The sequence below is a fragment of the Vipera ursinii genome (assembly GCF_947247035.1).
Source record: "Vipera ursinii genome assembly, chromosome: 6".
Taxonomy (NCBI): Eukaryota; Metazoa; Chordata; class Lepidosauria; order Squamata; family Viperidae; genus Vipera; species Vipera ursinii.
In genome coordinates this window covers 542,390-664,285 of record NC_139515.1, presented here as the reverse complement: position 1 = coordinate 664,285, position 121,896 = coordinate 542,390, and the positions used below count along the sequence as shown (strand labels likewise).

The following is a 121,896-nucleotide window of genomic DNA, read 5'->3' as shown; positions in this document are numbered from 1 at the left end:
GCCGGAAGGGACCGCAGAGATCGAGAGAGGAGAGCCAGATCCCCAACTTTCTCCTCCCCCTCCCTCCCCTCCTCCTCCTCCTCGTTGTCAGTGGTACCAAGGCGCCACCTTGGTCATGCAAACCAATGAATGGTCAGGTCAGCTTGCGTTGAGCAAAGGCCTGGATGGAGAAAGGTCCTACTCACCTCGGGCCCTGACTCGAATTGTGATGCAGTGTGTGTCAGCCCTGTGCGGTCAGCCTCCCTGCGCTCACCACAACTTCAGCATTGAAATTTCCCGGCAGGATGTCCACCTCTTCCTCCTGTCGCCACAGAGCCTTCCTGTTTGGGAATGGCAGCCCGTGACATTAGGCTGGTGTGCACGCCTTAAAAGCTCCCTCTGGAGCTACCGCTTGAAGAGTGAAGGGGGGAGTCCCGCAGAGCGCCTCATTCCCAGCAATCAACACAGTGAACCCTTTGCCTCCACTCAAGGCCTCCGCGCACCGTTGCTCCGTGTCTGCGAAGTCTACTATCACTACCACGTCACCGTGCGTTATCCCCAGCGTGGATTCTATGCAGTTTTGCTGCACCTAGAGAACGGGCCTCCGCTCAGCCTCAGCCTGAGCATCCAGGTGCAGCCTGCTCTCCTCCATGTCTTCAGTGCTGCTTCTGGCCTGCTTAGCCGAACGCAGAGGCCTCTCGCCCTCTCCTGGAGCCTCCAGCCTCTGAGCTCCAGTATGGCAGCCTACACACTGGAGGACCTGCAGGGGCTGGAGGAATGGTCTCTCTCCCACAGCTACAATCCTTTTGCTCTACAAAGCAATTTCTGTGCTCCGACCATCTCTCAGGCTTCTGGGAAGAAGGTGGTCTCCAGAATCTACTTCCGCACCAGTAAAACATTCTCCGAGAAGCTGAGAGGACGCTTCAATTTCTCTAATGACACTCTAATTTTCCAAGGAAGCAGTGCTGCCCCGGTTTCCATCAGGCTGAACCCCCAGAAAACCAAAGTAGGGACGTACATTTTTAGCCAGGAGCACGGGCTCTCGTATTCCACCCAAGAAGGCAGTGGGCCCTCCAGTATCCACCACCTCTTTTTCCAACAAGTGACCCTTTCTACCCTGATTGCTATTGAAATTGTGAAGGCACAAGGGTTCCGGTTCAGCGTGCACTTATACCTGAACCGAAGGGAGAGTCTCTTCAAATCCTTAGGTGAGAAAGAAATTGAAGTTCACGTTTTTAACGGACATTCTCCCGATAAAAACTTGGCCTATGTGGTGTGGTTCATTCCTGTGCCGCACCCCCACTTGCAGTGTGACTGGGCTTTCCACCTGCAGCTTTTTCATTCCCGAAGGGAACGCCTCCTCTGGAATAAGACGTACACATACAGGGATCGGGTTAAAGACGTCGCTCGTTTCCTTCCTCATTCTCTCTTCTCTTTCAGACCCACGCAGTACGCAGCCTTTGTGGCAGAAGTGAACTGCAGGCAAAATGGACTCGTACGGGCTGTTTTAAAAGCCACTCTTGGGACTTACGCTTTGAGGGTGTTGGAGCCCGCTGTGCCCTGCCAAAAAAGTTACTGCCGTAAACTGACCGTTGTAATACATAAACCCAGCCCGTTGGATCCTGTGCTGCGTTATAGGAGAGAGAAAGACATCACTTTGCAAGCAACAGCCAAAGTGAAATGTAGGAGCCATCCAGATCCAGATTTCCTTTGGAAAATATACAAGCTCAGCACTGCATGGTCTACTCCAGATTGGCCCAACCCTCTCGCCCTCCCTGAAGGGATGAATACAAGCGGTGTGGTGTTGCACATACCCGGAAATGCCCTGTTGTATGGCTTCTATCATGTTAATTTGACCATGAGCGTGTATCTACCTGAAGAAAATATAACATTCATTCAGTCTGATTCGGTTTTCCTCCAAATTCTAGAAAGTGGGTTAAGGGCAGTCATAGCTGGAGGCCTGTTCCGGATTGTTGGCATTTCGGATCAGTGGTCCTTGGATGGGTCCGTATCCTCAGATCCTGATTCGATTGAGCCTCTGGAAGGAATTTTGTTTCACTGGTTCTGCAGCAAACGGGAATTAGACTATTCCGCTATGAAGTTAAGTCCAGGTCAGAAATGCCACTCTGGGCAACGTGATCTGTCCTGGACCCGCTCAAAAGAGCCAATGCAGGTCGTGGAAGTGAAGACCCTCCAGGAAAACACAACGTATTATTTTAAGCTGGTTGCTACCCAGCAAAACCAATCCGCACAGGCGTTTCAAGCAGTTCACGTCCTTGCTGGCTCTGGGCCTCTCCTGCGCATCACCTGTTTGGAAAACTGCGAGAAAGCCATCAAAGCCACGGAAAGACTGATTCTGTATGGAAAGTGTCTGAACTGTGCAAAGGCCCACTTGGCTTACTTTTGGAGCCTCCTTTCAGCAGATTCCAAGGAGATACATTTTGACTGGGCTTCTAAAACAACCACTGGGAGAACAAGTCCATATTTGCATATAAATTCTTTGGCCTTTGGATCCATGGCCGGCCACTTGTACATCCTTAAACTGAAAGTGAGCATGCGGGGAGTCCAGTTGGCTGTGTGTGGCTATTCCTTTTATGTCCACGTCCCCCCTCGAGTTGGGAAATGTTTCATCGAACCAAGGGAAGGCATCGCGCTGGTGACCAAATTCAGTCTCCAGTGCTCTGGCTTTGATGACAGGAAAGGACACCTCCTCTACAGAGTCATCGCCCGTTCTGATCTAGCCCAAATAGCCAACGTATCATCTTTGCAAAACAATACATTTGGAACCATAGTTTATCTTGGTCACCAGCAGAACACCCCGCCCTCGTTTCTTCCCAGCGGTATACCATCTGAAAAATATGCTCTGGACATACTTGTTCAAGTTTATGATACCAATGATGCCTTTTCTCAGGTCAGCTTGCAGGCAACGGTGTACGAATCAAGGACCAGCAAGCCCACAGATGTGGTTCTCAGTGAACTGTATCGCCTAATCAGACAGCCCAATAGCTCTCTCTCTGCCTTCCTTGACACCGAAGATTACTTTCACACGGGCTTCCTTATCTATATGGTGGCTTCTGAATTAAATAACATTGAGTCGTTGCCCGGTTTTTACCGTTCTAAAACTGAACTACGAGAAATGCTACTAAACGAATCTTCGCGGATTCCCATGACCGAGACAGGGATACTAAACCAAATAGTCTCCAGCATTTGTCAAATAACGCAGAATGCAAATGAAGTCCATAGGAAATCCCAGCTGGTGGCAGTCCGAATCCTCCAAAAGACCGTTGGAGCTCTGAAAAGGCACAGGGACGCCGATCTCAGCTCTAAAGAAGCCGAGGTCCTTGCCAGTGGCATTTTTACAGGGCTGTCCAATGTGTTAAGAGCTTCCCTCTTAAACCCCGGGAAAGGGTCTGTGAACACCATTAAGGAAATAATCTCTGTGTCAGAATTATTGGCAGACATAGTCTTACAAGGCAAAGTCCCTGGAGAAGGTCACGTTAATATGGAAGCCAAAGGCTGGTCCATCCATTTATGGAAAGATGAAAAGTGGGACGTTTCTGGGATTCTCACTGAGAGAAGATCTTGTAAGAATTGCTTTTATCCTAAAGTGAAGTTGGAAAGCCAGGCGGAGTTTCCAGAAGATACTCCGATTTCCATGGTTCATTATGTATTTGAGGAGAATCCTTTTCCTTGGTTGATGAAGGCAGTAGATAATCGCACGGTCGTGATGGGGTTCAAAGTGGCTGGTGCCAAAGCAAATGGTGGCATCATTGGGGTCATCCCTAAAGTGGCCGAAGTGATCATGGATAGAATAGATAAGGATCCTGTCGCATTTAATCTGACGATAGGGCTGGATAAAAAGCGTGTTGTAACAGCTGGTGGGTTTAGCATAGAAGTCAGTAGAAACTCTCCAGACATATATGTCCAGATTTTGTGCCATAGGAACATTACTTTCAATGTCTCCATTTACTTGGGACTCAACTTTAGCTACCCCCCGGTTGTGTCTTACACTGCTTTCTCTGACAAACTTCCCACCCCACAGAAAAGGGGGACTAATAACAAATGTGCAATTAAGGCTCCGTATGTCATTTGCCTTCCACGAGCCTTGCTGTGGTCTCAGGTCCTAGCCAAAGCTGCAAGTAAGTGGAATATTTCCGTAGTCCTAAGATCGCCACCCTTGGTGAGAAGGCAGACCACCAAGATCGTTCGCATTGTGGTTTTTACTGCAAGCTGCCAAGATCTGGGTCACCTTCCAAACTTTGAACCCTCCAAAGAGACCTGCCAGCTTGGCCCTCAAACCAGCTTGTCCAAGCTCCACTGTGTCTGTGGAGCAAACCCCAAGCAGGCTCAGCGCCAATTATCAAAGCCGCCTAAACCTGAAGTCAGATTTGTTGGTGGCACATTTGTTATTTATCCCAATCCTTTGGACATCAAGAAAATACTCTTAGCAGATTTTGACACAAATCCAGTGACAGTTTTGACTGTGTTTTTCATTTTTGCCGGCTACATCTTCTGTTCATCCTGGGCCATAATTAGAGATAAAGATGACATGAGGAGAAAGAACAAAATCTTTGTCCTGCCAGATAACGACCCTTATCACAGGATGCATTATCTGGTCACCATCTATACCGGAAGTCGCTTGGGATCCGGAACCACGGCAGATGTTTTCCTTGAATTGGTTGGGAAGGATGGTTACAGCGATGTCCATTGTATGAAGCACCCCAAATTCCCAACCCAGTATCGTGCAGCTGTTGATACTTTTCTTTTAAGTACAAGGTACGACATAGGGGATATTTATTGCCTTCACATCTGGCACAATAACGTTGGTTCTTCCCCAAACTGGTACTTAAGCAGAGTCAAGGTATTTAATGTGGACACTCAAAAATCGTGGCTGTTTATATGCAGGAACTGGCTAGGCCTGGGCAAGGCGGATGGCAAAATAGAGAGATACATTTTTTCTTCAAATGTGAAATCAAGGTTAGAGAAAATGGATTTCTTTTTGATAAGCCTGGCCAGAGACTTAGAAGATAATCACCTCTGGCTTTCCATATTTTCTCAAGTGGTCACTGGGAGTTTCACCAGAGTACAAAGAGTGTCTTGTTGCTTGGCTATCATGCTTTCCACTCTGCTCCTGAACATCATGTTCTTCAGTGGTCAGGAAGAGGAAGGAGTTATCTCACTAAAATTCCGGATTATACGGTCCATGTACATCGGGTTCTTCAGTGCTCTGTGTTGTGTTCCTTTACAGGTGACTATGACTGTCTTATTTAGATACTCCCAGGACAAGCCTTCAGACGACAAGGACGACATGGTGCCTGACTACAGTCCCTCATCCTCAGAGACCAGTGAGGAAGACGAGGAGAGCTCCTCCTCGTCTACCACGGACGAAGACGATGAGGCCAAAGCAGGGGGAAGCTCAGCTAATGTCACAGAGAAGGAGCCCCCCAAAATTAGTACCAAAAAAAGGCTGATTATGCTGATCAAGGTGTTTACTCGAAAGCCACAGTTTGCCTGGTGGTGGAGATACGTCGCCTGGGTCATCGTCTTTTTCATGTCTTTCACCTCCGCCGTGTTTATTATCTTATACGGCCTCAACTACGGCTACAGCACCTCCACAGAATGGTTCATAGCGTCCATGACGTCGTTTTTTGAGAGCGTCTTTCTGCTGCAAACCCTAAAGATGGTCCTCATCTCAGGGGTGAGCACCATCAGCCTGAAGTACTGCAAGAACATCTCCTGGATATCGGCAGAGCAGTACCAGAAGATGAAGCTGATCAGAGTGAATATCGATCCCAGGGACCTCAGAAAGATCCACCACGAACTGATGAGGATTAGGCAGAGCAAGGAATATGAGCCTTTGGAAGAGGACGAAGTCGTCATCTTAAGGAAAAAAGTACGAGCACAACACCTGGCATTTGTTTTCATAAAGGACATCATTTGTCATCTCATCTTTGCCTCTTGTGTTTTAACCGTGGCTTACTCTAGTGTACCCACCGTTTCATTTTATCACAATAAAGTGATCCATAATAAATTTTCCCTTGGTCTGTCCAAAGTAACAAAACTCGAGGACATTTACGTTTGGATGAGTGAAACTTTTGTACCATTGATACACAATGACTATCAGCCCACCTACCTTTCAGACTCCTGGTCCAAAATCCTTGGTTTGCCCAGAATGAGGCAGGTGAGAGGACTGCATCTTGAAACACGTTGTTTTCCTCCAGGCCACTTTGCAAACAAGTACCCAATTGGCCAAAAAACCTGTCATTATGATTACGCTAATGACCCAGAAGATCAAAAGCACTACCTTGGGTCATGGACCAACCCAATCGACATGTCCGTTTCCAGTCACATTGCCAATTTTCAAGGGTTCACGTATCAGTCAGATATTGACCAATGGGAATATAAGTCTTATGGTGTGGTGGCTTCATATGGCCCAGGGGGATATTCATTTTATTTTTTCCCAGGAGAACAACGGGCAAATACAACAATAAGATTGGAAGAGCTGCAACGCAACACATGGCTTGATAAACGGACCCGGGCTCTAATTTTTGAGCTGACAACCTTTACTCCAGATGTGGAGCTGTACTGCAGTATCACAGTCATTTTTGAGTCTACCAGCTTTGGCATTATTAGTTCAACTTTGTCAGTTCATTCATATAAGCTCTCTAAATTCCAGTATGAAACCACATCTCGGATGGTGGTTTATGGAATCATGATCTACATTCTTGTGTTCTACTTAGCGGATGAATTTCATATGTTACGCCAAGAAAGGATAGGTTATCTCCAAACAGCGACAAATTTAAATAATTTCGCCATAAAGACCATCTGTATGTTTTTTATATTACTCATTGCTCTGAAATTCAAGATGGCATTTACCTTGCTGGAGTTTTATCTGCTTAATCCAGAAGAATTTGTCCCCTTCCACGTTGTTTCTCAAATCGACCAACTCTACAGAATGGTGGCAGGTATCTTAGGTTTTCTTCTGGTGTTGAAACCCTACCGATACTTCAGGTTCTTGTACAAAGTGCGTCTTGCAGAACAAACCATGTCAGCAGTCTTCCCTGTGTTCCTTCATTTGACAGGCGTCGCCATTCTGTTGTTCTGCACGTTTGTGTCCTTTGGATATCTCATATTTGGTCAGTATGAGTGGACTTTCAGCACGTGGGTTCACTCTCTGCAGACCGTCGTTTCCTATTGCTTTTCAGGATTTAGGCAGATGGATGTTGCATCGAGATGGTGGCTCACAATATTTTTCCGAGCTTCATTTCTATTTGCAGTGATGTTCATCTTCATCAATTTATGGAGAAGCCTCTTAATATCAACTTACACATCCATGAAACAGACCGTTTATGAGCAACATTCGGATGAAGCGGAAGCCATAAACTTTTTGTATCTGAAGTTGAGAAGCGTATGGCGTAATTTAACCCGCCAGCCAGACTCTGGAGAGGATCATGCCAATGTTACAATCTTTGGGAAATCTGTAATTAAGGATACACAACAGCCAGGGCTGAAATACAGTAAAATAGAAGGCAAGAAAATGGTTTTTCTTACCGTTTGAGAAAGGCTTCGGTAAAAATCAGGTACATTTTTTAATTGCTTCTGTCCCCAAAAGTTTCCAGTTTCAAAAGGTTATCTTGCAACTATCTCCATCTCTGATGCAATCCTCAGATTCTTATTTTTCCTGTAACAACAAGCAGCCCATTCCTTCATACACATTGCCGTGTTTTTTTAAACTGTTCTATTCTATATTCCAGTTATTATTCTACTAAACAATCTATTTAAACCATGGGCTTTTTCAAGTGTTTTTTTTGGGGGGGCGGTTTAGTAAGATTAGATAATTCTGCCATTGCAGCAAATTCTATTTGCATTGCATTTGCAATCAGATTGAAAAAATAAAATCAAATAACGAACAAATAAGTCAGTGCAAGACAACAGAACTGATAGTGTGCTACCACTTTTCTAGTTTTTAACCTGCTATTTCTAAAACCATTGCCAGTATTTTGTGTGACTGTAAAAGTTCTGATATAGTTGTTAAAAAAGTCAGCTCTTGAAGTTGTGTAATCAAAATGTAGGACCCAGAGCAAATAAGACTCACGGCAGTATTTATTCATTGAACAGTGTGTCCTACCGAACTTCCTGACAGAGAAGGAATTGGGGGGGGGGGGCAGAAATCCTATAGAGTCTAGCCCAGGGGTAGGCAACCTCGGCTCTTTTATGACTCATGGACTTCAACTCCCAGAATTCCTGAGCCAGCCGGCTCAGGAATTCTGGGAGTTGAAGTCCATGAGTCATAAAAGAGCCGAGGTTGTCTACCCCTGGGCTAGACAAAAGGGTTTATCAGAACTAGACATTTGAAGGTTGCCTTTTTTAATGTGCCAATTAGTATGCATTCTTTCCGTGTTTCTATTTTGCTAACATGCTCCTTGAAGAATTTGTTTTGCTCACCAAATTTGCACCCACAATCTTCCAAAAATACCCATCAAATGCTACCAGTAGATATGGCCATTATAACATGAGGACATAGCATAGTATTTCCAGTATTTGGACTTTATAATTGTGGAAGTCCGAATCAAATGAGTTAAATCAATGCAAACAGTTGAAATATTGAAATACCTAGTGATGCTGTTTAATGTATACTTTGCTATTTTTATTTTATAATTACTGCCCTCAAATTTTCCCAAATTACTTGGTTTGCTTTAAGTTGGCCATTAAAACATGGACCGGAATTTTGGTGGCCATAGTGAAAGTATAAACGGGCCACCCAGGGCAACCGAAGAAAGATTCTAGAATCCATTTGCTCACTTCCTCCCGTTGGGATCGCTAAGGTTACTAGGTAACAGCAGCTGAGATGCCTGGCCCTACCAAAGCCGCTTCCTTCCTTGCGAGAGCCCTGCCGTTCCTTTGGCCTCTGCTCTCCCTCTCCCGCTGGTCTGGGGGCTGCTCCAGCACCCGGGCAGCACAACGTCACCTAATGCCACCACCACTGTCGGTCACCTGTGCCAGGCCTGAGAACCGTGTCTATCAACAACAGGACCACCCTTTCCGGGTCTCGTGTCTTTGGGACAGATATGTGGTGTTGCACTACTCAAAAGCCCCCAGACAAAACCCCAAGGAGGCAGGGGCAGAGTCTCCAGTGCCCCCTCTCTGCCACTGGTATCGGGATGCCATCCTGGTCAACCAGACGACTTCCTGGACAGGCAAGTTAATGCTCGGTCCAGGCCTGCCACAGGAAGGTCCCCATCCACCTTGGGCTAGGACTCAGATCTCCATGCAGTGCACCTCCGTTTCGTGCTTGGCTCCCTTGTGCCTGTATCACAACCTGAGCATTGAGGTCGTGGGGCAAGACATTCATCTCTTCCTGCTCCAGCCTCACATACTCCCCATTCTGGAGAGGCAGCCGGTGCGCGTGGGCTGGTGTGCACGCCTCAAGAGTTCGGCCTGGCGCTACCACTTCAAGAGCCATGGGGGTCATCCTGAGGACCTGCTCATTCCCACCAACCAGCACAATGAGACCCTCCTACTTAGTGACTACCCCAGCGCAGAACTGTACCGGCTCTGCATGTCTTACTATAGCTACCACGTGACTGTGCAGTACCCTCTCCGTGGATCATACATCGCTTCGATCAGCTATCAGCCGGGACCCCAGAGCAGCCTCAGCCTGGATTTCTTTGTGGAGCCTGCTCTGCTGTTTGTTTTCAGGGTAACCTCCAAATTGCGGAGAGAGTCACAAGGGGCCCTGAGCCTTTCCTGGAACTTGCAACAGCTCAGCCCAGAAATAGTAGCCTACCAACTCCTGGAGACACAGGGATACTTAGAGTGGTCCCATTCCTATGATTACAACCCGTTTGGTCTGCACAGCCATTTCTGTACTGTGCCCACGTTACACCAGATCAAGGAAACAGTTGTGGCCAGTGTGTACTTCCGTACCATCCAGAGGGTAGCAGAGAGAGTAGGAGGAAGACTTGATTTCTCAAACGGGACCTTAATTTTCAAGACAAGCAGGAGAAGCTCAATTTCCGTAAGACTCAACCTACAGGAAAACACAATTAGCACTTACATTTTTAGCCGTGCCCAAGGCCTCTACTATTCCACCCAAAAGGGCAACTTGACCAACGGCCTTGCTGAGAATGCCAGCCTCTGCTATCTACTTTATCAGCAAGCGGGCCTCTCTTACCTGATTACAGTTAAATTTGTGCAGCTGCGGTTATTTAGATTCAGCCTGGATATTTATCTGAATCGGAAAGAGGCTCTGTTCCGAAGTCTAGGGGAAAAGGAGGTGGACATTTACGTCTTCAACAGCACTTTTCCTGACAGTAGTTTGGCCTACGTTGTGTGGTTCATCCCTGTGCAGCATCCACTTCTGCAGTGTGAGTGGGGTTTCAGTCTGCAAGTGTTCGATCCCACGGGCAGGCGTCTTGTGAAAAACGAGAGTTTTGCCTACGCCGATCAGACCCCAAATGCAGCCCGTTTCCTTCCTGACTCTGTCTTCGCTTTCAATCCTGCCTCGTATGCCGGATTTGTTGCCAGAGTGGAATGCATAGAGAGTGCCAAAATTCCTATAGTATTCACGGCAAGGTTTAATATTTACGTGTTGAAAGTCATAGAATTCCAACTTGCTTGCCAGCAAAAAGCTTGCACCATTCCCAAAGTTAGGATCCACCGGGCTGTTAACACCAAACACATCCTGTATTACACACAGAGGAGAGAATTTACTCTTGCGGCAGACATGCAGGTCAGTTGTCCAGGCCCCAAAGCAACGAAAGTTAGTTGGAACATCTATAAAGTGTCTGATCTGTCAGATACACCAGACTGGTCAAAGCCTTTTAATCCACCTGGCATTGAAGGAAGAAATTTCATCACTTTAAAAGTCCCTTGCTCCAGCTTGGATACTGGCCTGTATCTTTTTAATTTTTCTGTGCAATTAATTTCATCCACTTTCCCCCAGAAGATAGAGCGCTCGGATGCAGTCCTGGTTGAAGTTGGGTCGGATCGATGGGGTGCTGTCATCAATGGAGGCCACTTTCGGTCTGTTGGATTTTCTGATCGGTGGATTCTAAAAGGATCTGTCTTGTCCAATGGTGAGCCAGTTAGTATGTCTCAGGGACTGTCCTATACTTGGTATTGCACGAAACAGGAAACCGACTATACATCGATGACCCTCAGCAGAGATGGGAAATGTTATCCAGATCAGATTGATCTGAAGTGGACCACATCCTCTGATTCAATTCAGATGGTACTTCCTGAAATTCTTCAAGCCAATAATACATACCATTTTCTCCTGGTAGTTCAAAACGGTAGCAGGATAGCTCATGCTCAGCAAACCATACACGTGGAGGCTCGTGGTGCCCTCATGGTGAAAATTGCATGCATTGAAAATTGCGGCACTTCAGTAATTTCAACACAAAGATTTTCTCTGTCTGGTAAATGTCGGAACTGCAGGGAAATCAAATCCTCATATTATTGGTCACTGCGCTCAGCCCAGTCCAATGAAATCAAACTTGACTGGTCTTCCAGAACAACTACTGGAAGATCCAGCTCATATCTACATTTCAAAGCCTTTGCTTTGGTCTCCATTGCAGAAGAGTCCTATATTTTGAGCCTAAAAGTCACCTCCAAAGATGGACAGTCCTCTATCTGTGAATATTCCTTCTATGTTAATGCTCCACCACAGATAGGAAAATGTGTTCTTAATCCAAGGGTAGGGACAGCTTTTCTAACAAAATTCATTATCCAGTGCAATGGATTTGAAGACAGAAACCAGCCTCTTGCCTATAAAGTAATAGCAGCGTCAGATCAAATTAAAATTAGTTCCATATCCTCAATTCAAAATAATACTTTGGGGATAATCATCTATGCTGGACATGAAGCCAAAATGCCCTGGTCTTTCCTCCCTCCGGGCAGACCCTCCCAGAACTCCACTTTGACTATATACGTTCAGGTTTCCGATGCCCTTGGTGCATCTTCTCAAGTCGCTCTGCAAGCAACGGTGCTTGGTCCAAGACTGCCAAAGTCCAATGCTATCCTCCACCAGCAACTACATGATTTGATTAATGGATCAAGTGCCCCTATGGCCAAGCTGCTCATCACCAAGGATTACGTGAATATAGGCTATATTGTATACATGGTGGCCTCAGCCTTAAACCATATCGAGGCTTCACCCTCCAATCAGGTTCCTAAAATAGATTTGCGTCAACGCCTCCTCGATATAACCTCAAGGATTCCTATTGATAGTATCCGGAAAATCAATCAGGTGATTCTAAGTATTAGTCAAGCAACGCATGAAATTGCTGAAGTCACTAAAGCATCCCAGCTGCTTGCAGTAAGAAAATTAAAAACAGTCAGCGAAGCTCTGAGAAGACACAGGGATCGAGGCTTGGGCTCAAAGGAAACGGAGATTCTTAGCAATGGGATTCTCACAGGATTGTCCAACATCTTGGGTGCTTCCCTCTTGAATCACAGAAATCCTAACGTGGATGCCATTAAAGAAGTGATTTCTGTGACAGAAATATTAGCAGATCTCATTCTGCAAGGCAAAGTCCCTGGTGGGCATGAAACTAAAATGGCAGCCCAGAACTGGACCATCCGCCTTTGGAAAGACAAAACATGGGACGTTTCTGAAACTTTCTCAAACAGGAAGCAGTGTAGGAACTGCTTTTATCCAAAACTGAAGCAGGGATCTCATGTGGAGCTAGAAGAAGAGAATGTCGTTTCCACGGTTCTTTATGAATTTGAACATAATCCTTTCCCTTGGCTGACTTTTGCTGACAATATTGGCACAATGGTGACAGGGTTCAAAATGGTGGGGACCGATTCCAAAGGGGACCCAACCAGCATCACCCCTGATGTGTTCGAAATGATCCTGACTAGAAAAGAGAAGGCCATCTTTGACCTGACTTTAGGGCCAGATAAAAAACTTCCTAAAACAACAGGGGGCTTCAACTTGGACATTGAAAGAAACACCAGTGACATTTTTATTCAACTTGTGCCCAAAATGAAAATTACTTTCCAGGTATTTATCTACCTAGGTGTCAATTTGAGCCATCCCCCCTTAGTTTTATATAACGCTTCTCATTTAAGTCCTCCAACTGTCATCCAGAAGGATACAACTATCGCTGGATGTGCTATCAAAGTCCCCTACTTCCTTTGCCTTCCAAAGTCATTGCTTTGGTCTCCGGCCTATAACAGGGGAGCAGACACGCTCAAACTTTCCATTGTCCTGCAGTCGCATCCATTTGTGAGAGGCGAAACCACAACATTTGTCCGGGTCGCTGTCTTTGCAGCAGGCTGCTTGGCTCTTGAAGGCGTGCACGATCAGTGGAAAGAAGAAAGCTGCAGCCTTGGGCCTCAAACCAGCTGGTCGAAAATCCACTGTGTCTGCAAAGCCAAAAAACACAGCCCAAGGTCCGCTAGATTCAGTTCAAGAGGGGCCTCGGGACCCAGAATCCGATTTTTTGCTGGCAAGGTACTTTTATTTCCCAATCAGGTTGACATGAAAATGTTCCTTTTAAAACCAACAGGAAAGAATCCCGTCCCGGGGCTGATTGTGTTTGCTGTTTTCCTAATCTACATTTTCTTGGCTGTCTGGGTGAGAAGAAAAGACAGAACTGATATTGAAGAGCAGATCATAGATTTGCCTGACAACGACCCCTTTCACACCAGGAGATACCTCGTGACCATCTATACTGGGAGCCGCCCAAGTGCAGGGACCAACGCCGATGTGTTCATTGACCTGATTGGCCAGAACGGGTCAAGTGATGTGCATCTCTTAAAGCATCCGGCATTCCCAGACATCCTTCAGAGCAGCTGCATCGATACTTTCATGCTAACTACCGAGAAAGATTTGGGAGACCTCGTCTCTATCCACATCTGGCACAATTATTGTGGCTTCGGTCCGAACTGGTACTTGAGCCGAATCCAAGTCCTGAACATAGACACAAACAAGTCCTGGCTGTTTCTGTGCAGAAGGTGGTTGGCCCTTGGCAGGAATAAGTACCAAATAGAATGGACTTTCGAGGTCACTGATCCACAAGTCCCCATCAGCAGAATTGATTATCTATTGATAATGTTTAGCTATCGCTTGTTCCACGATCACCTCTGGTTCTCCATCTTTTTTCGCAGCCTTGACTGCTCTTTGACCCGGTTTCAGAGGCTCTCCTGCTGCTTGGCGATACTTTTAACCTCCCTGCTGATCAACACGATAATCTTCAACGCTAAGAAAGAAGAACAGGTCCACCTCCTAGAACTGCAGTATTTGAGATCCGTGACAGCTGGCGTTCTCAGTGCCCTCATCTCAGTCCCGGTGGGATGGATCGCAGTGAGCTTGTTTAAGTACTCCACGAAGGGATCTTCCCAGGGTCAGGGAAAGGAGAGTTTCGCTTGCCTGCCTGGAAGTCTTCCTCAGGCAGGGACCCAAATTTCAGAGGTAAAGTCGGAGCAGTTTTCAGCCACAGATAACAATTTTAGTAATAATTACGCAACAGAAAAGAAAGCAACTTTGGGTAAAACTCAGAAATTGCAATGGCGCAGATGCCTGTCTTGCAGCACGTGGTTCTTTGTCTTCCTCATAGCTGGGGTAGCGTCATTTTTCATCACATTCATTGGCCTGTCTTTTGATGACAAAACATCCTCTGAATGGTTAATAGCTGCTCTGATATCGTTCTGTCTCCACGTGAGCTTCTTTGAGACCTTACAAATTGCTATTTCCTCAAGCTGGAATATCTGTTTGGAAAAATACTGTGCAAACATCCCATGGCGAAGCTATCGAGATACGAAGTACGAACCAAGAATGATGGAAGCTGATGAGATGATGAAGTTGCACGACGACCTTGTTCACGTCAGAGCTTCCAATAAATACCAACCGATTAAAGAGGAAGACGTTACAGCCCTGCAAAAGAAGCAGATGGTTCGATATCTAGCTTACAAATACATAAAGGACATGATTTGCCACTTTATCTTCTTGACTTTAATTTTTACAATCTCACATCCAATAGACGTTACTACGGCCTTCTTTTACAATCGAGCCATGTCTAGAAAATTTTCTCCTAATTTACCTGCTCTGAATGGAGTACAGGATGTTTACAGATGGGTAAACAACAGATTTCTGCCACTGATACACAACCCCTATCACCCAGGCTATCTTCTGAACACCTGGTCTACGATGCTGGGGTTGCCCAGAATGAGGCAAATAAGAAGGAAAACTGCTGACAGATGTCTACTTTCTCATGAATTGAAAAACCTATTTTTGTTGCATAATATTCATTGCAAGAATAAATATGGATTTAGCCAAGAAGATCAAACTAACTATGAGGGCTCCTGGTCAACTCCTACCAATGCCTCAGTTCCCAAGAACCATGCTGAGTTTCTAGGCTTCAGTTATGAGCCAAGTAACACCCAATGGGATTACAACTCCTATGGACAATTAAATCAATATGCTTCCGGGGGATATACTTTTTATTTTTTCCCCGAAGAACCACAAGTGAATTCAACAAACAGGTTGGGAGCTTTAGAAATGAAAAACTGGATTGACAACAAGACGTGGGCAGTGATTTTTGAATTAACAACTTTTAACATTGATGCCAATATCTTCTGCAGCATTTCTGTCATCTTTGAGCTTTCTTTACTTGGCCCTGTAAATGCCAGCGTCTCCGTGCATTCTTACAAACTCCCGTTTTTCACACATCAAAGCGTGAGCCAGATCTTCTTCTTTTGTCTAACGATACACATGCTCATTTTTTATATAGCTGATGAATGTCGCATGGTGCACCGAGAACGTCTGAGATATTTTACCGTTGCTACCAACCTGATCAACTTTGGGATAAAGACTGTCTGCATCATCTTTCTGGTGGTGCTTGTCTGCAAATTCAAGCTTTCTTCTGACTTGGTGCAATTTTACTTACTTCATTCCCAAGAGTTTATCCCATTCCATACAGCTTCCGAATTTGACCAAACAGTCAGAGGCATTCTGGGTATTTTGGTTTTTTTCCTGGTTCTGAAAACATATCGCTATGTCAGATTTCTGTATGATTTACGCTTAGCCCAAAAGTCCCTAAGAACAGCCCTCCCTGGGATCATCAACATAGCCGTCATGGGTGGCATATTTTTCAATGCATACACAGCACTTGGGTACGTGGGGTTTGGCCAGCATGAGTGGAACTTCCGTAGCATGATGTATTCCTTCACGACTGTGTTGTCTTATTGTGTCTTAGCATTTAGGAACACTGAATTTTTGTCTTCCAAATTTCTAGGGGGGCTTTTCTTAGGCTCCTTTCTTTTGGTGATGATCTGTATTTTTGTCAATTTAAGTCAAGTCATCATCATGTCAGCTCACATAGACATGAAGGAAATTGTTTGCAACGAGGCTTCCAATGAAGCAGAGGTAATGTATTTTATACTCCAGAAGATCTACAGAATGTGGTATTTTGCCAGCACCGGTACCTATACAAATGCAGAGACTGATACTTTTAACACTGTACTGTATGGGAAATTTAAGAAACATACGAAACAGCCCTTGAGAAAACACTTGAGAAGGAAAGAAATGCTTTATGTTGTTATTTGAGGAAAACAGTCAGAAGCAGGTGTTCATTATTTCCCTGGATTATTATTTTGGATCATACTGAATTCCCAACCCATCTTAATTTATTTAATTTAATTTAATTTAATTTATTGAGATTTTTATACCGCCCTTCTCCCAAAGGGACTCAGGGCGGTTCACAGGGCATAAATATAAACACCAATACAAACATTAAAAAATAATTAAATTAATGCCCAAGTTAAAACCAGAATACTAAAACAAACCAATAAAAAACCCAAGTACCCCCATCAGGCCAGACCCGCTAGTTCAAATAAATGGGTCTTCAACCCGCGACGGAAGGATCGGAGGTCTGATGCCATCCGGAGCTCGACCGGCAGTTGATTCCATAACGCCGGAGCACCCACAGAGAAGGCCCTCCCCCTGGGGGCCACCAGTCGACATTCCTTGACAGGAGGCACCCTGAGGAGGCCCTCTCTGTGGGCGCGCACAGGGCGGAGGGGAGTTGACGCCGGCAGCAGGTGGTCCTCGAGGTATCGCGGACCCATGCCATGTAGGGACTTAAAGATCATAACCAAAACCTTGAACCTTACCCGGAAGACAACTGGCAACCAATGCAGCTCACGGAGCAAAGGTGTAACATGGGAGTACCGGGAAACTCCCAAGACAACTCTCGCGGCCGCATTCTGTACCAGTTGGAGCCTCCGAGTAGTCTTCAAGGGAAGTCCCATGTAGAGAGCGTTACAGTAGTCTAGGCGAGAGGTCACGAGCGCATGAGTGACCGTACACAAGGCCTCCCGATCCAGATAGGGCCGCAACTGGCGCACCAGGCGAACCTGGGCAAAAGCCCCCCTAGTCACGGCCACTATGTGATCCTCCAAAGTGAGTCGTGAATCTAGGAGGACTCCCAAGTTGCGAGCCCTATCCACAGGGGGTAAAAGCTCACCCCCCATAGAAAGAGGTGGAACATCCCAGGTGTCTCGGGAAGCCGGAATGTACAGCCACTCAGTCTTGTCAGGGTTGAGTTGAAGTCTGTTCCTCCCCATCCAGACCCGAACCGCCTCCAGGCAACCCTTTCCCAACCCTTTCCAGTTAGTCTTCCGCTGCTTTGATTTAAAATGGCCATTCTGTTTTATTTCGGAAGCCCTACCGCAGATGAGTTCCTAGCTCTGGGCTAGTGACCAACCCGATTTTTATCAGCAACAGGGTCAAATAACAGAAGATAGGAGTGAAGTCCTTGCTGGGGAGACATTCAGCTTGCTCAAAATCTGTTCAGAATGAGGACCTCCTAAACATCAGGCACTAACTGTGGTCTGACCAACTCAGAAGAAGCAGAAGAAACCACAAGAAGGTTTACAACAAAAAGTGAGAAAACCCAGGTATATTTTTGGCCACTAGATCCTTCACTGGGGCCAATCCACTCTGTACCCCTTTTGGAAGGCCAACACAGTGGTGGAAAGTTCTCCACATCAAGATCAGCTGCTACAGAGAACCGAGACACCATCACACGATGACCTGCAGAACGTGCAGACATGCATTGGATACCCAGAGTAGAAATATTCACGGGGGGGGGGGTGTCTGCAGGGGAGATGGAGATGTAGCGATCAAGAAATTTAAGATGGTGGCTGAGACTATCTGATTGAAACCTGACCCCTTTTAATGCCCACGTAAAAGAAAGATGAGGCTTCAACAGCCTCTCACTTATGCTTTTGATCCCCTTCCCTATCAATAGCCCCAGACGTCTCTCTCTTTTGTGGAATTAGGTTCCCAGAAATGCTATGCAGTTGGGGTAATTCCTTACTGACATCTTGAACTTTTTCCTCCTCACTGCCTTGCCCGGTTCCTATATTTCCTTTCTTTATCCTCATTTTCTCATCTTAGGAGACTTTCCCCGGATTGCCACTTTTTTTGCACTTTTTATGTGATGTATGAAACCGAGTGAAGTGAAAGTTCTTTTTTAATCTGTCAGTTATAAGCATCTCTCTGTGTTAAAACTTCTGTTTATCTGAATAAATAACATAGTTTGGTTCAGTTAGTCTTTCATTGATATTAACATTGCCTGTTCTTGTTATACCTTTTTGGGATATTTCTAGTTTGATTTGATTTCTGCCTCCGTATTCAGTTTGGAATAGCAACAGTTGTAGCACGTAGACTTATACACCGCTTCACAGTGCTTCGCAGCAGTCTCTAAGTGGTTTACAGAGTCAGCATCTTGCCCCCAACAACCTGGGTCCTCACGTTACTGACCTCGGAAAGACGGAAGGCTGTGTCAACCTTGCAGTGGTAAGAAACAAACTGCTGACAATTGGCAGAATTAACCTGCAATACCGCATTCCCCCCACTGCGCCACTATGGCTCTTGGTACACAGCAGTGTTTCTCAACCTCCGTAATTTTAAGAGGTGGGGACCTCAACTCCTAGAATTCCGCAACCAGCATGCTGGCTGGAGAATTCTGGGAATTGAGCACCACACATTTTAAAAGTTTCTGACGTTGAGAGACACCGGAACACTAGAGTTGGAAGGGACCTTTAAGGTCTTCTAGTCCAAGCCTCTGCTCAAACGAGAGACCCTATACTATCCTGGACAAGGGGCTGTCCTTAAAAATCTCCAGTGATGAAGCACCCACAACTTCAGGAGGTAAGCCTTTCTGGAGCCTCCAGCCACTTAAATATCTTCGTTACACTTCTCTGCACTCTTTCTAGAGTCTCAACATCTTTTCTGACCAAAATTGGATACAATATTCCAACAGTGATTTTTTTTTAACTTTACAACTTTTGAATCATATTTGTTTCCCAAAACGCTGACAAGCTTCCATAGCACCCTTTTTTTCATAAGTGAGGGATGAATCTTCAGGGAAATTGCTCCTGTTGGCTACTATGTATGGGGTTTCAGGAACCCTATGGCATAATTGCAGCCCATCCTATTTTTAATACATTCAGTACAAAGTTCTCAATGGCAGAGAAGTTGGTCATAAATTTATCAAGAGCAACCGAGATGGAGCTAGACTCTAAAAAAAGATTATTGTACTAACTTCACCTGGACGGTTAAGGGAATCTTTGAAGACTCCAAGTTTCATCATTTCTCTGAACGCGGCATGTATGGATCTTTCCGAACCAATAATCTCAGGTTGTCTGATCAGGTCATAAGTGGTCCTAGATTGATTTCATGGGAATAAATATTGGCATTACCTGATTTAAGTATGGTTTAATGTGATGTCATGTTTAAAAAATAGAATTTGGGGAAAAAAATCTTAAAATATCATCAGTATCTAGTGTACTGATGTAAAGCCCATAATTCTGATGTTGATCATATTAATTTCTTCAATGATAAACATTCTTGTGACTGTTTCTCAGCACATTGGAAAAAACTCTGCCGTGGGTCCTGAGGAATTCCTGCCACCTAGAGCAGCGTTTCTCAGCCTTGCCCACTTTAAGATGGGTGGACTTCAACTCCCGGAATTCTCCAGCCAGCACTTTTAGTCCACACATCTTAAAAGGTTGGGAAACACTGACACAGAGCTACATAATCAAAGGGTGGTCAGAATTACAACCTAACGGAACTCCAACAGAGGTTGCCCAGGTGCCACGTTCTAGAATCCACCCAGTCCTTCCATCTGCAGCAGTTAAGGCTGTTTATCCAAGCCCTTCCAGATGCATTTCTTCTCCATATTTAGGGCTTATTTCCCATGGGCTGTAATTGTGCCCCTTTCTTTATGCCTGCCCCCATCACTGGTGACATCTAACCACACCTATTGGCCGGAAGAAGACAAATCCCAGACCTCGTCTGCGTGGGACACTAGTGGTGAGGATGGCTCATTCAGAGTTGTAGAGCTTCTTTCAAGAACCTGGAAGCAACTGAGACATGGGTTTTCTCTACAGCATTGTTGTGTTTGGAGATCCATTTTGAGGCACAATATGCTTCCGTGCTCAGGACATGTGGTGCTGGAACTACTCTTTGAAGAACGTGACATCCCTCTTTCTTCAACCTCCACCCCCATCACAATCCAGGGTGTCTCCTGTTCCTACAGCGTGCCTTGTCGTCTTCACCAACATCTGAGAATTAAGTTGTTCTGCCAAGATGTTCCTCTGTTCCTGCTCTGGCCATCCACATTCCCCAAACACGACTGGAAACAAATGCGGCTAGGCTGCTGTGCATGCCTTGATAAAACAAGATGGTGCCATCATTACAGTTATAGACGGGGTGGCCCTCCAGCCCTTTTCCTTCCCATCATCCATCATCCAAATTCTTCACCATGTAACCACTGCTGTGATGGCCAGCGGCCCCACAGGTGCTTCTATTTCAGGTATTGTCAAATTGCACACTGCACCCACCAAGGACTGTGCCTTCCTTCCTTCCATGTCAGACAAGGCCCTTTGGTCAGGCCTCATTTGGACATGCAGGTAGAACCCATTGTATTACATCTTTACAGTGCCCATTCCAAATTACTCCGCTTCCCTCATAGGACTATCAATTTGTTCTGGAATGTCTCCTCAGCCAACTCCCAACGAAAGACCTACAGCCTGGTGGACGCTCACAGCAGACGGTTCTGGTCTACCACATACAATCCATATGCTTTACGGAACAATTACTCCATTGCTTCTAGTCCACCATCTTTCAGGAACAAAGTTGTGGCTCATTTCTCTTTGGTTCTTGAAGAGGCAGCCTCTGGAAATTTGAGTGGGGCATTAGATTTCTCAGGTACCATTTTAGGTCTAAGGATCAGGAATCAGCCTCTGGCTTATCTTACTCTCAGAGACGCACGGAAAATCAAGGCAGACACCTATCTTTTTACCCCCAGACAGGGGTTCTCCTATCTTATCCAAGGCTCTTCTAATGACTTGCACATTCCTTCCAGCATTTACTACCTTTTTTACCAACAGCACTGCCTCTCTTACTTGATCACCATTGAATTTGTCCACTGGTGCTGCTACAGATTCAGCATCCATCTGTATCTTAACCAAAAAGGAGTCCCTTTGAAGTCTTATTCAGAGAAAGATGTAGAAATTCACATTTTCAACAGTGGCCCTTCGTTTGTGCCAAGTTTGGTCTATGTCGCTTGGTTCATTCCTCTGCAGAACCCATTACTACAGCGTAAGTGGACCTTCAACCTACAATGTTTGGATGTAGAGAAGGAAGATCTTCTCTGCAATGCTACTTACAGTTACAGAGATCGTGTCAAAAATGCTGCCCGTTTTATATCTGATCTTCCTCTTAACCCTGCTTTATATGCAGGCTTCATAGCACAAGTCAACTGCAGACGAATCGGCCAAATACATATCCTTTTAGAAACCATAGTCAGTACTTATACCTCAAAGGCCCTGAAGACTATAGTGGATTGCCTTCCAAGATTGTGTTTCCTTAAAAGAGTAAAAATCCAGGAATCCCATGATACTAATCTTGTTTTAAATTACAGTAAAAATGACCCATTCATTCTCTCAGCTGATATTGAGGTGAATTGTTCGGAACCAAGGCAAACACATACAGCCTGGAGAATTTATAAAGTTCCAGATATGAAGACCGGTCCAGACTGGTCCAAACCTTTGAACCCTTCTGGAATTGGGAAAAAAGATCTTTCAGCCTTAAACATTCCTGCTGGTAGCCTAGATGAAGGCTTGTATTTATTCAATTTGACCATAACATTAATCACGGGGGACACTTTAGAGAAAGTTGAGGATTCCGATTCAGTATTTGTGAAGATTAGACCCAACCGGCTTTGGGCGGTTATTGCCGGAGGTGATTTGCAGACAGTCAGGTTTTCCGACCGGTGGATTCTGGATGGCTCTGCCTCTTCTGATCCGGATGCCCCCCAACCCTTCCAAGGCCTCACCTTCACTTGGTACTGCTCCAAACAAAAAGCAGACTACATTTCCATGACTTTGAGCGAGACTGGGAAGTGCTGCCCAGATCAGGCAGATCTGAAGTGGACCGCTTCTTCAGAGGCAGTGCAAACAGTTCCGCCTCGAAGACTTCAAGGGAGGGCCACCTACTACTTTCTCCTGGTGGTGCATAAAGGAAGGAGACGGGCTCAGGTTGAGCAAAGGGTCCGTGTGCAGCCTGATGCTTGGCCAGCACTGAACGTCACCTGCATTGAGAATTGTGGAAGATCTGTGAACCCCACGGAAAGATTTTGCCTTTTTGGCAAATGCCTAAATTGCAGGAGGTTTAATAAGCCTCGATCCCACTGGTCGCTTTTTTCGGGAAATTCCTCCGAGCTCCAATTTGACTGGGCCTCCCGAACTTCAACAGGGAGAAGCAATCCATACCTCTGTATGAAACCGTTGAGCTTGATGCATATGGCAGAATCCTCCTTTAGACTTGTATTTAAAGTAAGCCTGGAGGGATATGAACCATCGCTCTATGTCTATTCATTTGTGGTAAATATACCTCCAGCACTTGGAAAGTGCAGCCTTAACCCTCCCACAGGAACGGCGTTTCTGACAAAATTCTCTGTTCACTGTAGTGGGTTTAGAGATCAACATTTGCCTCTTACTTATAAGGTCAAAGTGGCATTAGATGCCATGCAAATTCCTATTAGAGAAAACAGTACTCTGGGCACCATTGTCTATTTTGGTGACCAATCCAAAAGTCCGCCATCTTTTTTACCCATTGGTGTATCTTCTAAGCAATATCTCTTGACCTTGTATGTCCAAATATATGATGATCTTGGTGCTTATTCCCAAATTACATTACCCGCCATGGTGCATAGTCCACTGAAAGCCAAGAAACCAGAGGCTGCGTTAAAGGAATTGCATAGCTTAACCAGTGGAACATCAGCTCCCATCACATCCTTTCTCAACAGCGGAAATTACTTCAGCGCGGGATATTTTGTCCACATGGTGGCTTCTGCTTTAAATGATCTAGAAGTGCTTCCGAGACTTCGTTCCTCCAAGACCAAACTGCGTGAAATTCTTTTAAATCATTTGGCTGGGATTCCAACAACAAATATAATGGAGGCAAATCACATGATCTCAAGTATTTTGCAGATAACCCAAGAAATTGGGGAAATGAACAGGAAGTCACAGCTTCTTGTGGTCCAGAAGCTCAAGAACGTGACTGATGGGTTGAGAAAACATACCAGAGAAAAGCGGGGTTCTAAGGAGATCCATGATCTTGGAACTGCTATTCTTGCTGGGTTATCCAAGGTCCTGAAAGCTTCTCTGACAAAAAACCCACAAAGCCACAGACTTGTGGCTGGGGAAACCGTCTCTGCCACTGAAATTTTAGCAGACCTCCTTTTACAAGGCAAAGTCCCAGGAGAAAAAGAAACCACCATAGGAGCGGATGACTGGACCATCACATTAAGGAAAGAGGAAAAGCGTGATTTTTCTGAAACTTTTGCTAGGAGGAGAGACTGCCGAAATAACTGTTTCTATCCCAAAATGAAGCAGGTGGAATATGACCGGCTGCCCGATGACGCAGTAATTTCTACAGTACTTTATGACTTTGACAAGAGTCCATTTTTCGGGCTGCCGTCTTCGGACGACATAAGCACAAGAGTAGGGGGGTTCAAAATGGCAGGAACTAAATCTAACGGCGAAGTGATTGAAATCGTGCCTGATGTGGTGGAAATGATCCTGACCAGAAATGAGGACACGACAGCTGTGTTTGAGATGTTGGTGGAACGCAGCCAAAACTTCCCTGAAGCATCTGGAGGACTCAGTTTGGAAGTCCCTAGAAACTCCAAAGACATCTTAATCCAGATAGTGACAAAACAAAAGGTCACTTTCCAGGTTTTGATATACGTGGGTCTCAAACCTAGTCATCCTCCAATAGCTACTTTTAATGTTTCCCACAATAAGCCGGTGGTCTCAAAGACTAAGAATTCCACAGGTCATGATTGTGTATTTCAGAGGCCGTACATTTTTTGCCTTTCACAAAAGTTACTCAAATCCGTATTCCAAGGCAGCAGAGCTGAAAAACGAAACATTTCCATCGTTTTCCGGTCTGACCACTTTCTGCGGGGCCACAACAACTCAGGGAGACTTGGCCTCGCGCTGTTTACAGCAGACTGCTTGTATCTGGATGATGTCCAAACACACTGGAGGCAAGACACGTGTCATCTCGGACCTCAGACTACATGGCAAAAGCTACACTGTGTCTGCACAGGCAAAAGACGCACTGTGAGGACTGTTGACCCACCAACAGGAAGAACCTCCATAGGAAACACCACATTTTTAGCAGGGAAGGTGACCATCTATCCTGATCCAGCAGAGATGAGAAAGATCCAGCTAGCTCAAATCCAGAAAAACCCAGTGACAATCCTGACCGTAGTTTTCATTTTTCTTACCTATATCATGTTGGCTATTTGGGCAATGAGGAAAGATATGGCTGATGTCGAAAGCAAAGCCCACACCATTGTCTTGCCTGATAACGACCCCTTTGATAAGGTTTGCTACTTGGTCACCATCTACACAGGCAGCCGCGTTGGGGCAGGAACCACAGCCACCGTTTTCATCCAATTGATAGGGGACGAAGCAGTCAGTGACGTCCACTGCTTGAGCCACCCTGAACACGTGCCTTTCCTCCGTGGGTCCATCAATACCTTCCTCCTGACTACTAAGAATGACCTGGGAGAAATTTATTGCCTTCAAGCTTGGCATGATAATGCCGGTTCTTCTCCTAACTGGTTCCTGAGTAGAGTCAAGGTGGAAAACATGTACACCAAGCAGTCTTGGATGTTCATATGCCGAAAATGGTTTGCTCTGGATAAGGACAATGGTCTAATCGAGAGGGTGTTTGTTGCAGTCCAGCCACTGGCCCCTTTAAAAAAAATAGATTTTTTTCTCATCAGCTTGGCCAAGGACCTTGCAGACAATCACTTGTGGTTCTCCCTTTTCGCCCGCGTGTGCACGGGTACTTTCAACAGGCTTCAGAGGCTGTCTTGCTGCTTAGCCACAGTCTTCTGCATCCTGCTAATCAACATGATGTTCTTCAAGGCTGACAAGGATCAGCAGATGCATCCAGGACAACTGCAGTATCTGAGGCTTCTAATCATTGGTGTTCAGAGTGCCTTCATTTCAGTCCCTTTGCAGATGATTATAACCGCTCTGTTCAAGTATTCGCAGAAGGAGCCTCCTGATCGGAAGACCACTGGAACTCAGCAAAAATTTTGTTCTAATTTAACGGCTGGAAATCTGAGGAACTGGAAAGAACTCTTGCAGAAATGTTACCTTCTAGAAACTGCTTCAGAATTCCCAGGGCCTGGTTTTACAGACAGCAGCTTTCCCAGTGCCTCCAATCCCCAAAACCTGGCAGAGCAGAAAAATATTAGGTGGCGGCAGAGAACAAAAATCCGTTACAACTGCACAATCCCAGAGGGGGATGCCAATATAATTTCAACGGAGGAGGAGAAGGCTTCGCAAGTTGGCTGTACCAACATCAGTTTTAACAATAATTGTGCGGAGGAGGCAGACCACCAAACGAGGCCTCCCAAAACTCCCAGCATGCTTTTCTTCAAAAGGCCCCAGATCATATCTTGGTGGAACAGATACGCTTCGTGGATGCTGGTCTTGGTTATTTCTGCCGCATCCTCTTTTTCTATCATATTATATGGCGCGTCTCAGGACTATGAAACCTCTCTCGAGTGGCTGGCAGCCTCCGCCATCTCGCTAGTGGTCAGCATGCTCTTCCTTCAAACGCTGAACATCCTTTTTTTTTCAGCCCTAAAATCGCTTCATCCCAATTCCAGTGAAAGCATCCCGTGGTCCATCAAGGAAACTTTCCTAGAGATTAAGCTGAACGGACCGAGCATGAATGCTGACGACATGCGAGAACTGCATTACGATCTCGTAAGAATGAGAGGCACCAAGCAGTACCAGCCTTTGGAAGAAGACGAGGTCACGATTTTTAAAAAAAGAGAGAAGATCCGACATCAAGCCTTTGTCTTCCTGAAGGATGTCATATGCCACTTCGTCTTTTTAATCCTCATTTTGAACATTGCCTACTCCATGGAAATCACCACGAGTTTTTACTACAACCAGGACATGAACTCAAAATTGTCCGAGGGGCTTTTTGAAGTCAGTAAAATAAAAGAGATTTATCTCTGGTTGAAGCAGGTCTTTTTGCGACTGATTCACAACGACCTGAAGCCGACCTTCCTCCCAGAGACCTGGTCCAAAATCCTGGGTTTACCCAAAATGCGGCAGATAAGAGCAAAGCACACTAAAAAAGAATGCTTCTATCCGCACAGTTTTGTAAATACATTTGTGATTAGTAAAAGCCACTGTCTTCACAAATATGGTGCCGATGAAGAGGATCAGAGGAATTACCTTGGCTCGTGGAAAAACCCAGTTAATAAATCTGCGGTGAATCATTTTGGCAATTTCACAGGATTCACCTACCACACAGCCAGAGATCCCTGGAGATACAATTCCTACGGAGAGCAAAATGTGTACGAAGCAGGAGGCTACGCTTTCCATTTTTATCCAGAGGAGACTCTCTCCGAATCAATGAAAGGACTGGAGTCTTTGGAAGAACACAACTGGTTGGATGAAAATTCTTGGGTGCTGATAGTCGAAATGACAACTTTTAATCCCGATACGGACTTATTTTGCAGCATATCTGTGATCTTTGAACTTTCTCATTTAGGCCCCATTAACACAACTTTGTGGATCCACTCCTACAAACTCCCCATTTTCAAGCAGCTGGAACAAAGGGAGAAGTTTGTTTTCATCTTGGTGGGCTACATGCTGGCCTTTTACATCATTGACGAGTTTTGCGTGGTGGAGCAACAGAGACTCGACTACCTAAAAAACGTGTCCAATTTAATTAACTTTGGCATAAAGGCGGTATGCTGTTTTTTCCTTCTGCAACTCGCCTTCAAGTTTAAACTGGCTTCGAGCCTGATCGACCTCTATCTCCGTCAGCCGAACGGATTCATCCCCTTCCACAAAGTTTCTTTGGTCGATAAAACCTTGCGGGTCACTCTAGGGTTTTTGGCCTTCCTGATTGTCCTGAAAACTCTCCGGTACTCCCGTTTCTTTTACGACGTGCGCCTGGCCCAGAGGTCCATTCTGGCTGCCCTGCCAGGCATCTGCTCCATGGCTTTAGTAGTGGCAGTCTACTTCTTTGTCTACATGGCCTTCGGCTACCTTGTCTTTGGCCAGTACGAGTGGAACTACAACACGATGAGCCACTCGGCCCAGACCATCTTCTCCTACTGTGTCTCGGCCTTCAAGGACACGGGTTTCAGATCCAACCGTTTCCTGGGTGGACTCTTCCTGGCCTCCTTCATGATGGTGATGATCTGCGTCTTGATCAACTTATTCCAAGCGGTGATCATGTCGGCCTACGAGGACATGAAGCAGCCGGTTTACGAAGAGCCTTCTGATGAAGCCGAAGTGGTCAATTTTCTCTTCCATAAAATCCGCCGAATATGGGCTTTCATCACCTTCAGGCCTGTATCGACCACAGACACGGAGCTTTTCAATCGGGTTCTTTTTGGGCTTCCTGAGCGCAGAAACACACATCACCTTGGACTCAAAGCCCGGAAAATAAATGGGCGGAAAATGGTGTATCTTGTCATCTGAGTCCTGGTTAAAAAAGGACAAAAAAGGGGAAAAGGAATGAGGAAGAATGAGTTGCTCAAATCATGACTCTAATTTCTAAAATCCTGTTTCCAGGCTAGATTCACAGCAAAATTTTCTGGAATAATTTTTCTTCATTACTGGCAAGCGTACATATAGCCAATCGAGATGAAAAATGAATATACCTCACTCTGGTTTCTTCCATTTTTATGCCTACCTGCCTGTCATCCTGGATATGGAGAAACAAAAATGATCAGGACCAAGACTTTTATGCAACTATTTAAAAAAACTTTGCATTTATTTCAGAGAGCTTGTTTAGGCAAGTTCCTTTCTTATTCCTCAATTTCTCATTAATTGACATTTTCAACTCAAGGCCGGGGGCCGAACTGTCTCAGGCATCTTTCCTGGAGAAAAATTTTGATCACTTTTTTAAAGGTTTCAGAGGAAATTTCACAAACACCTTAGAGCGCCTTACTGAAAAAGAACGATCACCTTCAAGATTAAAAGATATTTTAAGTCTTTTTATTGTTCTGTTTTTATTTGTAACATTTTCAAAGCTGCTATTCCACAATCTGCCTTAACCATAGAAATTGCACAATAAATCGGTTGGCATCCATTAGGGGCGTCCACAAGGTGGATAATAAATAAATAATAATAAAGTAAGCGCGTGCGCGCACAAGTGTGTACAGGGAGCCCTCAACTTACGACCTTTCCTTTAGCGACCATTTGAAGTTACCACGGTACTGAAAAAACGGACCGGGCTGTTTTTCACACGAGTGACCGTTGCAGCACCCCTGGGCAATAGAAGTGGGCTCAGCTGTGGGCGTAAGTGGAGGACCACGCGGCAGGTGAAGAAGATCAAGAGGCTTTCGGAAGGCTGTCTCTTCATGAAACGTCTGAATCAGGAAAGGCACCCTGGCCACCCTGCTTCCACTCCGAGGGCGCCTTTGCAGGCGGGCTTGTCCTCTTCCCACGCTCTGACACACCCCTGCAAACCTTGTTGCCAGCGCAGGGGGCGGAGCTCGGCACGGCCCACCTCCTCGAGTCTTTCCCGAGTTTCCAGCGCTCCCGCCCCGCCCTCCTGGGATTACCCCGTGGTCTCCCATCCGAGGAAACCGCCGCTCCCTCGGGGGTCTCGGCGGGCGGGCAAGCGGCTCCGGGCTGGACTGGGGAGGCAGCTGTGGGGGTCTTGCCTCGTCCCCGGAATTGATGGAGAAACCAACATTGATTGATTCGCACGGGATTTCCTGGCGGCAAGTCCGCTCGCTTGGGCCTCACGGCCCCTTTAAGGAGGGGCGGGGCAACGCAGCCGAACGTGCGACGTCGCCGCCGTGGGCGTGGCCAGGAAGCAGGAAGGGGCTGCTGCTCGAGAGCCCCTCCCCCTCCCGGAGCCCGTTTCACGTGTGAAGCCGAGCGGCCAGGTACGTTCCCGTGCAGGCTGGCTGCGGGCCGAGGAGCGGCTTGCTCGTCCCGGGTGGGATTTACTCCCCGGGAGGGAAGCGGCGACGCCCTCCGCACCGGCGCTTCTTGCTCGGCTTTCCTCGACGGCGGTGGGACAGAAACGTCATTAAGGAGCTTTTAAAAAGCGGCAGGTGTCGCTCGTGGGAGTCCGGCATCGCGTGTCGAAGGCGGCAAAGGCCTGAGACGGGGGCAGGCCAGCTCGGCGCCTTTACGACTCGAGGACTCCAACTCCCAGCATTCCTGAGCCGGCTGCGCCCTTCTGGGAGTTGAAGTCCACGAGTCTTAAAGGAGCCGAGCTGGCCTGCCAAGGAAGAAGATGCGCTCCGACGCCACCGGGCGGCCTCGCGCGGAGCAAAAGGGGCACCAGCACCGGCCGCTTAGCTCAGCGTTTCCCAACCTTAGGAACTTGAAGAAGCGTGGACTTCAACTCCCAGAATTCCCCAGCCAGCTGGCTGGGGAATTCTGGGAGTTGAAGTCCACGCATCTTCAAGTTCCTAAGGTTGGGAAACGCTGGCTTAGCTCCGCGGGCTGCCTGATTGGAGCGTTGCTCGCGGGCTGCTTCACCGCCGCGGTAAAGGCAGTGACGGGATTAAGCCGAGGAGTCCCGACTGCAACGCCCAAACGAAGCAGGAGGTGGGGGGGCGACCCAGAAAAAAAAGAGCAGAAGAGGAACGGGGGACGTTTTGGAAAAAGCTCCCTTTTTCATAGCCTTTCCAAAGCCTCCAGAGAGGGGGCCAGCCTGATCCCGGGGGGGGGTAGTCTAGCCGCGCCCTTTGCACCTCCCGCCTTGGCGCTGGAGCTGCAGCGATTCTTAGCCCGCTTCTTCTTCCTTTGCTGAGCTCCTCTTGCCGAGACTCGAGCACTTCTGGGTTGGTCCTCTAGAGGGCGGCAGCACCCCAGACGAGCAAGAATATTTCTGAACCGTCAATAGCTTCAGCAGCCACAGCCGAGGCCGGCAACCTGGTCGCTAAGTGAAGAGGTTGCTGAGTGAAAGTGCCGTTGTGCCGATGATCTCATTTCAGCTTTCCTTTGATTTGCAGACCTTCCGAGGTCGTAAGTGTGATGACTGGTTGCAGAGTTACTTTTTCATCGCTATCGTAACTAAACGAGGAGTACCTGCGGTGAGATACGAACGTTTGACAACCTCTGGCTAGCTCCGGCGTGTGGCCAGGGGAGGGCTGGCCTGTTGCCGACGCTCCTGCGCAAACTGGCGGCCTCTTCTCGTTCCGTTTGCTGGGATGCAGGGTGCAGAAAGAGGGCAGAATGGTGGGATGGAAGCTTAATCTGTTTTTTATGTGCAAGTCCAGGCTGCTTAGAGATAGCGTAAACCGCCCCCCCCTTTTCCCCTCCCCCTTTTGCGTACCTCCTCTTCACCCACCCTCTACTCCTTGATAAGGTAACCTTTATTGTCATTTTTTTACTGTGGGCACAACACATCAAAAACGAAATTTAGTTGCCTGCTCTCAAAGTGAAACACATACATGACACACACCTAAACATACTATATACAACATATGCACAGACCCACACCCCTACATATACATAACAATAAAATATTAAACACTGGCCATCTTGAAAATATAACAGAAGGAGGAAGGAGTTCGCAAAGTTAATGCTGTATGGAATGAAACTATGGCTGAATCTGGATGTTCTGCTTCGGGTACCACAAAGCCGCCTCGTCCCAGAAGGTGGCAAGGAAAACAGGTCGTGAAGAGGATGAGTAGCGTCCCAGATAATCTTACGGACCCTGCTCAAGCAACGCTTCTGTGCCACGTCCTGGATGGGAGGGAGGGAACTGCCGATGATCTTTTTGGCCATCCATCCATTTGTATTCCGAATGGCTGTGCAGCTTGGCCGATCAAAACCTGCTTCTTCGTTCTTGATTTATTTTTTTATGTCTTGCACATGTCTACAGAGTCTTAGTGGCTGCATGAATATTGTCCTGAGAAGTATGTATGTCCAGTCCAAAGTGACTTTACTTTTAATTAATGGCCAAATTCTGCCAGGCGTCTCTGGAGCTTGGGCCTAATTTAGGCACAATAACATTCCACTGCTTGTATTGAAGCCTAAATTCACAGTTTGATCCTGCACGAGTGCAAAGGATAGACCACGACTGTCTGTTTATCTTCCCAGATCATTGACGTTTGCGTGGTGACGTTATCTCTGGACAACGCAGAGATAAACATAGAACATAGAAACAAAACGGATGGCAGAAAAAAAGTTAGTGGTGCATCAGAGGATGGACATGTGTTTATCCCAAGCCTGCTTAAACTCAGTTATTGATGACTGACCCTCTACCTCAGCTGGAAATTGGTTCCTCTTACATGCCCATTTTCTGCTTTGATAACCCACATAACTCGGATTTGTGGAATATCTGAACGGAGCTTCTGTAGAGGAGAGGTTTGCTCCTGGCACGAGCAGATTGCTCCCTTCTGATCCAGAAAATACTGGTATTAATATTTCCACTAGTTGCCCTTAATAACAGTGAAAGAATCCCCTGCGGAGGAAAATCCTATACGTGCTGGTAGGAGTATAATTTGGGAAGATTAAATAAAAGGTTTGGCAAGTGGAAATCCTCTCTGACAGAGACTGTATTGTCTGTTGAGGCTTGCCTGCCCTTAATCATAGCTCAGTTACTTAAGCTCTTGAAGAACCACAGAAATAATTTACTCAGGAGAGGAGCTGTGCTGTTGGAGAAGGCCCCTTCCGTGACTAATTTTATTTCTGTGGTTCTTTAAACCAGGGGTCCCCAACCCCCGCTGTCCGTGGACCGGTACCGGGCTGCGGCATGCTAGCAACCGGTCCACACAAACAAGCAAAGCCCCATCTGCGAGATGCAGGCAGCACACAAAATCACACACCCTCCGGTCCACAGAAAAACCTCTCTCTGTCCACGGAACCGGGGGTCCTTGGTGCCCAAAAGGTTGGGCGGGGGCTCTGCTTTAAACCAATGGATGGACTTCAGCTGCTAGAATTCCCCAGGCACCATTCACAGACTTTAACTCCCAGAATTCCCTAGCCAACATTTGTGGGAGTTGAAGTCCACGCATCTTAAAAGTTGCCAAGGTTGAGAAACGCTGCTTCAAGCTAAACGTGGCTTGTTTTAATCTCATGAGCCTCTCAGACATAGGACTATTAGAAGGCATTTAATTTTCCATGAGTTTGGGTATTATTATTATTTCTTTACTTTGTGCATAATCCTCTCTCCTCCTGTTGTTCCCACGTCAGCAGCCTGAGAGATGGGTTGGGTGACCCAAAGCCATTCAACTGGCTTTCGTGACCGAGGGAGCACTAGAACTCTTGGTCTCCTGGTTTCCAGTCCAATAGCTTAATTACTAGACCAAACCAGCTTTGTCCTCAAGATGTATATTGGTTTCCCCACACATCTGGCGGGTGAAGAATGCTTGTAAACCTGATGTGTGAAACAACGCATTCTACGCCCAGAAAAACATCGACTTATGTTTCTCCAACACAGAACAGAAGGGATCCTCAAGCTGGTTGTTAGGTTACCTTCAGGTGATCTTCAAGGGCACCTGGCTTGGTTAGATGAATTCAGCAGTGACCTGCCACATCTATAAAAGCTCGTTAGCCTCCATACCAAATGTGGTATGTAGCTGTTTGTGGAAAGCCTGCTGAGATACCCCAGGAGATTGCATAGGTTAGCCATTGTGCATAGATCTTGTTCTGACACCGTGGTTGGAGAGCTTTCCATGGCATCGGAATACAGGGCCTGCAAAGAAGATACTTGTACCAGCTTCATCGGTGAGAGAAATGTAATATTGCAGAGGAGTTGTAAAAAAATCCATAATTCAAACCTCATAATGTATGTTATCCATTTACCCGAAGCCAAAGTCAAGTCATTACACGTCCGCCTTAATAAAAACTTAGCTCATCTACCTTTCAGGTTTAAGAATTAATAAAAGGATATAAGAAATGCCTCAAGGGTCTGCTCTACTGGAGCTAGGATTAGATGAGTATAATTAAACAAATAAGGTATGTTATGCCTCTTAATCTGTAGATCAGCATTTCTCAACCGTGGCTGCTTGAAAGATGTGTGGACTTCGAGTCCCAGAATCCCCCAGCCAGCTATGAAGTCCACATTTTCTAGACATTTTCTCCCCCTTTCTCCTGCAGTCACCGTTGTGTTTGCTTTTGAACCACAAATCTGGCTTGTTCTGTCTTTGTCCAGGCTCTTCTACAAAGATACGGTGTCAGGTGTTCTTGTAGACAGCCCGCAGAAGGGGCTTGTCTCGTCTTCTTCCAGAATATTCTAAGATGTCTTAATATCTTCCATCCAAGGCGCTGTAGAGAGGAACAGGCAGAGCTGGGGGGCGGAGTTAAGCACATCATCAGCTTAACATCCTTACGTTGCCACAAAAGGTCCCAGTCTAACTGCTCTTGAATTCCATTGACCATTATCTGGCTCCAGTTTAGTACTGAAGTTTAGTCAACTGGATTCTTGTGTATAGCTTTGAACAGTAGATCCTTTTTGAGCTGCAATCTGACATAGGGTCCTGATCCTTTGCATCTGACATTAGTCAGTTGAAGTTCAACACTAAATTGGCACCAGATAAGGGTCAGTGGAATTCAAGAGGGACTGGACTACGCCTGTTTGTGGGAATGTAATGACTCTCAACAAAAATGATGACCAGCTTAACGGCGACCCCCAGCTCTACCTGTTCTTCTAGAGATGCTGAGCCCAGACCTTTTTTAGATCAGCCCAAGTCAGCAGGTCACGGGTCTTCAAACTTGGCCATTTGATGACTTGTGGACTTCAACTGGCTGAGGAATTCTAGGAGTTGAAATCCACAAGTCATCAAATGGCCAAGTTTGAAGACCCCTGCAGTAGGTGATTCTGGCTGAGACTGGTGGGCCTGAGATGAACCTGGTGCCATCTTCAGCTCAACCCCTAATTCTGTTCTGCACCAGCCCGTCTTTCTATCAGGGCAACCATTCAGAAGTGCTTGGCAATGGTGCATCCCGCCGTACAAAGGAAGTGTGGCACACGTCCCCGGGATGAACCATGGATAGAATATTTGGATATTCTTGCCTGAATCTGTGGAGCTCAGCTCTTCTGCCCCTTCCACCATCTGTGATGCTTTATTGCAGAGTTTCTCAACCTCGGCACCTTTAGGAGCGGGTGGGGAATTCTGGAAATTGAGGTCCATCCATCTTGAAGTTGGCAAGGTTGATAAATGCTGCTTTACGGAAGAAAGTTTAGTTTCACTAGCCTCCAATTGAAATGGAACTTTTCCTTTGATATTGGACGGTCAGCAAGGTAAAAAGTCTGTATATCTCACTATTATTATTCCCTTAAAAGGAGTATTGTCTTATTATTGATTTGATGCATACATAAAGAAGCACTTACATTACTATATTACATTCTTTCTGTGTTTGGTTAACTGTATTTGAGCGTAATCTGTAACGTGATCGAGTAGTTTATTTTAATGGGTTTTTCTGAGAAGGTTTTGAGAGGCTTACCTAGCAGAGAAAAGATCAAAAGGCGTTGCTTTAGATATAAACATTTCTGTTTTCCCCATAATAGTGTCCGGATGGACCCGAAAAATGACACCTTTGAATGTCAGCTGTGTGGATTAACAGCCCCCTACAGCTACTATGGGCATAAACCTCCCAACGCCTACTCAGTCACGTAAGTAGATAGCCCCGCCCATCTTTTCTCACGACTCAGGACCCGTTTTGTGGAGAAACCACACAGCTGATCGCCAGGCGTCTTTTCCACAGGAACGGTCAAATGCGTTGGACAACCTTGTGCTGTTGTGGTGCAGGCCCCCCTCCCTTTTTGTATGTTCATTGCTGCGTTGCGCACTTGTCCAAAAAGGGTGGAGCTGGTGAGGTGGCAATGAAGCAAAGGGGGTGTGTGTCAAAAAAGGACACAATGGCCCTGGGGCTTCAATTGCACCATCAGGGCTGCCATCTTGACTTTTTTGACCCCCTTTCCTACAGAGGTCTTGCTGCCACTGATAACAAAGGTTCACTTGCGCCGATCCTTAGACCCTCTTCTTTTGTTTACAAATTTGGGGGCCAGTTTGTAAACAAAATTTGGGGGTGACGTGGCCTTAAGGCGTGGCAGAGACGGGCTGTGGTCACACCAGGTTCAAAGCGTGACTTGGGAATGTCTTTGCAAGTTTCTGCAAAGAATGCCTTCTTATAGACCACTTTGAAGAGGTGTGGACTCCAACCCCCAGAATTCCCCAGCCATCTACAGGTTGCCACGGTTGAGAAGCGCAGCTCTGTACCCCAGGAAATCAAGGACCTTTTGAGTTCAGAGAACAAAGGCCTTGCACAAGAAGGAGAAGAAACAGTTATGGATTTCTGGATCTGTCAGCCGCCTCTTCCTCCTTTTAAGATAGGAAGCTGCTGATCTCGGGGCTGAGAGAGGCAGCTGGCCGAAGCCTCTGTGTGGTTCACTTGCAATTGTTGTTGTCGTATTTTTGCAGCCTGCTGGAAGACTGCTATGTGATGAAGGACCCGTTCACCCCAGACAAGGACAAATTCCTTATCCTTGGAGCGCAGTGTAGTCTGTGTCACAAACGGGTCTGTGCTGGGCCGGTAAGTATCATGTGATCCGGCTGCACTTCTGTCGCCTTCCTCGGTGACCTCCCATCACCAGGACCGAGACGGACAGCCGGCTTCTCTGAATTCCTGGAACGTCACTCCGTAGTAGCGACTCAGGGCCTCGGCTATTTTTAAATGAGTAGACAGTTGTCATCGGGGTCTGGCTGCCCTGCTTCACTGCTGGGAGTCCTTGGTTTACAGCCATTCACAAAGTGCCTGTTTGAAGTTACCCTGGGGCTGAAAAAAGGGACCCAGGACCAGTCCTCACCCTTATGGCAGTTGCATACGGCCACAGGATCTAGGTTTGGGCACTGGGCCACCGGCACGTCTTTACAAGGCTTGCCACCTCCCAAGTTGCTGTGATCGCCATTTGTGACCTTCCCAGACGGCATCTGACAAGCAATAACAACAACAACAAAATGGCTGGAAACTGACCAAAGAGTGAAGCAACCTGGAATTGAGGAGAAACTTCCTGACAGGGAGGACAATCGACCAGGGGAACAGCTTTGCCTCCAGATGTTGTGGGCACTCCATCCCTGGAGATTTTTAAGAAGAGACTGGACATTCACCTGTCTGAGATGGTATTGGTTCTCCTGCTTGAGCAAGGGGGCTGGACTAGAAGACCTCCAAGGTCCCTTCCAGCTTCTATTCTATTCTATTCTATTCTATTCTATTCTATTCTATTCTATTCTATTCTATTCTATTCTATTCTATTCTATTCTATTCTATTCTATTCTATTCTATTCTATTCTATTCTATTCATAATAATAAAGTTGGAAGGGACCTTGGAGGTCATCTAGTCCAACCCCCTGCTCAGGCAGAAGACCCTATACCATTTCAGACGAGGTCAGTGGGCGAAGCTGATTTGCTTAACGACCACATGGTTCACTTAACAATTGCAACGATTCACTTAGCAACTGTGGCAAAACGGTCATAAAATTGTGTGATATGGTGATGCCACCTTGCTTAGCGATGGAAATTCTGGCCCAGTTCTGGTTATAAGTTGAGGACTGCCTATAATTGTTCTTGGGCTATTGGAAGAGGCCGCAAAGCTGCATATTAAGTAGGTGGTCCTCTACTTACAACAGTTCATTTAGTGACTGTTCAAAGTTACGAGACCTGAAAAACGTGACTTATGACCATTTTTCACAGTTATGACCGTTGCAGCATCCCCATGGTCTCATGATCAGAATTCAGAAGCTTGGCAACTGGTTCGTATTTACGACAGTCGCAGCGTCCCGGGGTCACGTGATCAACTTTTACGACCTTCTGGCAAGCAAAGTCAATGGGGAAAGCCAGAGTCACTTAAGAACTAGGTTGCTAACTTATCAACTGCAGTGATTCACTTAACAACTGTGGCAAGAAAGGTTGTAAAATGAGGCAAAACTCACTTAACAAATGTCTCACTTAACAACATAAATTTTGGGCTCCTCCTTTGTGGCGGTGAGAACTCACGGACTGCCTGTATAGAAAAGCTGGAAAAAGAGATCCAGAAAAATTGCTTTGCTGCCCCCTAGTGGCCGTTTGGGTTGTTGCAGCTTATTTCGGACCAGTGAAATTTGTGCTGCTCCCTAGAATTATTTGATGTCCCCAGACTGGCCAACCCACCCCCAGATTTTTGGCAGTGCAGACATTGAGGCTTTTTTAATAGTTGTCCCTGATTGCAAGCTTAGGGCAATAGGCCGTGCGGGCCACCGTGCGAGTCTCCCACCACTTCCCAGGTAAGAGCCCAAATTCATTTCATACCTTCAGTTTTAGTGATCTCTGTAACTTAAAGCGGTATTTTTCAAACGTGCCAATTGTAAGAATTCGGGGAGTTGAAGTCCATACATCTTAAAGTTACCAAATTAGAAAAACCTTTATTGAAATGAATAAACTCCTGGTGAAGTGCTAGTGAGGAACAGCCAAGCTTATTATAGAAGTGAATGTTACACTGAATATACAGAATGAAGTGTCTGGCTCTGGAGCGTAACTAAAGGATTACACACACACACACCCTCCCTCTGTCTCAGCCACTCACCATGCAGGGTTTGCCTCAACTCCTTCGGCTGGCCAGGTGCAGGAGACGAGCTCCTGTGCCCCTCAGTCCACCCTCCCCCCCCCCAAATCCAATTTTGGCCTGGTATCCAGTTTTGTGGATACCGGGCCAACTTTCTTCAGAAGACACTAAAAGGAAGACTCTGGGAGAGAGAAAAAATCAGAGAAGGTGGAATTAAATACTTTATCACTTCATTTTGTTCCATTCTCTCTCCATGCTGCAGATCTTTAGGCCTTGGAGAACATGGATGGGTAGATGAATGTGTGGGTGGGTAGGTACGTAGGTGGATAGTTATGGAGTTTAAAGTACTTTTTGCTTGTCCCGAGTTCCCAAAAGTGGTAGATTGCGAAGGCGTGAGGAATTCTTTGATCTTCTAATCTCCCAAAGAACTAAGGACGAATTTTTACTCCTACCAGAGCCCAGCAGAGCAGGAGCTGAGCTGGCCTCTGGTTGCTGGGCAGGGAGGACACCCTTGCTGACCCAAAACAGACTTCTGATCATGGTTTCTGTGCAGACCACTCCAGAAAAGGTCCAGATCCTCCAAGGATGGTCTCTTGCCGAGAAGACCTGCCAGGAGTTGCTGGAGTACGAGCAGATTGCGTCAGATGTGATCAGAGACAGCCAGAAACTCTGGCCTGCTGTGAGGCCTGTAAGAAAGGAGTGATTTTCCCAAGTTGCGCAAGCATTTTTCATTCACCCACATATTCTGGGCCAGGATGTGGTCAGAAGCATGATTCATGAGCCGTTTCTTTCCTCACCTCCCTTTCTAAAAATGAGGAAACTAAATTTATTCAGGGAAATGTCATGACAACCAGTTGTGGCTTGCATCTGGAACAGAAGCTATATTCTTTGGGCCTACAGAATAAGAATAAGGCTAGTTAGACATTTGTACCGGCAGTCCTTGACTTACGGCCATAATGGAGCCTGCCCAATATGGTTGTTAAGTCACGGTAGTTGTAAAGCGGGTCGTCATTCGACTGACCCAATTTTGCAACCTTTTTTGCAGCAGTCGCTAAGCAAACCCATTGCTCGCTATGTGGTTTTTTTTTTCCCCCAAAACCAGGAACTGTTTGTCAGCAAGAATGTAAATTGAGGTGACCCGACCACGATGCGCTGCAAACAGCTGTAAATGTGGGGTGGTTTCCGGGTACCTGAAACGCAGTCACATGATTGGGGGGGGGGGCTGTCGGAATTTTGAAGTTGGGTCATAAGTACCTTTTCGAGGGTCTGCCATAACTTGGAACAGTCGCTAAGCAACTAGTCATAACTCAAGGTCCGCCTATAAAAGGGCCGAATGAAGGTGGGAATCTTCCTTAATCATCTTAAGGGTCCATTTTGTCGTGTGACCAACTTACCTGGATGTTCCCAGGAGCCAGGTTGTTTTATTTATTTATTTATTTATTTATTTGGATTTGTATACTGCCCTTTCCCGAAGGACTCTGGGCGGTTAACAGGGTAATTAAAACAAGAAATACAAAAATTAAAAACAATTAAAAATATTATAACAGTCCCTGAAAAAGTTAAAAAAAACCCAATTAAAATTAGAATTAAAATTCTCAGCCTGGGCCAGAGAGCTCGAAGAGCCAGGTCTTCGGGTCCCGGCGGAATGAACGGAGGTTGGGGGCAGTCCTAAGCTCCGCAGGCAGCTGGTTCCACAGGGCAGGCGCCCCCACTGAGAAGGCCCTATCCCTGGGTGTTACCCGCCGGCAATCTTTAACCAGCGGCACCCTAAGAAGACCCTCCCTGTGGGAGCGCACTGGACGAAGGGAACTTGATGCTGGCAGCAGGTGTTCCCTCAGATATCCCGGACCCAGGCCATTTAGGGCTTTATAGGGCATCACCAGCACCTTGAATCTTTTGAGGGTGTGTGTGTGCTCAAATGGGTAAAATCGACTAAACTGGGGAAAGAACTGACCAACCCACACTTTTTGAGATGTGCATCGAAATCTGGAGAAAGTGGATGTATAGCTTTCCATCAGGTTTGAATCTCGATCCGTGTGATCTTGCTTGCTTGTGCTCAGCGCTGTGTTCAGCTGATTCCCTGCAGGTTTGACTGCAAGACAAGAGTTTGTGGAACAATAGCGGAAGCGGCCCTGGCAATCCAGGATGTGGGGGAACCCATGACGCCCCCCCTTGCTTCGCCCGGCCTTCCTCTTTCCCAGTCAGAGGCCTCCCAGCAAGCGTAGCCCAGTGGCCCAGCCCAGAACGAAGGAGGAATTTCCTGACTGGTACAGAAATTAACCAGCGGAACTCCTTGCCACCAGAAGTTGTGGGTGCTCCATCCCTGGAGGTTTTCAAGAAGAGACTGGACAGCCCTTTGTACAGAATGATAGAGGCAGTCCTCAAGCCAAATTTCTGTTGCTAAGCAAGACAGTTGCTAGGTGACTTTTGCCTCATTTTACGACCTTTCTTGCCACCGTTGTTAAGTGAATCACTGCAGTTGTTAAGTTAGAATCGTGGTTAAGTGAATCTGGCTTCCCCATTGGCTTTGCTGGTTAGAAGGTCGCAAAAGATGATCACGTGACCCTGGAACACTGCAACCGTCATAAGGGTGAGTCAGTTGCCAAGCGTCTGAATTTGGATCACAGGACCCTGGGGATACCGCAACGGTCATAAGTGGGGAGAAACGGTCATAACTCACTTTTTTCAGTGCTGCTCTAACTTCGAACAGCCCCTGAATGAATGGTTGTAAGTTGAGGATTACCTGTATAGGGCCTCCTGCTTGAGTAGGGGGTTGGACTAGAAGACCTCTAAGGACCCTTCCAGCTCTCTCTATTGTAATTATTCCCGACAGAGCTGTGATGTGATAGCTTTGCAGCTCCCTCTTGGGGCTTCCGTCCAGAGTTTTGCAAGCCAGGCCCTGGGCTGAAAGTGGGGGGGGGGGGGGACCAGAGACGGAGGGCCCTTCCTGGACAATTTTTTGTCGGTCCCCCAAAGAGAGACAGGGATCAATTCCTGGCTGCTCCGAAGGATCCAAATTAAGCCACCTGAAGATGATTCCAGAAAAGTTTGAAGTCCCTCTGGAGGGCTGGAGTCTTCTCCACACTTTAAGTCAGTTGTTTTCCAAATTTGACAGCCTTAAAGTGGGAGGACGTCACCTCCCAGAATTCCCCATCCAGCTGTTAGGCCGTTTCCTCCATTCCCAATTGGGTTGGATCCCAAGTGCGTTGGATGAAGAGGAAGACCGTGGGTCAGTGGTTCGCCCACTGACGAGAGAGCGGTTGAAGGAGAGAGCGGTGGTTAGAAAATGTGGGCACCAACCGACAATTCTCGATGTGGTTATAACTTGCCCAAAGTTGTACACTCCCAGTTCTACACAAAAGCCAGGAGGGCCAAGGCCACAGAAGCCTCTGTTGGAAGGAAGCTTGATCCCCCTTTTTCTGTTTCTTTTCAGGACTGCAGCCTTTTCTATTCCAAAAGGTTTTGCCTGCCCTGCGTGAGCGCGCACATCAGTGAATTTCCTTTGGAAATAGAAGAAGATTTGAAAAAAAAAGCGCACTCGAAATCTTCCAAAAAAGGAGATTCCAAGAATTCGGGGAAAAGCTAGGCTGATTTTACTGCAGAATGTACTTCGGGTAATTAGAATAATGGTGTCTCTAGTAGGAGATGGTATTATTTTAATTTGTTGCACAGTTTAACCTGCTGTCTTGTAAGCAATCTGCCAGACAACCGTTGCTAGCCAGGAGAGCTGGCTTTGAACATCAACGGGTCTGAAATAAACAAGCCGGGCCTGATATCCCTCTTTAGAAGGATGCAGACGTAGGAGATAAAAGAGTTCCACTTTTGATTTGTATTTTTCTTTTAAGTATACGCCAGGTTCCATAGCTCTAGACCAGGGGTAGGCCACCTTGGCTCTTTTATGACTGGTGGACTTCAACTCCCAGAATTCCTGAGCCAGCCACGCTGAGGGGAAAGGGAGAGGTTGGCTCAGGAATTCTGGGAGTTGAAGTCCACCAGTCATAAAAGAGCCAAGGTGGCCTACCCCTGCCCTATACCTTCCGTCAGGGTCAGTTTCCAACTTCCATTCTGCATTTGCATCTGGGTTTGATCCGTATCGGCAGGATATGGCCAAAGGAAAATGAAGATGGCGGCTACGGCAGTGCAATTAAAGCTCGGTGCCTCTGCATTGATCTTTTCAACCACCAGCTTCCACCCCTCAGCGGATAGAGAGAGAGGGAGTGACATCATCTTCTGATGCTTCCTTGTTGCCTTATTATCAAGCTCGCTCTGGGGCGTCTGAAGTGAAAAAAGCAAACTCATTCCAGCCGCCCTTGATGCCCGCAGCCAGGAGTCACCTATGGGGGGGGGGGTTTCTTTGAGGATGTTTTTTCCAGCTTCCTAACCGCGCCAGGGACTCTCCTGCTGTAGTCGACTGATCCAAGTCCCAACCAAACCTGCCTGGGCTGACTTTTGCAGGGGAGCCCTTTGGTTGGGCTTTGGCTCTGCCGCCTCAAGGGTGGCTCCCAGGATTTAGGGCAGGATGTTGGGAAATTTCATTAGGTTGGTTGGTAACACGATCTCTGATTAATCGTCGTCTTTGGAGGCAACGCAGTGGGAGACCCACAAGCACCACCCAAGGTTGGGAATTGAAGGGGGCCATTGCACACCAAAGAAACCAACCCCGGACCACCCACCCTTAGCATCCAAGACGAGAGTTACACTGCAGAGAAGCTGAGAGCAGTTCTTTTTCAGCTGACCTGGGGCTTCTGGACAATGCAGGGTTCCTGCAGCATATTTCCGATCTGCACGGCAGGGCCAGGCGGTCCGTCGACTCAAAATAGGAAGGCAATAAATGGAATTTGCTTCCAAATCGCTGCTAGCAAATGCTTAATGCACAGGGAGATGCAAAGAGCCAATCCTTCTCTGTGGGGTTACTTCTTCAGTTGGGCTGGTGGTAAAAACTCAGGCCTGGCCATGTGGAAACGGTAGGTCTAGAGCGGAATTAATGGGGTGTCAACTCAGGCTTCCCAAATTTTTGCAAGCTTTGGCCAGGACTATTTCCCACTTTCTTCCCAAGACAAAAAGGTCGATGGAGGACATGCCAGAGACCCACGTCACGGTTGCAAAGCAAAAAGTCCCTCCCAAGGCAGGAACTGAACATTTCCCAAGATAATCACAAAACAATTTCCATATTCAAGGCCAAGGACAGACACGTGTTTTGCCTTTGTGAGTTTTGAGCATGTGGTCACAGCTGCCATCTTGGGGACAACCAACCAGTGGAAGAGCTTGCCTTCAGAAGTTGTGGGTGCTTCCCCACTGGAGGTTTTCAGGAAGAGACCGGGCAGCTGTCTGTCTGAAACGGTCTAAGGGCAGGGGTGTCCAGCTGCCGGCCCATGGGCCGGTTTCATCATACCAAAGAAGCACCCGCCCTATTGCCGGCAACGCGCAAAGAGTCGCGACATGTCACGACACGTCACGTGACATGGCAAGTTGGACACCCGTGGTCTAGGGCCTCCTGCTTGAGCAGGGGGTTGGACTAGAAGACCTCCAAGGTCCCTTCCAGCTCTATTCTGATTGACACACCTTGCTCCCACCTTCGTTTAGCAATTAATAAATTAATTCACCTGCCACACAGGTGAAATTACAACTAGAATGCAGAGCAGTTGTTTGTTTTTTAAGTACGAACACCTTGCTGTAAATAATATTTTAGTGCCAGACTGTGGTCCAAGGGCAGACAATGACATGTTTTACCAACTTTTGTCTCTAGTTAAGGGTCATGAGACAGGATATCTTCATTAAAACTCTGGCCATTTTTTAAAAGAAATACTTTATTTGAGACCATTAAGGCAAGGGGGGGGGGGGAAATCACACAGTGAAATTGCTCTTTACATACATTCATCAGTCTTACAGAAAAATTTAAAGTATTGTGCACACAGATGTTGACCAAGATTCCCAGCAGACTCATTAAATACCTATTTTATTAGTCAAGCTTCTATTCTTTGAATAGGGAAATTAGAAGGTCCAATTCAAGGTTTGAGAAACACTAAATGGTTTTATATTCTAAAATGCATGAGAAAGTCCAATGTTACTTTTCTATAAATCCCAGTTTTTGCTAGAATAATTCACCATTGCCTCCTGAATACGAGAGACGGGTACCGTTAGTTGATCTGAGTTTCCGCCTGGTTAAGCAGATGACAAAGGCCTGACTCCTCTTGAAATATATGTCCTTCCAGCCCAACTCGGGGGTCCCTGGGTCTCCCCAACATCAAGTGAGAATCCAGAGGTCTGGCTCAGAATGACTTAAAAGTTTTAAGCACTCTAAAGTTTTGCAGCAACAGGCTTCTCATTATGGATAGAACACCTAATGCATTTTAAAATCAAATCTGACATCTAAAAGAAGCATGTGAAATGTTTTTTATCAGTATGAAGTGTCTTCCTTATTAAGGACAATATTAATAAACGTGCTACGCACAAATTCTGAACCTGCAAACCGCCCTCACAGAAAAGCTAGGAAAAGTTTTTCAAAATTAAGTTTTTTTTTTCTTGCCTTATTGCTCAGCTTTTACTGTGCACAGTTTACTGCAGCTGGAAATAATTCCTTATGGTTCTCCCGAGTCTCCCTCCCTAGAGCAGGGGTGTCAAACTGTCGGCCCACGGGCCGGATGCATCGTAGCGGAGCCATGCCCACCCCATTGCCGGCGATGGCAAAATAGTCGCAAGACGTCGCGACACGTCACGTGACGGGTTTGACACCCCTGGCCTAAAGAGCCTTAAGACACTTCTCTTTAGATTGGAGGGACTTCAACTCCCAGTAGGCACAGCCTTTGCACACAAGCTCCAGGCCAAAGCCGTCACAACAGTGCACGCTACATTATCTCACAAATGTTGCATCACCGCAACTGATGGAAATGATGAAATTGCAGCATTTGTGCAATGACATCATGACCTCCGTGAGCTCGCCTGGCTGGCCCTGGAGACCCATGTGCCTGGGCAAGCTGAACTCCAACCCAACGGGATAACCTCAATCCTCATTTCAAATTCCCACAAACTCCACGGAATAGCAGAAGGTTAACAACTGATGTTCTGTAGCTGCTTACAAGGTCGTTTAAAGCAGGTTCAATGATTGCTATTTAAGTGCTCCGTTCCCTCCTCATTGTTGAGGAAGATCCGTTTTCTATGTTTAGCCCTGCAGTCTCTGTGGAGTTGGGAAGAGATGGCAAAGGACTATTCTTTTCCACAAGCCCCCTTTCTTCTTCAAACTTCCTGAAGGAAAGAAGGCAGCATCTGACGTTGCTTTTGGTACTGTACACCCCTTTTCCTTTCTGGCCAATGAAATGGGAAGCAAAATCCGCTTCCACAAATGCTTCTAGTTCCTGGGATTCTGATTTGGCTCATGTGGACTGCAAACCGCTTAGAGGGAGCCGCTATCTAAAGGGAACTGCCTCCCTAGACAGTTCTCCATCCTACCTGTGGAACTGAAGTCTTAAAGTGGCCATGTTTGGGGGGGGGGGTAACCCCTTGCTTTATACAATTCAGGACACTAAATGCATGGTGTGGCTGCTCTGATTCCCTTGAACATATCGCCAATAGCTGGGCCTATTCTGCAAGCAACGTTGAGGGACACACGATGCTTTAGCAGAGTTCACAAGAACTTTTAAGTGGACGTAGCGACTGTACTCAACACGTTTCCCAAGATGACGGGCAAGAGGTGACTTTGTGCATACTGAGAGACCATGAACTTGCATTGTTTCTCTTTCCCCCTTATTGAACAATAACCATAGGGGAATTTACAAGAAAGTGCTCAAAAGGTGCCGTGGCACAAAACTACTGAGGCGGGTACCAGCCCCTTATAAGGAGAGCGAGAAAAGAGACATGAAACGAAGTAGTCACTGAAACCTCTTCCCCTTCTACCCCATTAAATAAACCGCAATGGAAGCTTTGCAACGTTCGTCAACAGTGATCTTTGGGATGTGCCCTTGGCAATTTCCTGTCACATTTTCAGCTTCCCCCCCCCCCAAATCCCTCAAGAACTGACCTGGAAATTGAATTCAAAGGCCAATGTTTGTCCAATACAGTCAACAAGTATTTTCATAGCATTGTGGACAATCCAATTCACCATAAGAATACTTTACAATTTAATAATAGAAGCTGAAGATTAAAAATATATTGTTAAATCCTTGGGCTAAATTTACAATTCTTCCCTAAAAACCGAGTTATAATCTTACAAGTAGAGCTTTCATACAATTTAAATATGGAGAAGAAATCTAATTTTTTATCTCCTTTCACTGTTTTGCTCCACAACTCAGGAAGAGCTTAAGATCTGCGAAGTGACTCCAAACCATTCAGCAACAAGGCCCTGGAAAGCGGATAATTACAGTACAATACAGCTGACTGAACTGCTCATCTGTTTTGTTTATTGCTGCCTCAAACCAGAAAAAAAGTGCAGAAAAATTAAGTTAAAGTGTAGAGTTCAAGTCTGCTTAAAATGGGCATGAAAAACATGCACGCTTGCATTGCGAAATACCCACCTTTAAAGATGGAGGCGCTTCATTTATCACTTGTATTGTCAATGTATTTCACTAGATTGCTTCCGAATAAAACCTGAACTACAAATATTTAAACCACCTTTGCTAACAGCTGCTTATATGAGGAAGGGGTGTCTGCAGACATGGTGCAAAAAATCAGGATGTTGGCTGTGAGCGTGCAATCAAAAGCTGGGTCTCTTTCTTGTGTGTGTGTGTGTGTGTGGCGCATCTGGTAAAAAACAGATGGAGCTTTGATTCCACCATCTTGGCCAGAGACTCCGTAGGCTCCAGACACGAGGTCTGTCTTTATAATTTGCAAATTAGTGGAACCCACCATAAAGTTACTGCTTTGTATCTTGCTATGGATATCAGAGGGAGCACAACGGGGAAGGGAGGCAGGCAAGGCAAACTGCCCTTGTTAATTGGCGTAATTCATCAAGAAGGGTGCTATAAATCTCTCCCACTAATTTCAAACTCATATATTCCCCCTGTCTCATTGGATTTCAGAGCAGTACAGAGAATTTTACATTGCTGCCTAGGGATTTCTAAAAGCTTTAATTACAAATACAGTGCAAATTCAGTGCATGTTATCCCTACATTGAAATTGGTTGCTTGTGAAAGTCATCTGAAAGTCAACGGATTCCTATGAAGCCTCAAGATTAAATCCTCAACGTAAGGAGGGGAGGGGGGATCAAATGCATAGTAACTGTAAACATTTACCTTATACTATTCTTAGCAGACCGATGACAACGAGTATTATGCTATAATGCTTTCCACCAGCTCACAATGAGTTTCCCACTCATCCACTAACACTCGACTCCTCAGAGTTTGCATTAGACGATTAAGCTCCTACTGTATTTAAAAATCTGTGACATTAACATTTGGCAAAGTTGTTTGTGGCACTTTTGTATGACGTTGGATGAAGGCCTCGAGCGTGTTTAATCCAGCAGTCACACGACGTCCCACCAGAGGGAGAAAATGGGGAGGGTTATGTGGTTCCAAATGTGTGTAAAATTTCTTCCCTAAAGTCCATAAAAACGTTTAAGCGGTGAAAACAAGAGTCGGGTTATGCAACTTGAAAATGCAAGCAAAGTCGATCTATTGGGAGAACCCGGCTTTTCCAAATTGAGGTGGCCCTTGATGCAAAACATCTTGCCGTGGTGCGAGGCTGGTTAACCTTTATCTGCGAACACCTATAAATTATTTCAATTCCTCTCTCTCTTCCCTACTGCCAATGTGGAGGGGGGAGGAGGCCCCCAGCCGAAAGGACACCAACCCGGATGCCTTGTTGATGTGGCTGCCCTTTGCACAACTCCCGTTACAGGCAAGCAAGAATGAGCAAATAAAGGTTATTCCATACAGAGAACACCCAATACAGCAGCAGACAAGCAAGCAGCATCTATATCGTATCAATGCAAGTTTCCACTTTTCTGGGGGGGGAAATTATACAGTCTAGGTTTAAAAAGCAGAATAGCAAGAATTAACTTTTTGTTTAAACACTATTAACTTGATGAAAGTATGAAAATGGTTTCTGGTTGACAGGCATGGGCCTTCCTGAGCCGGTCAGTATGATGCATTAGTATTTCTTGAACAATTTGATTTATAACTCTTTAAAAAAAAATTATTAGTTGAGGTAGTTTGGTTTTATTTTTGGGAAGCAAACCTTCCCAGCATTAATTTCTATTTTATTGCCCCAATCCTGAGTAATCTGAATAATAGTGCAAACAGTTTTTTATACCATATTTTTAGATAATATTTCTATTAAAATATATTGGCATAAGCTGCTGTTCCTCTGAATTCCTTCTCCCCCTTTAGTTCTTATGAGTCAGTGTCAGGTGGGGAAATTGGAATAGAAAGGGCTCAGAATCAGCACTTTATGACACTTGAAGATATTATAGATTATAAACAAAGCTGCTGCAGAGAAAGACCTGGTCAGCCGGAGGCCAGTGTCAGTAAAAGCCACTTTTAAGTAAAGTGAGGGATAAATTGATAAAATAAAACCACTTCCTGAAAGAAAACTGCCTTCTGAATAACCCAAATCAGCACTTTCTGCCTATGATTTCCACAGTTTGTCCAAGACATTTTGATTATAAAATAATTTCTCGTCTGTGAAATGCGTTTGGAGCTTTGGAAAAAGTAGGCCTATTTTCCATAGTATGGAATCCTCACCTATAAAACGATTAAGAATATACAGGTAATTATAATTCCAATTTGATATTAGAATACATCTTTTTATCTTTTTTTTGAAATCAGGGTTTAAAAAAAGCAGTGTAGAAAAACTGGTGAAAATATTATTGGAAGACCTTACGAGATGGAGCTTCCAAGGACATAAATTAACTGAGGCAAATTTGGGATTTTTCACAATGAAGGCCTTTTTAGGATAATCTGAACGAACGGAAGCTATAGTTGTATATACACAGCATCCAAAGACTGTGAGCCCCACTTCAGAATTTGTGTTCAGATGACCAAAGAAAGGTGGATAAAAAACAACCCTCAGAAATACAAAGAATTTCAAATAGGATTTTAAAAGATACCTGGTTACTAAATGCAATGCACTAGATTATCTGAAGGATTTAAATGTCTTTAAAGTCTAACACCTTCCCCTCTCTTAGAAATACCCAGACATCATCAGTGGAAGATGGGGCTTAGACAAACCTGTAGACCAGGGCTGTCTAACCTTGGCAACCTTAAGACCTATGGACTTCAACTCCCAGAATTCCGCAACCAGCGTGGCTGGCTGAAGGATTCCGTGACTTGGAAGTCCACAAGTCTTAAAAGTTGCCAAGCTTGGACATCCCTGCTGTAGACTATTTAACTTCCCACTTAGGGGTTGAGCCATAGTTTTCCATCCCTTTTCAAAAAGACTTCTAGCTTCTTAAAAGTATTTTGGCTGCCACCAAACTAGGAAATATCCGTAGTGTTAAGTAACTCCCAATTTCTGTTCCACACTTCAGTGCAAATTAGATGCCAATGGTATTCAACGGGGCTTCCGTGAAATGTTGGGTATTCTTCATCCTTAAATGCAGGATTACAATCCATTTCAATTCCAGGCTGACCTCCTTATTTCAGACATTCAAGACTGAAGCCAGGCTCTGAGCCCACCTTAGTCTGCATAACTAAGGGAATGTTAGTCCGGATTACCAGTCATGCAGCTTGATTCGAATCACAGTAAAAGAAGCACAAGAAGCTCATATTACACTGAGATTCCCAAAGTCCTTGAGATCTGGCATAGCAATGGAATCCAACTTCTCTTCAAATTTGGCTGCTCTCCTATTCTCTGCCCTCTCTCCAACCCTCAGAGGTACATTCTGAGGGGCCGGCAGGCTGTGGAAGATCGTCACTCTCCTATCCCGTCATTCCTCCGATGTTTCACCGGGAGTCCTCAATACTACACAGCTAAACTTATAGAGGTTCCACATAATTCTAGGGAACTCAGATTGTAATCTTAGCCAGAAAAAGTAGTGTTGTTTTTTTCTAAGAAAAACACTGCTATAATAATAGCACTTAGACTTATATACCGCTTCACAGTGCTTTACAGCCCTCTCTAAGCAGTCTACAGAGTCAGCCTCTCGCCCCCGACAAAATGGGTCCTCAGTTTGCCAACCTCGGAAGGATGGAAGGCTGAGTCAACCTTGAGCCGGTCAAGATCGAACTGCTAATTGTGAGCAGGAGTTTGCCTGCAATGCTGCATTCTCACCACTGCGCCACCACAGCTTTTCTACGGTCACTGATCTGGTACCAAACGCAACCCATCCCAGGAGCAAAGTCAGACGCCTCTAAAAGATGCATATTTCCCCTCCCCCCCTTGAATGGCTAGCCCTCTCACCTTCTCTATTGTCGAAACATCCCTGAGTTTCAAGTATAATTCCTCCTGCAAACTGTGAGAGAAGCGCAACGACAAAGCCCTTCAGGCCTCTGCCTGCCCCCAGGCTCTTTGGATCCTGCCCCAAACAACTGACTTTCACATATTAAGGAAGTGGGAGGGGGGGAACAAATGCTTAAAAGTGCACGAACGTCAGAAGGCATTGTATTTGTGAGTTAAGTTGTGGCACGACGCAATTCCCACCATGGCCCAAATTTCAAATCAACCACCACTACCATCCTCTCTCTCTCTGTTACGCAATTTCTTTCAATGAATGAAGCCCTGCAAGAGAAATGGATATTCCAGTTACCCAAATGTTAGGACTGCAAATGTTCCAGCCGAAGCACAACAGAGAGCAGGCGCCCGAAGCCTCTGGCCGAGTGGCTACCGCTTTGCCTACAACGCTGAAACCCCCCCTAGTACATATCCTTGTATATTTCTTGTAGCAAAGGATGTAAGTGTGCATCGGATTCGGTCTTTTTGATTATCTGAACCAGCTGAGCGTGCTCCGTGACAAGCTGCCGGAGGTCGGCCATTTTCTGGAGAAGTTTGGGGAAGAGGAAAATGTCATCCGGGTGGTTGTTTTCTAAATGAAGTTTCAGTACGTGCACGATGCTTTCCTGCATCTTCTCAATGTGTCCTATGTTGACCAAGCCTGGCCGATCTGTTCTCAGGAAGAAGAAGACGACACACTGCGTTATCCCATCACGGCCAACAGGGGTCAAAGCATTTACCTGCACCTTTTTCTGGTAGGAGACGCTTTATTACTTAGGGGCTACGTCAACAACGCCCAGATATTATACAGGCATTTAGCCACTGCCTCATTTAGTAACCACGCTTGCGGCAGTGATGAAAAATAACTCTACCCCCAGTCTTGCACTTAGGACCGTCACAGGTCTGTAAAGCAGAGGAAAACTGAAATGAGATGATAAAGCGGCCATTCTGATGAAGAATATTTTTTTGGTCAGGGTTGAACCTGGTGCTCTCTGAGCTTGGCTGTTTTCTTGCAGACTTTTTCTTATGACGTCTGCAAGAAAACAATGAAGCTTAGAGATCACCAAGGACCCCACAAAGCAGTGGTTCCACTTAGTGACTTCTTTTCTGGTCACAATACTAGTTCTACCTCTACCAGCGTGTCAGAATACAGCCTCATTTTGCACCTCTTTGAAAAGGAGGCAGAACTTTTTGGGCTGCGTTATCAGAGTTAATATTGATCCTTGACTGACTACGAGGATGAAGTTACTATATTAGGAAGACTTTCATACGGAAATGTCAGTTTGTAAACATGAAACGGTCCTGCTGCCGCCAGAAAAATATTGGAATAATTCCGGTAAAGTATGGACAATAAATATTGAACTCGAAATACCTGTTGAGCCTTAAATGGGTTCCTTTTTCAGCAGAAAGCAGAAACCTTACGAGAAGCCCGCTCCGTAAACTGTATCGCTATTGTTACAGGAAGGACAACAGTGACCCAAGGCTTACCTCCACAACATATTATAGCAGCCACGAAAAGGGAGATATCGCTGTCATCTAATTCCAGGGCGTTGAACTTCATAGCAAAGTCAAACTTTGGCTCCATGATGTCACAAAAAGGCTTCCTTAAACTTTTGAGGAATTCCCGTGTTATGAAACCGTTCCCGTAAGCGACGAGCATCCCGTCTTTGTTCATCACGGAGGCCAACATGGCAAAGATGGCTTCGTACACCCCGTATTTCAAGAGGGTCACCTGGTCGTTCAAGTCGAGGCTGCAGAAGCCAGGAATCGACTTGGCAAATTCCGTGAGTTCCGTCACCGCCTCCACGGAGGTGCACTGGCAGCAGTGGAAGATCCTCACCTCTGCCTCCTTGTTTTGTATCCCGTTCGCTACCAGCTTTGCCACCAGCGTCTTCTCAGCCATGCACAGCGTGTCCATATCGTGTATGACAAACGGCTGCGGCGAAAAAGGAAGAGTGCGGGCGCCTGGACTAAGTAACTGCCAGGAAGAATAATGTGCAACCTTTTTCTCTTTGGGGAACCAGGATTAAATTAAATTAAATTAAATTAAATAATACCAAAAGCCCAGAGGACTCCTCTCTCTGTGACCGTCTGAGCTACTTCTGATAACACACCTGCACAGCAGCCATAGGGATCAACGGTTCTCTCTCTTTCCAGAACACGGGACAGGGGATCGTGGGTTAAGGGGACAGGAAGGCAGATTCTACTCAAATGGCAGAAAAAAATGACTAACCCCAGGGACAGGTGGACAACGGGTCTCTTCACCGGATGTGCTGAAGTGGAGATGAGCAAGCTATTTATTAGGGATGGTTTATTTGGGAACTACACTGACCAAAGCTTAGACCCGGGTCAGGCAACCTTGGCTCTTTTATGACGCGTGGACTTCAACTCCCAGAATTCCTGAGCCAGCACGGCTCAGCTTGGAAACCTCTCCCTTTCCCCTCAGCCTGGTTGGCTCAGGAATTCTGGGAGTTGAAGTCCACCAGTCATAAAAGAGCCGAGGTTGCCTACCCCTGGCTTAGACAAAGGGTCCTTTCAAACGTAAGGATACCCTGTCCCTAAGGTTTCATTTACAGGTTGTCCTTGACTTACAACAGTTTGTTTAGTGACCATTTAAAGTTACAACGGCACTGGAAAAAGTGACTTATAACCATTTTTCAACTTACGACCATTGCAGCATCCCCATGGTCATGCAATTAAAATTCAGTTGCTTGGCAACTGGTTCATATTTATGACGGTCGCAGAGTCCTGGGGTCACGTGAACCCCTTTTGCGACCTTCTGGCAAGCAGAGTCGCTGGGGGAAGCCAGATTCACTTAACAACCGTGTGATTAACAACTGCAGTGATTCTCTTAATCCTGTAAAATGGGGCAAAACTCACTTAACAAATGTCACACTTAGCAACATAATTTTTGGGCTCAATTGTGAACGTAAGACAAGGACTAGCTGTATTAATAAATTGCTTAGTCCCAAAATATGCAACAGATGTTTCCTTTTAGGTCAGGCATGTCAAACTCGCGACGTCATGGGACGTTGCGTGACGTATCATGACTTTTCCCCCATTGCCGGCAATGGGGTGGGCGCGCTTTCATCGTGATGCATCCGGCCCACGGGCCAGCAGTTTGACATGCCTGTTTTAGGTGAAGTCAACTCACAGAAGCATTTTTACCAAACTTTGCAGCAGCACTCTTTTTAAATGCTTGTTACATGCTCCATGTTCTTTCTTTCAGCATATTCAATTGAAATGACATGTTAGGTAAATTAGTTCTTCCGTAGGAAATAATTGTGGAAACGGATGGTTTGGAATTTAAGATCACACATGTGGCTGTTCCTAGTTAAACATTTCCTAAATATGTGTCTTACGTATTGATGATTCAGCAAGTGAGGCTTCAAATGTCTCAATCTGCCGCTTATTTTAAACAGTTTGAATTTAATTCCCATATATTAACTGCATTGCAAAAAGGGCTTTTGGTGTGTGGGTGTGTTATGATGTTCATTTGCTTGGTAAATGGTTGTGAGTGCTTAATGAAAATTGAGACATACATTATTAAAATATCTGGAAAATAAAGCTGTCACTCAGCTACAGAAACTTTGGTCTCTTTAACAAATTAAGCGATTTAGTATATTTACATATGGGTAAGTTATCAGGGCTAATCAAAACTTTTTTAACACAAGGGCCAGTGTGCATCACAAAAGAAAGGTACTGTCAGAGAGGAGAAAATTTCTATCACTGCTTTATAAATCTATTCTCTTATATGTGCATCAGTGTGCCATTCACGCATTTGGCTTTTTGTGCAATTCTGTGATGGTGCATACTTACAGGATTGTTATTGGCTTTCCCCACAAGTATGAGCCTTGCTTTGAGCTTGGTCATATTAAAGTTTTTCAAATAGGCGTCATAAATTCTCTTGGCCAGTGACTTAAGATCTGCGACTTCGGAATTTTCTATACAAAGTTCACCTGTTCGAATTTCAGCTTTCAGCTTTGCCTTTTCTGATCTGGGCATCCGTCCAAATCGAATGGCTGAGGGGAAAACAAGCGTTGAAAAGGGAGCATAAGAATACAACACACACCCTCCCACCCATTCTGGGCTCAATCGTAAGTTGGGTTGTGTAAGGACTGCGTAGACCAGTGTTTTACAAACTTGGCAACTTTAAAAGGGGTGGACTTCAATACCCCAAATTCCCCAGATGACACCGCAAAGTTGCCAAGTTTGAAAAACAGTGGCGTAGACACATTCAATTTCAATAGTACTAAGAGAGAACAGACCAGGCTTATTTACAATTTACCCATGACTGAGAGATCCTTTTTATCCACATGCAGCCAATCCCTTCTAAATAAATCATGAACATAGCAAGATTGCACCCATCAGAGAGTCAACAGGATTCAACCTGTGCTTCTCATCCTTCCTTTCATTTCAAAGGCACTTACTGAAATGCAGCCCAATTCCCTAACCGTTTGCAATCATGCTTCCTATCTCACCGTGGTCAAACTCAAGGAAGGTGAAAAACAGAACAAAACTCAGAGGACAGAAAAAAGAGAGAGAGAGCGCCTTAAGTATACAGAAAGATCAAGGTGAGGAGAAGGAAAGAGGAACATATACATATGTCAAAGGTTCTGTGGAGACAGGGTGAGAAGCGTGGCTGAAAGCTGGTGTTGCAACGAAATCTATGACAATTATAATTATTTTAATATAAAATGTAGAAGGAAAAAAGTAATCAAGAAAGAAGACGTCATTTCTTTTTCTTTTCTTACCTTATATTAATTTTTATGTGTTTTTATCTTTTTTTAAAAAAATCTTTTAATAAAATTATATATAAAACACAGAAGGAAAATTTCAGAAAAGTCTAATGCAGTGTTTTCCACCTATAGCCATTTTAAGGCGCTGGGACTTCAACTCCCAGAATACCCCAGCCAGCCCTGGAATTTTGGAAGCTGGAAGTCCATACATCTCGAGTAGCTAGCTTGAAAAACACCGATATAAGAACAGTGAGTCAACACAGAGCCTCCAAGTAGTTAAACTCAAATGCAATAAACCCTCGCAGTGCCGTCTCCTTGATTGAACGAGTATCTACGTGTGGGCATCTTCTCAGGTGTGCCCTTCTTCACCTGAACCCAAGGCTTGTTTGAGAGGCTGCAAAGGAGACCCCTGAAACGAGGGCCTGACTTTTGTCTTTCTGTCTCTCAAGGACTGCAGACCCCCTTTCCACACCACAGAACGAGGAGAGGCTTTGGCCTAGCAGGCGTGTTGCATCTTTCTCTGATCCTGAGAACAGGAAGTGGCTCTCCGTGAATGCAAACGCCAACTCTGTTGGAACAGGCCAACCGAAGTAGCATGGGAACTACATACCACCAATACTACGCACCTCCTCAAGGTCTCTTGCAGTTGTGAGGTCCAAGATGCAACAACACGGAAGGAGAGCTCTATGGCTCCAAAGTTTTAGTGAAGCGAAGCTCGAGAATTTCACCGAAGCAGTCTGAGACTCTTTCCCACGTGGGAAAGCATTCAGTACTCAGACATGGAAAAGAGATTCCCTTTCACAGCAGTTTTATATTTAGACTACTTAAATGCCATGTCTCCCATTTCTAAACTTGTTACCTGCTTCTCTCTCTCTCTCTCTCTCTCTCTCTCTCTCTCTCTCTCTCTCTCTCTCTCTCTCTCTCTCTCTCTCTCTCTCTCTCTCTCCTCTCTCTCTCTCTTCTCTCTCTCTCTCTCTCTCTCCAGGGGAAGATCTGTGAAGAAATAACTAAATACATTTCTTTAGTATTAAAGTTCCAAAATCCTGCATCAAACTAAAGTATGGTTACTGATGCTTGAGAGCTGAAGTTATGAGGTGTGTGTGTGTGTGTGTTTGTTTTGCTTTCAGTCTGAAACCTTTATTTATGGAACAGATACACCTGTTACGTTGTGCCAGGAATTCCTTAGAAAGGATTGGCTACTCTTGTCAGACCTCTCCGGCAGAAAGAAATTCTAAGACAAAACATGGAGCCACCTCTGCTTTAGGATTAAGGCATCTTACTGTTCCTCAGACCATGAGATAAAGCTAGAGCTTCATCCTGCAAGCCAAGAGGGATTCACACTGTAGCCTCTGTTGGTTCTGCGCTGGCAGAGGAAACAGAGCAGAAGAAAACAGAATATTCTTCATTGGCCAAGTGTGACTGGACACACACAAGGAAGGTGTCTCCGGTGCAGAAGCTCTCAGTGTACATACAAGCAACAAGGGATAAATCTCGGGTCATAACCATAAAATGCAATCATCATAAATCAGTGATAGTCATAGGATACTAAATAAGCAAACAACGTAAATCGTAATAGGATGCTAAGTGGAGGCAATCAGCCTAACTCACAAGAGACAAATAACACAGTTATAGTCAAAAGAGGCTTAGGAAAGAGAAGCAGATGAGAAGCGTAATAGGTAATACAGCCCCCTGCTAGGTGGTCTGACACCCCAGGGCACAGAGGGGGTTGTGGGAATTGGTGGTTTAGCAGAGTGACGGTTTTGGGGGGAGAAGCTGTCTTTGTCTCTGGATGTTTTGGCCTGCAAGGCCCTGCAGCGTCGCCTGGAGGGAAGGCGTTGAAACCAGGAGGTGAGGGGTCTGCAGACATTTTCTCAGCCCTCTTTCTGGCCCGCGCAGGATACAGGTCCTCAGTGGAAGGCAGGCTGGCTGCAGTTGGTTCCCCCCCCACCACCACACACCCGCAGTCCTAACTATCCGTTGGAGTCTGTGTCCGCCTTGTTTGGTTGCTGTGCCAAACCAGACAGTTACAGAGGTGCAAATGAGTGTCTCAGTAATTCCCCTGTAGTAGTGGATCAGCAGCTCCTTGGGCAGTCTGAGAAACTTAAAATAAATCTAAGGATCTATATCCAGGTTTTACAGACCATGGCAACCAGGAGACCGAAAATAAGACCTGTGCTGCACCGATTTGTACACAGAAGTATATTGAGGAAGGAAAAACAGAACGATTACGCATCTGGGAGATGTCATCGGACTTTTCCTCCCCTGCAATAAAGAGACGTGGCTCAAGGCCAGCTAGGATTTAGTTGCTGTTGCTGGGTCATGACACAGCAAGGATTTCATTCCGTATCAAGTTTGCAATTGCTCAATTGAAGAAAAAAGCATCCCACGCACTTTCAGTTTAGTGCATTACTATATTCGAAGAACATAAACGGGAGGATAAAGTACCAAACAAAACGCCATGACATATATGTTAATGTATCACATTTGTGCAGAGTTACCTATTAACCAAATGTTGCAAAAATGTTTGTGCAAGGGCATCACTGCGTTTGCACCGAGCTCCCTTCAGCAGAACCAACGGCAAAGCAGCTCCGGCCCCTTCGGCTCTGCCCGAGGGGAGAGTTCCCACGGCCCCCTCAAACTGACGGACACCTTACCTACCGTTATGAGACATCCCAACGGAGAGGCACTTCTGGAAACGACAGTATTGGCACTTGTTTCGATTCTTCTTCTGGATTTTGCAGTTGCGATCACATCGGTCGTAGATAAGTTTTAGCCTGATTGTTCGCCTGAAAAAGCCCTAAGGACAAGAGCGGGTCAGGAGAGAAAACGTGAATACTCGGAAAGGGGGACCGGTCATCTTCCAAGGGGACGGATGGTGCCGTTTTAAGCACAACCTCTAGTAAGACCACTGCACTATAGGAAGTAAATACAGCTAGGCTAGAGTTTGGCTTGGGAGAGACACACAGAATAAAAATGTAAAGTGGAATATAACAGAATATAACAGGATGAGAGAGTTGGAAGGGACCTTGGAGGTCATGTAGTCCAACCCCCTGTTCAGGCAGGAAACCCTGTACCATTTCAGACAAATGGCTGTCCAGTCTCTTCTTAAAAACTTCCAGTGTTGGAGCATTCACAGCTTCTGGAGGCAGGTTGTTCCACGGGTTCATTGTTCTGTCAGGAAGTTTCTCCTCAATTGCTTCTCTCCTTGATGAGTTTCCATCCGTTGCTTCTTGCCCTGCCTTCAGGCGCTTTGGAGAATAGCTTGGCTCCCTCTTCCTTGGGGCAGCCCCTGAGATACTGGAAGGCCGCTATCACGTCCCCCCTCGTCCTTCTCTTCATTAGACTAGCCATACCCAATTCCAGCAACTCTTCCTTGTATGTTTTATCCTCCAGTCCCCTGATCCTCTTTGTTGCTCTTCTCTGCGCTCTTTCCAGAGTCTCCACATCTTTTTCATAGCGTGGTGACCAGTTTACATTAAAGAAATATCCCATCATCATGGAAAATGCTAAAGTCGTCATCATACAAGAACAATAATACTTTTTTTTGAGTATTTCACATACAGGTAGTCCCCAACTTACAACCAATCACTTAGCGAGCGTTCAAAGTTCCAATGGCACTGAAAAAGGTGCCTTATGACCGGCCCTCCAATGTACAACCGTCGTAGCCTCCCCACGGTCATGTGATCAAAATTTGGTTGCTTGGCAACCAGCCTGTATTTAGGACGGTTACAGCCTTCTAGGGTCCCAGGATTGTCGCTTGTGACCTTCTCAGCCAGCCAGCTCTGGCAAGCAGACGGGAGAAGCGGGATCTGCTTAATGACTGTGCAATTCCCCATGGCAAAAAAGGTGGTAAAATGAGGTGTGACTCACTTAACAACCACCTTGCTTAGCAATGGAAATTCTGGCCCAATTGTGGTCGTTAAGTCGAGAACTCCTTCAGAGTTGTATTGGTAGAGGAGGTCAGACACACCTTTTTACTTTGTGAAATGTCAGCAGATCCCGGGGCTTTTTAAGAGGCCCCGTTCTTACTCTAGTGAGCAGTTTCTGCATTATCGATAGGTCCAAAATCAACATTTTTCAGGACCTTAATCTGCTTCCAGCTTTTCCAGACATAGTTTCAAAGGTCACAAATCCAATCACATGGGGACAACCTATTAGTAAACAGCTAAACCCCCTCCCTTCCGACATGCCCGCTACATTCCTGGAAAATGCAGATATTGTAGGACATTGTTAAGAAATAGGGATTGTTCTACCTGGAAAGGAAAAATGCCCTAAGGTCCCTTAAACTGTTTGGATAGCTGCATGTCCACAAAACAACTTACATTCTCCACAAAGTATGTTCTGCGCAATGAAGGGGAATCTCATTTTTATTCTTTTCAATAGCTCTGCTCTCTTATGCTATCATACAAGCTTCCCATAATGTTTAGTGCCACTGTGGAAAAAAACCCCAGCTAAACCCTTACCTTGCAACCTTCGCAAGCATGGACTCCGTAGTGATAGCCCGACGCTTTGTCTCCACAGATTCTACATTCAATGTTTAAGGCCACATTGGGGAGCTCCTCTCGGCTACTCGGAAGAGCGGTGAGATTCACAGACGAGGGGCTTGAGGCTGGCGAGAGAGAATCTGGCAAGGGAAGAAGGAGGAAGCCTCAGCTTTCGTCATCCCCGTCCACTTACCTGGAAGTTCTAGCCAACGTGACACTCTAGACCAGGGTGGGGGACTGTGGCCCTTTTATGACCAGAGGACTTCAACTCCCAGAATCCCTCAGCCAGCCAAGCTGGGAGTTGAAGTCCACAAGTCATAAAAGGGCCCTAGTTCCCGACCACAGCTCTAGATCAGGGGCCCCCAACCTCCGGTCTGTGGACCAGTACCGGTCTGTGGCCTGCCAGCAACTGGGCCGCACAAAGAAGCAAAGCTCCATCCACAGGATGCAGGCAGCACACAAAACCACACACACCCTCCGGTCCGCGGAAAACCCTCCCTCCACGGAACCGGTCCCCGGTGCCCCAAAGGTTGGGGATCTCTGCTCTAGATGTTCAAGAGGCAGGAATCGGAAATGGAGGGACACAGACATCCCGTGTCCCCTCAGAAAAAGTCTCCAGAGGAAGGGAAGGTTTTCAAAGCCATCAGCTGCCTGGGAGTGCTGGGGGCTTCTAGGAAGAAGAGAGAAAAGAGGGCGAGCAACATCTCAGTGCAAACTCAGGCAGGTGATGGTGGAAGTGAGGCCTACCGAGGGAAACTTCAGCCGCCGGCCGTGCTGGTAAAGCAGAAAAGGCAGACAGACAGCAAAGCAAAAGAACTGTTGGAAGGAGGAACCCAGAGTCTGACAGGTGTGTCGCTTCCCATCTCTAGCTGAAGGCCTGAGCTGAATTCTCCCGCTGCTCCTCCGTATATTTTCTTTCGGGAAACCTTTAGTGGACGGATGGGCGAAGCGTCTCAGATTGCGGGCTGAAGCAGCAGCGCCTCTTAAATCACCAGCAAGCTGCAGAAGGCCCTGCGCTGACAGACGGTGGTCCCAATCCTGGAAAACTCTGCTCTAGTTTCACCATTTGAGAGAGCCGGGGGGGGGGGACTCACGGGTAAGTACTTATCTTCCAGTATTCCCGCTTTTTTTGTTTTCCTTTTAAGCCAAACACTGTCCGCACCCCCCATACATAATTTGGATATTTTCTGAAGCACAATCTCGGGGTGGGACTGCCCCTTCTTGCTTTAGCAACAAATAGCGTCACAAGAGAAAGACAAAATACCGGAAGACAGCAGCTGTCTTTCATCACTTTTTCAGTCCTGAAAACCAACCCTCCAGCCCTCCCAAATAAAGGTCTGGATAGCAGGAGCCAGGAGCCAAGGCGGGAACGTTCACGGGGAGAAGAGGTCGCCTCGCCAAGGCAGGGCGCCTACGACGGAGGCGTCCCTGAAGGGCCATGTACGTCTTCTGCTTCCAAGCCTCGGCTGAGGGGATCCACCGCCTTCCCAGACCGGCTGCTTCCTATTATGTCACTCACACTTAGCTCCCTCCAGAGCTTAACCTTTCTTCTTTATCCGTTAGTTTTTGTCTTACGCTCTGAAGCAAAGAAGCTGGCTTCCTGTATGATCCAGGCAGTTGGTTCAAGGTTCGAGAGGTTAAGAGAAAATATCATTTTTGAACCCTTATGCACCAGCACCCTCTTGGAAAGCAAAGTTTGTATAAAGAAGGCCTTTTTGCTTCATTTGAATTCAATTCCTCTGAATTCTTGAAATGACAAGAAAGAATTTAAGACACTGCCAGGTACCCTTCTGAGATAAAAATGCAGGTTTCTTCCCAATAAGTCTTATTCTGTATCAATATAGAAGAATATTTATTAGCTCAGGATTGAGATGAGGCATCCTTGGCGCTCTCTGAGCTGGGCAGTTTTCTTCCAGACCTTTCATGACCCAACTAGGGAACATCACCAGCGCATCTTGAGAGCAAACCTCTTTGCCTTCCAGCACTGGCGACGTTTCCTGCTTTGGGTAGTGATGCGTTTGCAAGAAAACAGCCAAGTTCACGGAGCGCCAAGGACCCCTCGTTCTATATCAGATCCATATTTCTGTAGGAATTGTGCTCTGATCAGCATCTGGCCTTTCTTTTCTAACCCTCGTCTCTTCCTCTCTCAAAAAGAATTCCAAACAAAATGAAAAGCACACCAGGCTTTATAGGATGGGGTACAGCCCGCTTGGGGGATCTGGCTGGGGGTGCGTACTTAGGAATGCTAATTACTATCACAAAAATTGCTCCAGAGCATTTCCAAGTTTCATACAATCTTAATTGTAACAAGTGACACAGTCCAACATTCCTGTCTGAATTCAGAGCATGCACAATTATTTCTAAAAGGATCCCAGCCCCCCAAATCTAGTTTCTTCCTAGGGAATTTAGAAAATAAAGCACTTAAAGCAATCCTTATCTATACAAAATACAGACAATGTGAAATGATGCCCATCAGTTAACTTCTTTAGGTTATCACGTGCTTTTCAGAGCTGCCTCTGAGGCCATTAAAACAAATTTATCTACATGATGCAAGATAAAATTAAAGGCGGTGGCCGTGCTCTGAATTTAAATTTCATCATCTTTATCTTTTATTATCTGATAACAATTGAAAGGATTTTACCTGTATGGACAGATCCGTCTGAACCGTTTCCCAGCGACTGGAAGTCAGTTAATGCTCCAGAGCTCTCCGCGCTTATAGTCAGCGAAAGTTCTTTCATGCTCTCCATCGCTTGCAAAATGTCTTAAGATAAAGGAAGAGGATCTTGATAGTCCTTTAAGGGAATGAAGGGGCAGAGCTGGCTGTACTCTAAGTCCACCATTTTGATGAGGTCAAGTCTTTCCATAAGCATGTCAGATGTCTGAAAGGCAAACAGGGATTTCGCAAGGCAAACTAAGCCATTCCTTTGTGGTGGGTGACCCTCTCTACTCCTTGTCCGTGAGCGTTTTGGCCAAGTCTACTCGTACAAGGCCCTCTGTGTTTTGGAGGCCACAAAATTCCAGAAGTGGCTTGAGGCAAATGACACATCCAAAGATTCATGTGCAATAGACAAAAATGCCCCTACTTGTGGCTGCGAACTTTGGGTCCTGTAAGTGCCACCTCAGACTCTATTTCTGATGGCTCAAACGTGAAAACAAATCTGAAATAAAACTTGGCATTGCATCTATCTTTTGACCAGGACATCTTTGAAACAGTGCCTCAAACAGATTTTTCTTCAGTCTACACATCCTCTTTTTAAATGCTCCCCCAGGAAAGTCACCATAACTTGTACAATTTTTGGCACGTTACCCCCTGCTATGCATTTAGAGCAGGGTTTTTCAACCTCGGCCACTTTTAGATGGGTGGACTTGAATTCCCAGAATTCTTTAGTCAGCATGCTAGCTAGGGAATTCTGGGAGTCGAAGTCCACCATGTTAAAAGTTGCTGAGATTGAAAAACACTAATTTAGAAGGAAGAACCTCAACCCAAGAACCCATGAGAAACTCAGCTGCGCTGCCTTCAAACATCTTTGAGCAATCTGGATCCCAGCATCTCCCTTCGCTGGCGAAAAACCTGCCAAGCAAGCATTCAGCTCATGAACAGAAGAGAACAGACGTGTTAAGTTTTCCGTAGAGCGTATGGGTCAAGACATTCCCATCCCTGCCCAGTAAGGGTGGGGCTTCAGAGGGAGACCCGGGGCCCTGTTTATTTCACCACCATTCTGCAGCTCTCTGCCAAGGCAATGCCAGCACAGACATTATTAACATCAGTTAAGTCTGGAAGAAGCAACACACATTTGCTGGTGCCCGTTCTGAGGCCCTGTGGGGCCAAAAACAAAGCTTTGGGGAAAGTCTAAGTAAGCTGATCTTTTTTTTTTTTTGAGGGGGGGTCTTTTCAAGTAGAAAATAGGTGTTTCGACTCCCAGCAAGGCTAACGTCATCCACCCTTAACCCTCTCCAGAAACGATGCCTCACCCTCCCCATCAAGATTTGCCCTCCCTGCAGGCTAAAACATAAAAAAAAAAGCTGTAGTCCCGGGTGGCAAAGAAGGCTGGATCAGCCATGACATAAACAGAAGCCTCGGCACAGGTTAAAAATCCCTTCCCCATAGCAGATTCCTGCCAAAGTGCCAGAGGGGATCCATTTTCCTTTCTTCTTTCCCGATTCCCCACCTTACTTGCCGTCTCTAATGTTTAATGGCTGGGTACGAGGGGACTTAATATGGCTCTTTGCTTCTCATGTGTAATCCCTCACCTGGACATATTAAGCAGAGCGAACATCTTCTTTTTACTATTTGAGTTGGCTTTCCCCGTAAAGCAAGGGTGGGGAGCCGAGGCCCCTTTATGACTTGTGGACTTCAACTCCCAGAATTCCTGAGCCAGCACGGCTGGAATTTTGGGAGTTGAAGTCCACAAGTCATAAAGGGGCTATAATTCCCCACCTCTGCTGTGAAGGAATCAAGAAAGTTGTACGACTGAATCTCAAGGAAGAGCATCACCAAAGAGTTACTCTTGCTGATATTTATTAGAACAGGACTTTCTGATGACTCACCTCTAGCGGTGCACGGATTGTTTTAAAGAAGTATTTCATTTCAGTCTTCTCTTTTGTAACTACGTGGGAACAAAAGCATTCTGAGCACCTATGATAACTCCTAATCTAGAGGTACTGGCAACAGTCCTATCACTGAAGATGCCTACGACCTGAAAAGTCATCTGGTTGCTGTTTCTGTTATGTTAATTTCTTAGATAAGCAGACTTTCTTTTAGACGGTACTTTGCAAAATCAGCTCTATATACAGGTGAAACCCAAATAATTTTGAAGCTCGGATGCTCTCACAGAGCATCTCTTCCCGTGCAGGATACGACATGCAGCAAGAGCCAACATCTGTAACACAACCCTGTGTCTCTCTTGAATCCAGTCCCAGCAAGCTCAAGAAGCCTGGGTTCCAAATGGGAGCATGAGCGAAGATTTGCTTTTACAAAGGACTAGATACGTCCAAAAAAAATCTCACTTTCAAGCTAAAGTAGGACAAGAGCACGGGACTTTGATTAAGATAATATAAAATAAGGTTAAGAAGACTGATCACATAGCAGCACAAACATCCCAGAAGTACAGGACTGTAAACTACGCTAGGAGACAAAGAAATTGCCCTCTGCAGAGGGAAACACAATAACATTTAAAAACAGAAGAAATAGGGAATGTTCTTTGACAAAAGTATTGCCTGCAAAGATTCCAACTACTCCAGAGATACACAGAGTCCTTCGTGTATCAGTCTATGAAAGGCTGGCACACAAAGTTAAGGAACAAGTAGGCCCATGGTTGCCTTGTACAGGACCTGCTGGAAGCACTACTCCTACCTTCCACCTCCAATATAGCTCTAACTCAGAACGGGGCAAGATTCTCTTCTGACTTACAAAATGCTCCCTCAACTAGCTAGACCAGATCGCGACGGGCTGAAGATTAGCTAACATCCCCCTAGAAAACCTAATTTTAAAAGGGAAGGGAAAAGGAGAATAATGAGAAAAACTGACTAATTTAGGAATCCAACAACTTTGTCCAAGTAGTTTATAAAAGAGAAAGTACAATAAGTACAATAGACTTACAAACATTTCACACCTGGAGTTACAACAGCACTGAGAACAGAATCTGTCCTCAAAGTTTCCTAAAGCTGCCTTTTTTTCAGGAGGCAACTGGACTTTGTTTGTTTTTCCTTGAAGACGTTTCTCTTCTCATCCGAGAGGCTTCCTCAGGTTCTGACTGGATGGTGGGGAAGGGAAGGATTTATACTCCTTGCAGAGAGCTGCTCATTTGCCTTCTTTCAGGGGGTCCCTGAGGCCACTTGGAGGGAGGCCTGTCTCCTCAGGGTCACTCGAGTAGTGAGTAACTTATGAGAGAACTGAAGAAGCTTCTTGGATGAGAAGCGAAATGCCTTCAAAGAAAAATAAGGAAGCCCAGTTGCCTCCTGGGAAAAAAAGCAGCTTTGGGACAACTATGACCCGGAAGACTGAGAATCTCCTCAAAGTTATGACGGTCACACCACCCGTGCGGTCAGCTGATTGAAATTTGGGTGCTTGGCAACCAGCTCACATTTACGACCGGTCGCAACGTCCTGCAGTCACCCAATGCCACTTTCCGGCTTCCTCAGCCAGTTTCCAACAAGCAAAGTCGAAAGGGGGAGCTGGATTCGCTTCAACGCGTGATTCGCTTAATGGCGGCAGTAAAAACTATTGTAACATTGGATCCGGTCACAGGATGACTTGCTTAACAACCACACTGCTTAGTGACCAAACTTCTAGTCCCAATCATGATTTAAGGACTACCTGTAAAAATAAGACAGTGAAGGAAAGCAGGCGCAATAATATCAGCAAATCAATTACTATAAAAATATTTACCATTCTCCGACTGACCCTTGTGCAGCAGTTAGTAACAGATGAGGAGCGACTCTGACTGGGGATTTTCTCCCTTTTCAGCTGGATCCCAAGACGCTCGAGAGGGATTGTTACAAAGCCCCTGATGACCGGCAGACCTTCAAGCGCAGAGTCCGCCCACAGAGAAGGGCAATCGGCGTGAGAAGGGAGGGCAGTGAGAGCCGGGCAGGATTTAGCTAATCCCTCCCCGTCAGCCTGCCTTGTGGATTTAAAGAGGGCAGAGCGTGGCCCGGAGTGCATGGAACTGCTATTCTAGTACTGGAAAGTCAGGTGTGTCTGATTGAGATCCTGTGACGTGCAGCCTTCAAGCAGGCCAGAAAATTCAACGGCTATTTCTCCCCTTTCGGAACTAGCAAACAACGCTTGAAATACAGAACCACCCCAGACTCATTAACAAAGCTAACTCTGTTAACAGGCAGGGCAGCTCTCCTTCTTCTAAGCCAGGCCGGGTGCCACCACCTTAGCTGACCTTGAAAGGAAAAATGAAGCAAGGTCAAAGTTTGTTATTGGTTGAGTGGGAGGCATCCCAAGGCTGCAAGCTAGACTGCCGAGTCAAAAAGACACAGGGGGGGGAGGCCCATTCCTCCCGCCCCGTTGCCGAGAAAACGAAACGGGCTCCAAGTCCACGAAGGCCTGGGGAGCCGAGCTCAACTCAAAGTCGTTTTTATCTCCTTCTGTGCACAGGTGTGAAATTGCAGCAAAGAGTCTGATACTCACCATCCCTGGGGTGTGTGTGTGTGTGTTACTTGGGAAATATTACTGATCAGAACAGCCCACACATTGCCGAGGGCACACATGTTGTGATGCCCTTTCTGAACACTCACTATCCAGGGCCTTGTTATCCTCCCGTGGGTTCACAGCTCAGTTTCTGAGTAGGCCAAGCCCCAAAGACGCCTGCCAATCAATGTTGTTGAACTCTGGGCACAGAACCACCTTCGAGCAACTATTTTTTAATTTTCAATCTCGCCTTATTATTTATTAATATTAATTATTAATATCATATTATTTATTTTCATAACTAACTCAGGACAGCAAACATACCTAATGTTCCTCCTTCCTCCTCTTTTCCCCACAAACAACAACAACAACCCTGTCAGGAAGGTTGGGCCGAGAGTGACCGGCCCAGACACCCAGCCGGCTTTCACGGCTAATAAGGCAGAGCTAGAATTCCCCGTCTCCCGGTTTCCAGCCGCTGCCTTCACCGCTAGGCCAAACTGGCTCTCGCGGACACTCCTGAGGTGACCCTCCCAAACCGACGAGGCCTCGTTCACCGGCAGAGCCGCCTCAGGTCAGCCGAGACGCCCGTGAAGGTGGCTTTCATTTGCTGAGTCAAGAGGAGTCCAGGGAGTTTTCGCTACAATCACAAGAACAATACAGGTGTTGCTGCTCAAAGCCTTCCCAGCTCCAGTCCTGAATGAAACCAGAGCATGTGGTTCCCGACCCACCCAGGAAAGGAGATAGATAAGCATTTATCAAGAATAGGACCGACGTTTGGGGAGAAGGGAGCAACAATTAATCCAGGGGTCTTCCAACCGGGCCCTTTGATCGACTCGTGGACTTCAACTCCCAGAATTCCTCAGCCAGGCATTCTGGGAGTTGAAGTCCACGAGTCATCAAAGGACCAGGTTGGAAGACCCCTGAATTAAATCGTTTGGAGTTGGCATAATTTTACTGGAATATCTGGGGAGAAAAGCTGTCCATCTACGAAGAGGGGGAGGGTTGCTGCAAAAGGATCGGTGACCGTTCCTTCTGCAGCCAGGGAAAGCCTCGTTTTAATTGAAATGATGCTCGTGGTCACTGGGAAGGGGGAATAAAGGCTGACGAGGAAACACAATCAGAAGCCAAGCAGAAGTCTTGCCGGGCCTAAGAGAGCAACTGCACGTCCCTTGTCAGGCCACTTCAAAGAGGTCAATCGGCTGTGAGAGTTGAAGGAAGCCATTTTGGTGTGGGGGTGAAGCGGCTGGCCTAGAAATCAGAGGTTCTCCTCCCGCCTGCCTTCCTTCCTTGGCTGAATGCCAGCTGGAGGACTTTGGGCCCTCTCAGACCAACCCACCCCACGTGGTTGCTGCTATGGGGGAAAGGGGAAGGGGAGGAAGGAGTACTCGAATAAAACAAACAATCTGACTGGGCAGTTTTTTAAGTCTTCAAATGGATAGGGCTATTTGAATCGTTTGACAGACTTCCTTCCTCCTCTTCCTTCCTTCCTTCCTTCCCCCTACCCCCCCCCTCTTTATTGTCAAAACCAATTTACTGTTGGAAAGGAAATAAAGCAGAATGAAATCCTTCCACATCAAGAAGAAAAAAGGTTTAAAAAACCCTGAGAAACCTAGGCCAAGTCATCAATGCAAGAAAGCGGCAGGCCGGGGGGGGGGTCTTCAAAGCAGGCCCGCTGGCTGAGGAATTCTGGGAGCTGAAGTCCAGAAGTCATCAAAGGCCACGGCTGAAGACCCCCCTGCCAAGTGCTGTGACAATTTTCCTGCTGGGGAAGTGAATACGACCGTTTTGAGTTCATCCATTTTGCAGCCACGTTTTTCTTTGGATGCCGACAAAAAGGGAAATATACGATTTTCTGAGTCAACTCGTGCAGCTTATTATTTTCGAAAGCTTAAAACTCTTTGTCCCGAAGTGGCACATACAGATGCGGTGAATGCTGCTGCTGGCGGGAGGGGGAGGGTTAATTCAGCTTGTGATTTAGGTAGAAGTGAGGAAGTATTTAGTAGAACATGCCGTTAACAATGAGGTATGCTTCAACAAATCATTTTAATTCAGTGTTTCTTCAAATTACTGGCTGTGAGCTTAATCCCTCAAAGCCCTCAAATCTGATGAAAAGGAGCGAACGAACGTTAGGGTGGGGAGGGAGCCCCTCCCTCCACCATCAGGCCCAGCATAAACATGTGCGTGAGGGCTACTCCTTTTAACGTAGCCTACGAATCACAGTCACAATTTTGCACAACAATTTTAGTCTAGCAATTATTTGAGCTATCATTTCCTACCCTCCTGCCAACTTCAAAGCATGGAGGCAATGCTGCAAAATAAGCCAGAACGCTGTCTTAAACATCGAGCGAGGCTGCAATGAGGTTATTCCTAACATGAGTGGATGTCTTCGCTTCTTTGCCCTATAAAAAAATATATGCATTACTGCCCACACTACACGTCAGAAGGCAGGTGTGCTAAACCAGATCAGCCATCCGTTTGCTGATAAAGCTGTGATTTAGTGTAATGTCACACTAACCAGAAATTAGGTTTGAAAGCCCACCGTTATTGGTTTCTTACGACGCAATAATCCCAAATCAAAGGAAGCACATTATCAGTCTACTTCCAAGAAGAGTTAACAAGCTTTCCTCACCATTTGCTGAAAAAGGCGCACCTGATTTTTACTAAACCCCATTCAAGCTGGAGGCCAGCCCCCCTCCCCCCCCACACGTGACATCTGGGCGGTTGTTTTCCAGCCTTCTAATCTTAGGTTCCAATAAGAGAGACGCCCCGGGTGCCCTTGGACAAGTAGTTAAATATTCACTTTTCATGTAGACTTTTGACCAAAACGGAGATTCAAGGATAGCATCCGGTCTGAGATGGCCAAGCTTTACCACTTCCATGCCCTAAGTTTCTGTCCCGGAATTGTGTGGATTTCTTTCTCCAGAGAGACGAGCTCGGAGATCCCGTCCTCTTTCCCACTGGGTCCTCTGAAGCAGCTCTCCACAAGCCGATGCCCGGCAGGGACTTGGGCTTCCACCCTCCCCAGGCTCTGCCGGTGACAGCCTGGCCCAATTCAAACTCTATCTCCGCTTACGAAAGCCACACTCCTCCCCATCGCTACCTCGTCCCTATATTTGCCCCCACAAGAACCCATCCTCCCCTCCATTCAGGCGGAGGTTTGACTCTTGTTCAGAAAAGCTAAAATGAGAAATGGGGAAGACACACAACCTGCTTCCCAGCAGACTGTGTCAAAGAGTTGAAATACAGGCACGTTAATGGAATTAAAATTGCTTAAATTGGTGCTTAAAATTGCACCTAAAATTGCACCAAATAAACCATTATGTGCTTTTTTAGAAATACATAATTGGATCTGCTGTCAGTTTCCGCACAACCACCTCCCTCTTTTAAACAGTGAGAACTTCAGCAAGAGGAACTAAGGCATCTTGTGCCCCTATCAGATTCTCTCCTTTGTGGCACTTCTCACTGGGTGGGCGGGGGGGGGGGCATTAGTCCTGTAGAGGACACCCTTGTGTGAGGGTGTATTGCCCTAATTGGCACGTCAACAAGAGGCAGCCGTCGGCCAACTGGGCCAGTCTCAGAGGCGAATGTGGGTTGGTCCTAATTAAAGTTTGGATGCGAGACCACGAAGAACTGCCAGATGAGGAAGCTGGAAGCACATCCTGGAAGGAGGAGAAGCCAGTTCTCTGACACAGTCGTGAAGATTGCACAAATAATATCCGAACGCCCTCTGGGGTTCCTTCCTCCGTCATTACAGAATAACTGAGTCGGTGGGCTTCTCCAGTCCAGGGCCCTGCTCGAGCAGTAGACCCCGTACTATATTCGGGACAAAGGGCTGTCCGTTTCTTCCACCCCGCTTTCTTTGGCGTCTTGCCCAACCGGCATCTTGTAGGCACAAGGACCGTTCAGGACCCCAGGGGTCTCCTGGTCCTCCCAGCTGCTCCTCCCCCTCCTTTAAGGAGGGGGGGGGTCAGGGCAGCCCCTCCATCTGCAGCTCACCTCCTCCCGGCTGCTCTGTATCTGCCCGCAGCTGCAGGCTCCTACCAGATTCATTGCGAAACACACAAACAGGCCACAGTTATTTACAAGTTGAAAAGCCAGAGTGGAACTGATCTCTGTTTCTAGAAGGAGTGACACGAGAACAAATTCCTTTTGGTTGAGCAGAAAAATGGGCCAGTGTCTCTTTCCCGGGCTTTCTCTATTTCTTGCAACACATCTGCATGCATGAAGTTTGCTGAAGCAAGAAATCAGCTACTTAAGACTCACGTCTGGATATCTTCAAACCTGTTAATAAGGGCTAATATCCCTCTACCATAAAAACCACATTAGAGGAATATACAACCCAAATGTGGATTTATGGGTCGTGTTGCAAACAACCAAACCACTATTTACAGCCCATGATCAACATTCTAGCAGCCGTTACACAAGGTGGAATCTGAACCACTGCTGTAATATTGCGCTGTTTCCGCCTCAGAAAACGCAACATGACAGCCTTTCTCTGCTTCAGCAGCTCTGGCAGACAGGAGGACAGTGATTTTAATTATTCTCATCTGTACAGCACAACTTAAAAACGTAACCACACCTGGCCAAAGTCAAGTCGTTCAGTTGTTCTTAGGCTGCCTATTGCAACATTTCAGCCTATTTCTGTTCACAACTTAACAGAACCGGTAAAAAAAAATAATCTCCTTCTCCTGACCCAGGCAGTCCTTGGATCATCAGCGCCCACGTGGCCAGTGGAACAGTAGACTTGTTAAAGTCTTAATCAAGGCCAGGAGGTTGGGACATTCCTTACCTCGCGTGGCCGGTGGGAGCTGCTTCCGAGAAAGTGTGTCCCACCTCTCGTGGGACAGAGGCCACCAGCACCCCTTCCTCCGGTGATTGCACGGGACAGAATGCATCCGGGTGGGGCAGGCCCACATTTAGCTGGCTGCAAAGCCATCTGAGGCTTTAAGGGTGCTAACCGGCCCTTTGGTTGAGACCCAGAGACACGTCATAACTAATGCAACAATTGCCTCTTAAGTGTTAGCACTGCTGAATATACCAGCCCCACTTAGCAGCTGGACCAGCTGAGCATCAACTTGCAGTGTTTCGTACTGTCTATCCATTCTTTGTTGAGGACGAGTCATTACTGTTGCGGCCTCTTAGTCTACAATGATATGCAACTGGCACACCAGTCAGAGTTGGGCAACCCCCACCCGCCCCCACAAGCCCTGACGGTGACTCCTGGAGGATTTCCAAAATGCAGCAAACCCTGGAGTAACCACGGGGGCGGCAGGACCTCCCTGCGTGCGCCCACCAGAAAGGCCCCCTCAGAAAGGACTAGACGCCCGTCTCCAGGCCCCCATCGTCCCAGGCGTCCAGACAGACGCCATTGCCAAAGCTACAGAAGGCCCACAAGATCCACTCTCTCCTTATCACTCTCTGGTACAGCCATCATTTGCATAGTTCCCTGAATAAATGGTTTGGTTTGCACAAAATGCTAAGTCGTAAGCCATGATTTGGAACCACAGCTTGCTAAGAGGAAACAGCAGGATGCCCACGGTTTAGAGCAACACATGGACCCAGTCTCTCATCCCAAAGGGCCACTGGGCAAGGGGTGGATTCTGTGGACAGCCTTAGAGATGATCAGGCTGAGAATAGCCAGTCGCTGGTCATTTAACGACTCCAGCCAAACATTTCCAGTCCCGGTCATTTAACGACTCCAGCCAAACATTTCCAGTCCCGGCAGTGCTGTTCCTCCCCTCAAGTAGTCTAACTCAGAGTTAGCAAAGAACCAGATGGTCACACCACGTCCCAATTTACATGCCAAGACCACCCTATTCAACGCCCCTAAAAGCAGATCACAGGATATTTTAAACCAAGCGTACTACACAGATGGACTTGATTCACAGCCCAGCTATGTACGGCTGGAGAATACAATATCACTGAGAACCATGAAACTGAATCAGAGGAATAATAATTCCATATGCAGAGATAGGAAAAGCTCACAGGTTTAGGAAGGTTTTGGAAAATTCCAGAAAGTTCTTTTCTCCTTCTCAATCTACGTGGAGCTTCCTCCAGACCAGGCAGCATCCAGAGATGAATTGCCTGAACTAGAAACCGTTCTGTGTTCCCAGTCTTCTACAATGCTCAGAAATGTTCCTTTCCTGAATCACAAAATTTTGGCTCAGGAAGGAAACTTCACACACATTCCTTCTTTAGCCTTGTAATTAACATTTCCAGCATGAAGAGGCAATGCCTACTGACCCAGATTGTCCTCATTCTAAAAATATAAGCGATCATTGAGTCAACTCTGGGAAAAGATCTCTCTGCAGAGGCACACTTCAGCAAATAGGTTTTGGGTTAAAACCAAAGCAAACAACCCTTCAAATAACATGTAATGTGCAGCTTTCAAGGCATATAGGCAGCCAGCAATTTCTGAAATGAAATTTAAGGATCAGACTTCAATATCCCATAATGAAAGTGGGTTACTGATGTGTGCACTTTTTTACATTTTTAATTCTTGTAAGATTAAGCAATGGGAGGGGGGAAAAATTACCATCAGCTCATGGGTCCCAGCCTCCAAACAAAGAACCAAGGGGCCTAACACAAACAGAACGGTACTTTATGACTTTCCCTATTTTGGACATTCAAGACTGGGAAATTCCCAGGGTATGTTAATTATAAATTGTACCTACCATTTCTGACAGGTTTTTGGAAAACTAGAAGTAGAAAATGTGTCCACTTTTTGTTTCTCTGCCATTATATAGGTGCATTTGCTTGTTGCTGGCAGATCCACCAAGAATTCTGGACTGCTTCTACTTCCACCTTAAACAGAATAAAAATAACAGGGTTCACATGTGGTTAAGTTGCACAAATACACCTGGAATTTGTCTATTCTAAGAAAAAAACGTAGCAACCCAAATAAAATTTACTCATTAATAGATAAATTGCTTGTCCTATTAGATAGTAAAGATCAAGGGCGAATTCACTGCTGTTCATTTGTCCAAAGTTTCTGCATAAATGACGCACCTTTTTTGTGTCAGATCAGAGAGAGAGATCAAAGTTTTTGGTGATTTTCAAACGGAAGATATACGGACATGCTACAGTTTTAACTCAGTGGTCACCACTATAAATAGCAATCACGCCTTTAAATAGATTTAAAATTTAATAAAGCCTGAATGTTATCCAACTGCATTTCCCTTTCTCTCCCTAAGTCACCCAGAGCAATGCGGGGGTGCCTAAAGATGGTCTTGGAATGTGGGGTTCCTCTGAGGCACCCAGAGGGCATCTGTTCCAGCAGCTCCCCTCTCAAATCGACACCATTCATCTGAGCTCACTTTCAGCTATCTTTTTCCTTTCCATTTCACATCGGCGATCCCAAACCTTTCCAAGAGAAGGCGTAGGTGCTCACGGACGGCGGGCACCTGCGCCTGCACAAATGGGCTTGTGCAAACCCACGCTCACCCGTCACTCGTGCAAGTAGAGCTGTGCACACATGCGCTCGCCCACCACTCGTGCGGCCCGGTTGCAAATGGAGCCACGGACCTACGTTTGACTTCCCTTTAAAGGGAGGAGCAATGGAAATTTCTGAAAAATATTGCTGTTATTTGTTTCCCTGACGTACAGATTAGTTTTACTTCCGTGGCAAGAAAAAACTTTTCAAGTAGTCCTCAATTCATTTAGTGACCATTAAAAGTTGCAATGGCACTAAAAAAAAGTGACTTATGACCATTTTTCACACTTATGACCGCTGCAGCATCCACGAGGTCACGGGATCAAAATTCAGAGGCCTGGCAACTGATTCATATTTATGACGGTCGCAGCGTCCCGATCAACCTTCTTACAAGCAAAGTCAATAGATGAAGAGAGCTTCCCTTAACAACCGCGGTGCTAACTTAACAACTGCAGTAATTCACTGAAGGGTGGCAAGAAGATGGGCCAAAATTCACTTACCAAGGTTTCACTTAGCCACAGAAACACTGGGCTCACTTGTGAGCGTAAATCAAGGGCCACCCTAACCGGATGGATACGAGAGCTTTCCAAGGTGCCCAGGACTCCCTCAGTACCAGTCGCAACACGCACCACACCGTAACACAATTTGGCTGACAGAAACTGAAGCGATGTAATATGTCTTCTGACATGAACCGTCATGAAGGAAGCTCAATCGCCCCAATTTGGGCATGTCGTCTTGCTGCTGCAATTACAGTTAGGGTTGCTGCCAAGCCAAAACACCCACCTGCAGCCGAGGGAGGGAGGCGGCAAGAGAGGAGTAATTATCCAGGGAGTGAGAAGGGGAGTGGCTGCAGAATGCAAACAAGACCCGGCTAGATGTTAGACTGATTTTAAGGTGGCATCCTCACGCAAGTCTAATTGATGCAGTGTTGAGGAAGGCATGGCTACTGGCTTGGCGAGTGGGTGGCCACAGAAGTTGAACAAGTAAATAAACTAGTCCAAACCTGATGAATTTGAGCAACCAGCTACGCTATAAACAATGGTTTGCGACTGGATTCAAACAGTATGCAAACTGCATCATAGCTTAGCTCTACGGAGAAACCTAGTCTGTAGTTCGAGAAACCTAGTCTGTAGATCGAAAACTAAAACATCTACTACCAGGTTCCTAGGCATACTAATACAGCAATTTCTTTGGTTTGGACTTAAATACTGAGTTGTAAAGTATCGTAACAGTCTAGAACAAAGTGTGAATTCAACCAGAGTTGGCTCAGTCAACACATATTTAGCACAATGGATGGAGCAGTTTGCATTTTCAAAGATGAATTCATGCAAAAAGATTCTACATCTTTAAATGAAAATAAATTACCCTTTTTGAAGGAGCTCTTAGCCGTACATAATTACAATCTTGAGTATCTACTTAACTAGGTATTATCTTAAGTTACTCTGCATCCAGTTTGTAACCAAATTCCTTTCTTTTGCTTTCAATTTCCTAGCTCTACATTATCACATCAAGCAATAACATACATATTAAAAAAGGCATCTCTTTAAGTTAGAATGACTCTATAGCCATTTCAAGAGAAGGGGAGTCCCAAGTGACATAATGACAGAACGCCTCGATTTACAAAAAATAAATAAAAATAAAATTGAAAAGTTCCAAACCCCTCCCCCTCCTTTGTCAGGATTCGTCCTATACTGTCCTTCTATCAGAAGAGGAGGAGAAAAATATCAATTAACTTATGGGAGGAACAGAACAGCCCCCTCCCTTCTGCTCTCTTACTTCTCCATAATAGCCTCATATATTACTACTATATAGGAATATATAGGGCAGTATTACTATCCTATGAAGTCAGTTTGGTGTACAGTCAGTCTTTGACCTATAACTGGATGTTTAGCAATTGTTTGACAATATGACGGACCCCCAAACGGTACTTACAACCTGGATGCAAAGTACTGATAGCTGCTCGCTCCCCACAGTCCCATGATCACATTTTTTGTGGGGGGGACAGCAACCCACCTGTGTTGACCACTGCCTGCAGAGACCCACAGCCAGATAGCTGTGATTTACAGCTTTTTTTGCCAGAAACTGGTGTTTACTTCTGATTTCTGGCCAAAATTGCCCCTTGTGGACAAGGGCTTCAGTTAACAACAGCGATGTTTGCTTAATGGCCGCTGTGTTTGCTTAATGACTGCCCAAAAAAGGTAATGAAATTGGACTGGTCACGCAAGTGCCTTGACTTACAACAGTCAATGACATACAACAGAATTGCCCGACTCCACTACAGTCGTAAGTCAAGGAGTACCATCCTGGTGAAGGCGCTGGCCTAGAAACCTAGGGGTGTGAGTTCTAATCCTGCCTTCACTGAAAGCCAGCTGGGTGACTTTGGGTCGGTCAGTCTCTCTCAACCCAACCTACTGCACAGGACAGTTGTTGGGGGGGGGAACAGGAGGGGAAAGGAGCCTTGAAATACTTATGAAGTAATAAAGATGGGATGAAAAAAATCTAATAATCTTTAAATCCAGATATCTGCTGGTCTCGCCAAGCAGTCAATGCTGCAGTGTGAACTTTTAAAGAAGCATTTCATTTCCTTATATCACAATACTTTGTAAAATGCTCAGTACACAAGAGCAGTAAGTAAACAATTGTCTGATTAAACCCACTCTTCAAGCACCCACCCGAAAGAAAGGAGAAACAGAAGTTCAGCATGAAAGGCCAAAGAGCTGAGCTGCTAAAATGCAAGGTTTTAAATACGGGGGGGGGGGGGGGGGGGAAAGCTAGAACACAGTAAAACAAGGTGTATTTAGATACAAAAACCAAAATCTTACATTTTTGGCCATTTCTTGCTCCAGTTTTCTTAATAAATCATTTAAATAGTAAGTGTTAAAAGAACCAATCAATAAAATAAGGTTTATAGCAATGTTTGTAATCTGGAATTATACCCAGAGACTCCATCGTTTTGGCACTAATGAAATGCTTTGTGCCAGAGGGCGGCAAGGATTGACAAACTGCAGGGAAAACAACAACAAAACAAAGAAGCAATCTATTGATGGTCCTGAGCAGGTAATAAGGCAGGTGTTATTAAACCAGATATTATGAAACTAAGGTACAATATAATTACTGCTTCGCATCCACACCCATCATCTTTCAGAAAAGGAATTCTTATAAGGCTACAAGAGAAAGAAATGGTCAATGTTTAAAGGCAAACCAAGCAAGGATCCTTCAAAAAAAACAAACCTCAGTTCTGACACACACACACACCCCATAACTGTTGCTGCTATCTATAAAAATGACCTTATGCACATTTAATTCGGGGTGCAAATGAGAATGAACCCAAAAAGACAACCTTATACGCCAGTCATCTTGTCTGTTACTGCATTCCTCAAAGTCCAGAAATGTGTAACTCTAAACGTGCAAAGAAACTAAGGCAAAACTAACGGGGTCTGGGTCTTGGCTCAGCAGACAACTGCTGGCAAAGCAACTTATTACAGCAGAGAGCTCCGATGCAACCATCTCCAACACCGCTGAATAAAACAATGGTCAAGGGATTCAAGAATTACAATAGCACACACACACACAGACACCCGCTTTGTCATGTCACTTTTCAGAATACTTACTGGTCTCTATAATGCGCCCTCCTGTCCTTCCGGTGACTTTTACACCGTCCCAGAAGGGCCTGAGCAGGTGACCAGGCCCGGATAGTAAAAGTGACTTGCAGAAGCAAGTTCTTTTTTTCCTATAAAAAGTAACCGTCACTCCACCCCCAGGCAGAGAGCAGAAAAGTTCAGCGAAGCGGGGTTTGTTTTGATGGCTTCTGCCAAAGCCATTTAACCATCTCAAGGAGAAGAACGCCTCTGTTCCACTGTCCACTGGAAAAATCCACCTCCTTCAGTCAGCACGTGACTCACCTGAGCAGGCACGGAAGTCTGAGGCTTACCTTGCTGCCAGGATGGCAGAAATCTCACTGACGCTCCTACAAGGACTGGCTTTACACACACACACACACACACACACACACACACACAGAGAACACAGTTCTCGAGCCTCCCTTAGCAACTACTTTGCAGGCAATTTCTTTGGTTGGACTTTGGCTGGGAGATACAAAGATGCCGCCTTGTGCAAAGTCCAAGCCTGGGGCGAGAGGCGCTTAGTCCGCAAACACGATCTCTAAGCACACTCCGGATTCAGAAGCTCCGGCTTCTCTCCGGCCACGCAGCTGCTCATCTGCGGCAGGGGTCCTGCGGTTGCCAAGGTTGGGGACCCCCCCCATCTAAGGGGTCCCGAAGTCCTCCCCCAACTCTTTGAGTAACTGAGCATCTTTCAGGCCAGCCAGCCAGCCAGCCTGCCTTGGGATCGCTCCGTGACAGGCTGAAGGCGCATCCCTGGACCACCGAAGGCTCTCAAATCCCCTTTTCTTCCACTTCCCCAGGATGGGCCGCAAATGGGGGGCGGGAATGAATAGATGGAAACGAGGAAGAAAGGCGGAGGACGGGGAAGGAGGGAAGGACCCACCGAGGGCACCCAGGGCTTTAACGTTCACGTCCGCTGGGAAAGAGGCAGAAGGAGCGGCGTTTCCCCCCGCCCGCCCTCGGGCGGCTTCGCTCGCATCAACTCGGCCAACCTGCGCATTTTATTCAAAGGCAAAACGATTCTCCCGCCCCCCCCCCACAAAAGCCCCCCCCGTGGAGCCCAGAGGGGAGCCCGCCGGAGGAGGGGTCCCCAAGAGAGCATCCAAACCCTCCCTGGCCGGGTCACCGGATCCCCCCCTCCTCGTCTCGTCCAGCCTCCGGCGGGGGGTCCGGCTGCCCTGGGCGGCGTCCTCTCTGCCCCCGGGGTCCCTGCCCTCCTTCCCGGGCCGACTCCTTCCTCGCCAGGCAGCGGCCCAACAGGTGCAGCCGGACCCGCCACGGGCGGGAGGGGGAGGGGGAGGGGGAGGGGGGGAGGGGGGGCGCCTACCTCTCGCCTCTTCTCCGCTCGGCCCTCGCGCGCTCCCTCCGCCCCCCGCCCCCCCCTGGGCCGCGCGGCAGGCCCGGAAGTGAGGTCGCCGCCGGCAGCCCCGGCAGCCGCAGTAGCCGCCCCCCCCCCGCGCGCGCGCCCGGCCCCGCCCACTGAGCCCGGAGGGAGGGGCAGCGCGTGGAGGGAGGCGGGTCGTCTGAGAAGACCCGGAGCGGAGTCCGGAGAGGAGGACGCGGCGCTTCCACCCGGTGCGCGTGCGTCGAACCCCGGAAAGTTCCGCGCGGAGGGACGCGGGGACGGGGCGGGGTGCTGCGCTCCTCTGCCCCGGGCTGCTTTCCTCGCGGCTCGTCCTCGCCTTGCGACCAGAACGGAGCCCCAAACCTCGGTCGTTAAGTGAATCACTGCGGCTGTTAAGGGAATCTGGCTCCCCCGTTGCTTGTCAGAAAGTCGCAAAAGGGGATCCCGTGGAGCCCCCAGGAAATACCAATCAGCTGCCCGGTCTCTGAATTTTGATCACGTGACTGAGGATGCTGCAAAGGTGGTAACTGAAAAAATGTCACTATTCGGTGCCTTGTAACTTCGAACGGTCACTAAATGAACTGTCGTAAGTCAAGGACTATCAGTAACTCATTTACGAGCTTAAAAAAACATTAGAGGCCTTTCCAAGCACAATTTGAAAGCTTCCCCCCACAGCCCACGATGCGCAACTCCGGGCAGCAGACCTAGAAATCCCCTGCTGCTTCCTCCTATTTTCCCCGCAACGATAATCTTGCCACTTCTTGTCCAAGGTCACCCGGCTGCCTTTCACGGCTATGGCGGGACTAGAACTCCCCGTCTCCCGCTTTCCAGCCCGATGCCTTCACCACTTGGCCCAACGGGCCTAAAGCGTCACTTGCAGTCCCGGGCTGCGTTAACGGAGGGACAGAATCCAGATCACGTGAAGTCTTCATGCCGCTTTATACTGCTTTGATAAGGCCACACGTGGAACGCTGCATCCAGTTCTGGTCACCACGATGTTAAAAACGTTCACGGCAAGAATTTCACCAGAAACGACCCATAAGGACGGTTCCTCTTTTAAATTCCTTTCCTTAGGTGACTCGGAGCATGGAGTCACAGTCATCGGGCAGACTTTGTGTCACCACAAAGCATGGCTGGCTGACGTGATCTCTTGCAAATGCAAACATCTTCAAGGGATCCACACCCAGGCCGCCCCTGAAACCTGCCCTGCCCCGCGTCCTTTGAACTCTGCTCATGAGAGATGCTATTTCCAGGGCTTTTTTTCTCATAGAACGCTCGGAACGGAGTTCCGGCACCTTTTTTGGATGGAACCTTGTAGGGTAGGCAAGGCGGGTTGTATGACGTGTGTGAGTTCTGGCACCTTTTTCTTTTACAAAAAAAGCATTGAGCGCCCCCAATAAAGACATTGCACACCGGCGTGTTTGGGAGGAAGCTGCAAATAGAAACATTTCAGAGGAGACGACTTCCTAATGTAGCTAATGTAAATGTAATTCAATGATAATAAAGCTTGTTAAAATGAGCAAATTGGTAAAATCTTTGTTGATGGTAGATAAGAGATTGCAAAAGGTGATGAGAATAGCAACAGAGTCAGTTTCTAAATGTTCAGAATATATTCTGTATAATAGTACCAAGGCAATTGTTTGAAGACTCAAGCTGCTAAGAGATTTTTAGGGGCCCTCTGTCAGTTACAGATTCCCAATTGTCAAAATGGATTATTAGAAAAAAAAAAGATCAATTTCAAGAACATCCAGGGCCATTTTCAGCTGAATGCCAGGAAATTCAAAGCAGGCGGCACGTCTGTAAACAGCAGGTCTGGCTGGAGTGGAGGGGAGTCATCATATCAAAAGGGGATTTGATGTCGTGATGACAAACTCCTGCCTTTAAACTGCAAGAGTTAGCTTTCACTGGAAAAAGAACAGAGAGGAAGAAATCCTCTTTCATGAAAGAAAAAGAAAACCATTTTCTTAATAGAAAATATTATATAAGAACGGCAGAGGTTATCAAGGGTTGCATTTGTTTATTGAAACCTAGAGATAATTGCCTCCTTAGCCAGGTAGAAAGGAAAAATTGCTTTCAGCTCCACCTCTCCTAAATTAATTACAGCCAAGGCCTGTTCCTTCAGCATAATATCCAACTATTATTTGGTTGAAAGTGTTACGCTGTGTTTCTGGGTTGAGAGACTGACGGTGGCAAAGTTGCGTTTGCTCTGGGTTTTATTTTAAGAGCCTGGTTCTTTCATGAGGAAGAAGGTTGTTTCGTGGGCAACTGTTGTGTCCTGGCAATTTAAGGGGGTCTTAGAAATAGACCAGTCTCGAGTAAAGGGTCGGATTGGAAGACCTCCCTTTCAACCCTATTATTCTATGTTCTGCAGATAAGAAGAGGGGAATTTTAGAGAAAAAGAAGTTTTCCAAGATAGAAACTTCTCCAGAAAAAAAGAAAGAAAAACAAATAGTGCTAAGACAAAAGAGGTTTTGATAAGCTCTTGACCACATCCACAATTTAATCTCTCAGATTCCTGTAAGTCTAAGAGACTTTGACAGCTCAAAGGCCTGTTGTGGTGACTCACAGAAAACAGTGCAAGCTGACTTGTAAAGAAGAGTTAATATGATCTCCTTTTCCACCGCTGCATTGAGTAATTTAATTAGGTTAAGCACAAAATGCCCTGACTCCCTGATTCCTTTCCAGCTGCATCTTCATGCACCATGAAAGATGTTAGATAACAGGATACTTATTTAGCGACCATTTTAAAACTTATCAGGAACAAGGAAGATACGCAGCTAATGTAATCGGTATTTTGCCTTCAATAAACTAACAAGAAGAAAACTTAAGTAAGTTTTTAATAAGCATGCATGATCAGAAATGGCTCTTCATAATGTAACTTCATGAACACGGATGGAGAACCCGCTGACGTCCCGGGTGCGCCCTGCAGTCTGAACGTAGAACAGCAACTCCTTGGCCAACTGAGGTAGGAGAAAGAGACCCCAACTCTGCAGATGTCGCAAAGAAGGAGTTGGGCCAAGAAGGCGAGGAGCGAGAGAGGGGGTCCCGCCAAGGGGGCATCGCCTGTAAGTTGAAGACAGCAGGAGGGACATGATCCGATGGTGAATTTCTCAAAAGCTCAGACTCTGCGGCTTCTTTGAATAGGTGGCCTTCCATTGAAGCCCTCGAGGCGATTCAAATGTCCTGGGACTTTCCTGTAATTCAATCAGAATAGAGCTGGAAGGGACCTTGGAGGTCTTCTAGTCTAGCCCCCCTGCTCAAGCAGGAGACCCCATATCATTTCAAACAAGTGGCTGTCCGGTCTCTTCTTAAAAACCCCCAGTGTCGGAGCACCCACAACTTCTGGAGGCAAGTCCTTCCACTGGTTAGTTGCTCTCACTGTTAGGAAATTCCTCCTTAGTTCCAAGTTGCTTCTCTCCTTGATTAGTTTCCATCTGTTGCTTCTGGTGCTTGACCCCCCCCCACCTTTGTGGCAGCCCCTCAAATACTGGAAGACTGCTATCATGCCCCCCCCCATCCTTCTTTTCTCTGCCCAAATCCTCCAACTGTTCTGCATATGTTTTAGTCTCCAGGCCTTTAATCGTCTTAGTTGCTCTTCTTTGCGCTTTTGCCAAAGTCTCAGCATCTTTTTTGTAATGTGGTGGCCAAAACTGGATGCAGGGTTCCAGTGTGGCACAGTCCTTGTAATAGAAAAAGAAATCATTGTCATTGGAGTTACACAGAGAGTTCTTCCTTTACGACCATCATTTAACGACTGTTGAAAGTTTTGAGGGCACCGATCAACCAGGCCTTGAATTGTCACAAGATCCAGGTTTGTGCATTTGGCAACTGGCATGTATTTACCACAGTTGGTGGCATTCTGGGGTCCTGTGATTGCCATTTATGACATCCAGGGTGTCTGCATATAATATACATCAAGTACTGTACATTTTAGGAATTTCCCTATGGAAGGTGTGAGTGAAAGACAGCTCAGTAACTAGGACTCTTTAGCCTTACACAAGATTTAAACCTTGTTATTTCATAATCTGAGCTTGATGAGATCAAGCACTGATTGCTCCACAAACATGGGATGCATACAGTGATGCCTGTTTTCCTTCTGCAACTTTAGATGGATCTGTGCAAAAGTGAATTAAAACTGCTTGGAAAATGGATCAGAAGATTGTTTTTGCTTTTTAATGTCAATGCCAATGGAGATATTAAAATGGGCTGTAATTTATTTGCGATAAATGTGCCGGGCTTAATAATGCTACTGCTGAAATGTGGACAAAATTTAAAATGTGTTTACTATTTAAAGTTGCTAATACCTTCTTCATGGTTAGCAGATAACATTTATGCTAATACGGAACATCAGATTGAAAAGCATTTACCAAACAGCTTGGAAAACCTTTCATACTTTTTTAACCCCTGTATCTTTAACCAAAGTCACAAATGTGAGTTATTTTCGACAAAGGCTTTTTTGTTGTTGTTGCTCTTGATTAATCCCCATGCCTCAGTTTTATTTCTTGCATTAAATCCCTGCAAATTCAAAGGAACATGTTTTGTCTTGCTCGTTTTTAATTTAATGGGCAGAAATTCCATTTAACCTGAGCTGGAATAAACACAGTATGTTTATTAATATGCATAATCACATTTGTGATGTAAGTAATAGTTGATGTAGCAATATTTGCAGGATAAATAAATACTTGCCAACTGTGTCTATTCAATTCCTTGTACAGATATTAATCTTGGAGGATTACCACAAAATATATACCTGAGAACATCAAGAGCCAGAAAGCAACAGGTAATGACAGTCTGAACGAAACTAAGTACATCTGCATGCTGATGTTTTCTATACCACGGTTAAATTAAAATACCAGTTTTATGCAATCATGTTGCTTATCGATTAAGTGTTGTTGTTTTTATTTCTGAGAATAATAGTGACAGTTTTATAAAGATGAATGGGTGACTTTAGCTACAGCAGGTATATAGAGCTGGAAGTTAGCACAAGTGGACAGAAGAATTTGCATCTGGAAATGTGGGCTTAGACCCCGCGGTTTGCTCCGGGGAGGCAGGGAAGGAAATAAGATGCATGGAAGGGTGGCTGTTCTGAAGCATTTCATTGCAAGCGTCATAGGAATGCTATGTGTGATGGATTGTGTCTGCAAAAGGGGGCAGGTGGTGTGAAGGCTACGGTGAGGTGGCAGTTTTCTAGGAAAAAGGGATCACTTTGCAAAGAGGGACACGAGACAAGAGGCAGCACAGCCTGGAGCTGGATCGGAGCAGGAGGAGGAGGAGGAGAGTTCGCACAGCCCCTCCCTAGAATCTCCCGTGGGGGGGGCGGATATCTGATAGGCTGAGAGTGCTAAAGGTTTAATCTGGCAAGATTCTGTCTCTGTGGTGCGAGCCAATAAATAACTGAACTTTGGATGGACTTCTGTGTCGTTCTTGGGCTGGGCCTGATACTACGAGGACCTGCCTGCCTGCCTATCAGGAACTCCATCAACCGTGCTGCAATTCTGGGCCCCAGGCTGGCCCGGGATGCAGGTCCACAGAGTTGTTCTTCTCTCAGGGGTTGGCTAGGAAAAGGCACCCCGGCGGCTCTTCACTATTTGCATTCGTTGTTGTCATGAAACATCCTCCGGGCATTGGTGTGCGAGCCACAAACAGTCCATTGCAAATAAACAGATCAAAGCAGCTGATTAGCCTAACTCCCTATAACAGGTGGCTGATCTTACGATCAAGGGTTTGAGATTGCTGGTATAATTGATTAGCATCTGAGATAAACACAGCAGGTTATGCCGATATCCCGCCCAGAAAAGCAAAGGTCTAGGAATTAAGATCTGTATTAACCCATTAACCGCTGATTGGCTGTCTATTCATCATTTATTAGAGTCGCTTGATACTGAGATGGACGGCATATCAATTTACTAGATAATTTTTTTAACCACACCCTGCAAAACGCCTCTGTTAAGCTCCATGGAACTCAACTAGTTTAGAAGTATCTGTGTTTTTTCTAACACTATGTGCAATATTCAATTAGTTCATCAGTTAAATGCTAAGGAAGCAATAATACTTCCCCATACTTTTCTTTATTAATATACTTGTTGCCGGAACATACTGATTTTTTTATTAAGTAAACTTGTAACAATTTATATACACGGTAAACCCTCAGGACTCATTTTGAGTGGAACAGTATAAACAATGTGTAATAAATCAATAAATGCATAAATCTCTAAATAACAATAGCAATTGCAATAGCACTTAGACTTACATACTGCTTCACAGTGCTTGACAGCCCTCTCTAAGTGGTTAGCAGAGTCAGCATCTTGCCCCCAACAACCTGGGTCCTCATTTTACTGACCTCAGAAGGACAGAAGGACGAGTCAGCCTTGTGCAGGTGAGGATCAAGCTACTGACAGTCGGCAGAGTCAGCCTGCAATACTGCCTTCCCAACATTGCGCCAGCACAGTGTAATAGGTAGACAATAGTGTTTTTCATTATCTAAAATCAGCCACATCTTAAGCATCTGGGACTGGTAGTGTTATGTATGCAGGCACCTGCATAGCAACAGCCACCAGGGGGCGTTGGCCTGAACGGTTTTGGCGGGAAACCCAGTTCGGCGGGAAACCTAGGGCCAACCCCGTTGGCTGTCCGCTTACCTGGCCAGGTATTTAAGGAGGCCAGGTAACCCTCACTCCTCAGTACGCTACCCCCCTCCAATAAAGAGCTGAACACGTACTCCGGCTGGCGTCTCTTCCTTGCGTCGGACCCACTAGACAATAGGTAGGAAGGCTGCAATTTATTATTCACACCTCTATAATTTCAGCCAAGGGGGAGGGGACAGAATTTGCTACAATAAAAGGTGTGAAGTGTGAAGTGTTTCAATTCCAGAAAGATCTGCAGGGTGTGTGTATCAAATCCAGAGAAATCTGCAGGGGGTGTGTGTCAACAAGAGCCTTTTTTCACTTGCATTTGGTGGATGATACATGTAAAAATAAAACTTCCAGAGCAGAGTTTCTCAACTTTGGCAATTTTAAGACGTGGGGACTTCCTTCTGCCTGGGAGATTCTTGGATTTGTAATTCTAAGGTTGACAAACACTGTGCTGGGGCTTTCGCTATATGATCTTACCTGCCCTCTTGAATTTTGGCTCCTCTGGGTACCCTTGCAGACCCAGCTTCCCACAAACTAACACCCCCTCCTTTACTTTTGCCTTTCCACTGCTGGAAGGTGAATGGGAAGCCCACCAGTTTCACAAATATTAGTCAGATCTAAAAAAACACCAAAGAATTCCAGAGTGCAGAACCGTTTGACCAACAGGATTCAAACCATAGCCGCCGCCCTGAGTCTTCAGAGAAGGGCGGGATATAAATGGGATTAAAATAAATAAAATAAAAATAAAAATAAATATAATAGCCACATAAAACGGTTCCTTATATATAACATGCAATGATTAGGCCTAAAATAAAATACGTAAGCTGAATATTTTCCAGTTTACATATAGCAATAGCACTGAGACTTAGGTGCCGCCCCATAGTGCTTTACTGCACTCTCTGAGTGGGTTTACAATGCCAGTGTATTGTCCCCAGCCATCTGGGTCCTTGTTTTACCGACCTCGGAAGGACGGAAGGCTGAGTCAGCCTTTATCCCTGTCAGGGTCAAACTCCAGGCTGTGGGCAGAATTTGCTTGCAATGCTGCATTCTGACCACTGCGCCACCAGGGCTCCTCTATGTTTGTGGGGCATCCAGCTTTCAAATATTTGTATAGGCCGTCTGACTCCTAATTCCCAACAGGAACAGCCCCAAGAAAAGCACGTAAACACCCACCCACCTCCATCCCAAAGGGACTCGAGCATCACCCTGCAGCAACACACGCAGGCCGTAGCAGCCAAGTGCCTTTCGCTTCCCTGCAGCCGGGAAGGACGTTGGGATCATCCGAGGTGACAGTTGAATCTGCTCAGGTGAGCTCTAGAATCTTCCATTTGTAAAGGCACAGTCATGTGACCCTATTTTGGGTCACCAGCTTGCATTTATGGTGGTTTGCAGCATCCTGCAGGCAGAGGGCTGTGATTTTTGACATTTTCTGCCGATCTCTGGTGTTTCTTTTTGATTTCCACCAAAAACACCCATTGGGGAAAACAGACTCGTTTAATGACTGTGGCGTTCAGCTGATTGTGGCTTAATGGCTCCTCCAAAAAAGTTGTAAAATTGGGCACAGTTATATAGTGACTTGTTTAATAAGTGCCATGGCTTATGACGGTAATTCTGGGCTCATATGCCATCATAAATCGAGGACTCCCTGTGGAGCAATAGATACCATGTTTCTACAGTGCAGAATGGTATGTTTTGCTTAGGGCATTTGAGTTGCTCTCCCATTTTAAAAATCAATATTTAACTAATGAAAAGGAAAATTAGTAACACCTTACATGCAGGGGCCAGCCCACCATTTCTCAGCCCTGACAACTTGAAAAGGTGTGAACCTCAGCTCCCAGAATTCCCCAGCCAACTTTGCCAAGGCTGAGAAACACTGCATAGATTTTTCTAAAGTTTTGATTTTTAATGAAATGTGTTACTTGGAAAAGGGGCTATTGGACTCCTTGCAGTTTTGGGGCTCTCCTCCTACAATATGGTGTTAGGGTACTTGTAGTTTGGGAGCCACTAGAATAAGGCAACTTGATCAGGACTGCAAAAGTCCAGGCAGCTACGGGCACACACGGAGACGGAGAGACCTTCAGCTTTTGGGCACCATCTTGTGGCCACTGGATGCTGCTGTCCTTTCACTGGTGGCCCATTGTAGGAAATACTGATTACTTGGGAAAGTACAGAAAAATGGGAAGCCAGAGTTTCTTTAATTTGCTTCCAGTCATTAGAAGCCAAGCCTGACTTGAAAGAGACCTGATTTTTACTGTTCCAGTTTGCTAAATAGGGGTCTGCGTTTCTACTGCTTTGCTCCGTCTTTTGCCTTGGAAGGATGTGCAATCAACGGGAAGCGTCTCTTTTTCAGCTGACATGCAGGTTCTGTCTTGGTGGGTCTCCGAAATGGTCAGAGCTCAAAAATGCAGGGAGAGAAAATGGCTCTGCATCTCCAGCCATTGCACTACTCCGATGCCCAGTCCTCCGAGTTTTTTTCCTTCTTTCTTCCTTCTGAGTGTTATTTTTCATCATGTACAGTGCAGCCTGGCTTAAAAGCTACTATAAATCTGAAAGATGCAGTGAGCATTAACTGAGACAGCACTATGTGACCTAGTGAGATCACGAAGCTTTGTAAATCAACCTGGGGGAAGCTCAGCGGAGGACAGAGTGGCAGAGGGTGAGGCTCCAACTAAGCCTAGCAGAACTTTGATGAAGCAGGGAGGTGACCTCATTTCAAAGGCGATGAGGCCTTTTTCCTCCCTACAGTCAGCGTCAACCGGCCCAACTCGGTCAGTTAGGAAAGAAAGACTTTCTTCAATTAAAAAACCTTACTTCTTTCTCTAGCAGACGTTCAACATAAAAAGAGTTTGGAGATGGGTAGGGTTGTACCTCAGGGGGCCAGGAAGTCCTCAGCAGAGGCGAGCTGTAGGCAGGAGTACTCACAACAGCCAGGATCAAAGAGGGGCGGGGCTTCCATTTTATGGTGGCCATCTTGACTTTTTGGACTCTCCCTCTGTGCACACCTTTGCTTGTTGTTCTGTTTCAAGGCTGCTGGTGCACATCAAAGCTGGTATATTTATTACGGTTGAAACGAATAGCAGCAGACAGGAAAGTAATTCAAACGCCTAGGAGAGAGTGCTTGCTTGAAAAACACCAATTTAGTCCAAGAAACTGTAGCAAAGTCCAAATTCATTCCAAAGGTAAATCAGGTTCACAAACAAGTAGCAGAAACCGGAGTCATGAGTTTTCTCCAACAAGGGCTGCAAGCAAATTTGTCCGCAGACAGCTGGCTGCCATTAACTCATGCCTCCCCCTCGGCTTAGCGAGGAGCCTCACTGAGAAACGTTGCTCTCTGCTCAACCCTTGCATGCACCTAGACCTGAGTGAGGCTTGGGGGCTGTTGCCTCGTCAACCGGTCGCTCAAGGAGATGCCTGTGGCTGGTCAATCTCACCTAATCCGGACCGACTCCTGAGGCTGGCAGTGCTAAAGCACAGGCTCAGTGGGAGCAACCGTCAGACTTTGAATTATGGCTTATATTAACAGTATAAAACACTTCAGTGATGTACCCATTTGTGGTGAATATCAGGGATTCGAAGCAGGTGTTTTGCTTTAGATGTACATTAGATTTGTGCTAGATGTAAATCTAGTAAAAAGTATACCACGGTGACTGCTTTTCCTCCTGACACCAAGTAAGGGGAAATGAGGGAACATAAGTTCAACTGTAGCACATCTAAAGACCATCTGAAAGGCCAAACCAATTGGAATTACCCGCTCGTTAGCTTCCCTCCCAATGTTTAACTATTTGAGTTGCCTTTATTGGATCCAGGAATGCCTGAGCCAAAGAAAGCTACATACTGGTTGAAAGGAAGCCATCCGGTCTGAACATGGTCACAGACGTTTAATTTCCCTAGCAAAGAAGACAGGGCACAGACAAAGGATTCCCGACTCTGCACCACCTTACCAATGGTGCAACATTTTGCCCAAAGGTAGACCCTCATCCTCCTGGGAAGCAAACCCCAAAAGCGAGATCCTGTCTTCAACAGGAGTTCCACTGTGATGAAAATTAGCCGAGGTGGGAATTGTTTGGGCCAAGGGTTATTTACACTGAAGACAACAGGAGGAATGCGATGCTTTTAAAAACTGTGTGTGTTCCCGAATCCCTTGCCCGGGTGCATTCTAGATGGGTGGCAGAGGAAGCACCCCCCCTCCTTCAGCCAGCACAGAGGGGGTCTCGTGAGGAGGAGGAAGAAGTCTGTCTTGCTTGCAAGGGTGGTCTTGGCGCTCCACCTGTCCTTCGCCCACCTGTAGGGAACACGGAGGAAGCTTTCACGCTTGGCTGCTCCAGTGGAAACTGCAAGTAGGTCTGCTTTGTTAAAACTAGTTGTCTGCCTGAGTTTTTGCCGATAGTAATCGGGAAGGAAGAATTTAGCCCAGCCCTCTACTACAACTTTTACCTGTCGGAGATGTGCATGTGTACTGCAAGGTAGGCTTAATACAGGAATGACATTTATAGATAATCCTTGACTTGTAACCATAATCGGGACCAGAATTTCTGATTTCCACTCAATTGAGTCGTGCCTGATTTTACAATCATTTTGACCACGGTTAAGTGAATAATTGCAGTTAAGCGAAACACGCCGTCGCTAAGTGAATCCAGCTTCCCCTATTGCTTATTGGAAGCTGGTTGGGAAGGTCACAAACAGCGATTCCCAGGATGCCGCCACCGTCATAGTGGCAGGCCAGTTGCCAAGCACCCAAATTGGATCACATGACGGAGGTCACAAGCGCAACCTTTTCCAGTGCTGTTATATCTTCGAAAACTCACTAAGTGAATGGCTGTAAATTGAGGACTCTTCGTATTTAGATTTCAGCACAGCAGAATCCACATTCTTTGGGTGACTGAAGCCCAGGCTGGCAACCTCCCAGCATTGGGAAATGCAGCATAAAGTTGAATCCACTTTGTATGGCGTGGTCATGTATAGTTCTGCAACTTTTGGTAGGTGGAGAACGTGGAGAGCTGCTACTGAGAAAAGGCTGGTGGGGCTCCATTCAGAACACATCCTCCCCCCACAGACACACAAATGAAATGTAGATGACTTTTTAATTAGACATGCAAATTTTTGTCTGTCATTTGCACCTCTGTAACTGTCTGGTTTGGCACAGCAACCAAACAAGGCGGACACAGACTCCAACGGATAGTTAGGACTGCGGGTGTGTGGTGGTGGTGGGGGAACCAACTGCAGCCAGCCTGCCTTCCACTGAGGACCTGTATCCTGCGCGGGCCAGAAAGAGGGCTGAGAAAATGTCTGCAGACCCCTCACCTCCTGGTTTCAACGCCTTCCCTCCAGGCGACGCTGCAGGGCCTTGCAGGCCAAAACATCCAGAGACAAAGACAGCTTCTCCCCCCAAAACCGTCACTCTGCTAAACCACCAATTCCCACAACCCCCTCTGTGCCCTGGGATGTCAGCCCACCTAGCAGGGGGCTGTATTACCTATTACGCTTCTCATGTGTTCCTCTTTCCTAAGCTTCTTTTGACTATAACTGTGTTTGTCAAAACTCGTCCTGCAACGAACAGGGTAGATACCGAAAACAGGAACGAGAGACTCCTGCTGCAGTCTAGAAGCACTTTATTCCACAGAGCTTTAGCCGCAACGAGAAACAAAGCCAGCGTTGGCTGCTATCTGCATCCAACGCTGCTATATACACATCCAAAAACCCCACCCAAACTCCACCCAAACAAGCCTCCGCCCTCCCAGTCCCTATAACTTCCCCACCCCTCCCTTACAAAGCCTTTCGCCCGACGCTCAGGCAGGTAAGGCTCCCCCAACGTGTCACCACCACCGCGCCCTTTCCCTTCACCCTCACCCACTCCCTGCTGCACCCACCCCCGAAGCCCCCTGTCACCCAGCCACCCGGACACCGCAGGGGGGAAGGACCCGTCCCCTGACAGCGTCGCCACACTGCGCCGCGCAGCCAGGAAGTCCCCCCAGGCCGCACAGTTAGGAAGTCGGCTCAGGCCTCCGCCAGGCTGGCTGCAGTCCGGGGTCCGTTGCTCCCGAGCCGGGGAACCGCGCGTCGTCGCGTCGGCGGGCGAGGCCTGCAGCTGCGGCGCGTCCGGAAGCGCCAGAAGAGACGGCCCGGGATTCGGAGCCTCCCACGCCGGGGAGCCCCTGGATGACGCGCCGCCGGGCGCAGGAAGCAGCCGCGGCGCGTCCGGAAGCGCCGAGACGAACGCCGCGGGCCGTTGGACTCCCCGGGCCGTGCTGCAGTTTGGCGGGGCCGGGAGGAGCCGCGGCGCGTCCGGGAGCGGCGAGGGGAGCGTCGCGGGCCTCCGAGCTCTCCGGGCCATGCCGTCTCCAGGTGGGTTCGGAGGGAGGGTAGCCGGGTGTGCCGGGGGGGTGGAGGGGCCCCCCCTCGTGTGTCGGGCTGCCGAGGCCCGACATGCCGCCCCCTCTACCAGGGGCTCACCTGGAATGCAAGGAGAGAGAGGTGAGCGATCCGTAACGTGGTTAACTGTCCCCCCCGGGGTCTTCCCCGGCTTCCCCGGGTGTTTCCGGTGGAAGGCACGGAGAAGGCGTGGTGCACACACATCCTCATCCCGTACCCAGGTGGCCTCCTCCATGGGGTACCCCTTCCAGAGCACCAAGTATTGCACCCGCCCTCTTCGTTTCCGGGAGTCCAGGATCTCCTGTACCTCGTAGTGACTGCCCTGTACTGGTCCCGGGCCACCCTCCCCTGCCGCTGCAGAGGCGGTCGTAGCGGGCTTCAGCAGGCTGCTGTGGAAAACGGGGTGTATCTTTCCAAGTAGAGGAGGTAGCCGGAGTCTGACGGTGACGGGGTTGACTACCTGTATAACTCGGAAGGGTCCGAGGTACTTGGGTCCTAGCTTTCTACATGGCACCTGCAGCCGCAGGTATTTTGTAGAGAGGTAGACGAGATCACCCACTTTGGGGGGTGCAAACGACCGTCTTTTCCTGTCCGCCTGCTCTTTGTATGACTCTGCTGCTTGTTCTAACGCCTTCTTAGCCACCCCCCACACCTCCTCCAATCGGTGCATCCACGCCCCAGGTGTGCAGGATGCCGGGGCCCCCTGATCGCACCCCGCGATAGGAACGAACTCGTAACCGGATACCACTTTAAAGGGGGAGAACCCAGTGCTGCTATGCACTGCATTGTTGTAGGCAACTTCCGCGAAGGATATCAAGTCCACCCATTCGGACTGTTGGTACGACACATAACAGCGCAGGTATCGCTCCACCGCCGCGTTCGCGCGTTCTGCGGCTCCGTTCGTGCTTGGGTGGTACGCCGAGCTCAGACCTTGTGTCGCTCCAATATAACGCACGAACTCCCTCCAGAACCGGGCCGTAAACTGCACCCCACGGTCGGAGATGATACGTCGTGGCACCCCGTGGAGACGATAGATATGTTGAACAAACAGCCAGGCTAGTCGACGGGCCGAGGGCAATCCCTTACAGGGGATGAAGTGGGCCTGTTTTGAGAACAGGTCTATAACTGTCCACAATGCGTTATATCCCCTGCTTTCCGGTAGCTCAACCACAAAGTCCATCGCGATGTCCTGCCAAGGTCGTACGGGGTCGGCCACCTGTTGCAGGAGGCCTGCTGGTTTCTTGGTGGAGGGCTTAGTGGTTGCGCAGATGCGGCACCTTTGCACGTAGCTTTCAATGTCCCGTCTCATGGTTGGCCACCAGAACTGGCGGCGGGCCAGATGCAGGGTTTTCACGAACCCGTAATGACCTGCCTGCCTAGCGTCATGGCATTGGTAAAGTGCCTGATCTCGTGCCGCTGCAGGCACATACAACCTGGCCCCGTGCCAAGCTAAACCATCCCGCAACGTGAGGGTGTCGGGGTGCGCCCGCATCCAGTCGTCAGTCGCCAACGCTCCCCTACAGGCCCGCAGGAAATCGTCTGTCACGGTGTTGGCCCTGTGCTCCGTCTCCTCCACCGGGCGGGGCGGCGGTACCAGTGCCTGCACTACCTCCTCCTTCCGGCAATCGTACTGCGGTAGCCGAGACAAGGCATCCGCCAGGAAATTCTTACCCCCAGGCACATACTTGAGGCGAAACCGGAAGCGTTGGAAGTATTGGGCCCACCGTACGTGTTTCGGGGACAGTCGGCGGGGTGTTTGCAGGGCTTCCAGGTTTTTATGGTCCGTCCAAACCTCGAACTCCTGGCTAGCCCCCTCCAGAAGGTGTCTCCAAGTCCCCAGGGCCCAGCGGACCGCAAAGGCCTCCTTCTCCCAGATGGCCCAAGCCCTCTCCGCGGTCGTTAACTTCTTGGAGGCGTACGCGCAGGGCCGCAAACTTCCCTTTGCATGCCGTTGCAGAAGAACAGCTCCAACAGCCACGTCGCTTGCATCAGCCTGAACCACGTAGGGCAGGCCAGGGTTCGGGTGTTGCAGAACGGGCTCCCTGGCAAACTGCGCCTTGAGCGCCTCAAAAGCCCGCTGGCATGTAGTGGTCCACACAAGCTTCTGCCCTGGCCGCGGCAACGTTGCCATTTGTTTAGTCCGCAGTAGGTCCGTGAGCGGCAAGGCGATGGAAGCGAAATGTGGAATGAATTGCCGATAAAAGTTGGCGAAGCCAAGGAAACTCTGCAACTGTTTCCGGGTCCGTGGGGCTTGCCACTGTTGGATAGCCTCCACTTTCCCCGGGTCCATCTCCACCCCGTTGGAGGACACACGATATCCCAAGTAGTCCAGCCGGGGCTTGTGAAACTCGCATTTCGACAGCTTCACATATAGCCGAGCGTCCCTCAACTTGGTCAGCACACTCCGCACTAAGGCAACATGCTCCTCTAGCGTAGATGTATATATAAGGATGTCATCAAGATAGACAAGGACCCCCCGGTACAGATGGTCGTGCAGGACTTGGTTAATCAACTGCATAAATACCGCGGGGGCTCCTTGCAGGCCAAACGGCATTACCCTAAACTGGAAGCTCCCCAACGGGCAGTTGAAAGCCGTCTTCCATTCATCACCGGCTTTTATCCGGACACGGTAATACGCCTCCCTTAAGTCCAACTTGGTGAACACCCGGCCCGTAGCCAAATGAGCTAAAAGGTCCTTCACCAAAGGGAGGGGGTACAAGTGCTCCACACACACCGCGTTGACCCCCCGATAATCAACGCACAGTCTCAGGGTCCCGTCTTTCTTCTCTCTGAACAGGACAGGAGCCGCCATCCTGGACCGAGCCGGCTGAATGAACCCCCTCCGCAAATTCTTGTCTATATATTGACGGAGCTCCTGCATCTCCCGGGGTGCCATTGCGTACATGCGGGGTTTCGGCAATTTTGCTCCTGGCTCCAGTTCAATAGCGCAGTCCGTGGGGCGGTGGGGTGGCAAGGCGTCACACTCCTTCTCATCAAAGACATCTGCGAGATCGCTATACTCCCGTGGTACCTGTGTCTCGAGCCCGGTGCCCACCCCTGCGGCCCCCTCAGGCCCATTAACCCCCTCCGGACCCAGGAAGGAATGCTTTTCAGGAGGCTGGGGCCCTGTCCCGAGGCGGAGGTGTCGGCATCCCCCCTCCCACCAGACTGTGGGGCCCCACTTGTCCAACCACGTAAGCCCCAGGATGACTGCCTCCGTCATAGACGGCACCACAACAAACCGGAGAGTCTCCCAGTGTGTACCCAACTCCATCCTCACCGGTGCCGTTACATGTGTAATAGGTGCTCCACCCAAAAGGGACCCGTCTACCTGCTGAAACCGGATAGGTTTGGGGAGCCGCTGAAGAGGAATACCGGCCTCCCTTGCCATCACCAAGCTAATAAGGCAGCGTGTGCTGCCTGTATCAATCAGGGCCTTACACTCCCTCCTCTCACCCGTCCGTGGGCTGATCAACACTACAGGCAGCACAAAAGGACACACCGGAGCGCTTACCATCGGGTCCTCCTCGTACTCGTGATCCTCGGAGCCATCGGACGTGTCCGTTCGTCCATCCGCCGGGCCTGCTGGGCGTTTCGGTGTCGATGTCCGAGGTGTCTTGTCGGCCACCTGGTATGCTGTTCTGGAGCGGTCTGCAGCTCTTCTGGGGGTCGAGACCCGCGCCTCCGGAGGATTGGGCCCTGGTCGCGGCGGAGGTAACGGACAGTCCACCGCCCGATGCCCCGGTTGGTCGCAGCGGAAACAGCGGATTGTTGGACGGGGCGCCGGTGGGGCCCCGGGTTGTGTCGCCACCACCACGGGCTTCCGATTCTCTGTCTTCGGCCCCTCCGGGGTCCTCCAGGCTCCAGGGGCCACTGCTGGTCTGCCCCGGGTATCCTGCAACCCAATGTCCAGCTCCACCGCCACCCGGAACCAGTCCTGAAGCCGTGCTGGAACCCCCCGCACCACACACGCCCGCCGGAGAGCTCCATCAAGACCGGCCCGGAAGGGGTGCACCAGCAGGCGCACCGGCTCAGGCCTCCGCCAGGCTGGCTGCAGTCCGGGGTCCGTTGCTCCCGAGCCGGGGAACCGCGCGTCGTCGCGTCGGCGGGCGAGGCCTGCAGCTGCGGCGCGTCCGGAAGCGCCAGAAGAGACGGCCCGGGATTCGGAGCCTCCCACGCCGGGGAGCCCCTGGATGACGCGCCGCCGGGCGCAGGAAGCAGCCGCGGCGCGTCCGGAGGCGCCGAGACGAACGCCGCGGGCCGTTGGACTCCCCGGGCCGTGCTGCAGTTTGGCGGGGCCGGGAGGAGCCGCGGCGCGTCCGGGAGCGGCGAGGGGAGCGTCGCGGGCCTCCGAGCTCTCCGGGCCATGCCGTCTCCAGGTGGGTTCGGAGGGAGGGTAGCCGGGTGTGCCGGGGGGGTGGAGGGGCCCCCCCTCGTGTGTCGGGCTGCCGAGGCCCGACAGTGTTATTTGTCTCTCGTGAGTTAGGCTGATTGCCTCCACTTAGCATCCTATTACCATTTACGTTGTTTGCTTATTTAGTATCCTATGACTATCACTGATTTATGATGATTGCATTTTATGGTTATGACCCGAGATTTATCCCTTGTTGCTTGTATGTACACTGAGAGCTTCTGCACCGGAGACACCTTCCTTGTGTGTGTCCAGTCACACTTGGCCAATGAAGAATATTCTGTTCTATTGCAATATGAACTGGATGAAAATACTCGTGTTGGCTATTGGTGGGCAACACTGACTAAGGCCTTTGCCCCAGTCTACTGAGAAATTCTTCCTAAGGTTCATCGTTAAAAAGAAAGCTTTCGCAGCCAATTCTCTCGCCAAGACTCAAAGTGCCTTTCAACTCTTAATGGACGCGTCACAAAGGCTGAGATTCCTCCTCTAGGCTCAGTGCTTCGAAAATCTCCCTCACGGATGCTGTTTTTTTCACGAGAGCCTCCAGGGCTGTTTCTGTTTGCTGTCTGAATATTTCCAAGGAGGGCTGTCTGCATGTGGGTTGAAAAAGTCCAGAGGGCAATCACAACCTCAGGCTTCATTCTTTGTGTGTTGCCAGTAAAATCATGCAGTCATGGCTACCATCCTGACTCTTTAGGACCCACACACACACACAAACGCACGTGTGCTCCTGCAGAAAGATGTTATGGGCTGCATCTACTTGAACTCAATAAAAACAGAAATCTTTCTGTTTTGTGTCAGTTTTTTCCTACTATGCTAGACCTGAATGTATGTCAATTAGGAGCCCTGGGAAAAAAGACAATCATGACAATTTAATTCAGTTCTAATGACACTTAAGACCAATACTTGAAAACACAAAACCTTTTATTCCAGCTTTGAGATAATTTAGAGTCTTTCTAGAAACATGCCTTGACTGGCAAATACAGTGGGATTTATTGATACAAAGGCTTTGACAAAGAGAAGAATTTAATACTCACATATACATTTGTCCTGAAATGGTGAAAACCTGAAGAGGGTATCTGAACGGGATGAAAAGTTGCAATTCTCTAAAGGAGAGAACGGCCCTTTTCTGCCAGGAAGTTCTCAGCTTGTTCCCATTCCTCGTTTGGTTTATTTTGCATAAACCAGGAATGTGAAACCAAGGTAGGCTTGTGCTGTTAAGTGTTTGGAGAGGCTGCAAAGCTGTTCCTCAAGGAAGGCAGTAGGTTGTATAGTTAACTCCTGATTGGGGCAAAATTACTACCCTGAAACCACACAACCTACTACCTCACCCTGCTGGAAAGCCGGGCGAAGCTGCTTCGGCCTGCCTTGACCCTCCGGGCTGGCTCAGGTTCCTCCTTGGAGGGGAGAGCAGGTGGCGAGAAACGGGGGGGGGGGGGGAGGGGGAGGGATTTGGTCAGGCCCTGCCACGCTTCCTTTCCGATCACAAGACACAACATCTATTATAGTTGAAAAAGAGTGAAGAAAATTGTAGACGTAAAGGTGATGTTGCATTACATACCTAAAAGAGTGCGTTTGTTGTAAGAAACAGGCTATTTGGACTGTAACGTGGCTTGAATTTCTAACATGCTAAGCTTTTGCTCAGAACGCATCACGCACGGTTTCTAGAAAGGTGGGGCGGTGCTCCTGCGCCGCTATCACAGCCACTTCAGGAAAGACAGTAGATTGTATAGTTATCTGACAGGCAGGGTCTCACCCTAAAACTATACAACCTACTACCTCACCCCAAAGGACAGTCTAACTCCCAGGAAGCCGGTGCTTGTCCACCCTGAGTGTTGCCTCCTCGGCACCTGTAAGACAAAAACACAAACTCTCCAGAGTAGCGAAGAACTGCCCACAGGTGCTGGTCCTCTCTGCCACCCCAGAACTGTCTGAACGGTCATTCTCTGCCTTTCAGCCTTGAACTTTAATTTATTCACCGTTAAGAGAGCCTTTAATCTTGAAAATTGAAGTATTATAATCAGCAGCAGAAGGGGATCTGAACAATTCTTAAAAAGCAGATACTAGCACAGGTATCGGATAGAAACACAACAATGTGAGTTATTTGTAAAAATAATAAAGGTGGGATATAAATAAATTCATAAATCTGTGGGTTTTTTTATGTTATCAGGCTTCTACGGGACACCTAACCTTGCACTTGTTTAGATTCCCAGTATAAATTTGCATTTGATGTATTTTTCTACTGAGAAATTACAATGGGCGCTGCAAAGCAAAGCTATTCCAGCCCTTATTATCTAGGGCAGCGTTTCCCAACCTTAGGAACTTGAAGATGCGTGGACTTCAACTCCCAGAAGCTGGCTGGGGAATTCTGGGAGTTGAAGTCCACGCATCTTCAAGTTCCTAAGGTTGGGAAACGCTGATCTAGGGATAGCTTCTGTCCTCTGATCCTAAGGGCCCATCTTTTAAGAACCTGAGTTTGGCGAAGCGTCTCTTGTTCTGATGAATCTTGGCCATGTGGAGAGGAATCTTCTGGAGAAAGGGAGCAAGGAGACTCTTTGACTTTATCTTCTTCCTAATAGGGGACATCTTGAAATCTGCAATCTCAACTGCAGAGAAAAAAATATGAGATGCGTAACAGTTTGGGACAAAGTTGACTTCCTGGTAAAGAACTTTCAGAAACTTTTGCATTTTAATAGGTTACATAAATGAGAAGGTCTTGAGGGATTTCCAAAATGCCAAACGGGATGGAGCGAGTCTAATTTGGTGTGTGTTTGTGTGATTATATTCCATAAAATGGGCCCCACAGCAGGGAAGGCATGTCTCCTGGGACCCCACCCCCCACCCCCAAATGCAGGTGGTACCTCTGGAAAGTCTAACGGGGCAGGCTGAGGTAACTGGGGAGAGGCAGTCCCTCAGATAGCCCATGTCATATTTACTCCGAAGTAAGGTGTCCTGAAATTCATGGCAAATTCAGAGTTGACAATCACTCTCCAGGGTCCATATGGCACAGATTAGGAATATTTGGTGTAAGAGACCAATCCCAGATGTATGGCTGATACACATGTCTGTCACAATTATCGGAAACAGGAGGAACCATTTATCTGGCATTACGTAAGGCAGAACTATGTATTATCAAAAACATCACTCCGATGCTGAAAATGTACAGCTTGGTGTTAATTTCTCTCTTCCCACTCACTAACAATTTAATTTAATTGTAAAGCAGGCAACTTTTGGCAGATGGGCTCCACAATGATTGAAAGTGTTTATTTAGCTGCCAAGAACCTAAATGGAAGGTGATGACCCAAATCTATCTCCATCTTCTCCCCCTTTTTTTTGTTTTGGATGTTTTTTTGAAGGGAAATTTAGATATATCAAGCTTATCAGAGTTTGAATGCACCTATTTTCTGTGGCATTCCAACAAAACTGGTGGAAAATATATACTATTGCTGCTCATGATTTTGGGGAACTTGATTTACTGCCTCAAACAGGTCCACCGCTATCTCAGAGTAGTAAGTTTGAAACACCAAATGTGGGAAGGCGAGATGAGATTTCCTGTATTTTAGCTACTGCTTCCATTACACGTCTTCACGCACAACTTCATATTATTTCATCTATTGATCTCAATCTATTTTAGCTTCTTTTTAAGTTCAGTTTCTGAGCCAGGAATTGCCCTCAACAGGACTTTTAAAAAATTCCTTTTGTGTGTGCAGGCACAACACGCATTTAAAAAGGGACAGGCTTTGATCTTACAGACATGGCTGCCATCTTGAATTTTTCAGTTCAACAGCTTCTGAAGGATTTAAACAATAATTGTAATTATATTGAGTCACTAGAGTTGTGCATTTTATTCTGGAAGGACACCATTGAGTGCAAATGTGCACTGAAGTTGCAGGAGATTCACACAGCTGTTGAGAAAAACAAATTTTAATCTCAGATCCTCTGCTTACAAAAACCAGGATTTAATTGCTTCTCACATAAGTCCAACCTTCATCATATATTAACTGCAACTTTGTGTTTAATCCTGTTTGTCCTGTGGTTGTCAACAATAAAAAGGTTTGGCTATATCAGTGCTTAAGGCACCTGGCACGAAACATTTTGCTCAAGGGGCAAAATCTCACCAGTTTTGAAACTCCTTAAATTTATTTGAACTAGTTAAGGTCTTGCTTAATAAATCTGACAAGATCTACTGAGTCAAAGACCCCAGTGAAAGGCTCCTCTCTCCAGCCACCCCATTACTAACCCTTTCATGCAATCTAGAGGAGGGGAATTCACCTTCACAAAGACATATGCAGCACGTCTTATTACTGCTACTTATTTCTTCTCTGTTATGTGAAAAACTAAAAGAAAGCTAACAATTGCAATCATTTTGCCTTCACATCCTTGCATGTACCAAACCAGAATGTTGTTTGTGGTTATTACGATGGTTGGTCACGTGGTCAGCCAGATGTTTTATAACTTGATTTGGCTTTTGGTGCAGGATTTGGGTATGGCTAATCTAGAGAAAAGAAGAAATAGGGGTGACATAATAACAGCATTCCAGTATTTGAGGGGCTGCCCCAAAGAAGAGGAGTGGGCCAACTTATTTTCCAACTCACCAGAGGGCAGGACAAGAAAAAACGGATGGAAACTAACCAAGGAGAGAAGCGACCTGGAGTTAAGGGGAAACTTCCTAACAATGAGGACAATTAGCCAGTGGAACAGCTTTGCCTTCAGAAGCTGTGGGCGCTCCATCACTGGAGGTCTTTAAGGAGAGATTGGACAGCTGCCTGTCTGAAATGGTATAAGTATAGAGTTGGACTAGAAGACCTCCAAGATCCCTTCCAGCTATATTTTGAATTGAAAAAAATTGAGATTTTTATCCACCTATTTCCCCTCTCTTAGCATACATTAAGTTTCTCAAATTCGAGAGAGGTTCTACAAAACCAGACATCAGTAACTAGGTCAACAGCAGAGTTTGGCATAATAGGGAGAACGGACTTCACCAATCCGAATGGAGAAAGTTCTCACTCAACAACCGTCCTTAAACAGTGCGAGAGCAACCTGGCCACAGGTGAAAAGTTCCCACCCACATTTAGGATGGAATGAGCGCTCACTGCCCAGTGTCACTTGCTGAGACTGGCAGCCGTACAAATTGATTGAACGAATGATCCTTCAGACATGTTGAGCCCTCACTCCGAGGATTCCCAGTCAGCACGAGGGTGCCAGCACCCACTTCCAGAAAGGGCCCGAATTAGAGGACACCTAGCCCGGGTGATGCCAAGTGCTTGGAACCTACAAAGCACGGAAGAAAAACAAGAACGCTTTTTAGAATAGCGACTTGTGACTTCCAGGAGATTGTGCTGCTCGAGGTATTTACTGCAGCGTGGGTGTTTCTGTGCATTTAACTCCTGGAACAAAGCTTTTGACTAGCCCCAACCTTCATTAAAGCAGCGCAAGGAAATCTTCAAGATGTCAAGAAAGCAGCAGAATGCTGCTCCCAGGGCCCGTCCACAGCACGCTGTTCTCCAAGTCAATTATTCATAAAGCTTTTGCTGCAAGAACTCTAATTTGACACCATTGAAAGCAACAAGAAAGCTGTTAACACAACTGGCAAAAGATTGACTCTTTTTGACATTTCTTTCTTTAGCTGATCCCACACAGTATCCTAAAAGTCAAGCTGGGCTTGGATCCAGGTGATTTCATAAATGCGTTCGTGTAGTTTTCTCGGAAACTGATTGCCATAATCTGGGATATTTTGTTTGGGAAGGGGCTCCATAGCACAGAAATTCCTGGTGGTCTCTCATCAGAGTGCTAGCCAGATCCAGCCCTGGTAACTTCTGAGCCGAGACAATGTTGGCCAGGAGTTGGCATCCGCTCAGGCATTCAAGCTTCCTGTCTGCTGTTTAAACGTATTTACCCTGATCCAGTTAGTGCTGAGTCTCGAATCCTCCCCACTTTGTTGTGACAAGCCTCGTCCCACTGGATCAGGTGTGGGGAGCCAGGCCGGCACAGGATTCTGGGGGTTGAAATTCACAAGTCCCAGCAGGGTTGTGGTTCCCCAGTCCTGCAGCAGAGGAAGAGGAAGGGCAGGTGAGGGTGTCTCACCACCCTCCGGTCTGCAACGCCAGTGATTTGCTGGCTAGGATTCCGCTTCCACGGCTAGGATGCTCCATCACGGCCAGAGGTTGGCACTCGGCAATTCAGCCGGCCCTGGTGTGGCTCTTAAGAAGCCAGAGCCAGCCAGCCTCCTGGGGAGCAGATGGAGCAAGGGGCTGCTTCTCTCTCTCCCCGCTCCCCAAATCCCAAAACAACTGGAGCACCACTTGAACCCCATCATCGGCATTGACAAATTTACCATTAGTCAATTTCCGTCCTGCGACGAGATCTGTAATACCATCAAACATCCACATCTGCCTATCCCAGGTCCTTGGCAAGGACTCGACAGGCAGACAAAAATGCCAAATCCAGTCTGAACATCTGGCTGACTGTGCGAAGATGAATATTATTAATAATTACATATTTTGTTTACTCCTAGCACTTATTTACCTTAGCAACCTATAAAGTGGATGTTTAATCCAATACTAGCAAGAGAGAAATAACTCAGGGAAATTTACTTTTTTAAAGAATAGTAAGCAAGCACGGGCAAAGTAAGACTCAGATATGGGATTTCCTGACAGTGATTAAACAATTCCACAACCTTTGCAGACCGCTGTGCAAAAAGTTTTCCAATCAAGAAACACTTTCTCTAATAAAACCAAGACAAGATGTAAGTTGAAACAATAACCACGAAGACCACTAGGTGGCACACACCAGTCTTGCAAAGAAGGACCATCAGTGGTCAGCAAAAAAGCCCTTGAGATGTCCAATTTGTTTAAACTTTTTCTCTCTCACACCCACACCAGGACATTTAAAAGGGCAGTGCGTATAATGCCCCATCAAAAAAAAAACAACCTCCCCCCCCTCTGGCTATAACTGTGTGACTGAATATAACATTATGAATATGTGGTGCTAATAAATGAACAAACAATCATTTAACCAGTTTTCCAGTCAAAGGTGACCTCACAACTATACCCAATTTTGGGTGCCAAGATCGAGTCCTCTGACAAAGAAGAATGTTGGGAGGGATCTTCTCCCCTATATATCCACCAAGTACAGGGGTCATGTCTGGCTGAGGAATTCTGGGAGTTGAAGTCCACGAGTCATCAAAGGGCCAAGTTTGAAGACCCCTGACCTAGTAGGATGAATGTTGACACAGAACCAAATGTAACGTGTTTTGTGATGGGGAAGGTGGAGGAGGATACACTGCAGATACAGCTCCTTCAAGCACGGATCTCACCATGAATGGAGAGCAACTCATCAAGTGGAATGGATTAGATTCGTGTTTCTCAACCTTGCCCACTAAAAGTCCGTACTTCTTAAGACTGTCAAGGTTGAGAAACATTGGATTGTACAATTTTTCAAGTTTTGAGGTGGTTTTAAACAGGAGTGGGAGAGAAAGGCCTCATCTCTCTTGAAATCTTTTCCACATGGAAAAAGAAGTTGGCCACACTTCTTCCAGAAACTTCTTGGCCTTGCTGGATGGCCTTCAAAAGATTACAGGACTGAGTCGCTTGCCGCAACCTCTGTGCAGGGTGGCTGACAGTGAAGGAGTGGGCGAGCTTCTAAGTCAGGGCTTCTCCCTACCTTTGCACCGGTGTCCCCTTGATGTCTTAAGACACTGCCGTCTCCTCAAAGCACAAGCGGTGCAACAATTACCACAAACACACTTGTTCTCTTTTTACTTGCAGATAATGCATGAAAACGTATCTGGATGCCACACCAACAGAATATTTCCAACTATCTATTTGCTGAAGCCAACCACAATGATCAAGGTTGCCTTTTATTTGCCTCTGGAGGAGAAAAAATGATGTTTAAGGGGGAAAAGGGGGGGAGGAAGCACCAATCTGCTCTGCAATACCCTCCTGCTCTCTGAAAAACCTTCACCCAAAACACTTTACAAGGCCTTTTTTGTTTCCTGTAGAGAGCAGGGAGCATCTGCCGTGCCAGGAATGTTCCTTTTAGGGGAAAAGGCTTTCTGCGGTTGCAAAGAGAATCGGTGCCCTTTGTAAAATGACAATAGAGCTTGCCAAAAAAAGAAAAAGTGACAAGTCTTATACACAATATCACTGCCAATGAGGAGCTTGTACAGCTCTGCCACAGCCCGTACAGGAAGTCAATTTTTGAAAAGAATAGTTGGACAGAAGCAGCATTGTCTGCAGTGAGGACCCAAAGTAAGGGGGGCTGCGACCGTGGATGAAGCCCTGCCCTTTTCCTTACGTGGGTTAATGCATAAAAAAAGGGGGGCTCGACAAATCGCACTGCTGTGCCTCCCCCCCCCCAAGCTGTTTTGATATAGTCTCTACGTCCTCCAGGACTCTTGATTGGTAGGTTCTCCAACCGGCTTTCCCTTTAGTATTTGTCATGCTATAACCAAATTTTTTCCTGAATTTTAAGAGGAGCAATGCAGCACAAAAGAACTTCCAAAGCTAATTAGTTCTTAACATGGTGAGCAAGAAGGGAGCTGTCCAAATGCTAAGGGATTATTGATGTTGTTGTTGTTGGTTGCACAGTCCGCCAGATGTTTAGAGTAGATATGGCATTTTATCAACTGACTGAGGCTTTCCCAAGAACCCGGGGTGGGCAGAGGGCGCTGGCTGGAGTTGGGGGCCCAGTTTTTTTTTTAAAATCCCATTTATATCCCGCCCTTCTCCGAAGACTCAGGGCGGCTTACAATCTAAAGCACAAATCAATGTGCTTAGCAATAAAATGCAGGAAGCGAGTTGCAGGAAGCGAGAGGCTCTAAGGAAAACTGACGGGGATTCTGTCAATGCCAGTGGAGTTCAAGGGGGCGCGCCAGGTGTTTTGGGATGGCACCCAAGATGCCCATTACTGTTGGCGCTACCTTTGATTTCTTTTGCCACAGTCATTCTAATATTATTTGCAGGTCTTTGTATTTTATGATTTTCCCCAGTTCTTTCTCTTCTAGTTGCCGTCTCCAGGCACTGTCCTGCCCACTATTTGTCTGTCTTATCAACAATTGTTAAGTCCGGGGTGTTATGTGGCAGGTGGCTTTCTGTTTGAATCCTGAAGTCTCAGAGCAGTTCAACGTCTTCATTTTCTATTGCTTTGTCTGTTTTGTGGCCCCATCGCTTCTTGTCTGAAGGCAAACGGTGTTCCTGACAGATACTCCAGGGCACAATTTTTGCTACTTTGCATTGTCATTGCACAGTCAGTCTCTGCAATCTTCTTGCAACAGGTAACCAGGTGGTTCAGTGTTTCTTTATTATTATGTTCAGACTAGACAGTCTTTCAAAGACATCTTCACGATAGCAGACTGTACTCCTACTGGTTGGCAGATATCATTTTAGAGGAGTTATGAAACAGGTAAGATCTCTTTCAAGTGAAGCTCAACAAGGCTTCCATAGTCCTGGGACTATGGAAAAGTTATGGGAACCAATTCATTTGACATTTCAGTTATGCACTAACACAGGTGCATAATATGCATGTATGTAAAGCCAACATTTTGCAATGAGACTGGAGAAAAAGACAGAATTAGGCAATACAGGCTGCAGTAAGTCCAATTCTGAATGATTCACATTCTTGGAGATAGAAAACAATGATGTGATATTACCCTGATGTTAAAGTTCGTTATTCACTTTTTAATGAGAAATCAGGGCCTTGTTTCCTGCATCTTTAACTGCCTCAGAGAGCGGGTTCTAGAAGCAATGGCACTTAAAGAGTCTCAGATACACACAAGTCTTCAAACCCTTTGGAACGTAATACAGAAGCTGAGCACAAGAGCTTTTACTTCAAATAGGTGATGTCTCTTTCAACAGAATTTGTGGCTCCATTTTCAAAACTACTCAAAATGTCCTCTCCAATATCCAAAAAACAAGTTTAATTCTAAGAATCTCTCCACTATACGGTTTCACCAACATGGGTGGGGCTTCAACAACATGGCTGTGAAGGCTGTCTTTTTTTGATCCCCCCCCCACAAGGGCCCTTCTGTCTTTTACTATCTTAAAAGGATAGGAAATTTCTAAATGTTTTGGAACCAACTGACTGAAATCAATTCTGTATATTCACCCAACTAAATGACAATTCCTTTTTGCTAAAATTTCTATAGAGTTTGATATGTAAAGCACAGTCCCTAATTAATTTTTAAATCCAAGCTCTCCAGCTACCAGCTTTTCATTAATGCTATCCATCCAAAAGATATCAAAAGATAGTATTTAGGATTAATGGAAATCACTATCACTCTTTGAAACTTGTAGGATAAATAAACCTACAGGCTGATGGTGCGAGAAAGGAGATCAGGGAAAAACCCTTTTTGTAATTACCTGACACCATTCTGCAGTTTCCCCCCAATTCCTGCTGTGAGGAGCTGACAGATTTACTTTTTGTTCATTTGTCTGATATAAGCCTAAAATGACATTTGAGAATGAATGAGGATTGTCCTATAGAGCTTTAAATGAACATTTAATTGTCTGATGCACCAGGAAGATAATTTTTTTCTATCCTACTAAGAATATCGTACAATCTCTATTTCTACTATTTCCACTGAAAGAGCCTTTACAAGCTAAGCTGAGCTCTGAAAAGCCTCTCTCTCAACTTTATTCCCCAAATATTCCAGGAACTATTAAATGTGAATTCTCTCCTCTGATGAAATACAGTATGTATTTTGAGGGAAGTCAAAATCATTTTTATTTTCTTATTATATATTTTACACTATTTATATAGTGCCCCAAACAAGAATGTAGGTGGTCTACAAGGAACAACCAGAATCTCACACAAAAAATAACAACCAAAAATATTTACCTGTATGTCTATTATCTATTTTCAAGGTATCAGATTTTCGCTAATACTAAATATATTTCTCTACGTAGAAAGAACAAGCAACAGACTTCAAGAGCAACCAAATCCATCAGATTATCTCACTGGCCTCTTTCCTACTCAACTGTGCAAATCAAACCATTGATCCATTCGAGCTGTGTTGGGAAAGGATCTAGAAAGAGAAGCAACCGTTTAGGAGAGACCAGGATTCTGGAAACAGAAGCTTTTCCCCACAGAAAAAGAGGTTGCAAGCTTAAGATCCGCTAACAGGGATGTTCTCACAGTGTGGCAAAAAACATCAAGATGGGGACCAGGAGAATGTGATAAAAGCACCACTATTTATGTATTTATTTGGAAAATTTATATTGCCGCCTCCTCACTCACGGCAGTTCACAGGAAAACTTAATTTGAGTATGCACCTTGCAACAGTCAGGCCAAGGATTGTAATCTGATCCTAAGTTGGGCAAATTAATGAATCATAAAGCTAGCTTCTGCATCTATTGCTTCTGAATGTTTTCTTCATTTTTGCCCCCCTTTCTGTTCTTTTTCAATTTCTCAGTATAATTATTTTAGCCACCTTACACGACAATTTTCAAAAAGACAAGGGGAGTTTTAAATAAATGGGAGCACAGATCGCATGTCTCCAAGATATCTGGGTGAAAATTCTCAGAACTCCCTTTTTGCGGTGGCTGTAGTGCTATCTGGGAATAAGAGTTTGTTAAATGTCAGTTGCGCCTTGGGCTATCTTCTCCATGTGGAAAAAAAAATACAGTAGCCCAACAGGAAAAACTAAGACATTATCATCTAATATTGCAATCTCACTCAACAGCAAAAATGTTGGGTAAAATGGATAGTCATGAGGCAAAAATGATAACTTTGGTAATATTTCAAATCATAAGCCTATCTGGGCATTTATGTTCTCCAAAATGAATTTTACTTGAGAACTTCAATCTGGTATCTTTTTATCCAAACATATGAGAGAGGGAGAGAGAGAGACACGCCGGAGCGATTTCTACAGCGGGCCTGTCAGGTGTCACCTGTAATTATTGATGGATCTGGCTCACAGCTACCTGAGAGGTTCAGAGGATCTTGGAAGCCCAGAAGCTGCAGGAATCTTGTGGAAATAAATAAGAGCCGAACAGCCTCAGGCTGGGGCTTCACCACCACTCAAAGCCAGGGGAGGTAGAGGTGAAAAGCAAAAAGGGATTCAACTGGATGCAAGCAATAACAACTCGAGGCATGGTGTTAACAAAACAGGCCACGTTGTGTTTGGAGTTCTGGAGAAGGGGGTGAAAGTGAAAGGAAAGGAACTTTCTCCGGCACTTTCCAGTCATCGGCATTTTTCGAGTGGACAGTAGTGGGTGTGAGGTCCAGGAGGAGGGAAAGCCTAGGAAGGAATGAGGGAAAGGCCTAACCGGCGACTGAAGCCTAAGCCGGCACCTCCCGATTCTGCGGCTTTAGCCACCCCACACGACAAGCCTCCAGGTGTGCGTAAAAAAGGGTGGCTAATACCTGTATCTAAATTCCTCTCTATACGAGGCTTCTAATGAGAAATGGAGAAGAAACATTCTCAGGTTTTTTTCTTTAAGAAAAATTGGGCTTTCCAGCCTTGGAGGATGTTTTTCCCCCCAATCAAAAAGGTATTCAATTTTCAAGCAATTTCAAGGCTAAGCCTAATTTCCTGTTAACTTGAGGCTCTTTTATGTAAATCGTGTAGACATATATTCACAGATAGCTTCATTGTGTCTTTATTTGATGGCGACAGGTTTCAGTTCTGTAAAAAAAAAAAAATTGGGGGGGGGGGGGAGGGAACAGGTTGATGATAAAATGAGATTGCTCATGTCCTGGAGAGAAATAATCTTTTTGTTGGCTAACTTAGGTCTAGGAAAGCTACCAGGTAAAAATCGAAAGAGGCGAGAGGCCTCTAACCAGTATTTGAAACAGTGGGAAGGGCATGACGGAGACCACCAAGCAACCTATGTTCATGGATGAGCCACGTATCTGTTTCGGTCCATGCAATGTCCCACAGGGCTGCCTGACAAAGGGGCTTCTAAGGAAAGTCATGCTTCCATCTCTGCTATTTCTCTTTGCAGGATAACATCTGGATTAGTCAATGAAGCTTTCAAATCACATGAAAACCACTGCTTGGAATACCTGCTGGCAGCCGGTTTGTGAGTTCCTATCAGTGTGACACACACACACAGACACACACACACACAGACACACACACACACACGGAGTTCCCCACTGCATGATGGGCAATTGCTGAGGAAAGGGAACGCAGGCAGACATGTAAAGTGTTTAAAATAGGAAACCAGCCTTACAGTCGGAGCAGGTGTGTGCGTGTATGTGCACGTATGACAGGTGTGGGTAAACCAGGAAGGCATCTGAAGAAGCCTTTTGTTACCACACAGAAGCCAACTGCCCAGACCCTTTTCTCTCCCCCCCCTCCCCAACTCGGGTGGGCTTTTTTCTGAAAGTCAGACAGGATAACCTCAGACTGACCTCCAGTCGGGCACCCAGCCATGAAGAATGACACTTGAGGATGGTCTCCTTCTGCAGCATTGATTAGATTTCTTCCCATAATACCTCCTCTGTTTTCGCTCAGTAAACCTTCCTGACGACAGAGTCGGGAATAAAGACAGATTCCCTTAAATAAAAGCCGATCTCCATGTGAAAGTGGCCCACAGAAATTAATCAGATTCGAGGTAGCTCTCTATTCACAACCCGAAGCAGCGGCAGAGAAAGCGGGCAATGCAAGGCGGGGAGGGGCAGAGCCTGGCACAAAAAGGCATCAACCGGCCCTCTGGGAGCAGTTCTCAGACTAGATTATTTGGGGGGAGGGGGGAGGAGGAGGAAGGGGGGGCACAGGAAGAGATGGCCTAGTTGGGGTAGAGACGTACGCGGTGCTTTGCTTTAAATCCTCCTTGCTTCAACCCTCCGAATTGTTATTTCATGCATGTAAAAGCCGGGCAGGGTTTCAACTGAGCAGCTGCAGACCCAACTCTTTTGATCCCCCTCGCTGGATCTCCCGAGTCCCGACTGTCCCCGGTTGGGAAACATGATCGGGAGGAAGGAGGAGGAGGCGGACTGGAAAGGAAGCCGTGGATGGCCGGCAGGAGGACAAGAGGAGGAAATCTCTTCCAACGTCAACCTTCTTTTCACCAACAACCTGCCTAAAGTTGTCGGGGTGGCCCCGATCCAGTCCGCTCTTGCTTTAAGCCTCTGAGAAAGGAAGGCCCCTCTTGGCAGACCTGGGGGCAGGCCCCAACCCCCTTCTGGTCTCCTCCGAGGTGATTCCTCCTCCTCGCCACGTAAAATGGGCTAATCTGTGAAAATCTACCTTTCAGGTAGAAGAACGGGTTCTCTCAATGACAGCATTCACTTAACAAACATTGCCAAAAAAAAAGTTGTAAAATTGAATCGGTCACATGTTGATGTGCTTTATGACCATCACGACGTCCGTCAGAAATGGGCAAGCTCCAATACGTTCGTAGGCCGGGAACTAGCTGGGCCTTTTCTTATTAGCCTGTTCCTCCTGTGCAGAGCGAACTCTTCCTTACTTTATTATTGTCTAATTTAAAATCCAATCGCTATTAAGATCGTATGTAGCAAGGGGACCTCAAAATGTATAAACAAGGAAGCCATTAAAACCCCAAATCTAATCCCACCTTCTGAAGCTGCATCTTGGCCAGATTTCTAATGTTAACAAACACACAGAAGCCAAAGGAGGCCGAAGAGTCAACGCTGCAGGCAGAGGAAAAACTGGCCAAACACATGTTGTGGGTTAAACTTTGTATATACGTCAGTTCTCAGCGTTAAACATTCAGCTATTCTGCATTATTTGCTCAGTTTGGGGGGGGGGTTTCCGACCAAGAGCACTCTTGAAAAGGGATTTGCCTGTGATTGGAAGATACTTTTCTTTCTATATGCAAGTTGACAAAAAGGTTTTCTATGGTAAAACTTTTACAAAAATCCCTTAAAAATGAGGAAACCGTCACCGACAGAGAAACGTATGAATTGTACCAATGGTTTTAAAGCAGATGGCGCAAGACCAGGTGGGTGGGGCAGCCGTCACAGGAGATGATGGCGCAGGGACTCGGCTCAAATGGGGGCCCTCGTGGATTTCTCGCCAGGCAGGGCAGGGCGCTCCACCGAATTCCAGCTGCAAAATGCTTATTTGACCTCTTTGAGCACACGAAATATCCCTGCATAATTTTAATTTAATTTTAATTTATTGAGATTTATATACCGCCCTTCTCCCAAAGGGACTCAGGGCGGTTTACAGGGCATAAATATAAATAACAATATAAACATTACAAACATTAAAAAACAATTAAATCAGTGCCCAAGTTAAAACAAAAATAAAACAAGCCAATAAAAACCCATGTACCCCCATCAGGCTAGACCCGCTAGTTCAAATAAATGGGTCTTCAACCCGCGACGGAAGGATCGGAGGTCTGATGTCGTCCGGAGCTCCACCGGCAGTTGGTTCCACAAAGCCGGGGCACCCACAGAGAAGGCCCTCCCCCTGGGGGCCACCAGTCGACACTCCTTGACAGGAGGCACCCTGAGGAGGCCCTCTCTGTGGGCGCGCACAGGGCGGAGGGGAGTCGACGCCGGCAGCAGGTGGTCCTCGAGGTATCACGGACCCATGCCATGTAGGGACTTAAAGATCATAACCAAAACCTTGAACCTTACCCGGAAGACAACCGGTAACCAATGTAGCTCACGGAGCAAAGGTGTAACATGGGAGTACCGGGAAACTCCCAAGACAACTCTCGCGGCCGCATTCTGCACCAGTTGGAGCCTCCGAGTAGTCTTCAAGGGAAGTCCCATGTAGAGAGCATTACAGTAGTCTAGGCGAGAGGTCACGAGCGCATGCATAATTTTAAATATTTCCCCCCACCCGGCCTGGAATGGTAATACAACAGGTGGGAACACTGTGCTGTTCTGTAGCAAACTTCTCTTTGCCTGACTTGTATCTCCACACACAGGCCCTAAAACCCTCCCTATGAATGCTGGGTTGATTCCCATTCTGCTTTGCATCTGTTAGGAAAAACCCCAGATCCAGAAATACCATTGGGGGCAGAGTGAGGTTACAAAACCTACGTCAAGTGGGAGCATTAAATCAAGGCCAAGCGTCTTTTGAGGAAAGATGGCTTGATTCTCTCTCTCTCTCTCTCTCTCTCTCTCTCTCTCTCTCTCTCTCTCTCTCTCTCTCTCTCTCTCTCTCTCTCTCTCACACACACACACACACACACACATGCACACACACACACACTTTCTCTCTTTAGTTTACAAACTCCTATTTCCTTCTCAGGGTCACTAAGAGCAGATTCCAACATTTGCAGGAGTGAAGCTGGTTGCGCTTTTGCTTGATGGGAACATTCCCTGCTTAAATTAGCCAGGGTCCCCAAAGGGTTAAGTAACAGCCTGGCTTTCGCCTGGACTCTCATCGGCTTCTGCTCCCAGCAACTCCCAGCTGGGTGACCAGCACTTCCCTAAACTTTTATCCCCCAGTCTATGATCTCTGAACCCCGAGGTCCGAGTACCAACGACCCAGCACAATCGTGCATCAACATTGCACAGAATTTGTTGTAAAGTCCCCTGCAGAACTGGCTCGGCCTTGTCCCACAGAAGGGAAGGGGTTGCCCTGACATTCGTGGTGCCAACAGCCACCACCGCTCTCCAGGGGGACTAGGAGAAGCTCCTGGAGAAGCTGGCCAAGTCAGAGGAGACCTGAGGAACGAGGCCGGGCAGAACGAGGCGCCTGCACCTTCTCAGCGCCCACGTTGGTTCACTGCTACACGGCTTCGTGGAACAGCTTCCAAGGGGCACTATTTATTTATTTATTTATTTGTATGTATTCGCCCATTCATTCGTATTTATACTTATTTAACTTATATCCCACTTTATTATTTTTACAAATAACTCAAGATGGTGAACCCATACAACACACCTTTCTCCTCCTATTTTCCCACAACAACAACAACAACAACACACCTTTCTCCTATTTTCCAACAACAACAAGGTGGGTTGGGCTGAGAGACAGTGACTGGCCCAAAGTCACCCAATTGGCTTTCATGGCTGAGGTGGGACTTGAACTCACGGTTTTCTGCTTTCTAGCCGGTGCCTTAACCGCTACATCGAACTGGCTTTCAAACCTTTGTCTAGCAGGGTTAGTGCATGTAAGTTCAAAATACGAAATTTAGATGCCCCAAGGACAGTGGCTGAAGTCCCCAGGTATTGCCTAAGAGAGTTGTTCAAATGTAGCATTTATCTTAGTACCTGAGCTGGCAGCCCTTCCTTCCTGCCTTCCAAACTTCCCTTCCAAAACGTTCAGAACATCTGAAATGCACCCAAGGCTGGATTAAAGTCTTTGCCTCCGCCAGCAACTTCCAAGACATCTCAGGTATTGGGGGGAGGGGGGGGGGAGTAATATTTTTCACAGGCTTTGGGGAGCCTTTGGAACTTGAGCTCTGCACCCAACCACAATCCCACTTGCAGGCTGCTTTCTGGGAGTGGAGGAGGAGGAGGGTGGAAGCTCTTTGGAGAAATGAAGCTCCAAGGACCTGAACTGGGTGTGCTGGCTGGAGAGCCGGGTCAGTGACTCACGAGGGTCACTTCGTTATTATTCATCCACCGCTCCATCAGTTCATTACTCCCTCCCTCCCTCCGTAGACTCTTTGGGGCAATGTCCTGTGCCCTTTCAGATTTCTGCCCTCCGGTTAAGCTTCCCCTTCTTTATGGATAGCCATGAGAAGCTGGCCCAGCTTTTCTCCAAGAAAACCGAGGCTATTCCTGCATCGCTATGGCCGTGAGCCGCGGGGCGACCCCCACTCTCCCCCCCACTGTGTTGCAGGCACTGAACTTTCTATCCTTTAATTAGGCCCACCAGGAGACGGTTCCAAGGGCTGTTTGCCAACCTTGGGTCACAGGCCGCCCTCGGGGAGATCTAGAAACCGCATTCAGCACCTTGGCAAAAGCTCCAGCGCGGTCCCCCGGGTGTCGGACTTGCCTCTTGACCAGGTGACAAAAAGGAAGGACTCTGGGCTCACCCGCTTCTCCTGCTCACTGTATCTGACATCATCTCAATCACGTGCAATCTTCCCTTCGCTTTATTTTAGAACAGAATAGAGCTGGATGGGACCTTGGAGGTCTTCCAGTCCAGCCTCTGCTCAAGCAGGAGACCCCGCGCCATTTCAGACAAGGGGCTCTCCCGTCTCTTCTTGAAAACCTCCAGCGATGGAGCGCCCGCGACTTCTGAAGGAGCTCCACTGGTTAATTGTCCTCACATTCCAGGTTGCTTCTCTCCTTGATCAGTTTCCATCTTGTCCTGCTCCCTGGTGCTTTGGAGAATAAACTCCTCCTCTTTGTGGCAGCCCCTCAAATACTGGAATACGGGCATCCTGTCGGCCCCCTCGTCCTTCTTTTCTCTAGACTGGCCAAACCCAAATCCTGCAATCGTTCTTCATATGTCTTAGCCTCCAGCCCCCTGATCATCTTATCTGCACCCTCTTCAAAGTCTCAGTATCTCTCCTGCAGTGCAGGGAGAAAACTGGATGAGGCACTCCAGGTGTGGTCCTACCGGGGTTTTATAAAGCGCTACTAACAGTTAACACAATCCCAACTCTATGCCTCTGTTTATACAACCAAGGATTGTGTTAGCTTCTTTGGCTGCTGCCGCACACTGCTGGCTCCTGTTTAAGTGATCGTCCCCTAGGACTCTAAGGTCCCAGCTTTTGCCTAATCTCTACTTGTACCTTTGTTTTTTCCTCCCTAGGTGCAAAACCTTTTCTCCATATGAAATTTCATTTTGTTGGATTGCTGAACTTGAGAATATTGATCTTGACATGGTTCTATTAATCTTCTGGAATATCAATGTTCCTAGGTCTCCAAAACAAAACTCCAGGTGATTGTTCCATGTGGGAAGGGTAGGGAGTGAGGCGGAAGATATACAAGATAGATCAATGTCCCTCTGTAAGCCAGTACTTCTCAACCTCAGCAACTTGGAGATGAGTGAACTTCAGCTCCCAGAATTTTCCAGCTAGCAAGGCTGGCTAGGGAATTCTGGGAGTTGAAGTCCACTCATCCTCAAGATGCTGAGGTTGAGAACGTCTGCTCTAAGGATAGCGGCTTCATGACTGAGCCAAAAAAAAAAAAAGCATCACATTTCTCTGCCAAGGCCAGGGCAGAAGTGTGTATCAGCAGGACTGTGAGATGGTGCCCTCTGATCAGCCATAGGCACAACTGGTTAGTCCTCCAGGCTGTAGGACATTTTCCATACAAACAACGAGAAACTCAGATAACGTTCAGGGGCAAAGAAACACAACTTCAGGAAATTCCAACGGGCGTATTTTTCAGAGTTGCAATTTCTACGTCTGACTTCTAGAAGTCAGGACTGCATTTGGCCTTTGGCTTCAGACCTGTAGCGAATGTGTTAACTTAACATTTGGGAAGAGTGTTGCCTTTTGGAAAAAAAAAAGGTTCCAGAGCTGGCCAAGTATAATAAAAGCTAAAGGAAGCCCATTCGTTCGTCTTTTGTCAATATTTTCATAGCAACAAACAGATTAAATGCGAGATATACCAGGCTGTTTACTTTGTACACCCATTGGGCTTTGATACATTTAATTTCAAATGAATTCCCCATGAATGGTTTAGCGCAGCAGATTTAAAACATCTTTGTATTCCATTCTGCTGTTTGTGTTTGCAATGCAGTATTCTGCTCTGTGGGATCTTTTATTATACACATTTTTTTCTTAAAAGGCTCCAAAGATGCATCTGTTTCCATTCACAGCTTTTCCTAACATTTTAAATGTTAATTTTTATGCTTTAAGTATGACTTAAGACACTGTCACAGAAATACTTGATGTTGCTCATGTTCTGGGCAGTTGCTTTAGAAACCAATTTGAACCTTTGTCAAAAACTATAGGACTCCTGCTGCTTGCTGATCCTGCTTGGCACACAGTAAAGCAAGAACCGAGGAGGGCCTGGGAAGGAAGGCCAGAATGTCCCTCGGGGGACCTTCCTTGGGCTGACCCTCGCGGCCGGCACAAAGGGAGGGGAAGGAAGGTAAAGCCGCCTCCAGGTAACAAAGACAGGGAGATTTTTTCTGGCAATACACCAAGCTCTTACCCCTTGCCTTCTTCTGGGACGTTGAGCTTAGGTTCCACAGTCTGCTGATTTCCTGGTTGCCCATTCAAATAATAGCCGGATCTCACCCTGCTTACTTTTTTTTGAAGCGACTCCCCTTGCCGACCCCACACCCCAGCTAATCCAACTACAATCTAAAAGCGGCTTGACATTCTCTATTTCTCATGCAACCTCTGACTTCTTGGTCTAGTTTACATCCCTGGGACTTCCTTGGGGTCCCCATCCAGACAAACGTACGCCGCATCTCTGCCCAGACACAGCCAGTCCGCAAAGCCTTGCCACCAGGGCTTAAGTTGCTCGTGTAGGTTTATTGACTTGATTCCATAAAATCTTCCCTTACAAAATCAGAGGAACTAGCCATCTACTCATTGGTGCCAATTCTGGCATGATGGGGCCTATGATAGTTGTGAATGCCCAACACTGGAAGGTTTTAAGATGAGAATGGACAGCCTTTTGTCTGAAATGGTGCATAGGGTTTCGTGCCTGAGCAGGGGGCCGGACTAGAAGACCCCCGAGGTCCCTTCCAACAGTGTCACTCTATTCTAAACCCCATAAATCTGTCCTGCAGAAATCTGCCAACAAACCGTAGAGAACGGAAACCTCCTTGAAAAATGTATCCGACTGCCCTTATGTTCGCTTCAGCTCAGCCCACGAAGGAAGGAAGAAGCGAGGGGGAAATTCAAGGTTGCTCACCTTGGTTCTATTTGCTTTAGGAGGAGGGACGGGCCTCTCGGCCAGACCTTCCAAGACTGCTTGAACATTATTGAAATTTATTAAAGAATAAAGAATAAAGGAGAGTTCCAGCAGGTAAACAGTAATAATGTTTACCTATCCATCTACCTACCTCCTAAAAATAAAAGTTGGGTTTATTATCTTGAAGTTGTGTCATCTTCTCAATACTACTTTATTGACTGCCTCTGGTAATTCCTGGTAGCTTTATTAAAGCTTTTTTCCCCCTTTAATTTCTTTTAACTGCCAGGAGTCCTATTAACTGGGCGAATTGCAAATATAATAAAATATAAATGCATTACCTTTACAAATAATAAACTAGGAATATTCCGAATCCTAACCTCCAGATAACAGCTGACTTACCTGACTCCAGAACAGATCCTTCATAAGGCATAACGTGGTCTCGTTACTGGGGGCTATCATCAAAAAGTAGAAAAAAATGGATATCCTAAAGGGAAAAAAATGGGTTGAGAGATGGTAAAAAGATTAAATTCTTGTGATTTTTTTCTTTTTTAGAATATTAACAAAGAATTTACGTTATAGATTAATTATAAATGTTTGCATTCTAGAGTATTTTCAAAATACAGCATCCTCATTATTCCCAAAACAATGAAATGAAACATACCAAGATACTTTACTACATTTTTATCAGTTACGAAGTTTTTTGCGTAAAGCTGAGCAAGCTTTATCTTTCAAATTGAAGGACACATTTATGTAAAAACAAGTGCAAAAATACTCATGATTTTAAAATAATATTAGCATTGGAACAGGAAGTGTCTCTTTCAAATTGTTAGTTTCAGACTAACATCTGTAAAGGCCTCCGAATGTTATGCCAGACTAGTTTAAGTAAACCTCACTGCATCAGATAACAAGGATTTGCCAGAGATTGATCTAGGCACACATAAAATGTATTTTCTGAGTCAAATTACATCCTACACTGTTTTAAAGAGATATTTAAGTTGTCCCTTTTTTCAGGAAAGGAGGAGTTTATCTGGAATAAATACCTGATCGAAAGTGGGCCTCAAGCCAAACTCCTTGCCAAAAAAATACTTCTCCCAACTTTTTGCAGTAAATAATCCCTTTAAGAAAATATGGTTACCAGATGTTTGGATAGAACAAAATTATAACATTTCTAGCAGGGAGCTTCTTTGATCCTTCATGTTTGATGGATCTTAATTGTGATTCTTCCCTCAGAAAGGATGGTGGAAGATAGATTGATCTGAAATAATCTGTCAGAACGATATGTTGCCGCATTTACCCCAATGCAGACCTTCCTTCACCTGGGCTGAAGTGGCCCTTATAGCAGCCTTGAAGCAAAATCTCCAGCTGATGTATTGAGAACAACATTGTGTGAAAACTATCCACAAACTGTCCTAAAAGCCTTCAAGAATTAAAATTAGGCACATTTCAGATTAATAAACGGGCTGACATTTGAAGGTATTTCCCATGTCTTCAATGCTTTTCTCAGTTCTGGAAAATATGAGTAATATCCTTAAGAAGAAAATTGTTAACATTTATAAAAAGTATTCCATTCTCATTCACTGTAAGTAGAAGCTGTTTGCTGAAGCCACGGCTTCCAAGTCTGGTTATAATCTTCTGGAAGTTCCCACTTCAGTTTTTCCACATCTGGGATCTACAAGTTCAGTATTGGCTGGAGCCCCAAACATGATTCCACCTTTTATATGGCGGAAAATCTGGAAGTCTCCTAAGTTTTCCAAGAATATTTGCAAGCCTCTTTCACCATTTCTTTCTTCCATGACTGTCAAATCCCTGCAGAAGACATGAAAATTCTCTTTTTCCTTCTCCAGCAACAATCTGAAGCATTCAAGATCTTATGGCCTATTCATATCTCATTCTGTAGCACCACAATTTCATCTACTCTCTGCTATTTCCCATTTTTGACAAAACGTTGATTGTTGTTCATGCCTACTGCTCTTTTCAGCCTCTCCATCATCCTCTCTCACGCTTTAGTTTGTACTGGGCTGTTCAGTCAGTAGAGCCTCCTCAGAAGCGCCTCTGAGCAATGCACAGAACCGTTGCCACGGTCGCTATCACTTGCTTATCAACAAGACATTTATCTATCTATCTATCTATCTATCTATCTATCTATCTATCTATCTATCTATCTATCTATCTATCTATCTAAATTTATATACCGCTCTTTCCCGAAGGACTCAGGGCGGTTTACAGGGTATTTAAAAGAAAATCAATACAAAAGTTAAAAACAAATTAAAAAAGATTAAGTGAGACCCTGAGAAAAATAAAAACCCAGTTAAAATTAAAAATTCTCAGCCTGGGCCAGAGAGCTCGAAGAGCCAGGTCTTCAGGTCCCGGCGGAATGAACAGAGGTCGGGGGCAGTCCTAAGCGAAGGGAGCTTGATGCTGGCAGCAGGTGTTCCCTCAGATATCCCGGACCCTCGCCATTTAGGGCTTTATAAGTCATCACCAGCACCTTGAATCTCACCCGAAGGGCAACCGGAAGCCAATGCAGCTCGCCTCTGCGAGCTGTTACATATGCGAGGTGTTACATGGGAGTATCGGGAGGCCCCCATCACGACTCGCGCGGCTGCATTCTGCATCCTTCCCACTTTAACCCTATCTGATTTTGCAAGACTGAGAAAGTTTCTAGGTCCTCTAGATTTGGGCACTCAAACTGTGTGCCACGATCCCTCAAGAGGCCATAAGCAACTTGAAGTGGGCGGATCCACTCATTCTTTAAAAAGTTGGTCCAGCTTCCAGAGGCAAGATATTCACATAATTCATCCCTGTTTCATCTGCCAGGTGTATAGCAGGATCACACGAGCAAAGTCAAGAGGGCATCTTGAAGATGGCTAAGCCTGTGGGCCATCTCTCAGAAGTCGCTTGATTGAACAGCGATTTCTGGTTTGCCATGTAGCAGTGTATCTACCATCTTGGAGCACCCACAGAGTGCGTGTAAGTGGGATTAGTGTTTTTTATCTGTTATTTTGAATTTCAAACTTTTGAAATGCACAGAAGAGAAAAGGTAACTACGACTCGTCAACTGACAGAGCTGATAAAAATAAGCCTAATTGAAGACATTATGACACAAGTCATGTAAATTTGGGGAAGAGCTACAATTATTTCTCACAGGGCTATAAGCCCAGGGGAGTGTTCAATTGACTCACGAGGAATCGCACATTTATTGTTTTGTGGGGGTCATGACATCACTAAGTAGAGAAAACCTTCTTCGTAGTTTAATAAACTAAAGTTGACATTCAGAAAACAAGTTCATATTTAACACTTCCTTCTCAATTTCCAGCACATCAGAGCCAGAATGACCTCACTCAACAAACAAAGGTGGTTATTACGTTGTGGCTTCGCGATTAAAATGACCTTGGTCAATGCAAATTTGCCTCTTCTGACTACAGCTAAGTGACTATAAGAATGCCTTCTTAAATGAACAATGCAAAGAAATAGAAGAAAACAATAGAATAGGGAGGACCAGAGATCTTTTCAAGAAAATTGGAGAGATGAAAGGAACGTTTAATGCAAAAATGGGCATGATAAAGGACCAAAATGGCAGGGACCTAACAGAGGCAGAAGAGATTAAGAAGAGGTGGCAAAATTACACAGAAGAACTATACAAGAATGAGCTTAACATCCCTGATAATCACAATGAGGTGGTCACTGACCTCGAGCCAGACATCCTAGAATGTGAAGTGAAGTGGGCCTTAGAAAAGCTGAGCAACAACAAAGCTAGTGGAGGTGACAGTATTCCAGCTGAGCTATTCAAAATCTTAAAAGACGATGCAGTAAAAGTGCTACACTCAATTTGCCAGCAAATTTGGAAAACTCAACAGTGGCCACAGGATTGGAAAAGATCAGTTTACATTCCAATTCCAAAGAAAGGCAGCGCCAAAGAATGTTCAAACTATCGCACCATTGCACTCATTTCTCATGCTAGTAAAGTTATGCTTAAAATTCTACAAGCTAGACTCCAGCAGTATGTGGATCGAGAACTATTCTACTAATTTAACGTATTAAATCCTAACAGTTCTAACACCTTCTTAGTAATTAAACATTCTCTTATTACAGTCCAGTTATCTTTATGGCAATATTTGACGAATACATTATTTTATAATATTTAGCAATATAACTTCTAACCCTGAAAATGTCAACAGATATGCAAGTCAGATGATTTTAGCTTTCAATCCTGTCATTTTTAAAATACTGTAATAAATAGAACTGCTGTCCTAACTAAAAACTGATTCAAGACAAGGCTGCAGTTAAGCAAGCTGAATCGGTGGAGACGTGTTTCAACTTATTCTGATTTTCTTCCTCTTTCCTATTTGTGGATTTTAAAACTAGAAGATACATATTTTAATCAATCAGATACCTTTTTCATAGAAAAGGAAGTCTACCTGTTTCAGTTAACGATATGTCTTCAATATTATATTATAATTTTTCCTACATTAAACCCAAAGAGTCTATATCAAAAAACCTATCAAGATAATTTTGGGATTTTAACTCCATGAATCTGTTTGGCATTCTTTCAGGCTGAGAGTCCTGATTAAATCAATTCCACTAAGACATTA

At 46.4% G+C, this 121,896-nt stretch overlaps 3 protein-coding genes across 9 annotated transcripts; 2 read left to right on the top strand and 1 right to left on the bottom strand.

Moving 5' to 3' along the window:
• Positions 1 to 200: 200 nt before the first annotated feature.
• On the top strand, positions 201 to 28,035 carry PKDREJ (polycystin family receptor for egg jelly; the record flags this gene model as incomplete). The annotated part of the gene is made up of 4 exons (XM_083365709.1): positions 201 to 7,140; positions 8,926 to 14,881; positions 17,948 to 18,057; positions 20,970 to 28,035. Exons 1-4 carry the CDS (start codon positions 209 to 211, stop codon positions 28,033 to 28,035), a joined length of 20,064 nt encoding a protein of 6,687 aa, XP_083221835.1. The 5' UTR covers positions 201 to 208.
• Positions 28,036 to 29,371: 1,336 nt separating this feature from the next.
• On the top strand, positions 29,372 to 43,683 carry CDPF1 (cysteine rich DPF motif domain containing 1). Of its 6 annotated transcripts, XM_083365641.1 has the most exons (6): positions 29,379 to 29,453; positions 30,534 to 30,614; positions 31,627 to 31,713; positions 35,039 to 35,143; positions 35,952 to 36,063; positions 41,502 to 43,683. In XM_083365641.1, the coding sequence occupies exons 3-6, from the start codon at positions 31,700 to 31,702 to the stop codon at positions 41,652 to 41,654; spliced, it is 384 nt and encodes a 127-aa protein (XP_083221767.1). In that variant the 5' UTR covers positions 29,379 to 29,453; positions 30,534 to 30,614; positions 31,627 to 31,699; the 3' UTR covers positions 41,655 to 43,683. The 6 variants fall into 6 exon arrangements, with proteins under 6 accessions (XP_083221769.1, XP_083221767.1, XP_083221771.1 ...); XM_083365643.1 differs by lacking the exon at positions 31,627 to 31,713 and having other exon boundaries at positions 29,372 to 29,453; XM_083365645.1 differs by lacking the exons at positions 30,534 to 30,614; positions 31,627 to 31,713 and having other exon boundaries at positions 29,408 to 29,453.
• A 196-nt stretch (positions 43,684 to 43,879) lies between these two features.
• Positions 43,880 to 73,598, bottom strand: PPARA (peroxisome proliferator activated receptor alpha). Of its 2 annotated transcripts, none has more exons than XM_083365639.1 (7): positions 73,467 to 73,598; positions 62,293 to 62,530; positions 59,631 to 59,791; positions 57,826 to 57,964; positions 54,248 to 54,450; positions 51,917 to 52,364; positions 43,880 to 51,098 (listed from the first exon to the last, which is right to left on the bottom strand). In XM_083365639.1, exons 2-7 carry the CDS (start codon positions 62,396 to 62,398, stop codon positions 50,851 to 50,853), a joined length of 1,305 nt encoding a protein of 434 aa, XP_083221765.1. In that variant the 5' UTR covers positions 62,399 to 62,530; positions 73,467 to 73,598; the 3' UTR covers positions 43,880 to 50,850. The 2 variants fall into 2 exon arrangements, with proteins under 2 accessions (XP_083221765.1, XP_083221766.1); XM_083365640.1 differs by having other exon boundaries at positions 62,293 to 62,412.
• Between the last annotated feature and the right edge of the window lie 48,298 nt (positions 73,599 to 121,896).

Bases quoted from the DNA above. Each gene is read 5' to 3' on its own strand.
- PPARA (XM_083365639.1), bottom strand. From the start codon at position 62,398: ATGGAGAGCATGAAAGAACTTTCGCTGACTATAAGCGCGGAGAGCTCT. The intron at 59,792-62,292 runs GTAAAATCCTTT...TTCCCTTGCCAG, and splicing joins AGACGGATCTGTCCATACAG to ATTCTCTCTCGCCAGCCTCA. The intron at 52,365-54,247 runs GTAAGTATGCAC...TTTTCGCCGCAG, and splicing joins GGAAAGCCAATAACAATCCT to CCGTTTGTCATACACGATAT.
- CDPF1 (XM_083365641.1), top strand. The intron at 35,144-35,951 runs GTAAGTAGATAG...GTATTTTTGCAG, and splicing joins CCCAACGCCTACTCAGTCAC to CCTGCTGGAAGACTGCTATG. The intron at 36,064-41,501 runs GTAAGTATCATG...GTTTCTTTTCAG, and splicing joins AACGGGTCTGTGCTGGGCCG to GACTGCAGCCTTTTCTATTC.